The following is a 140,133-nucleotide window of genomic DNA, read 5'->3' as shown; positions in this document are numbered from 1 at the left end:
AGGCGGAAAAAAAAACATGGAAAAAAAAAACAGTTTGCTCTGAAGGGGTCAACCAAAAGCAGCAGCTCCCTGTACCGAGCAGAGAGCAGTTCCTGGCGCAGGCCAGACTGCCCCAAACGCATCCTCCACGCGCGGGGTCAGCGTGATGTTTTATTTAGCAAACGGAACACCCCGGAGGAGGGCTACCTCTCGCTACCACTCTGCTATCCTTACAGCACAGACAGTATTTCTCTAGCAGAGAACTGATTTTCACAGCATATTACCATATCACAGACCTGACATTTAAGGAGATGTGGGCATTTAACATCTGGAAATTACCTTTGAAAATCCGGCCTATTTCTCTTACCTTTTCTAAACGAATTCACTTTTGAAAGGAGAGAGGTTCAGTCAGAAAAACAGAAGCGCACGCCTGGTGCCTCGCTGGGTCACACGCAGACAAAGATGTTTCTACAGGGCCTATTGCAGCGTTCCTGGGTTTTCTCACATCTCTTTCAAGGGGAAAAATGTCTAAAACATCATAAACCAAGACAGCTTTTGAACTTCCAGCAGCAATACAACGTTTAAAATAAAAGGGGAATAAGCAGAGTCAAGTACTGCATGAACTCGGAAACACAAAGGACTTCGGAGATGTCTGAAAATTAGGTACAAGTGTGAACAAAGCAAACATAAGATGCCAAAAAGGGAACCGCATAGTTGACTGATGCAGGAAGATGAAATCACAGAACTTCTACCCACAGTAACTCTCTATAGGTGGCATTCAAGGGCAAAATAACATGGAAATCATCTGCAGGGATGAATTGGAGAGAAAATAAAAATGGGAAAGAGTTCAGACAGTTTAAAGCGAAGGAAGCAAATCAGAACAAAGAAGTTTGTAACATCAATCATTTCACTGACTCAGTGCCTCAGTCCCAGCCGCGAGGACCCAGCCACCGTTGGGAGCAGGACATGTTTTACACAACATTTGACTTTATGGATCTACAAAGTACTAATCCCCATTGCTTTAATTGGCCGAAGGGTACAGCTGGGATTTGACCAGCTGTTTCCTGGGGAATAAAACTCTCACCTACTCTGTGAGACTGTCAAGTACATCAAAAAGGCATCAGTTTGCAAAACCTCTTACTTGTTACTCGGACAGCATTTAAGCTGGCACAGATGTAGCAAGGGATAATTGAGGCTTTACAGATAAAACAAGGTTTGACTCAATGACAGTTCCAAAAAAATACAGAAGTCCATTTCAGGCTTGCTGGAGTGGTGCATATAACCGACACTTGCTAAAAGCCAGACCCCGCCACCTTATTTTACAGACAATTACTCTTTTTGTTTTTGAGCCACACAGGCACAATCTAGCAAACGCTCCACAGCAGCCTCTTGAAGTCCTTTCCCCCTTGGAAAAGATGAGTTGCCATGATTTTGTGTCTCTGACTGCAAAGTTTCCCTCCAAAAAATGCAACAGTCAGTATTTTCCACCCACTCCATATCTTAGTTGGTGGCATTTATGTAACAAAAATAAAGATATTTCTATAGAATTTTCTATTCTTCCACAACACTTTCACTGCAGATATGATGCAAGGAGTATTCCCTCCTTTACTTTTAAGCTACTTAGAGGGTACAGCCAGTGTCAACATCAGAATACGAGACTATCAACAGGCAAGTGAAGAACAAGCAGGGTAGATTTAGATGGCAGCCAGAAAAATGTTCACCAAGCACCGGGCGGTGCTTTGCAGCTTTGCTCTTCTGGAGCAAAGGCCAAACTGCACAACCATTTCTAAAAGGAACTTAGGAGACTTGCTGAAGAGACCGTGCAGCCCCGAAAGCCGGTGCCTGACTTGAAGTTGTGGGTTCATAAGGCTAGAACAAAACCTGAAAGCCCGTCCTCTGAGCCCTGTTGACCTTAGGCAACTCACTGGAATTTCCATGGTTTTGCTTCACAGAGATCTTGGACAGTGTCACGGAGTAATGCTATAAAGTGCCTGGAAATCTGAGCAAGAAAGGTGGGAGAAAAACAGATTTACTTGTATCTATAATGATCCTTGACAACTGCTGACAATTTTTGATTGCCACCTCTGTCATTTTTCCCCTGCTGGAAGACACGGTCCACAAACAAGGTAGTCCGAATTTACTGAACCAAATCTGGATGACACTGAGAAAAAAAAGAGAGAGAGAAGAAAGGTGACTGAAAATGTTGCAGCCACTTGCAACTATTAAAATGTGCCTTGCTGGCAGCTTCATTTGGAGGAAAAATATAATCTCCAGTAAAAGTGATTTATCACAATGACACATCTCAGTGCAGAGCTCAGCAAGAGCTACTCAATACACACAGAAAGGAGCATGAGACGCACACACTGAAGAGAATAAAAAACCCTGCCTTTCTGATACCTTCAGAAATGACAGTCCTACTCTCCTCCATTCTCCACAGAAAACGTAACTTTCTCTGCAGACTCTGTTTTATCTATTTTTTTTTGTTGAAAAAAGGCTTATGCTATATCTGTTTGTTATTCAGAGTGAGTTAAAAAAATTTGTGGCATGTAAAAATTTCTAGAAAGAAAAATCTATTTTTACAAAAGAAATTTAGGATTCAAGAATCAAAATGGCTGATGTCTGGCTGACGTTTATTTCCAGAAATTAATAATCTTAAAGCAAAAATGTCTCCTTTTTACCATTGTTACTTACCCAAAACACAACTTTCCTGAGAATAAAACCTCCTCGAGGAGAGGTCTTGGTGAGGCCTGTGCTCTGGGGCTCTGCTAACGGGCTGGTAAGTAGTGAGGACCTTCTGGTTCCCACCTTGTGCCATGAGCGCGGTAACGGAGCAGCTCCCTGTGGAACAGCAGCTTCTACGAGCGGCCACGGGCACGGGGCCGAGCGAGGCGGCACCCCTGCTGCTCTCATCCAAAGCGGGTAGGGGGTGACAACGTACCTCAAATTACCAATTTCTAGCGTTCTCAGAACCTACCGCCTGGACAGAAAGTACCATTTTTCCTCAGGACATCATGGAGGCCTTCAACAGATGCCATTCCTAGTTCAGCAGGCAGCACATGGAGGCCTTCAACAGATGCCATTCCTAGTTCAGCAGGCAGCACATTTGATGCACTGCGTGTCTCCTTGTTCCGTTACCTGCTCAGTGCACAGAGAGGAATTTTAGAATGGTAAAACTAATTAGAAGTGGCACAGGAAAACAAACTCAGCTTTTTTTCCCCCTGAAAAAAGTTCATGGAAATATTTTCCAAAGCCAAATGAAAACTGGCCAGATGACAACTGAGGTTTGAGTTATCAGATCCTGTCAATGCGCTTTAAGAGGAGAAAACCACAACACGCAGGTGCAGCGCCTATAAAGCAGCCTTTGCCAGCACTAGGATTCCCGGGAATCCAGACACCCGCTGGGCAATGGCTGCACTTGCTCACCTGCAACAAGACCCTCACAACAAGGGCAGCCTTTCCTTCTTACGCCCTAAGCAAAACCCCACAAAGGCAGGCAGTTCCACCTGGCACTGGTTGCTATGGGTATCAGTGAATCTTGCCTTTCAGCTAGCTCACGTGTGGCTTAAACCGTGGAAGCAGAGCACGCCGTGGAATTTTAGAAAGCCTGAGGACACGTTTCTCTTCGGAGACTGAATTCACAGAGCTTATATTCAACAGCATTTCCCCCCAAAACTCCTCAATAGGCATAAATTCTGCTACTAGGAGAAATTTATGGCAACTCCACTACCTTACAGAAATTCTTTTCAATTTAAATCACCAAAAATGACAGAATTTATGCAGCTTGGTTCCAGATTTTCAGTTCTGTCAGGAAAAATGGGAAAAGAATTAAAAAAGCAAGAAAAAAAATAGTGAAAAGTGGCCACTGTCTACTGAATCATCTACAGAGCAACCTTGCACAAAGCCAGCAATTATCAACAGCAGAATATCAGAATTTGATGGATATTCATTTCCTAAGTTAATGAGTGCTTTAAAGTGTCAGAAAAAAATGCTACTTGAAAATGGAATCTATTTACACAGTAAATACTTTTAATATAAGAAAATATGTTTATTTCTTCAAATAAATCATAAATAATGAATAGTAAAACAAGGATCAATAAAAAACCTTAATAGTAAGCAAGTGAAAATTATTGCTCTTGTGTTTTTTTCTGCTGCCTTTTCTGCTGCATAGAAAATACCAAAAGAATGGCTGAACAGATGTAAAAATAAGCCAACTAACAAATGATGAAACAGCTCCCTGGCTGGGCTTTGTTTGCCAAATCTCTGCCAAGAGAGGACTTAGACGTCCATGGAATAAACTCTGAAAATTACGGACTTACAAAAACCAGCTGCTTGGCCATAATGGTAAGTGCTGGGTGAGGCTGCAGAGTGCCCTGCCTGGAGGCTGGGGCTCAGGCCAGGAATGATGAGAGCTGCAAGCACAGATCGGTGGCGCACACGGGGCTTGGGGCCAGCTGCCGGAGCGGAGGCCAGGGAAGGGCGGAGCGCCGCGGGCGGCTGCGCGGCAGCAAGGCCCCTCCGGCAGGGACACGGGCTGGGTGGCCTCACCCGGGGCAGCGGCGCATCCCGCAGCTTGTGGCACCCTCTGCTACGTGCTTCAAGGCGGGAGGGCTCCCGCTTTTCTCCCACGCTGCGCTCCGAAGCTCACCCAGAAGTCCTGTCTGTAGACTGTCGTGGGTTCCAAAAGCAGAGAGGTACCCCTATGACCTGCAGGAATAACAGTGAAAACTCTCACATATGGCACTTAGGTCATCCCAATGGCCCATGGGCCCTAAAAGCAGCTTTGGGCCAATTGCTGCTTGTTTTGTTGATCCCTGAGCTCAACCCAAGGTGGTGCAGGACCACCTGCTTCAGCAGGACCGGCTGGTTGAAGAGGGAGCAGAGCGTGTCCCCGTGTAGCAGCTAACGGCCCCTGCTCTAGCAGAGGAACGTTGAACTTGGGGGAACTCAGATACAAACTACCTGAGCATCTTTCTTATGGTCATTTTACAGTCTGGGAGCAGTCAAACCTAGAAGGCAGGAACCCTGACCCTGTCTCCTAATACAGCCATCAGAAGAACAGTCTCCCGTAGTACTATTTTCCTTATCTATCTTGAGGAACTTAAGGAAAAATTTCTTAACAATGTGGGTGCCAGAGCACTGGAACAGGCTGCCCAGAGAGGTTGTGGAGTCTCCTTCTCTGGAGATCTTCCAAACCCGCTTGGACGCATTCCTGTGCCCCGTGCTCTAGGTGACCCTCCGTGTGCAGGGGGTTGGACCAGATGACCTCTAGAGGTCCCTTCCAAACTTAACGATTCTGTGATTGCCTCACTAAACATGAATAATGCAGCGCTCCCTTAGTGCTCCTTCTGCCCATGTTACTGGTGGATGGCGGCTAAGACTCCCCTTAGCACAGATCCTGCCCGAAGCGACCAAGGCACCAAACTGAAATGGACAGTGCTCTGGCTTGCACAGAAATTACCTTTCGCACACGCATGAACCTGACACAGAATTACCTCTACTTACTCAGGAGCTGGCAGAGTACCAAGAGCTTGTAGCATCTGCCCTGTAATTCCGTATGAGCACGGTCAGTCTTGGCTCAGAGAGCCGCAGTGTTAACTGCACATCTCTGCCTAACTATGAAGGGCATCCACAGTGTGCAGGAGGCCTTTTCAGATTAGCTGATGACTCCTGTACAGCCAGTACCCCGGCTGTACGAGTTGCTTAAATGCTCACAGACACCGAAGGTGATGTTAAACATGTCATCTGCCTTAAAGAAAGTGATTGCTGCTGTGATAGTACATAATTTCTATATTAATGTAGTTAAGTATGGTTTGTAAGAGATTAGGACAGCAGTATTTTTTAAAAAATCAGTGTACAGATTAGAGACAAGCGACAGGCTGATCTCTGCAGCTGCAATTAACTGTCTTTTCTTCGGTCTCTGCTGCACAGCTCTAAGGAGGGCTACGATCTCCTCCTGCTGATGAAGGCTGATTAGCAGTCAGGTGGGGAGACACGCAGGGGATGGCACGACACATTAATTAAATCACTTCCACCAGCTAAGTGGTGACACTTTGATTTATAGCAGAGCTCATTCAACTAGACACTGGCATTTCCTGGGCACCAGGATGAGAAAAGCCAAGCTGGGAAGCAGGTGGGAGAAAAGGGGATGTGCACATAAAGGAAGAAAAACAAACTGCGAACTGAACACCTGCAGCTGATAGGGATTACTTTCAAAAGAGAGAACGCTTGCAGGAGCAGTAGGAATGACCACAAAATATGAGCTGAAAATGATGCAACTCACCTTTATTATACACAGAGCATTTTATTATGTATTTTATTATAGCTAGTATAATGTGCCTGTGTGTATTTATATATATAAAACTATATATACATATGCCCAGTATACTTAGTGCTTTATTACATCTATACCAAAGGCTTGTTTAGGGAAAGGTCTTTTAAAAATCCTTCAAATTAAACATAATAGCTTGATGTGGCACGATTCAACCCAATATACTCAGAAGGGGTTTGCAGATGTCTACGCGAGTGCCGCATCCAGACACAAGAGCAGCAACGCCGGCGAGGGACGGCAGGAAGCTCCGGAGGGCAGAGCACAGCCGGGGCAAGGCCGGGACGCGCGGCCCAGACCCGCTGCGCAGCCGCTCACACAGCAGCGTCTCCTAACGCTGCCTTCAACCTCTCCCTCTGCCGAAGGGCGAGACGGGATTTCACCCACCTCTGAAAAGGGTTACCTTGATCTACCTTCATCTATTTTGTTTAAGATTTTGACATTTGAAAAGCCTAACTCAAACACTGTCCCTACTAGAAAGCTTTTCTTTTGTGACAAGGCTACCCTCTTCCTTGTGAACTTGCTGGTTAAAAACCAATAATAATACTTAAAAAATCATAAATTTTACAAGGTGCACATGTAAAACGTGGCTTGCGCAATAGGTCAAAGCATGATTATTACTACAGTTCCAGTTCATATTCCTTCTGCTTTCTTAATCCTTGGATTCTCTTTTTTTTTTTCACTTTGAAAGTAAGCTTTTTAGAAGACTTCAGGATCTAAAATAATCCATTTGCTGCACAGGTTGGTCACATTTTTTAATAGGACATATCTTAATATTTCTGAAAACAAGGCAGATTTGACCTCTCACAACAAAGGGTAGAACAACGTTTATATATATATAATATATACACATATACATATATATATGTGTATATAGATATAAATACATTGAAGTTCTCTGAAAAAATCAGTTCGGACATCTTAAACTATGCAAAGGTCAGTTTCACAAGTAAATAGATAGCACTTAAGCAAAACATGAAACAGTAATGCAGTGTCACAATATTCATGCATTTTAAGTCCATATTACCATCTTTCTAGTTAACCTGTGCTGCTACAGCAGACAGTAGCCTCAGACAGGACTGAGATCCCGCTGTGCTAACTGCTGTCAAAGAATTTAATGTAAAGAGATTCTTTATTCTCTAACCTTTCATTTACTAAAAGGAGAAGATAAATAAGTAAAACCCTACTGCTACAGCTTTCCTAGCAGTGACCAATAGCTCTTAGTGTAAATTTAAACTCCACTCACCAAAAGATCTTATGAGCCTCTTTCCTTAGCTCAAGCATCATGCATATTTGACTTATCTCATTAATTTTTGCTTATCTCAGTTATATTTCTCCTCTCAGCTTAGAGCATTTCTCTTACGCTGCTGTTTTAGTGTCTTTTATAAACATTTTCCACCTTACCCTCAATGGTACATTTCATTTATAGGTGCAATTACTATTACACATGGTAATACCTTTAACTTTTCTAGCACACTCAACAGGACCTCCAAGTGCTTTACAGCTGATTTATCTCAGGAGTTCAATACAAGAATCTCTTCCTAAAAGATGCAGCAAAATAGAAGTTTGGGTCATAATGGAACTCTGTAGCAGACCAGTCCATAGGTTAGAGTTTAGGCAGTAACATTTGTCCTTGTTGCAGCAGTATTCCACAGCAAATACAAAATTTAACACTGAATTCGGTCAGCAGCTAGGTGGGGGTGAGAAGAAAGAGCTCAGTTTTAAACAGAGCAACGTGCATCTCGTTTTCATCATTGGAATAAATTTCCAGAGAGGTGAGCACAGGGTTAGCAGCATGACTCCCATTAACGTTAACTTTACTTCGGTAATGAGGTGGTAGTACAATCACTGGAGCTAATATAATCACAGCGATGAGACAAAAGTACACTGCAGTAAATACGGCTCAAGGAGATGACATTGACAATGCTGAGAGGTTGTAGAGGATAGAAAAATGGGTGCCAGCAGCGAAACAAGGCAGTGAGGGTATAGATCCTGCCTTAGGATATAGTAGCAAAAGCCTAAAACTGACAGGAACATGTTGCACTGATGGGGATGAAGGCAATGACACCAATCAAAGCACTGTCCTGCAAGACACTGAGCAACCAGCACTCAGTTCTGCCAGTTCCCAGGAAAGCCTGCGGAAGCAGGGGGCTTTTAAGGGTCCTGTGCTCTTAAAAGTAATTTATGAAAGATAAAGAGGATTAACACAGCAGCAAGAAAGGGATGTTGAGATTAAAGAGAACAGCAGGTTTAGAAAATCAAAAGCTATTGGTGACAGCCCCAGAAGACAATGTCGGTAACATATTGCATCAGAAAGACCTTCTGTAATGAAAAGTGTGAGCGCCCTCGTGCCATTGCACTCCATTACTTTAGCTAATAGAATGATCTGAAGAGACTAAGGCTTGGAAGTAATTAGCAAACCTGTTAGTGCCCGTTTTCCTTCTGCACAACACACGGACAAAAGAAAAGCCAACACAGCTATTCAGGGAAGCTGGCAGGAAGGAAAAGCAAGAAGACAGAAAACGAGTTGGGTGCCCTCATAGATATAAAAATAGTAATTACACCTTTTTTATTAGAAAAAAAAAAGTATATAAGAATGTTTAGCTTTGCACCAAAAATCTACATAGCTGCATGAAAACTCCTAATTATATGATGCATAATTATCCTTGCCTAACTACAACTAGGAGAGCAGGAGTAGTGTAAACACAACATATACACACACTCCACAAGACTCTCGCACCTTCATAAGATGCTCAGGATAATTTTACCTAGATGATATAAACACAGCTTGCTTTGTAATCATGTGAAACTGATTCTTGAAAGCTGCTTGTACTGAGCCCATGGTTTTAACCTTCTACCTACAAGCGAAGCCTATTTACAGTGACGTGAAGACGACGTGTCCCTTCCACTTATTCTCGGAACTCATCGACCCTCCAAAGGCAGGAGCAGAGCTGTTGGGACTGCCGGCGCTCAGCCCTGGGGCTAGGTAGGGAGCCCCCTCTCTTTTGTATTCCTAAAACAAAAGCATACCTGGTTTTGCCATTTTGGCCTGCTGCATTGCCACTGTTACTGCATATACTCAGCCGTAGCAAGAGCGGCCCTGATCAATATGTCTTTGTTACACAGCCCAGAATTAACTACATCTCACTTTCCCTTGTCAGTGACACAGATCACATGCAGCTGCTGCTTCTACTATGAGGAACACGTGTTCTGGAAAGCATATTCATTATGTGGTTGTAAAAGCAGCAGAGCATGCAAGCCTCACCCTACCTGGCTTACCTGAGAACTCGACATCTCTGTTTGATTAAGTGACTGCCAACTAGCCACCTTCTCACTCCAACCTTGGTGCAGCAGGACTGTGACAAGTGCACACAGTGTAACACCAGAAACGTCTCATTGATGCTCACAAATAGATAGCTTAATTTAACAGCCTGGTCTCTAGCAGCTCCCACTGCAAACCCTGGTTTTGATGAAAGAATATATCAGCTCTTTAAATGGAAACTACCTGAAACGGAACTGGCAAGAAGCCAGCAAGAAGTAACTGGCAAGAGGCCAGCCTGGACACACTGGACAACTGGGCGGTGAAAAAACTCATGAAATCCAACAAGGCCAAGTGCAAGGTTCTGCACCTGGGAAGGAATAACCCCAGACACCAGTACAGGCTGGGGACCGACCTTCTGGAGAGCAGCTCTGCGGAGAAAGACCTGGGTGTCATGGTGGACGACAAACTGACCATGAGGCAGCAGTGTGCTCTTGTGGCCAAGAAGGCCAATGGGATCCTGGGCTGCATTAAGAGGAGCGTCTCCAGCAGGTCGAGGGAGGGGATCCTGCCCCTCTACTCAGCCCTGGGGAGGCCACATCTGGAGTATTGTGTCCAGTTCTGGGCTCCACAGTACAAGAGGGATGTGGAGCTGCTGGAGAGATTCCAGCGCAGGGCTACAAGGATGATCAGGGGCCTGGAACATCTGCCCTATGAGGAGAGGCTGAGGGAGCTGGGCCTGTTCAGCCTGGAGAAGAGAAGGCTGAGAGGGGACCTGAGCAGTGTCTAGAAGTACCTCAAGGGAGGCAGTGAGGAGGATGGTGCTGGCCTCTTTTCAGTGGTGGCCACTGACAGAACTAGAGGTAATGGCCACAAGCTGAAGCACCAAAAGTTCCACAGGAACTTAAGGAAAAATTTTTTTAACTGTGAGGGTGCCAGAGCACTGGAACAGGCTGCCCAGAGAGGTTGTGGAGTCTCCTTCTCTGGAGATCTTCCAAACCCGCTTGGACGCAGCCCTGTGCCACGTGCTCTAGGTGACCCTGCGTGTTCCGGGGGTTTGGACTAGATGATCTCTAGAGGTCCCTTCCAACCTTAAGCATTCTATGATTCTATGAAGTATCATGATCATGTCCAAAACTCACAGCCTTTACTCAAGGCACTTACTGAATTCTAATAGAACCCCCCTTTGGTTGTACAAATCGGGTCAGAAAGAAAAAGTGACTTCATAAAAATTACAATTCCCTGACAAATCTTCTATATTTGAATACTACTTGGCTACTTAAAAAAAAAAAAAAAAAAAGGAATGAATTTCTATTTGCTGTGCAGAACAAACTAACCCCTACAGGGTGAAATTTGATTTTCATTTCACTCATACTACAGAAATAACAGAGCTCTCACTGTTGCCAACTCCTACTATTTTTTTCGTGAGTCTCTCATTTGTTGCTTTGCTCTCAGCTGCAGCTGCTGGAGTAAGGTCATCACACAGAAACCTCAGTTTTTACATAAGAAAGAAAAATTAGACTTTCAGAGCTGTACAGAGAAACTCAGGACTGCGTTTCCAAACTTCAATGTGCCAACTTCAAAAGGTGAATAAAATTTCACACTTAATTTTAACTGATTATGGTGCTGGGAAAGGGCCTGCCTTGCAATAAATGCTTAGGGTTAGAACTTAAAGCATTCAACATTGCTTTTCTGCTTCATGTATCATCAGTAAATCACCTCCCTTTCAACCACAAAACTTCTGTAAAGAGGAACATGCGGCTTCAGATAGCGCCCAGCTCGAATCTGCAAACTAGCAGGGCAGGAAAAAAACACACTGAGCACCGGGAACCATGTGTCACTAAACAAAGAAAGACTACCAGGTGTCACTAAGCAAAGAAAGAGATCGTTGTTTAGCTATTTTGGTAGAATTACATTTCAGCACCGTCCTGGGCTTCCATGGTGCGAGGTGAAGATACATGATTGTAACTCCATTGTGCTCACTGAGATAATTAGAAATTTTGAAGTGACAACTCCAAAAGAGTATTATTAATGCTGATGCCCTTTTGCCATTACAGAGAAGATCTAAATATAAACCACTCCTGGTAAAATATTGAGACCAGACAGCATGTACACGTTTCACAACCCTTACTCCTCCCATAAGCAAGCCTCATTTGCAGTTGGCAGCAAGCTAGGATATCTAACTAGAACAAATGCTTTCCCCAGTGACCCATGTTTTCAGCTAGTTTTGAAAAAATTTGGAACTCTAGCTGCTGAAAAAGTAACTTTATAATTACTGAAGCAAATCCTATGTATTTGCATACCTGGCTCGAGCAGCAGGGCCGTGGCCCGAGTTCCCAAAAGCAACATATGCAGCAAAACTCACGCTCTGCTCCCTAGCCGAGCAGGCAGCGTCGGTTCTTTCCCAAAATTCTTGTTAAGGTTTGGCATGCCCTTCCCTGAAAGTCCACGGGGGTCTGAAATTCTGCGTATGGTCTGAAAGCAAAGGGGGAACACGATGGCCCACTGAGAACTACATCTGTCACTAGATTAAAACCGGGCTGAAGGAGAACTGAAAAGGCAGCCAAAGGAAAGCGATGCTCTCCACAACGGTGGTGGGTGTCTAACTATCTTTCCTCACTTGGAAAAGCGTTATTTCCTTGAAGAGTCAGGATCCCAGCTATCCTACTTCAAACTGCTATAATTGCAGCTAAGGCAAATCTAGGGCAAAGCAGGTTATAAAGGTCTATTAAAAAAAAAAAAAACTCAGAAAGGCCAGAGCAGCCATTGAGACCAGAGGACACAAATGGGAAAGGTTTGTGATAGCTGGGAAGCAGGAAGGCAGCACCCCAGTTTCCCCTCCGCAAGCGCCGCAGCGCCGGAGCATGAGGGATGCAGCCAGGGCGCAGGGGCTTCCAGACTTAAGTACACACTGTCAAATGGCTCTGTACACACTCGTTTTAACCAAAAAATAAAAATACTTAAAAATAATAATAAAAAAAAATCGGACCAGTCCAGCGGGGAAGCTGCCGAGTGAGTGGGAAGAAAACGCCTGGAGCAACGCGAGGCCCCTGCTCCTACCTCGCTCCCCCGCTGCGAGCCGCCTCGGCACCACGCGGGTTGCGAGAAGCTGGTTGGATCCGCTCCGGTCCGGTGCGGCCGCTGGCGCAGGAGGCGATGAGGAGAAAGGGCGGGAAGCGCGAGCGAGGCGCCGCCATCCCGCGGCCTCGCGGCCCGGGGGGGCTCAGGGGACGTTCCCTGGAGCCGGCTCTGCCCTTGCGGCTTCTCCTCGGCATCTCCCGCCTTCCTCCAGGCGACAGGCAGCGGCGGAGCAGCCTCTGCCGGCCGCTCCACGCCTCGCACCCGGAGCGAAGAAGCGGGCGAGAATAAATAAAAAAACGCAGGAGAAGAGGCGCTCTGCAGCTGTTTGTACATAACTACCACGGTTTTGCCTTTTTGTAATGCATCTGGCATATCGTTATGTGTATGGTGGTGTCCAGTGCTTTAGGTCTTACATAAACTTGGCAGCTGCACCTCATTCCTGGCTTTTGTAAGCAACCTTATTTTATTCATGAGCGCATGCAAGAAAGAGGGGCATTAGTCACACTGTGGCTACCTTGAGGGGCTTCGAGTAAGGCCAAGGTCGGACATGGTAGGAGCTACAGCCGCAGCGTAGCCTTGCGGCTCCCAGGTGTTCAGAAGCCAAATGGATATCGGGCAGCAATTCCGCTGGACCTCCTCTGCCCCTGCTGTCTTATTCTGTAGATGCATGCAAAAGAAAACATGCAGGATTAAATGAGAGCTAGGTTTCACTGGAAACTCATGAAACTGCCAAGAACTGGGGCTGGTGCTGGCTTTCACTGTTATTAGGACCACATTAACTATAAACTAAGGAAAATATCGCAGGTGTGCCACCACTCGTCACCAAGTCCCTTTTGCAACAGGAATTTGTGATCTTCTCTTCCCCTAGTAGAAACTTTCTTAGCTTGTATTTCAACAAGACAAGCTTTCTGGCCACAGCGCTTGCGTTCTTCTCAGGACAGAGTTGTTTGCTTACACTTCTAGAGAAACGCAGGGGACATTAATGCACCAATAACTTGCTGAACTCCCAGTTTTGTGGAAGTTGCTGAGTTAGAGAATTCCTCTTTACCCCCTCCCACTCCTCTCCTAAAAGGCAAGGAGAAAAAGAATATTTTTTAAAAAAAAAAGGATATCAGAACTAGTACTGTGTTTAGGCTTTGCTGTGCTTAGTGTTTTATATTCATGAATGTTATGATTTGTTATTCCGCGCACTTGCAGGAGGTAGGGATGAACTGTTAGAATAACGCGTGAAGTGCGGAGAACACGGAAACCACCATCCCCACTCATCACTGGCTCGGGGGCAGCCCCAAGTCAGAAGGCTTTTTGCCTTTTCAGACCTCCAGCCCATCAAGTCAAGGAACATTTTGCCACAAAGGTAATACAGAAGTGTTAGTAGGTTGATACTTCAGGGAGGAAAGCACACGTTTGACATTTAGCAATACATCTGCCAGCATTAGGCAATCGTTTACATTCCTTTTCCTGCTCAATCCAGTTTTGCAAAGGACAGGTGTTTCTGTGCACCATTAAAGAAACATGTTCTCTAAACTTGAATTGAAGTAGATCTGCTTGCCTCCGTTGCCCTGTCTTGATTCAGCATATTCAATCACAGTGTTCCTTTCTACTCCACTGCGTTATTAAAACTTAACTATTTTGCAACAGTCCCCTTGTAGTTCAAGGGCACACATGAGAACACACAGTATTTTAGAGCACAGATACATTTTTAATGACTTATCATATAACATATCAGCTTGACAACCAAGGGAGGAGAAAGATGCAGTTCTGTCCCAGCAAAAGGCAACAGTCATGATAACACTTGTGATCACCCCTTTTTTTGGAAGAGACAGAGGCCAGGAATTCTCACAGATGTCTGAATCAGGTTAGTTCTGATCATTTCTTACCATTACTGCTTCAAGCAGTGGCATAACCAGCCAAGGAATCAATACTGAGCTGGAAAGAAAGTGATAGAAATCCAACAGTATCTTCATCCCATCAGCAGGAGCGCAACAGCATGAAGTAGAATTCAGCTCGGTAGGAACGATAGAAGAGACCAACCTTCTCTTAGAAAAACAGTTATGAAATGGTGGAATGGGTGTGAAAAATCAGTTTTAACACTGAAAAGGGAAGTGAATAACCCCTGCTAGCCTCTCAAGGCAGCGTTTCACACTGCATCTCGTCTGCTGCAGCAAATGGCCATAGGATGGCAGCAAAGGGGAGAGAGGGATGTGACTGGATAAGCTGCACTAAGGCTTTTTTTTTAAGCTTTGGAGAAACAAGATTTTCAGGAGAATCTGCTGACAGAACCATTATCTCACCTGATGACTTCTGGGAAGGAACAACGAAAACAATACAAGTGGATTTTATCAGATGGCTGGAAACATGACTTCTTGTTTGTCTCACATGAAGGTTTAATTATAAGCCCCAGAGAACATCCTGCAATAGCATTCTTCAGATAAACTTTGCACCAGGATACTCCAGTGTTCCATTTTTTTAAGCCTCTGTAGATTGTTTTTATCTCAGGCAATAGAAAGTGCCAGTTCAAACAAGTGTACACAAAGTCAAAAATCACAGAATTTGCACAGAGATCACTAAGGTAAAAATAAGAGAAGTTATCCTTCTTATACGTGCATTTACATATGTATATAAAGATTTTTTTAGTGCTTCGACCTTACACATACTGATGTTCATGAAGAACACAAATTTAATCAGTATCATCCAGCTTCTCTAAAATTTACTCTCTGCTGCATAGCTTTGCTTAGTCTTTAGAAGTTAGAAACTGTTTAAACAGCAACTTTATAGAGCTATAGGAAATCGAAGGGAGAACCAACACTTGTCTTCTCGTACGGTTCTGATGAGACAGAAATTTAAGAACAGCAAGTAAATGCTGCAAATCAAAGCATCCCAGCAGTTTAACTGAATGCCTATGACACAGCTGTCCTCACTGGAGGGCTTGCACAATGTTCTGACATCCTAGTGTAATTACTTAATATGCAAGGAGATTTTATTAATCTGGAATCCTGCAACAGCTCCACCCTTTGCCTCCTGCACAACCAGGAGTGAAGTACGTTAGAATCACCAGGACATGAATGAATTCCAGCAAACAAATCTTGAGTGCTCCCCGTGAGAAAGTGAGCTAGCAGAGTTTGTAAGACTTAAGACTCTTCTCTGAGGAAACTGCTGGAGAGCAATGAGGACAGCATTACAGACAATAACCATGTCACCCCAGGAAAATGCTGCAATCCTCTCATATTAAGGGACTTTGACAGAAAAACAACTCCATTGGAGTTCTGAGTGCCTTAAGCTCACCTAGGAGAAACATATGCACTATAGTGATCTTAATACAAATCCTTGAGACAAATGAGAAGATAAGCAATTTTAGTCAGGATGTAAAGTATCCTTTCTCCCCAGTATAATGAAATAAGAACTGAAAGGCATCAACAACTAGCTATGTGAAATATCAATACTTTCAGCTAGCAATCCATATAAACTGAATAAATAATTCATAATTACACATGTAGTGTACACCATGCATGTCAAAGTGCTCCAGAGACAGAAGTGCAACAGGCAATGCTTCAAACTCTGAAAGCAAAAGTCCTCTGTCACTGTCAATCTGGAAAGTCTCTGGGCTGCAGAGATACAATTGAACCTTCGTGCACAACTGCAAAGCTGTACTAGATATTTTTCCTACACGAAAGTTTCTATAGCCTAAATGCACTCCATGCATTCTCAAATGCTAGCTATTTGTTTACAGAGAATATTTCAGTATTCAAATGTCCTGCTAATCCTCTAAAGCCGTCGTGTAACAACTGAAGAGAGCAAAATTCAGTCCCAGAGAATTCAAGTCCCTTCCTTACACTGTCCAGTTCTGGGTTTGTCCCTGAAAACATCACGGACCGTTCACACTGAAGCTCTTGTAAAGCTACAGTTGTTGCCTTGCTCTTTTGGCTTCCAGTCTCCAGCTCCTTCCCCTTGTTGCTCAGATCATGCAGCTTTCAAACAGGCAGAAGCTCTGGGGGATACTCGCCGTAGCAGTACTTTGCAATAGGATCTCTATAGGTGTTTTCATGCTGCACGCTCTGTGGGGAAGAGGAGAAGCCTTAACAACACATGTTAAAACAATACATCCCTACGCCACGAGAGGCAAAGCCCTAAGCGTTCATATGTATGTAAAAGATTCCCAAGCACTTCTACACATTACAACGCCATCTCGGCTCAAACAACACTGCACCCCCAACATACAATAAGAGTCAGTCAGTGTATTACAGCACCGCAATGTTGAACTGTAAGTAGGATCAGACTGGGCATCACAGAAGTTCAGATATGCTTAGGCAATGCTGTCAAATGCTGTAGGGAAGCAAGGTATGAAGTTGCTGCTCCGGATGCATGTGCTTTTAGCAGGAAAAGCTAGAGCTCGGATACTACACATAAGCAAAGCTCTGGAGACACAGATAGGGAACTGTGCCTCTTGTTTACAGTCCATCTCTAGTACTATATTAACTACTTATCCCATCTCCACCAGCATTTTCTAAGAGGTCTAATGTTTGCTTTTGGCCAAAAATTCTAATAAAACTACTGTAATTTTACTGGGCAACAGAATTTCACCTCTGTTTTTAAAAGCAATAAATAAGTAAAAGACATTACCACATACTTTTTGCTTGAGTGGCTATAGAGACAAAAATCAACACATGGGAAAAATCTAAAACATACCCCAAGATAAATAGCATCTCTGAATCTACCAGGAACAAGTTACACTGCAGAAGATCTCGTAAAGATGAGAACAAAATTCTTATGAGATCTTCAGCCATTAAACTCAGCTGGCCTCCTTCTAGCTTAGCACATCTTTTCTAAAAAGGATACATAGTTCACCCTGCTCTAAATACACACAATGCTCTTTATTTAATTTTGGTGTTATTATTTCACATTGTTTAACCAAAGGGCTGCTCTCAGATTAGCTCTCAGCCACAGCCTCAGTCCATATACATATAAGCCCATGTGCATACCCACAAAACAGCCACTCGTAGGACCAAGCCCCACTCTTCAAGGGCATCCTTTGGATATTGTCTTTTTTGAGCCCTTCGGTTCACACTGGGCATACACTTGTGCCTCACCTGTGATGAAGTTCTACATTTTGCCAGACACAACTCAAAGCGATCTTCCACTGCCATGAAGAGGTTCTGGAAAGCTATAGCTGCCCGGTTCAAGAAACGTTCCAGGAGATGTTGCTAAAACAGTTAAAATAAATTACTTTAACAAGGAATAATTAAAATCCACATGAACTTACACCAACCAAATTTCAGAGGAATAGCAAACAGTTCCATTGAGCATTTCCAGAAAGCAGTAAAAGGTTAATACACCAAAGGTTAATATTCTGGTTGGAATAACTATTTTATCATCACTTTCTTTCTGTAAATGCAAAGCTTTTTAAGTTGCAATACTTCACATGGCTACCAATACTTACTCTCGAGGGTGGGAGGGATGGCTTAAAAAATTCTTTTTATTATTATTGTATTTATAGCTTGTCACACAGTCCTAGCAGGCTTTCCTCACCCACAAAAAGGAACTGTCCCCTCTCTAAGGAAAAGGGTCCTCACAATAAGCACTTTTAGCCACGAGGAGACCTGAGTAGTCTCAGAACACCCAAGCAGGGCGATTCCACGCACCTTGCTGGGCTGCAGGCAGCAGGAGACGCAGTGCTCGTACACGCTGCAGCAGCCGTTCGGGAGGCAGCTCTCGCAGTTGTGCAGCTTCGTACTGGGCACGTTCACATTACAGCAGCCATTGACCAGCAGGTCCTTCCGCTCACAGATGTAGCCTGAAAATCAAAAACAGCAGTTACAACTGGAAGAGTCATTCCACCAGTCCTCAATGGGAACAGGAGAAGAAATGCTATAGTAAGAAACGCATTTTTGGAATGGGTTTATTTACCGTTTAGTAGAATGTGATCCTCAATATGACTGAATTCTTTGAAATGGCATTCAAAAAAAAGGGCCAGGTTTTACAACAGCCTGACACTGCCTGCACAGCTGCAACACAGTATACACACTATCACCTCAGAATGCAAAGTATGTAAGTTTTGGTATCTTTTTGGCAGGTTGTTGTTGGGACTGGAAGGGGAAACTGTTCTTTCAGCTAGGCTATGTCTGGATAGGTGTCAGTATCAGTTTCTGTCAGTACCTTAGTAACCGCCAATGTGAAGAGGAGACCACACAGGGTAGCTGCAGCATCCCAAGGACAGGTGTAAGGATTCAGAGGAATCCTTAACAGAGTAGAACCACAGTTAAAATACCTAAGGAGACTGCACTAGCACAGTATCACAGTAGGAAGGGTATCAATCACTTTAGAGAATTTGGTGAAGCAGTGACTTCAGAAAGCCACAGCTTCAGTTAGCATAAACATTAGATTAAACACTACCCGCATTAAGTCACAGGGGACGGGGCAACATTTTGTTGCGGCCTCTGATGTTTGCTCAAGAGAGGGCCAGTACTTGAACATCACAAAGCCCACATGTGCACAGGAATGCACATGTGCACAGGAGAAAGACTCCATGCACTTAAAAACACACATTTAAGGTGTAAGGAGCGGTGGCCACTTGGATGGGTGGGGCAAGGAAGCCCTCAGCAGCATGGTGTGCCCAAGAAAGCCTCACCCAGCTCATCCGTGATGAGGAGCTTCCCCTGGACCGAATTCCTGCACTGGTTGCTGAGCTGGCTGCTGTTGCCCAGGCTGAACTGCACCTTCCACACGATGGGCTGCTCGTGCTCCTGCACCTGCAGGAGGTTGCGGTCCCGCACCGTCCTCTCCTCCTGCAAGGACGGGCAGTAATGGCACCAGCTGCGCACACTCATCCTCGCAGCCAAACACGCGCGGCTGCCCCCAGTCACGGCACAGGAAACTCAAAAAGTAACACCGGTGCAGCAAGCAAAGCAGCATAATGCAGTAAAACCAGGGGTAGGCGAGTTCCCCACGGGACCAGCTCACGCAGCAGTGACGCCGGGCCTGTTCTCCTCCCCGTTGCTAACGCTCTGCTGGTTGAGGTACCCTTCCCAAGAGGTATCACAAAGGAGTTACTGGGTTCCTCAGCAATATCCCCCCCAAAGCTCCAGAATGTAGCATCAAGACAAGGGTAGCAAGCAAAAGGCCGCTGTTTTTATTTAAGAAGCGCAGAGGAGGGTTTTAAGGAGAGGCCTCCACGAGGCTCAGCCACAGCCAGTGCCTGCACGGGGGGCTCGTGCCCAGCCCGTGGGGACGCGGTTCAGCACTTCAGACACCCCCTTTCCGGAGGGGTAAATAGATAAATAAAGAGAGAGCAGCAGGCGGGGCACTGACCTGCTTGAAGGTGCTGCTGAGGAAGTAGACGAGGGAGAGCCCGAAGACGACGCCGAGCACCCAGCGCTTCCTCAGCAGCCTGCGCCACAGCAGCGCCCCGCGGGGCACCATGGCGGGCGGCGGCGGGGCCCGCGCGGCAGCCGCATCCCCGGCGGCAGCGGCCGCCCCCGGCCCTGCCCGCCGCTTCCGCCGCGCCCTGGCGGCCGCGGGGGAGGAGCGGGAAGCGGCGGCGGGGAGGGCGGCGCCGCCAGCGCGGCCCAGCGGTAGGTTCGGCCGCCCGGGGCGCCCCTTGCGAGGCGCGTGCACGCATGGCTCCCTCTGTGTTTACCTGTCCTTTGTCACGCACGCGCCTACTGCGCAGCGAGGCGCGGGCCTCCGCGCGCGGTGGCCGTGCTGAGCGGGCCCGGGGGCTTCTCGCAGGCGCCGGGGACCCGCCGCGGGCGCTCGGAGCCGGCTGCACCGTCGTGTCGTGTCGCGTCGCGTCGCGTCGCGTCGCGTCCCCAGCGCCCCCTTCCCGCCTGGCGTCCCGGCCTGTGCTCCGGGCAGTGCGGGGTGGGCGGGTGCTGGCAGGCGAAAACCCTGATCCGGAACAACGGATCCCTTTGGAACAACGTCCCATTTAAGTCCTGTCTGGTCGTAAATCGTCAGGACCGTGCGGGGAACGGCCTTGCACCTGCAGCGCTTCACATCCTTTGGCAGTCAAACCCTCCAAAACCCGAAGCATTTCCCACAGATCTGCCCTGTACCCTGGAAACTGCTTTCACCTTCTCGTTGACTTCAACGGCCTTGGGAGGCACGGGAGGATTTTCCAGGCTTCAGCGTTATCCCCACGCCTGACCTCAGCCCTCGGCTCATGGAAGCTGAGCCGTGACCCCAGAGTCGGTCATCGGCTTAGCCGGCATGGGCCCACCTGGGATCTTGGCCATTTCATCCTATCTTAATTCCTGTTTTAGTTCAAAAGGCTGTTTTGTCAATGAAAGGGTCAAATTTCACATATTTGGAGAGATTAAAACTCTCTTGGGTGTTACATGATCAAAATTTGTAGTGTTGGTAACTTAGGGTGTCAGAAAGCTTTGATTAGAGTTGGCTTTTTGGTTCTTATATTAGACTACCCGGGGCCTCTCCAATAGATTTGTCAAAAAGTATATATTTTTTTCCTGCCATATGAGATTATTCCCAGTTTTTATGTACATAGATGCAGGTGTATTTCTCTTACTATGAGGGGGATGTCCAGAGTTGGAGTTGCATGCACCTATGAAACACTCTGGGAAGAAAGATGCCGTGCAAGATATTTCCTTAGTTTTGGTCCTGCTATTCATAAATGTACTTCTGGACTTCTGTGTTTGCTGCTTTGTAGCTATAGCTGTCTATTTATGCACTCTGAGCTGAGTGATTTTGGGCTTTAGCAGGGGATAACATGTGAATTTAAGGCAGTTTTGCGTGGGCTATTGGGTCACGGGGAGTAGAGAGCATGAATGAGAATATAAAGATATAAGGAAAAACTGAAATATGGACAGCTAGGAAGCAGTATCAGAATCATTGTGTCCTTACAGTATATGGATATGGGCCTACACATTTATTTACATATATTTATGCCATATGAAATGTCATAAATACTCTTGTAACAAATGGTATTTGGAATTATTTAAAGTCTTTTAATTTTTATTCAGTAGCCATCAAAGTCCAGGATTGAATAGGATCAGATTACAATATTTAAAGTATCTTCTCTAAATGACCTATGAAGTGCCTGGGGAACCTGGACAAATCACTTCCAAAAATAGCCCATGTCTTAATTTCTATATAATTAACATTCACTTGTGTAAGACTGTTTGCAAAGGAATCTGTGCAGTACTTTCTGATAATATTTCTGTGCTCTTTTATATTTTTGAATTATCTCAGTTTCTAAAAGTGTAATATATTACACTTAAAATTGAGCTGGGAAAAAAAAAGCGAGATTTAAGTAACCATCTCCTTGTTGTAGAAAAAGCCCCTGAAGTTAATGCAGTTTCAAAGCCTTTGCATTTCCAAAACCAGGATCTATTTAAGCTGACAATTCCGAAGTGAATGGAAGGAGAACATGTGATCCTTTGGACATGCTCATAGTATTTATGACCATTGTATAGAGTTTGGTAATGGGAATTTTGTGGTTTAAAAGGAATGGATTACTTATTTTTTAAATATTGGCATGATTTGATTGTGCCTTTTTATTTAAAATGTCTTTCTTCTTCTGTTCCCCCCTTGATTTTGCTTTACATTACTCTGCAGATTCCTTCAGAAGAGGAGATCTCGCTCCCGGGAGCACATGTGGATTCACACGTCACATGCAGAGCTACGCTCTCGGTCGGCCTGAAGTTCCTTTTCAGACTAAGTCATTTGTAACTGTAGCTGCTACATCCTGCAAAAGGAGACCTGGCCGATTCCTGCCCTGCTCAGGGACGGGTTTCTGTGTGCTGCTGTTTGCCAGTCAAGGTTGTTCCTGCACTAGTGTCCTGAGGAACAAATCCAGGTGTGAGGTGCTCTTCAGAAAAGCAAGGGATTCGCGCCAGCCATGTCACTAGCTGAGCAGGTCTCACAGCTCTCTGACTCTGTGGGCCTCTGTTACTAGTCACGCCAGAACTCTTGGCCTCCAACGTTGATGTTGAGCATTTTGTGTTTCAAGGTTTTGAGGAAAATGCAGAGACGGCACAGCAGCAACACCGACAGCGTTCCTCCTGAAAGGGAAGTCTCTCTTCGTACTTTTCGCTGCCGTTTTCCTTTCTAGAAAGCAATGTTCTGATTTGATTGAATGGTGTATTTCGTGGTTTAGAGGACAGAACCTCCGGAGTCAGAAAGGCCTGTTCTTACTATATGTAGAATATGTAGGGCAGCTTGACTTTTCTCCTTCATATCAGTGTTTTAACTGCTGACAACTGCATCATTCAGGTGTGATGATCCAGTATGGCACATCCTGCCCCATAATCCTTACACTTGACTTGCAGGTGGGATGTTTTGCCCTGTAGAGCTCTGGAAGAGAGATTCATGGTACAATCCTACGGGGATCCTGAGTCCTGTCAACCTGACAGAATCAGTCTGTAGGGACAGAGGCTATTTTTATTTCTAGTTGTAAAGATGTTCAAAAAGTCTGCTGGTCTAAAACTCCCTATTGATATGACTCATCAGATTATAACAATTTTGGATGAGCCATTGCATCATCCCAGAATTTGTATCTAGCTTCATGTAGGCAAGTATTTTAAAGTAGAGTGTCCCTAATTCATTTCTGTAATTATAATGTCAGTAAAAGCAGGCTTGCTGCTGTTGTTGTTCTGGTACTAAATATTCCCTGGTGCTTTCACAAGAGTAGTGTTTGGTTTTTGGTTTTGTTTTTTGGTTTTCTTTTTTTCTAAAGGCAAAACTAATCCAATTATTCTAAGGCAAAGATGGAACAAATTTCATTGCTCTGGCTGAGCTGAGATAGTAAGTGAAAGATTCTGATTGCAAGCAGTCACTATATATTTCTTAGTGTGTTTTTGTAGGTTGGGGTGAAGGTTGATGTTGTGGCCACTTCTAGCATGATGCCACTCTTAATTTTAGGGCAAAAGAAAGCCATATTCAACTCATCTTCACCATGATTCTAGCCGAGGCTAAGTACAGTCTGTGGAGTTTATACCAGCAAGCCAGCCTGGAGCTTGAGAGGTGTATAAAATATCACATGAACCCTCCCAACTGTGGGCAGAATACTTTGAGCCAGGACAGACTTCTGTGGCACTTCAGGATCTGTTTGAACAGTTAAAAAATATTCCGGATGGGTATTTGTTATTAAAGGCAAAAAGTAAGTAGCATAATTTCAATTGGTTTCCATAAACACAACAATATTTTCCTTGGTAAATACATATTGTCAGTAAGGTGGCCTGGAGGTTTTTAGCTGTAGAGTGAAATTCAGATGCCACTAACAATATAACCTTTGCTTCTGTTGACTTTACAGAGTCACAATTTTATCTGTGTTTATACATTTATTTATAAGTATATAATATTCATCTGTAAGTACGTGCCTGATGAACTCCTACTTGCCGAAGCCATAGAGATGTATCCCGCTCGCATTACTCCGGGTAACATCAGCGCATTTGTCTGTACGGCTACGGCTCACCAGAGCTTTGTCGTGTTCCCAGCTGTACGGGCAGGTCTGTCACTTCACTAAGCCTGTCTCCTGTGTACGTCCCTGAACTGTGATGTTAGGTGTAAAATCCAAGATCTGGCTGATGAGAGTTTTGAACTCAAGATGCTTGTGCAGTGTCTTGTTGACTTGATTCCTTGCTGGAGCCTGTGGAGAGACGTTTGGAATGGGGTGTAGCTATAAAAAGCCTTATTAGGAGTTTGTGTAGCAGGAAGGTGTGCCTGGAGAGGGCCGAAGCTGATCCCGGAGGGAGATGCAAGGCAGTGCTCTGTGCCCTGCAAGATACCTGGGGAGGCTTTGGAGCTCTTGGGAGAGAGGAGGTTAAGGTCCCTCTATGTGCCTGCGTGTGCTCTCTCAGCTCGTGACCACTGTTTCTAAAGTTAGAGATCTCCAAAGATTAAAATCAAGAGAGACCGGAGCTGTAGGGCACATGCCTTATTTGCAGGCTTTGCCTCTTGCTGAGCTGCTTTGCTCTCCTTCTGTTGTTTGGAGAAGTATTTGCTGCCTGCCAGGTGTTCGACTGCCTAATGATTGTTCTGCCTATTACCGACATGTCCCTTCGGTCAAAACTTTCTGTGTATCCATCTCGGTACCACAATACTCAGTTCAGGAGAACAAAACATAGCTTCTATTCATATTAAGATAAAGATATCCATGACTTTTGGAATTTAGCTGTGAGCTATCCAAAGACTCAGGAAAATCAGTGCCACATCTAGTTCTGTGCAGCGCCCAGTAAATTGGATACCACCATATTGAATTTGCTGATTATATAGTAATAAAACAATTTATCTCTCTTGGTCCATGAACACATTCTGCACATATAATGTTGGGTCAGGGACACATAAGCAGCTCTCAGTGCTTCCCTTCCGCAGTTAACTTTGTATGTTATGTTTATGTTTATGTGGGCAAGTGGTGGTCATCTCTAAAGGGGAGGGAAGATTCTGGGGACAGGTCCTTTCTTTGAGTTAGCCATATGTGGCATCTCTGTATGGCACTCTGTATATTACAGTTTTTATCTATGCTGTCCATGTGATATTAAAATCATTATAGAAGCACTGATTTTTATTTAATCTCCATTCTTTTATGTCCTCCCGTTACAGAAACCGGAGCCAAACAGTCAGCTCTGAAACCAGCGTGGATGAGAGCGGCGTCTTTGAAAGCCTCAAGGCAGAAGCCTCCTCGCCGCAGCAGCTGTTCTCGGGCCTGGCGGGGATCCCCTCGGGCGCCATCCCCACCGCCCCGTTCCAGGCAGGTTTGGTTCTGGGCTCCTCGGCGGGCGGTGGGGAAGTTTTCATCCAGATGCCAGCGCCGCGCGAGGACGGTGCAAGCCGTGCGGAGGGAGCCCCCTTTCACCACCGGCAGCAGCCCCATCATTTCCACCAGGGCCATCACCGGGGTTCGGCTCTGCTGCACATGGCCGGTGGGGATCGCCACGGGCACGCCGAGGAAGGCGCCGACGAGCAGGCCAGCACACCAGCCCCCGCCCTGTCCGAGTTAAAAGCTGTGATCGGGTGGCTGCAGAAGGGCCTTCCATTCATCCTGATCCTCCTGGCTAAAGTGTGTTTCCAGCATAAGCTTGGTAAGCTTTTGTTTGTTTGTTTGCTTTTCTGCCTTGATCGTAAGGCTGGTGGAGGGTGGTTAGGAGGCTTTATCTTGCCATGATGTCCAGTACGTTTGTCCATGTGACAGTATCTAGAGATAGTCTGGCCTGAAGGGGACATTCAAACAGACAGGGTAACCAGCTCCTCTCTCTTATCCTGCTTTTAATCCAAGCAGTTATTAGGTGGATCAGGTCCACGATCTGTTTCTGTTGACAGGTGGAAGATCAATTCTTTACCATTTTTTGCCATGGGGGCAGAGTGCCTGTGTTGGGATGGGTGGGAAGTTCTGTGCATGTACCACTGCGTGTATATAGTGGCTTCACTTTGCTTTAGGTTGAATTGGAACTTTATGAGTCCAAATAGGCCTATTTTAGTGGCCCACAAATTTTAATTCCCAAGAGATCCAGAATATCATCCACTTCATTTTCTTCTAAGCTTAAGCTGCTGGTATCAGATGGTTTAGGAGAAGGGATGCTCCTGCCCAGCCTTACACAGTCTGGTGGTATCTTCTCCACAGGGATTGCTGTGTGCATCGGAATGGCCAGCACCTTCGCGTACGCCAACTCAACCCTCCGTGAGCAGGTTGCTTTGAAGGTGAGTTAGATATCTGACACCGCGATGCTCTCCACTGCCATTGCTCTTTGCATGCAATGTAATCTTGACATTGAACATCCTCTTGCACTGTAGAGATGAATGCCATTAAATGGATACAAATTTGTTAGAAAAAGAGTACCCTGACATAATCCTTGGTTCCGCTGTCTACTTCATTCATGCTCTCCCATACCTTCTATCCTGCTGTTTTGTGAAACTTGATAGAATAAAAGGAGGGAGAGTAAGAGTCAGGGGCACTGTAATCTGCTTCTGGCGCTTTCGTTGACCAGAGGTACATCTTCAAGTAGGTCTCTGTACCTCAGTTTCCTGTTGTGCATAGCAGAAGTGATAAAATCCATTTCACAGGCATGATGAGGTTTTATTTATTAGCATTTAGATAAATTTTCAAGATGTTCAGCTGAATTTGTACATGTATTACTCATCAGTATTTTTTAATGCTTTCTTGATATATAAATGTAAAGAAACCAGCAGATCACTTCAGGTCTTATAATTTTCAGTGTCAGCAGAATACTTCAGCATCACTACAAGCACACAGCTAGAATTGCTTTTCTGTATAAATGAAATGGGTGGTACAAATGTGTACTTATGTGAACCAGCAGCCATGGAAATAAATATGATACAATGCTGAATAAGCAGATAAATTGCACAGTCATACCATAGATTGTTGCTGTTGCCTTGCACTTTGCGCTTCTGTCTCGCCAGCAATGCTGTTAATCTGTCTGCCTTAAATTTTAACATCTGTGGCTGCTGAATAGCTACGAAGAGCTATTTTCTTATTAAATCAGCCTGCAAGAAAAATTGTTTATTCCTCAAGAGTAAGCTCTATTCTCCAAATTTAAACTGGGCCAGGGTCCAGGACAAGACCTGTGTTTTTCCGGCTTCTGCCTGTTATGTTCCTTGTTTTTAGAAATGCATAATGTGCACTTTCTCTGATCCATAATTGTATCCTAAGTCAAAAATGAATGCTCTAGAGCACCTTTGCATTCAGATAACATTCATATGTGCTTCGTGTAACACTGAGTTGTATTTAACTGTGCCTTATTTTAAGTGACTTTGAATGTATTTATAAAACAGTCCCTTCATGAAGTCTCCTTACAGACAGGTGAAAGCTAAAAATTATAGACAATATGTGGAGCTGTTTTTGACCTGCTTGACAAGCTAAGTTTTAAATATCAGTATAATTTGTATGTAAAGATGCCAACGTTGAAAGCAGTGTTCTGCAAGTACGACTTTCAGCAGAGTATTTCCATTAATTTCACTGAAGTTGTTTTATGTGAGAAGGTTGGGTGAGCGAGAGACAGTTGTGCTTGTGTTTATACATGTCTGTACCTAGCAGCCTATTTTTGAGTCCTAGTCTTAGTAAATAACTAATTACTGAATGCCTAGTTGTGTGTTTGTGTCCCCTGGGTTGGTCTTGCATTTTTCAGCAGCCAAAGGCTCAGTGCAACCCTTGAGAGTTTGAGTAAATCTGCTCTGCTTCTTGTTCTTGCTCAGGAGAAGAGGTCGGTATTGGTTGTCTTCTGGATCCTGGCCTTTCTCACTGGAAACACCTTCTATTTGCTCTACACGTTCAGCTCACAGCAACTGTACAACAGGTGGGCAAAATTTACATTGTGTATGATGGAAGAGGGTAGTGTTTAATGCTATGTAGGAAAAGAGGAAGCTCATTCATTGGGAAGAAATGTTTGTTCTCATGGTATCTGCCATCTTTGCACACAAGTCAAATGAGGATGGATAATTTCTCATAATGAGACTTACAGCTTTCCGTTTTGACTGCTGTGACTGAACTTAAAGGACAGCTGTTGGAAGCAGACTAGAAACCAACACATTGATTTTCCTCTTCCTGTAATGTTTTCTCTGCAGAATATCAAGCTTTTAGTCTGTTACTGGGGATAAACTGGATATGAAATAGTAATATTTTACTTCAGTGTACTCAGGGCTTGGAGGCATTTGGAGCTAGGGTATTCAATCTGCACATTAAAGTTCAAATAAAACTATTCTCAAGTACAGATAAGTTAGTATTCATGGATTTGGTCCAGTAATAGCCTTGCCTCTTATAAAGGAGGGATTAAATAGCAAACAGGAAGCTGAGAAACACACCGTAAACAAGGGGATGCCATTAGAATAAACAGGATGAAATGGAGAAATACCAAACTTAGTTGATGAAGAAAGTAGTTTGGATACTAATATTTAATACCATATGAATTATCCTCCCAATGAAAATTGTATTTGTCCCATTGAAAGGAACTTGGAATTTCCACCTGAAAATATTTCCTGGAAAAATACAATGTGTATAGCCTGGATTAGTGGACATCTAGTGTGGCTAGGTGTCTCCCAGATGTTTGGTTTGTTTGTAGATGATGCCATTGCTTTCCAGCCTCTTCCCTACGACGCTGTCTGTGCAGCGGAAGAGTCAAGGTCTGCTCACAACCCTGGTACCATTTGGGCCAACCTAATGCAGTTGGTTATTTGAAGCTTGTGTGTTAAACTGCTTCAGTAATGGGGAAAGCAGCATTTCAATTTTTCTACAACCCCTTCTCCTCTAAATTATTATAGCTTGAAGAAATAGAAAGGTGTGGCTTTTGGATGGGTAGGCTTGTATGTGTGGGTCATCATGTGAGATGGTGAGCACTGCGACCCTCTGGAAAGGGGTTGTGGGAAGGAGTAAAAGGGAAGAAACAGGTATGAGGGGCCATTTTCTGTGGCAGTAAAAAGAAATTTGTTTTTGCCACATGGAAGTAGTTGGGCTCTAGAAAACAAGAATGAGATGTCGGGGGCCTATCAGGTTAAACATATGGATGGGAACAGTTTAAATAAAAGAGAAGTCATCATTAATAAGAAGGTTTCAGCAAGCTGGGACCATTTCACAAAATGTACAGGTGATAGGTTATGTACAGCAGTGGTGGGCAGCAGCTTCACTGCCCAAGCCCGGTTCCTGCCAGTGGTTCGGTGATGCCTGCTGTGCTTGGCCTCCTGGATCTAGTGCTTGTGTGCCGGGACCTGTGCCCAATTCACCAAGCAGGCCAGTGAAGTCAGAAACAACTACAAATTTCATATTTGTTTCTTTCTGGTTTATTTTTAATTTCCTGATCTATTTACTTTTTCTTTGCTTGTTTCTAGCCCACGATTCATAGTAAAGTCTCTGATTCTGTTTGATTCTGTTTTTGTTTTTAGGGTTTAATTTTACCCGTTGTGCTGTACCAGTGTTGTGAGTATTTTAATTCATGCTCAGGCTTTTTATTTTGGGTTGGTTATTTTCTTTTTTTTTTTATTGTTAAACTTTTGCTTTTTACCATGAGGCTTTAGTTGGCAAATATTCTGAGAAGTCCCTTTCTTGCACTCTGAGTGTGACCCTGAGCTCAATGCTGCTCTCCTCAGTAGCTGTGGCCTGTTTGACTGGTGTTGGCCCAGTCATAGAATCATAGAATTACAGAATGCTCAAGGTTGGAAGAGACCTCTAGAGCTCATCTAGTCCAACCCCCTGCACACGCAGGGTCACCTAGAGCACGTGGCACAGGACTGCGTCCAAGCGGGTTTGGAAGATCTCCAGAGAAGAAGACTCCACAACCTCTCTGGGCAGCCTGTTCCAGTGCTCTGTCAACCTCACTGTTAAGACATTTTTCCTTAAGTTCCTGTGGAGCTTTTGGTGTTTCAGTTTGTGGCCATTACCTCTAGTTCTGTCAGTGGCCACTAGTGAAAAGAGGCCAGCACCATCCTCCTCACTGCCTCACTTGAGGTACTTCTAGACACTGCTCAGGTCCCCTCTCAGCCTTCTCTTCTCCAGGCTGAACAGGCCCAGCTCCCTCAGTCTCTCCTCATAGGGCAGATGTTCCAGGCCCCAGCTCTGCTGCAGCTGGGGAGGCTGGCTGGTGACTGCAGGATCTCTGCAGCACGTGGCCCTTGCTCAGGCCCGGTGGGTTTGTTATGTTGGGGGCGCTGCCTTTCGAGCGCCACCTCAGGTGAGAGATGCTGATTAACACAGCGCAGCTCTTGGTCTACTGCAGTAACCAAGGGGAGCCCTGTCAATGGACAACCCTCCTGCAGCCCTGATGAGGCAGCTGTAGACAAAGAAACTGGTCTCATACCGGTTCACTTTGTCGCCTGCTTGTTTCACCTGCACAAGTGCCTTAGAGTCCTGCCCTTCGAGCAGTTCAGCCCGTGGCAAGACAGGTCTGCCAGACATGGTGGTCTTGCGCTGACCGTGACTTCCCTGTCCAAGGAAGCACAGCTACTGATAACAGAGACTTAAGGGAGAAGGTGTTTCAGGTCATTCCCTGTCTGTTAGGATGGAAGGATGTAAGTGGGTGGGTTTTCACAAGCAGTTCTGAGTTACCAAAGCCTATGGACTAAACATGCTAGTGTTAGACCAAAAATTCTCTTCCAGCATGGACTGTAAGGCTTAACTTTCATAACAAACTTTGTACAAGTTTCAGTCTGGTTCTCTGATAACGGGTAAACCTGATGACCTTCATAGAAGTAGGCAAGAGCAGACGAAGTTAAGAGGCCAAGAGGAAACATGGGTCAGGTTTGCATGTCCTACTCCTGTTACCCTTGAGAGCTTGTGCTCGCCTTCAGAGGAGCTCTTGGGCCTTCGCTAGGCAGCGGTGAACAGAGCTAGTGTCAAGAAGCCTATGGGAGGATGATACCACTTTGCTGATATTTGAGCCTTGCTGTCATGCCTTTCAGCCTTATATTTCTGAAACCCAACCTTGAGAGGCTGGACTTCTTTGACCTAATGTGGGTTGTGGGAATCACAGACTTCGTGCTGAAGTACCTCACCATTGCGCTGAAATGCCTGATCGTTGCCCTGCCTAAGATCATTCTAGCTGTCAAATCAAAGGTAAGAGTCTCTTCTTGCTTTTTGTCTGATGGCTTCTGTCTACTAGAATTGTGCAGCTCACTGATCCTTGTCTTGGTGTGCCTAGGAGAAGACAAGACTCACAGATCATTTCTCTTCCATGATATGTAAGGTCCAGATATAGGGATGTACCAGGCCTAACTTCCAAAACATTTTTGTTACCTTTTCTCTCTTGAATTACCTTTTCATATTTCCATTCATAATCTTACAGATCTGTTTTGTAGCTCTACTTAGTAATATCTGCATGTCAGTGGTAAATACAGCAAAATATTATTTGTGTTCGGTAAAGAAACTTTCTGGCAGCTGTTGGGGTTAAATGCACAATATAAATGCAAGATACTATCATTAATTGCCGAAAGTCTCAGGCAGGGCACTTAAGGGGATATCTAAACTGGGAATAGTTTTGCTTACAAATGACATGGGTGGCAGGGGAGTTGAGCGGTTTGTCCCTGCGCAGCAGGGCTATTGAAGATAGTTATTAATTTAGTTCTGGCATTTGTCCAGATCCTTTTTTTTTTTTTTAAGTTTTCTTCTTCTAGTATTATTATTTTATTTTGGGAGATTAATACGCTAGGTCAGAGCATAATCCAGCCTGGGGAAGGAGGGTAAAGTGATGTGAATAGTCTTCCCAAGATAAATTGCGGAGCTAGAAAAGGTTCACAGCCTTTGCTTGCATGTCTAAGAGCTATCCCAAGTGCTCATTAATCCTTGTCGGGAGAGAAGAAAGAGATGGGGTCTTTATTTGCAGCTACAGTGGGACGCTGGTAAGATCACATCTGTCAAGGGCCTATAATGACTCAGAGCACAGATGCTTCATTTTTAATACCTTTTTCTGGATAGCAATATTTCTCACTTTTTTTTTTAAGTCTCTTTTTTGTCTTAGGATGTTGGTGGTGGTCTCACTGTCCCCTAACATCTGAGACTGTTGTTACCTACTGGTAGCAGTCTGGATTTATTTTTGTATCCCACTCTCTGCACTGCAACCATTAATCCAAGGAGGGATGAGATCTGATGTAGCAAATTAAGCCAAATCAAACTGGGATGGGAGAACTCCAAGAGATCCCCAGGATGCCATAGGAATTGTAATTGGTAGGCATGTAGCTGAGCTCTTTCCATGCACCTGATAAACCAGCTTACTTCTGCAGCCTGGCACAATGCTGCACATCCATTTCATCAAAGTAGATTCAAACATAATATTCGTCTTAGTTAAAACTATTCTAATACTCTATGTACTTCAGAAACATTAACTATGAACAAATTCTGATGAACATATTTGCAATCTGCTGCCTTAAAGCTCACCAGACACAAAGTTATTCTTTCTCCCTCACTGTTGGAAGCAGTGTTGGTGCTTGATGCTGCCCTGAGGTTTGTGAGCTCTGGAAGGCTGCAGCATGCTGGTGCCAGGGAACAAGCTGCACAGACTCACAAGGAAGGGTTAGAAGTTTTGTTTGGAAACTAATGTTTAATGAGGATTTTTCTGCTAATATAACAAGCCAGAGCAGCCTGTAATTCCCCATAATCCAGGACCTGAAGGGGAGATTGCTGCACTGTCAGGAGGAAAATCATCATAGTTGTGAGGGGGATAGGGCTGACTTCTCTTCCTTGCAGTATCTTCCTGCTGGCTGTTAGTAGTGAACGGCAGAACTCGCTCATGGATGGGGTCTCAGGGGTTGTGGTCCTTCTGTGCTCAACTTTGAAGCATTTTTTTTCAGATTTTCTTTGAAGTTCCAGAGTTAGTCTGACTTTTCATGCTTCTCCTTGAGATTCTTATTATCTTCTCTGCCTGTTATGTGGTTTTCATTAGTATGTTCATGCCAATGAGAGGTATCTCCTCTGAATATCTTTCAATTTCTCTCTCATACCTCTTCCTATTGCAATTAGAGTAAGATCAGATTCTTTTTTCTGTATCAAGGACAGTTTTACCTCCCCTCAGTCCTCTTTGTAGACTAAATAACTCCCTTTTTTGTGTCTTTTCTGAAGAGACAATTCTTACCAAATCCTTATTTTTATAGTTTTCTTCTGGACTGTCTTTAATTTCTTGCAATACCTGAAATTACCAATAATCCTACCTAGTGATCTGATCTTGTTGGTGCTGGATAGAGCGGAATGGCCCCACATGGGTGACTCTATGCCCTGCATGTGAACACCACTGCTTCTTGCATTCCTGTATAATGGTAGTCTTTGTAATAGTCTGATGTAATAGAATATTGTGTATCATGTCCAATCTGCCATCTTTTATAATCCTTCGGTCTTTTTTCCTGCAAACATACCAGCTAATCTACTGCCTTGCTTCTTATTCTCTTTGCACAATGATTTGTGCCTTCATGTATCAAAATGCCTTACGTTAATGAATTGCACCCATGCGTTTGAGACCATTTATCCAAACTGTCAAGATCATTTTGGATTACAAACCTGTCCTTCCGTGTATTTACAGCCCTTCTCAGTTTAACATTAAATGCACACTTGATGAGCATGCTGCGTCCCATGAGCAAGGTCATTAACGGAGATAGAGTACAGCACCAAATCTTGCTTGGCTCAGTTAGATGCATCTTTTCATTTTGACAATGAACAGAGGAAAAATGTGGACTGGGGCAGTCAGTACTTCCAGTCGAAGGCAGCTGCATCAAGTATTTTTGTTGGGGCCCTGTAACAGGAAGAATAACATTGGGTTTAGGTGAAATTAAGAACCATCTGGGAGCCAGTGTGATTTTAGAAGAAAAAAGTGAAGAGGCTTCCCATCGGCAACTGAACAAAGATTTACTAAAGCAGGACTTCATGCTACACCTGAGAAAAGCAACCTAACATTAAAGAGCAGAAAGAAAGGTTTGTCTTTGTAATCCAAACACAGAGAGCAGGAAACATCATTTCAGGGCCAGAAGTGGCTGACAAAGCAAAGTGATAGTCAGTGCTGGAAGCACAAAGCATGAGGACTGCTGGGCTGCATGTGTCATCTGGACACAAGCAGGCAGAGAGCTCCACTCTCGGGTGTCTCAGAAGTGAAATATTCCTGCCAGCAACCCCTCCAAAGAATGGGCAAAGGATACAAATTCAGCAAGATAATCCCAGACTTCCCCAGGTTCCAGACCAGCTCGGAAAGCGGAGATGCCACAGGAAGCTGAGAGACACTGCAAGAGGTTGGAAGAGAGGGAAGGAAGAGTTAGTGGATGGGAGAGTGACTTTTAAAGAAGCAGAGAAGAAAGGTGACCTTAACATGAGAGTCCAGTCTTGTAACTCTGCAGTCAGGAGAAGTTTGTGAGAAAAGGAGCAGACTTAGAGCTAAGGACATCCCTCCTTCCCCAGGGAGGAGGCCAGTTGAGCTGTGCTGACTTGTGCCCAAAGCTGAGTGCAAGTTTTAATAGCAGCTGGGCTCATCATTTCCTTGGGAGAGGCGGGCTTGGCTCCCGCCCTGCATGCTTAAGGCCTCTTCATTAAAAAAAGCAAATAAGATCATTTGGTTCAATGTAAAATGAATTAAAGTAAATTAAACTGCAGGAGCCATGTGGCCTGCAGAGGCTTCCATTGTTGTACACACGTAAATGGCAGCTTTTCATTTTCAGTGCTAAGGAATGACAGCTTGAGGGGGGTGGAATTAAAAATAAGGAAATAAATAATAAAAAGACACAGTTGCCAAAGATTTCCGTTTAGGAAATCCCAGGTGCCTGCAAGTCTCCCATCCCCTCCCCTGCTGCTGTCAGCAATCTCAGCTGACATCCTGGGCAAGGGGGAGAGAAAGGGAACTGGAATAAAAGACCAGGGGATGTGGGTGAGATATGGGTACTACAGAGGCACTTTTGTCTAAGGGTCCTCATAGAGGGTGCATAGAAGTAATAATAACAACAACAACAAAAAAAAAAAAAAAAAAAGTAAAGGGCCAGGTAAGGTTTTCCTTTGGATGCTCTTGATACAAGAGCACAGCAAAGTTAGAGGAGCACCAGGGATCCCTGAAGCTTAATTTTGAGGAGAAGATTGAAAATTGAAAGGGAAAACACTAAACATGTTTGTTTTAAAGGGATAATGTGAAATTCTGATTTGAATAAATACTTGTCACTTTTTTTTTTGGAAAGCTGGATTTAGGCATTGTAAATTAGTTTACTGTTCTGTGATGATGCTGGCCTTTCCTGAAGTTTTTTCCCTTGCGTTGTGAAAATGGTGTCAGTAGCAAGTGTACATCAACCCCTGGTGTTGTAGACTCCTCACTGTGTCATCCATACTGGTTTTTGTTCATTTTTCAAAGTACCATCTCAGCAGTACTGGCTGGTGTATATAAGCTGTCATTCTTTACATAGTTTTGTGCTTGGACTTTGGACCAGATGCCATTTTCAGATGCATCTGATGTTCCCAACTGGGGATGGTGAGAGCTTCACCACGTAAAATGGCACATTAAGCTTTTAATGTTCCTTCTGAGGTGGCATCTTTGACAGAGTGAATATCAGAATGTCGCCTACGGAAGGCAGCTTGATTTGGATCCTTGGACTGCAGCAAGCTGTCTTCAGGTGTATGGTACCAAATGGCAGCTGAGCTTTTACAGCTTTGTATATTTGGAGTCTGAGGCTAATAAGAGCTTTGAACATCCCCAGCACTCTTGCAGTGTTTGAATGGCACACAGGCACGTACACAGGCACTTCGGTTATCACATCACCACCTACTTCTCTGGGCACATCCATGTATAATTAGCCAATTATTGCAAGAATGAGCAATCACTTACCTTACAATAATGAGGATTATTTAGCAGCCTGGCTCCATCTTCTCTGTATCAGAGCTTGCTACTGCCAGAGCAGTTTCTCTAGGCCACAGCTTCGCCCGGAGGGTTCACATGTGGACAGAGTGTTAATTCTGATACGCTGGCAGCAGCCTATCTCTGATGTTCATCCAGCCATGGGGCCAGATATGTTTCAGTCATTTAAGAGGGAGAAGTTCGTGTCTTACTCTATGGCCTGAGAAGAACGAGATGTCTCGGAGCATTCGAGTGCTCTGGATGCTGCTGACTAAACACAGAGAAACGTTTACACAACTCGTGTCACCGCCAGGTATCGGCGCATGGATTATGTGTTACAAAAAATATACAGGTAAAGATAAAGATCTTCCTGTTTCATGGCTGCCCTCTTTTGCACTGTGATATATGCAAGTAATCCTCACCTCTTCCTGGTGAGGTGAGAGTGATGGGTTCACTTTCTCTCCTTCATGGACCCTCCTTGAGAATCACCGGAGTGCTCTTGGGGAGGAACTCGCTTGCATGGGTTTGCTCCTCCTAGACAGCAGCCCGAGCCTGGATCCTTGAGAGCCGTGTCTGGAAACTGTGTGCTGGTTCTGCAAAGACTGCACTCTCTTACTGCAGAGTGGAGCAGCTGTGGTGTCCTTGTGACAGAAATGTGGAATTTTTCACTTGGAAAGGAAAAAAATTAGCTGAAGTGTAGGACGAGGTAGTGAAGAATTTAGCTTCTCTCCTCTCCCTACCACCCTCTGAAAGTCACTGCTGTTAGACTTGCTTTTTAAAGGGACTCATTGCTCATAGGTGCTTTTCAAGTTTAACTTCCCAGTTTGAGAAATCTGAGATGTGACCTTCAAAAATGACATGCACTGACATATCTCACATAGGCTGGGTTTTCTCGTATACAGCTAAAATGCAAAATACAGAGAGTCTCACATTCTCTCTGTTTCCACCTTGGAATTACTCCTAATTAGTCTTGCATGGATTTGTACTAGCCCCCTCTGTGCCACAATCCTGTTTGCTGTTCCTATCCAACACTTTTTTCTTGTATTGGCAATGTGACCTGAAGCCTCCGGAGAGCATGCTCTCCTCCCATCCAAACTGCCAGCAGGTCTCAAAAGTTTTTCTAGCATCTTCCTGCTTCAGAATACATCCTAATGCTGCTGGCAACAGAACAAGTGAGACTTGGAACTTCCCTTGAGTGCTAATCACAATTTACAGTTGCCTCATTGCAACTTCTCTCACTTCTCTTGCATCCCATTTTAGTTATGCTCTGCAAAAACTTAGTGTCTTTCTCCATGTCTTTCTGAGGAGGCGCACATGCACATTATGCAGAATCTTACATCAAAAGAGATAACAAAGCCAGAGCTTAGTTAGGATATGTGGGAATTAGCATGGCTTCCACAACTCTAATTTGCTCCCCTTTGTGTGTGCATATATAGTGATTTGGTTTAATTACAAGATGACTTGTTGTTTTCCTGTACGACTTCATTCATCACCAAACACTGTGCTGTGCCCTGCAGATGAAACAAGGTGGTGTACTGAGAGGAGCTCTTGTAGAAATTGAAACATTTGTGGAGAAAACAGGCTGTTGGAAAAAGAAGGGTGTTCTGTAAGGTAGAGCATCCTGAAAGCTGCTTTGGAGAATCGAATTCTATTCTGCTTGCCAGATAATTCCTATATGAAGCTAGGAAAGCCATGTACAACCTCAAACTGAAGTCAGTGTCTTAATTTTGTAATCACTTAACATTAAAAGTACTTCGTAAAAAGTATGATCCCAGACATCTCAGTTTGGACACCAAAAAAATATTGCTTTTAACCTTACTCTTCATATGTCTTAAGTTTTCATTTAGAAAATGCAGATGATAGGAGCCCCTCACTCCAGCCAAAGGTGTGAAGATGAAGATCTTATATTGTAATAGTGACTTGTAAAGGACTGAGGACATTTTGATAATTCCCTGCTTGGAGCAGAGTATCTGGAAGAGCATAGACTTAACATCAATTAATGAGCGTATAACTGAATGCTGAAGTCACCTGTTTAATGAGTATCACTCACCCAGTAAGGAAAAAAGCAGCCGTTCACATTATTAAAGACTGCAGTACTGCTTACACAGAGGGACAGTGGAGTTTGGGCAGAGAACCTGCATTCTGCTCCTCCAGAATGAATGCTTGATTAAAATACAGAAATGCTCCTTTAACATGGTAAAGGAAGGGGAGGAAAAGGGAGTCACTGAGTTTTTCAACCTAAGCATTCTGGACGGAAGGTCCCGAGTGCAGCACCGCAGGACTCATCATGTATAATGAGAGCCAATTAATGATTTTCCCACTTGTGCTAGTGGAGCAGTGGATAGCAGTGGGCTGTCAGCTTTTACAAAAGCTGGCCCAAAGGAGGAAGCAAGGTAAGGCTGTACTAGCAGGGTGCCCCAGTATGGGTGACAACGGAGAAGTGACACTGGGGCGTTTGAAGCCTGGTGCTGCGCCTTGTTGCAGCCAGCTTCACCTTTCCTGTCTTCCCTGGCTCCTTTGCTTTAGGTCTGGTCACTTCTCCAGTCTCACCACCTTCATCCCTGGCACCATTCCCCTCCTCATCCTCATCTCCTCCCCCCTCTATCTTCTCTGCTTGGCTTTCATAACCTTATTCCATGAACTGCCGCCTGTTGCAAGGGCCTGACACGCTCACTGCTCCATGGGGCTGGTTCCTGCACAGCCTGGACACATGCTGAGGCCACAACACGCTCACCACCAGCAGCTCTCCTTAATTTTCATCACAGAAATCTGCTTATTTTCTAGTATTCGAGAGAAGATCCTCATTTTTATCAGCTATTTCCCTGGGTTTTTGTGAAAGAGGAGAAGATAAGTTACCAACAGAGAGGCAGCTCTTGCATTTTTCAAGCTCGTGTTCCAACCCAAAGATGAACAGGAGAAATAATTGTATTCCTACTTAATATAACAGTGTTTTCCCCTAATTTTGAGAAATACCTACAATCCTTTAACTGAAATTTTCAGAGGAAAACTAAAGCTTGAGACATTGGAAAATTTCAACGTAGTTAGCCAAAATGTAATAAAGAAGCAGACGACAAAAAGAAGCATTGAGCACATTTGGAAGTGAGGGCTGCTGCTTACAACAACTTGTTGGTGTCAGAAAGCTAAATTCCACTGAAGTTACAAGGAATTAACCCTGTTTTCTAGGGTGCTGTTTTCTAGGAGCAAGACCCCACTTGTTTCTGGCTCAGCTCTTTGTAGATAGTTCTGTTTTTCTAGATGTTTTTTTCGAGTTTACAAACCAACTAGAGTTGCCCTCATAGAGGAGGGCAGCCTGGGACTCGGATGAGCCTTACATTTCTGCTGTGCACCCTTTCCTGGCCCTGTCCAGCTCCTCCCTGTCCTGGCTGCTCTCCCCTGTCCTGGCTGCTCTCACTGAGCTGGCCAGCAGCTCGCTCAGTGCTCAAGTGGGGGGTGTTAAGGGGCTGAGTGGGGGGTTGCAGCCGTTTAAAGCTGTTAACTACACCCTTGTCGGGGTGTTAACAGGTATCTAGCTGCTAAGCAATCCTGATACCCTGCGTTTGCACTAGTTAATGATGAAATCCTGACGGCTTTGTCGGGAATGGGGATTTTGTAGTTAAAATGGAAGTTTTCCACTTGCTGCAGGTTTGTCTTGCAGCCTCGCTCTGTCTCGTAGCTTGGCAGCCCGCCTGCGCCCACAGGGCTGCCTCTGTGACCCATCTTTCCTTAAATCTAGCTGTGGGCTGCAGTGTTGCTGTGTCTGCCGTAGAGAAACCTCAGTTTTGCCAAGATTTGCAGCTCCAGAGAAAAGGACCACAGAATTGCCCTGAACACCGGATCCAGAGTTTCCTTCCCCAGCACAGCCTGCTAGGGAAGCAAGGCTGGAAGCAAAAGTGAAAGCCCAGCGGGAGGAAGAACTAAGAGAAAGGGAGCAGTTTGTGCCCTGGCTTCCTGCTAGCCTGCGCCGGAGCCGCCGCGGCCGCAAGGAGCAAGCGGCAGCTGCAGCCCTCTGCCACGGGCGCTCCACGAATAACCATGATGGTATTGAAGCACCAGGCTGGAGAAAGTCCTCTGTGCTAATTTAATAAATTGCTTGCATTTAGGACCCCAGCTTGTTGCTGTTACGTTTCTGCTATGTGATGCCACCTGGGATTAACAAGGAGGAGGGGATGAAAGCAGCACCGGTCCGTTAGCAACCGCCGGTGTGACCTCACTCCGTGTCCCGGGGGATATGAGATCATGAGAATGCCAGAGCTCTCCGAAGGGCTCGATTTATTCGGCGCAGCATCGTGGCCTGCGAGTGATCTCATCCCGCAGGCCCCAGGGAAGGGTGCTGCGGGCGCCTCTCCTCCTGGACCGCGCAGGACTTAATCCCCTCGTCAGGCCTCGCCGGTTAATGACTGACCTGCGGTGACTTCACCGATGACAAAGCTAATTAGGACAACACAGCAAAATTCCAGGGGAATTTCCCTCCTATCAATAGGATAACATTGACATAAAAGCAAAAATCTTAGTCTGGATAATGTCATTACAGCTTGTGGTAACTTCTGTGCTCATTGCCTGTTACCCCAGCTCTGCCTTTCAAAGAGCATGGAACGGAACACGCTTCATCAGCAGCATGGGGAGACCCTCTGATAGGCAAACTTAGTTAGCCAGCTTCCTAGTGCTTGTCTTAGGTGTTTTGAGTGAGAAATGATGTAATTGGGAATAATCTGTATCAGTTGTTCCACCTCACAGCTGTAGGAAGCCAGGAGGAGTTAACATTACCTTGCAGGTGTCCTTCAAGGAAGGCAGGCTTCCTAGTTGAAGTGAGCACCAGAAGACGAGGATTGCTTTAAGCTTTACAGAAAAAATGCTGCCTGTTCTCTAGGTCGCTTTCTTCTGCTTGTGCAGCTTTGACTCCTGCATGTGCAAAACTGTTTAGATTCCTGACAGTGATAATGCATTGTTTATTTGCAGGGTAAGTTTTATCTGATCATTGAAGAGCTGAGCCAGCTGTTCCGCTCCCTTGTCCCAATCCAGCTGTGGTACAAATACATCATGGGAGATGATCCATCAAGCAGCTACTTCCTAGGGGGGATCCTGATCATCCTGTACAGCCTGTGCAAGGTGAGGAATATTTCCTATATCTGGCCAGGGAGCTGTAGCAAGGGCAGAGCAAAAAGAAAACCTGAGGGGAACAGATAGACCTTTTGATCTTTGCTACTATGATCCGAGAAGGGGAGATGCAGCAAGAAGAGGCAGCATGTGCTTTAGTTGCTGAAATCATTTTCTAATCATCACTGCATGGGCATTGGCAGCTAAAGAAAGATCTGTTATTGCTCACATGGTATTGCATCAGGTTGATGAAGTCATTGCTGATTCCTAATGCCTTTTCTGAAAGGCTAGAAGAGAATGGGAGACCTTGGAGGACTGATATCAGTGGCAGGGGGCTTAGCTGCCTCCAGGCTTCCAAGTGCAGCACTAAAGGCTGCAGTCGTTCAAGTGTTTTCATCTAAACCTTCCTCTGCCTTTTGAGGCAGAGTTGTCACTCAGCGCTGATCACAGCAAGCAGAGCAAGGGACTTAGCTCCTGTCTCGAAGAAACAAGTAGTTCTGACCCAATTCTGGGCCTGGCTGATACTAGTCCAGTGTCTTAATAGTGGAGAAGTGTAACGAAAGCTTGCTCAAAAACATACTTTAAAAGCACAGTTTAAATCTTTGCCTGTGTAGTTGTCAATGAAAGGTATGAGTTTGGTTTTTGTTTTAAAGAGAAATCCCAAGTCTGAGCCCAGAACTAGTATTTATGTAAATCAAAACATATTTGTAGTTGTGTGTAACCATGCCTGGGGGCTGAGACAAACAAGAACAGTTCCTGTGTTGTGATTCCTCTGAGGAAGGAGGCAAGGGGACTTGCTGCAGCCCTGGTGCTTGTCTCTGCCCATGACAAAGATGCTATGGGCTTGCTGAAGTCAAGTAGCACTAGGAGAAGAGAGGATGTATTTGTGCACGAAAGACTGACAGATTCCTGAACCCTGCTGTGACTCGTCTGTGGTCCTGCTACAGTTACAACTACCTGTTGTGTAGAAGTGTAGCAGCGTAGCCCCTGCTGTCAAGGGATTTATAACTTTTGTAGGACAGAGAGGGTCACGGGGAGCAAGAGGACTCAGTCACAGCAGGTCTGCAGTCAAGCCAGGGCCACAGGGATAGTGTTGGGGTGGAAGGAACACTGAGGCCAGGCAGACCCCTGCACGCTCATCCAATCTCTTAACTTAAATCTGAGCTGCTGTGCTTTATAGCAAAGCAGAAGTGTCCTTGTCTAAGTCCCCTCTAGACAAAAATAGCCAAATCTGCTTGTCCTTCTGGCCTTGTGAGGGTCAGAGATCCATATGACAGTATGAGGAGAGGTTCATATGGTCTTTCCAGTGTCATTGGACAAAGGAAATAACATCTGAGAAAGGGGTGCTTACCTGCAGTCCTACACACATCTTGCATTGGAGAAGACATCAATATGTCAAGGGTCCTTGTGAGCCAGGGCCCAGTTCTACAGTACCTGGACAGGCCTGGAGAAAGCAGCTGAGCACACAGCTCGCCGGGCAACTTCACAGCAACGAGGCAGGACTGAAGTGAGGCCAGGAAGTCATTCTGCACATCAGGATCACGAAAGGATGACATAGGTCAGCCCATCCAAATGTTTCTGCATGCACCTATAGCAATGAAGGAGGCCTAAGGTAAAGCTGAGAACTCAGCCCACGGCCTGGGCTCTAGATAAATGAAAACTAGGGCTAGACACACATGTGCCCTGACCAAGAGCACCAGTAGAGCTTAAGAGAGAAATTAAGGCTTGGGGCTGAGCTTGAGGAGTTCTCCTGGCCCCAAAGACAGGGGGTGTAGATGGAGACCCCAGGTAAGGCTGGTCAGGCATTAAGATATATTAATACAGCCAGCTCCCTGACATATAGAAGCAGTTCCTTATGGTCTAGCTTGATGCTGCTCTATGGTGAAGCTCTTATCAGTAGCCCAGTGATAACTTAGGTTGCCAAAAAGCAGCCTTTTCTTGAGAAGTTCTCCTGGTCTGTTGTTTAGAAGCTCTTTGAGGAGATGATAGCTAACTACAGGTCTCGCCTCTGACCTGGGGTCAGGAGTGTAAGGTGCATGTGGGTGACGGTGCCTTGGCTGCTCTCTGTACCTTCAGCGTACATCTTCTTTCCTCTAGTCTATCCAGTCCAGCCATCAATGGATGGATGGACCTGCTGTGAAGTAATAGGTCCTGGAATCTGTCCCATGTCACTGTGTGGCAAACTCCTAGTGTCAAAGATGTGTCCAGGTGAGAACTGGACTGCTATGTGTGTAGTTAGAGACTGTGTTTGAAAGTCTGGGAGAAAAGCAGGAGCAATGAGAGTGCAGTCCTCCAGTGTAGGTTATGGACATGTTAGGTGCAGGCATCCCATTAACAATCACAAGAGTTGCAAGTCTAATTCTTTTTTTGAGACACTGAAAATGTACCCGAAGGAGTCCACGTTAGTAAAGCCACAAACCACATTAGAAAAACCACCGAAGCCAATTTGGTGCTCAGACCTTCTGTGCGCCTGGCGCAAATCCAGGGCTCTGGCCGGGCTGCATCCCTCTCCACACACAAAAGGCAGGTTCAGGAAATTGCACACAGTGCAGCTGAGGTGGCTTGTCCTGGCGTCCCTGTCTGGACTCCGCAAGCACAAACCTCTGATTTTGACAAATGAATCCCAGATGTTAATAAGTTAAGGCATCTTTTTTGTTGTTTTGGTTTGGTTTTTGTTTTGTTTTCCCACCTTGAACGTAAACACCCAGCTGAGGTAGAGCTGTAACACTCTACCCCAGCAAGGCCTGGGGACTGAACCTTGTCTCAGTCACTGGGAGGGTTTGAAGGGGGTTAATGGCAATTTTACAGCTGATCTTCCATTGACTTTAAGAGAGCATTGACTAGCTGTGAACCTAACTGTTGCAGTCCTGTTGCTAAGAAGACGACTGAGTGGGGAGGCGAACTGATGGTAAAGAGGTTACTGAAACAAGCATCTGTAGGCGTACAGGAAACTCCAAAAGAAAAAGAAATTAAGGGGGAAAAATGAAATAGAAGAGCTGGAGTTGTCAGAGCCAGAGAAGAGGCATTAGAAGTCACGTTTATAAGCAAAGCATCCAGAAAAAGCTGTGGATTGGACTGTGGGAGAGAGCTGATCCCGGTCCTTGGTAGTAACTAAAACATCTGTGGGAATCTGCAGTCTCAAGTGCTGACTGGAAGCATTACTGGAAGGGAGCCTTTTTACATGCTGACTGGAAGCATTACTGGTGCTTTCATTTGATTCCCTATCTATTGCACGATGATCTCATTGACATTCCCTGCAGTGAGCCCACTTAATCATTCTATTAAAAAAAGAAACAGAAACCCAACTCCGGGCATTTTGGTACTGACATGATACTGGTCCACAGCAGCTCTGTGTGTTCTGCATCGCACCTTCCCCTGCCCTCCCGGCTGCTCCTCACTCAGGCAGCTTGGAGATGAAATGTCCTGCCATGTCAGTGGCTGCTCTCCCAGCTAATGCAGAGCTGTTCTTTGCACAGCTGTTTCTTTACACCTTGCCTAGTTCTTAGTCCCACCAGCAGACAAGGCAGGTGTAGCTGACGTGCAGATTAGGTTTTGCTTTCCCTTTGTTAGCTGTACCATGTCTTCACTTGAAGAACAGCGAGTATCCATCCCCTCTCTTGCCATTCTTGAGCACCTTGATATTTGTAGGCAGTTTATCACTTTTTCCCCTTGCCTCTGCACTGCTTAGCTAAGCTGTAAATATTTGTGCCTTTTAGTCTCTTTTCTAATGCAATTTTCTGCAGGCTCCTTTTCTGCCCTTCTCCAAACTGTTTTCAGTCCAGAACCTGGAGCAATCCCTGCTCTTCAGCCGCGGTCACATCTTGTTTGCCAGGCAGTTGACGAGGGGGCAGGAGAGGGAGCTAGTGCTGCCCCTGCCTTTGGCCAACTTCGTACACGTGCAAGCACCGAGGTGCAGGGTCCCGCTGCAGCATGTGAAGTTTCTTGCTCTTCAAGTAGACAGAGCAACCCAGCCCCAGTCCTGCTTCTTTCTGCTCTTGGTGGTATTTAATCACAGCTCTCCACTAAATTTCTCTGCAGAAGGACGCACAATATCTCCCCTCCTCTCCTGATACCATCTGCGCCCTGAAGTGTCAAGCTGTGGGGCAGAGCCTTACAGCCCTGGAAACCCTCCTTTCCCCCCAGAGAAAAGCACTTTTCTGTCTCTCCCATGTGAAGAGCCTGCAGCTCTTCCCCCTGTCAAGCAGGCTGCAGTGTTTTCCAGCTTCACTTCTGGGCTTCTCAGGTGCTCCGTGCCCAGGGTGAGACCAGCCCTTCTTAGCCCTCCAGGACATGGTGGGGACAGGCAGCTCTTCCTGCCACAGCTCCCTAATCACTGCCCCCCTTTTCTGTCTTGTAAAGTCCCTGCTTTGCAGCCCGTTGTTGCCAGGGCTTTTTGGCTACCCGGCTGCACTGTCAATTCACATTTATTACACATCTCTTGATCACCGTGAAATCTTTTTTTGGCACTGTTGTTGTCTAGGCTCTTTGTTCCCTCTGAGTATCCATTTGGAGAAACTGGGCCACACATTTCCTGAGTTTCTGGGCTGTATGCGCATGGACCCTCACACATTTTGTAAAAAGCATCTAAAATTGAATGTATTTGTTGCAGTCTTTTGACATCTGTGGCCGCGTGGGAAGTGTCCGGAAGGCACTGAAAGTCCTTTGCACCACACAGGTGAGTAGCCACATGTGTTGGGCCAGTTTCATGGGTCAAACCTTGCTACTAATGAATGATGGAGCTGATAATTGCTCATCGCATTGGGATCCTGGGATGAAATGACACGTTGGTCCGTGACTGGGATAAACCAGTGCCTCTTGTTAGGAACCTTTTCTGGTGTCTGCCCTGTCTCAGTACAGACAGGGCACAGTGGCAATAGTGGCTGGAAGCCTTGTGTAATATGGATTCATCCATTGATGCCAGAATCTTAAGAAGATGGTAAAACTTCGAACTGTGAGTGTAAGACCTTAAATAAAGATATGTAGTGGCTGATGGTGCTACAGTATCACTGCAGTGATACTGAAACAAACAGATACTGCAATACGCAGAAATAGTCCCTGGCATGGCATTAAACAGTAGTATTTACATCTCTTGTAGTGAAATACGGTGATCTGTGTTTCAGAACAGTAAAACCCAAAGGGTCAGGGGAAAGGAACATAACATCACTGCAATTTGTTAGAGCTTGACTTGCTTATTCTGTGGGTTTGTGTTGGTCATTTTTCCACAGCATGTTTCTGTTTTCCCTATTGCAGTTACAATATGAGAAGCAACATTTACTTCCACTTATTCTACAAAAATAAGGTGGGAAGCCTGTGGGTGCTGCTGCTGTTATTCTTTCTTTTAGTGTCTAGCTTGCTAATAATAATACCTCCCACCATCTAAACACCTCTGCAAATGATGCTGAATTAATCCTTTCAGCTCCCTGTTGAGCTCATTAAATTTCATTATCATTGCTCCACAAGTGGAGGCACTGAAAGGTGGAGTCAGCTCGAGGGGAAAACAAAACAGAGAGCGCCGAGCTCCTGGCTCCCCATGTTCTCACCCTGGTCCCAAACCAACGTTTCCTGTGCTCAGCAATGCAGCACCAACCTGCTTCCCAGGGAGCGCAGGGCATCTAGGGGTGAAAAACGTCTCGGCCAGAAACCAGGTTATCTTTAAAGCCTTTAACAAGGATGTGTTTCTTTTCTCTCTCCCCAACAGACGTATGGAGTTCGTGCTACCAGCCAGCAGTGCAGCGAGGCAGGTGACATCTGTGCCATTTGCCAGGCAGAATTCAGGGAGCCTTTGATCCTTATGTGCCAGGTAAGAACCCTGTGTTTGCCCCCGTTGGTGAACACTAGCTTCACTGCAGCTGGGGAGCAGCACAGTTAGCCCAGGCACTTACAGAATCATTTGCTGTGGCTTGTTCTATCTCCTAGTGGATGTTTATTGCCCTCCTCCAGACAGCCGGTGATTTGGGATAGCGGAGCCATGTGAACTGCTCTGGTCATAGCTAGTGAGATGGAAGAGACCAGCCCTGTAGTGCAGGGACTGCCAGTTGGCAAACCAGCCCTTGGATCTCGAATGCAAGGCATTTTTATCTGACCCTTGGGCATATTGGCTGGTGGGCGGGCCAGCGCGCTGCGAGCGTTGCTCTAAGTGCTGCAGGAGGGGCACAGGCCCAGAATGAGCCTGACGGGGTGCGTTAGGACAGGTGCAACCCATGCAGGCATGGCTGCATTGGTCTGGCCCCTGCGCACCTGGCCGGGAACGAAAGTAGAAGTTACCCTGCCAGAACATGGGAATTGTTCCCTTTCTCATTTGGGAAGTGCTGGCAAAAAGCAAAAGATTGAGAATGTGTCTGAGCGCTACGGGAGTCCCAACGTGGTACTGCTAAAACGCTGCAAATGCCACGCGCCACCGCGCGCTTTGTGCGTGTGTCAGGGCCAGCCAAAGGCACTGCTTCCTGGGGAGGCTGGTGATGCTTTCCCAAGTTTTCTTTCTTCTTCCCGCTAGATCTGCAGGGACATATGTTCTCTTGTAATGTCAAAAGAAGAGAGTCTCCAGCAGGTTGAGGGAGGGGATCCTACCCCTCTACTCAGCCCTGGTGAGACCACATCTGGAGTATTGTGTCCAGTTCTGGGCCCCACAGTACAAGAGGGATGTGGAGCTGCTGGAGAGAGTCCAGCGCAGGGCCACAAGGATGATCAGGGGCCTGGAACTTCTGCCCTGTGAGGAGAGGCTGAGGGAGCTGGGCCTGTTCAGCCTGGAGAAGAGAAGGATGAGGGGGTCCTGAGCAGTGTCTAGAAGTACCTCAAGGGAGGCAGTGAGGAGGATGGTGCTGGCCTCTTTCCATGGGTGGCCACTGACAGAACTAGAGGAAACAGCCAGAAACTGAAGCATCAGAAGTTCCACAGGAACTTAAGGAAAAATTTCTTAATAGTGTGGGTGACAGAGCACTGGAACAGACTGCCCAGAGAGGTTGTGGAGTCTCCTCTGAAGATCTTCAAACCCACTTGGACGCAGTCCTATGCCACGTGCTCTAGGTGACCCTGTGTGTGCAGGGGGGTTGGACTAGATGAGCTCTAGAGGTCCCTTCCAACCTTAACCATTCTATGAGCATTCTATGAGCAAAACAAGGCTCTTGAGACCTTTTTTTGAAGAGCTTCAATATTCCCAAGCTTTGGAGCAGGGGGAAGATGAGGTGTGAAAGCTGACAGTGCAGAAAAGGGATGGGACAGTAGAACGGACCAAAAAACTGGGTGATAAGAGCAGAAAAACACAAGTGCGGTAACAGGTAGGGCCGTGAGAGAGGATTCTCTAAGCTAAGTAAAGACTCACAAGACAAACTGGGGACGTGATGAGTGTGTGACATGAAAAAAAGGATTAAAAAAAAAAAAAAGGTTAAAGTGCTCTCAACAACTCTGTTAGCCCGAATATCCTAGGCATTTTTAATGTTTCTTTCTGGTGCTGTATTAAGAAACAGAGTAAGGTAGTAGCTTTGGGTAGCTGATGTACTCGTGGCGTTGGGCTGTTTCTCGTCCCAGCTGGTGTTGTGGGGAGCTGCCGGCCGCCCGACCCCCGCGGTTCAGGGGACAGGCCGGCGTGCTGCGCACCTCGCCACGCTGCTCTCTTGCCTCGCAGCACGTGTTCTGTGAAGAATGCCTCTGCCTCTGGTTTGACCGTGAGAAGACCTGTCCCCTCTGTCGCTCGGTCACCGTGGACACCCTGCGCTGCTGGAAAGATGGCACCACCTCTGCCCATTTCCAGGTGTATTAAAACCAACACACCACCAACGCGTGGAACGACATGTGCAGACACAAGAAAAAGCTGTAAAATTTGAGTGTCCCATCCACCTATTTAGTTGCCTGTGGATTGGTTGTCTTGATCTTTCTCCCAGCTCTGCCTCTTCTGCAGCCTGCAGAACAATTTGTTACTAGTCAGAAACCTTACCCTAACAGGCGAGAATGATGTGTTTCATGTTGTGGCAACCTCCGTGGCTGAGCTAGAGCCAAGATTTTTTTCCTCTTGAACGTGTATTTTATAAACTGTGTGGCAAGTTTCTGTTTTTTCTTCCTTTTAGTATAGGTAAATGTTGCATATGTAAGTTAAGTATGCTGTAATTCACCATGGCGTGTGTATATTGCTGATGATACCAAACTGGGAGGAGTAGCCGATACCCCAGAGGGCTGCCCTGCCATCCAGAGGGACCTGGACACACTGGACAACTGGGTGGTGAAAAACCTCATGCAATTCAACAAGGCCAAGTGCAAGGTCCTGCACCTGGGGAGGAATAACCCCAGACACCAGTACAGGCTGGGGACCGACCTTCTGGAGAGCAGCTCTGCAGAGAAAGGCTTGGGAGTCATGGTGGACGACAAGCTGACCATGAGGCAGCAGTGTGCTCTTGTGGCCAAGAAGGCCAATGGGATCCTGCGGTGCATTAAGAAGAGCGTCTTCAGCAGGTCGAGGGAGGGGATCCTGCCCCTCTACTCAGCCCTGGGGAGGCCACATCTGGAGTATTGTGTCCAGTTCTGGGCCCCACAGTATAAGAGGGATGTGGGGCTGCTGGAGAGAGTCCAGCGCAGGGCTACAAGGATGATCAGGGGCCTGGAACATCTGCCCTATGAGGAGAGGCTGAGGGAGCTGGGCCTGTTCAGCCTGGAGAAGAGAAGGCTGAGAGGGGACCTGAGCAGTGTCTAGAAGTACCTCAAGGGAGGCAGTGAGGAGGATGGTGCTGGTCTCTTTTCAGTGGTGGCCACTGACAGAACTAGACGTAATGGCCACAAGTTAAAACAACAAAAGTGCCACAGGAACTTAAGGAAAAAAAATTTAACAGTGAGGGTGCCAGAGCACTGGAACAGGCTGCCCGGAGAGGTTGTGGAGTCTCCTTCTCTGGAGATCTTCCAAACCCGCTTGGACGCAGTCCTGTGCCACGTGCTCTAGGTGACCCTGCACGTGCAGGGGGGTTGGACTAGATGACCTCTAGAGGTCCCTTCCAACCTTGAGCATTCTGTGATGATTCTATATCCTCGTACAGTGGGGGAAAAAAAAAAAAAAAAATTGTTCCCTGGCTCAAACCACAGGTGAGATTTTTCACATTAAATCTCCAGCCCAGCTTCCCTGAATTTACACCTTCACAAAATTACCTTGTTGCTGTCACATTACCTTTGAGAACTCTTCCAAAAGTCTGTCTCAGAGCCACACGTCCAAATATCTGTTTGGGGCTGGAGAACAGCATTTCCCAGCAGCCTTGTTTTTGCAATTGATTCCATAAATTGTGTCTATTGTCATCTTAATTAAATCTCAAGGAATTTGGGGAGGACTGGGTTAGTGAGCCTGGAACTGACACTTACTTGTCTTGGCATTGTTTTTTTCTTTTTAATTTTCATGATCAGACTTTCTGATTTTCTAGCCTAGGGGAGAACAGCAGGAGAGAGGGAGAGGTTAAAGTCAAGCTGGATTTGACTAAGTGAAAAGTTGAGGTCCTAACCAAGACTGTATCACAAATTCGGGTATCTCTGCAGCATGTTCCTCAGCACAACCACTCGAGGCAAGGCATGCTGGCTTTAAAATAGTGTTGTTCTGCGTCCAGAACCTGCCTGTGTTCCCCGGGATTGTTCTCCTGCGGCACTGAGCCTGTATAGCACTGTTGGTACCAGAAGTGCGGGGCCGTGAGGATGCAGCCCCCCTGGAGAGACTGTGTTTAGAGAGACCTGCTTGCTTGAGGGCAGCATTATACAGAAGCAGCTGCATTGCTTCAGGAGCCCACCTGGTTTATATACAAGCTGGATAATCCACCGGCGATGGTGGAGACCTCCGCTTCAGAAAAAGCTCTTTGTGGAGGTTCCTTATATCGTTAACAGGCAAATTATCACACTGCATATCCTAGGAGGAGGCTGCTGCTGTTCCCATCTCTGCTGAGGCTGCTGCAGCAACACTTGCATGCAAATAGAGTTGCTGTTTGGTCAGCAGAGCCTTCCCTTTCACTAAACAGCCTCTGCTTTCTGCTGCATACCCAGAGAAAGTGCCTCATTAGGCAACTGTGGCATCTTCCGTGCTCATTACTATGGAAATGGCCGTAAGGTTACAATCCCACTTGAGTGGATAATCAGGAAGAACTGTACCTGGGGAAATGAGCCTGTGTCTATGTACTGGCTGCCGCCTTCCTCTCCTGCTGTGAAGCTCCAGAGGGAGAAGAATTAAAGCAAACAGGAGCTAATGGTAACAGGATTAAGGCTCAACATTTCTTTGGAAATAATAGTTAAGTATGACTAGAGGAGAAATGATGAGAGGCAGTGTCTGAGCAAGGAAGATAGCCCAAATCTGGCTTGAGAGACACAGGAAAGTAGAGAGGAGGAAAAGCTTTACTGTCCAAAATGAAGGGACGTGGTTCTTGTCAAATGAATCCCATGAAAGGGGGAAATTAAGGCAAGGAATCCAGCGGCCATGATGCAAAGAGCCTTATTGGGCTGCGGGAGAGAAGTCAGTAAAGAAGGGAGCAAGATTTTGAGTGAGCATAAAAGTATTATGTATGATAGTCCAGGATAGCCACAAAGAAAAGGGCAAATCACTGATTCTGCAAGCAGGCAGATTCAGATTCATTATGAAAAGCACCAACTTCAGTTCTCAGTACAATGCTATTTAATTAAAGGACTGGTGGTATCTGCTTTCAAGGTGTTTGAAGAGCCATCTTTAGCTCTGTTTTTTTTTTTTTTTTTTTTCCTGAATAGTCCTGCAAAATCTATTTGTAAAAGCAAAGAAAAAGGTTAATATGAGCCTGAAACTACAGATAACGTTTCATATGCTGGTTCCTAATCATTAGTATTTTAGTTGGTGAGAAAGCAGGAAGCTAATTGAGCAGAAAGCATGGGGAGGAATTATTTTTCTGTCCTTAGACACCTTGCTTTCCTTTTTATTTTTTTTAATTGACTGATCTTCCCACTTGGCAGTCTGAGTAAGAAAGAGGGCACTAGCATCATCCTAGACTTGAACCACTGCTCCAGTGCAACCCTCGGGAAGAATCTGGGTAAGACTGGGTAAGACTTTGTACTTGAGTGCTCTGGTACACAGGGAGGAATCCCTGCCCTGGCATCGTAGTTTGCAAGACAATTCCTGGTCCTGTTTTCTATCTGGCCTCATCATTTGCTGCCCCTTTCTCTAGCAGGCCGTTCCCACGTGGCCGCCCCTCCGCTCATGTTGCTGCCGCCTGCGCGCGCTACCCGCCGCAATCCTCTGTTGTCTCGTTAGAGCAGCAAGCCCAAGCGCTGCTCTTCGGTCGTCCTTCGAGACCAAGAGCCTCGTGCTGTTGGAACGGCTCCAGCGGTGGCAAGGTGCAGCAGGGCCCTGCTGTGTGTGCCAGGGCTTCGGCGCCCTGTTATGTAGGTCTTGGATTAAACCACCGCCTCTGTGTCCCCGTTCTGGGCTGTTCTCTCTAGGCTGAGTTATGGGGGTGAACCACTCTACCTTCTTCTCAAACAAGACATTTAGACCAGAAAAGGTACAGGGGGCGGCTTCGGCTCTAGTGCAACCTGATGAAAACTACTATTGATTTCCATAGGAAAAGAGTCAGGGTTGTGGAAGGATGTTAATGTCTCCGTTTTTAGAGAAGAAATAAAAACAGACACATTTTTTTCCCCAGTGAACAATTATTTTTCTTTTTTTTTTAATAAAGTCATTATAAATATGTACAAAGAGTCTCAGCATATGAAATTCCTTTTACAAAAGAGAGAAGCCACATCCAACGATAAACAAGAGCCTTTATGAGCTTGTCGTATCAACAGGGGGTTATGCTTTGCCCTTACTTTGATGAGGGAGGAAACTTGCACAGTAACACTGCAAAAGTTTGCAGCCAAATATAACTAAATCAGTAATGTGCAAAGAATTAAGTATTCACTGCATTTCTTCTTAATTTATTAGCAATGCATCTGGGAGCAGAATGGAAAATTTTCAAATGTCCTCTTGTGCTAAACTGTGGTCTTGAAATTGTTTGGAAAGATTTTGATGCAAATCTCCCTGAAAACTAAATTACAGCGTAGTTGGTTTTGCTCTCCACTGAGGTGGCACCTGTATCTATGGGATGGATGGAGATCAGTAGATGCTCTCAGTGAATATTTGTGAAGCTCCAAGTCACTTTCTGTAAATATTAAAAAAAACTTGTGAAATTCAAGTACTCAAATAGCTATGCAGAGCGAACTCTGAAGAAGTGTGATCACGGTTAGATCAAAATTCACTTTTGCATCCAAATAAATAATGAGAAAAAAATATATTCTGCTCTGTTCTGTTTTGTAGTTTCCAGTTTCTCTTGCAGATGGGAATGCGAGTCCCGCAGCTCTGAGGAGCAGCCAGCTTTGATCTGGCCGCGCTGCTCTCGGGATGGGCTCGTGGAGCAGCACAGGCAGAGGGAAGGGGCACAGCGTCTCCTTCACTGCACTGTGAGGGAAGAGACCCTTTCAGATAAAAAGGGCTTCTTCAGACCAGTACAGAATTAGAGAAGGTAAAAGCAATGTCTGTGGGTTCCTCTCCTCCTTTCAGATCACCTGATATGTTAAGGGTTTTCCTGAGGAAGCTCAAATCCCATCCCATTTAGCTTTCCTTAGGCTTTGGGATTTTGAAATGACGTGGCCACATGTCTTCCAGCTTGTTGCTTGACCTGTTGTGGAGTTACAACATAGCCAGAGAGTTTGGATGTGCCTACAAAAGCTGGACGTGTGGGTCCAGCATTTAATTTGGAGGCATCATTAGTTACTCAGGCTTCTGTCTAAGAGATTATGTACAGCTGTCTTCTGAAAAGCATTTGTAGGAAGATTAAAATTGAATATTAAGGGTTAGGTATGCTCTCCTCTAGATGCTCAAGGGCTATGGGAACAGAAGTTTTTACTGCATCCTTTTATCTGAAGAGGCATCAGGGAAAGCGCCCAAGTCCAGGGCAGAAATTGCACTGGTTTAGCCAAATATTTCTGTAATCAGTTCTGTTCAGACACTGCTTCTGCTGTGGGGTTGAGATCCTTGAATTTTTAGCATAATATAGAAATAAAGCAAATTCGCAAATTAGATTAGACTGATTTAACAAGTGTTTTTGATTTAAATGAATTATTTTAGCAATGAGCTTAGTTGGGTTAGGGTGATTTCTGCATGCCTACATACACTAAAACAGAATTCTCGTGGTTTTTTTCATCTCTTATTACTGGGACCTCATTGATTTTGGAAATCTGCAGATTTTTTTAGGGGGGGATGTTTGTCCCAGGCACATGAAAGTGTGTAACACAGTCTATTTCAGCACAACATACGAGGTAGGACTGGTCCCAGTCCCAGTCCTAGCCAGTGAAAAGAAATGCTGAGAGAAAAGGAGGAGGAACTTGGACCTGTTGGGCTAAATCCCATGCTGGGGATGGCCCGGCTGGCAGGAGCCACACGCTGGTGCCAGCCTGGAATTAATTTGGCCGAGCGATTTGCTCCTAAGCAACAGGAGGAGAGAGGCTGATGAGCAGAGCCCACCGTGCTGCTTTTTGAACCTGAAACACGAAGTTGCAATATGCGCTGGGAGCTGTCCTGGTGGAGCGCTGCTTTAAAAATTAATGAAGACCTTCCTCCGAGCCGCATTATGCGGCGTTGTATATAGACTATGATCTCATGCCTCCTCCGCTGCCTCGCGCACGCACCGTCTGCTGAAACCCAAGATGAGCTCTTGCTTTTTTTTTTCATCTCGAGAGCGCTCCCCGGGCTACGCGGAGGCACAACTGTGAAGCTGAGCGAAATCAGTGATTTCTTGGCTGCTGTAAAAAAAAAAAAAAAAAAAAAAAAAAACGAACCAGAGGAGCGCCCGAGAGCAACTGTGCCGGTTTCCTCCCCGTGGGAAGGTGCAGGAGCCTCGCGTCTCGCGCACGGACACCACCAGGGTTAGATCAGGTATTTAGAAAAGGCTAAAAACACCCCTTGTCAAAAAACAGGCATTTGAGAATAGCAGTTGTACCAGAAAACATAAGGCTTTGACAAATACATACCCCTAAGTCATTCGGTTTCTGTACAGTGAGTGCTGGCTTGCACGTGCTGGTAAGCCCCCCGTTTCTCCAGCAGAGCTTGTTTAACCCAGCAACCAGCATAAGAGTCTCCAAAATGTAGCCCTAGGTTCACACTGAACATCTGACTTAAAACAACAAAAGCCAAAGAAATCCAGATTAAAGCAAGGTTTGGGGTCCTGACCCTGCTCTGGTTTATGCTTGGGAAGCACCATGGATTTGGTGGTTGTTTCAGGAGAATAAGAAAAAGCAGCAAGTGTCTTTTATCATTCCGAGTGGATGTTGGGAGCAACCAAGGAAGAGACCGATTTCCCGGGAGTGCTGTTTTTTTTTTTTTTTTTTTTTTTTCCTGGAAAAGTCTGTCCATGAAGATGAGCGAATCCCTGCATCACTGATCGCTCCATTAGCGAGGCTGCTTGCTGATTTAAGGGGCTTTCCCCAAGTGGAGGGGATGCTCCGCTAAGAGCAGAGCTTTTCTTTTCCTTTGCAGGGCCTCAGGGGGGTTCCCTGCCTTGGAAAAACCCTCCGAGAAGTCTCGAGGCTGCAGGGTGGCAGAATAAGCAAGGCGAGCGCAGCGGTGCATACCCGCGAGGCCAGGGAAAGGGGACGATGCACATTCCAGGTCGGGAGTGCATTAAACATTCAGGAACTAGCGTTTGAAGTGAGGAAACCTACGGGAGAGCCCTCGCTCTTGCACCGGCTCCCTGGAGGGGTGCAAGGTGCGTGGGCTGCAAAGACAAGCTCAGCATCCCAGCTTCCTCATCAAATATTTTCTGTTCGAATTGGACTTCTCCAATACGATGCCCATAATTTCATTTCCTTTTCCAAGGGATTTGCAGGAAGATGGATTTTTGAAAGACCGGCCCCGATCCAGCAGCCACTAACCCAGCACTCACAGCACCACTGAAATGAGCTGCAGCTCCTCCTTTTGCTAGAAAAAAATCTTATTTACCTCAGTACGTGAGGCAGGAAGGAGCACAGGATGCTGAATGCTACTGAGCATTGGGCCAAAAATGGCAGGAAAATGCTTTCTTGGCAGCTCGGCTCCCTGTGGTTTTCCAGCCATCCAGGCTCCAGACAAAACACACTTAGCTGCATGCCCCTTCCCAGTGCTGCACGGAGTATAAAGTAGGGCAAGGTTATTCATTAGGAACAATTTGCTCTTGCAGCATAGCCCTTTCTGCTGTTTGTGAACTGACTTGAAATCAATAATCCCCAGGAATATATGTACTGAGCCCCAAAACCCATCGCCGAATATTTGATATGAAGGGAATTTAGCTTTTAGATTGCTTAGAAACATTTCTCCTCCAGTAGGGGATAAAATGCAAGGTCTGTCAGGGATGCAGTTCTCAGTCAGTGTGTTCTTTCACTGGATGAAGGTAAGGAAACAGTTTTAAAAGATTGGAGCCAAATTGCCCTTGGAATCTGCTTTTTGACATTCTTCAGGCCTTTGAGAATTGCCAGGAAAGCCAATTTTCTGGAACAAATACCTGAAGCTGGGAAAAATATTTCTAAAAAAATCTGCACAATCATCACTGCAAATAGCACTGGAATGTAGAAGGTTTCCTGAATCAGACAGGCAGCAAAAAATTGCTCAGCGCTAGACTGGAAAAAGCCCGTTGACTTCTAAGAAAAAATTCTCCTTCCTGATTAGTCTAAGTGGAGTTTTCTTCCCTACTTCCCAGCGTTTGAGACTACTTCTATATCACCATGCAGGAGAACACCCAGGAGCTATAGCAGGTCTGCAATAGGGGACTTTGACATGGGGGCTGGATTCCCCCTGGTTCTTTGCCACCTCGGCAAATGCTGCTTCCCAAGCTCCATCGAAAGCAAAAATATTGCCCCAAAGCAGATTCGTGTAAAAAATTCTGGGCTAGCTTATTTGGTTGGTCTTAGTTTAGGTAGGGGTTAAATTATGTAGAGGAAAGAGAGAAAGAGAGAAAGAGAGAGAGAGAGAGAGAGAGAGAAAGAAAGAAAGAAAGAGAAAGAAAGAAAGAAAGAAAGAAAGAAAGAAAGAAAGAAAGAAAGAAAGAAAGAAAGAAAGAAAGAAAGAAAGAAAGAAAGAAAGAAAGAAAGAAAGAAAGAAAGAAAGAAAGAAAGAAAGAAAGAAAGAAAGAAAGAAAGAAAGAAAGAAAGAAAGAGAAAGAAAGAGCACCTTCTCAACAAGTATTATTTTTTGCTATTTTGAGTATAAATATTAATAACCAAAATATATTTCTCCTTGTCCCATGTTTCCGAACAGCCTCATGGGGAAACTGTAGCACCACAGAGAGGCAGTTTAGCCCCAGACAAATATTAAATGTAGCACCAGAGAACCTAAAGTCATAAGAAAAGCTTATCCCACGTGGTGCTATAGCACTTAATATATACACACACACACTGCCTGTCGTCCGAGCTGCTCAGCACCGGCCTCCACGCCCGAAGCTGCCCGGTTTGCAGCGAGTGCCCCGTCTCAGAGCGCGACGCAGCTCTGGGTGGACGGATGATTTTTCATCCTGCTGCATCGGAAGGGCCACTTATGACCCCGTGAACAAGGTGCAGTGGAGAAAACACGAGCGTTACAGCAAGGACATCACTACTCTCTTGACTCGGACTGCAGGAGCACGAATGCTCAGACCACCATCATCTACAAGGAATGCTGCTTACGTTCTCAACAAGGCATGCACGTTTTAACGTATGCATACAGGAGGGTTTACATTCTTCTATATATAAGCATGTATGTGTCTGTGTTTTGCTACTGGGCCCTTGAACAGCTCCTTCAGTGCAAATCCTTCTTCACGATGCCCAAAACACCTCCAGCATCTTCCACTTCTTTCTTTATCTCCGTTCTTCACAGCTGCTGCTCAGGCTCTGGATTCCCTGCGGGAAAAGGGGAGACAATTTTTTCCAAGGGCACAAGGTTTTCTCCAGCCAGAGAAAGCAAAAGAATTGTGTTTGGGTTTAATTACAATGATGCATTGGTTGCAATAAAAGCTTCGGTTAAATTTATGCTTGAACCCTCCTGCTAAATTTGCTGATGAGAAGAGGTATATAATTTATGGGGCAGATGGTTTTGTGGTTCAGCACAGAAGACCTTTCTCCTGGGGCTACGGCGGGATCAATGAGGGGCTCCCCTTTGGCAGGGTCCTTCCCCTGGGTGCTCCAGCATCATTGCCACCAGGTTAGCAATATGTTAACTTTGCGGTAAGCTGTTATTTTTGTTACAGGTAGGCAACAGGGTGCACTGGGTATCACGGGAGACTGGCAGAGCTCAGTCAGTCCTGGCTCTGCCACTGATTAGATTTGTGGCCTTGGGCAAACCACTTTGGTTGCTGCTGTAAAATGAGGGCAGTAATAACTTAGTTGCCTCACAGGTGGGCTGCGAGCCTTAATTAATACAACGCTCAACGAAAGGCACCCATCTAAGTGCAAATTAGCAGGAGAGGTGCCCAAGGGGCATTTACTGTGAAATTCCCCCTCCCCGTGTCCATACGTAGGTGTCAGTACTGGCATTTGCTGCAATAGATCCCAACTTTCTGACTGCGCTGTCTCACTCGCAGGGAATGCGGTGCAGAGCAATCTTCCAAAAACCTCAGCAGAGAAATCCCTGCTGGCCTTCGGATGCAGGGTTTCTCTGGGTGCGAGGAAGAGGCGGTAGGTGACTATGCAGCTCCACGAGCTGTGAATAAGGGGGCAAGGAGGGCTGGCAAACAGCCCAGGGGCAGAGCCCGAGAGCCTTTACCCGGGCATGAATCCGGAGCCGCTTCCTTTCCTCCTGCAGCGCTACCTGCCCGTGTGCTCGTCCCGCCACGAAGGTTAACGCAGCGGTGCTGCCCCTGAGACCAGCCGACACCTCCAGCGCCTCCTGGGGCTGCAGAGGACTCAGCTTCATCCGTTCAGTGTGTATCCGTGGCTGCTTCACAGCACTGTCCGTGCTGCTGGAGGCAGCTGCTGCAACCAGCTCTCCCCCTCTCTGCTTGGTTTATCTCTAGTTTGGAGGAAGCTAAAGCAACATGGACAGCGCTGGACAGATTAATGCCAAAATGAACTGTCTAGATTTGAAACAGATTTCCATCACTCTTGCTGTGGTCAAGGCTACCAGGTAACACACAATTTCTATGATTTCCATATCCACGTAGATGCAAATTTTGCATTCACGCAAGTAAAAGTGCCAGAAACACTTTTTTGTCAGAGCGTAAATGGGAAAGGTGTTTGCTACCTAATAAAGTACAAACATGACCATCCTGGCTGCACCAAAACACAGCCTTGCGAGCCCAGACTGTCCATAAATAGCTGCCAATACATCCCCTAAGGGCTGAAATGTGTCTCCCTTCAGCCTGGGGGCAGGAGAGACGGGGACTGGGGGGCGTCTGCATTTCTCCCCCAAGATGTCATTACGGAGGGGTCTTGCAGAGTGGCCACATTGCTGGGTGGGACAGGACGGGAGGGCACAACCGGGGTGAGATACCAAGACCCTGAGATACTGAGGCAGAGCCCAGGATGTGCTCGATTAAACTGGAAGAGGCTGGAGAGCCCCGCGGCCTACCTTGACAAAGTGATTCCTTCCAAAGCAAAACCACAAAAGCTTTATTTATTATTTCTCATGTAGTAGCATTTCCAAATGCCAGATACGAAGCCTTGCCCTGCCGTGCCAGATACTGCCCGCCACAGATCATCTCTGCTGACATTATGTCCCATAAACTGTCCCTGTGTGTCACTTAACGTACGGAAAATCTTTAAAAACCTGTAAAAGTTGATAAATCCTAGCATCTCTTGACCTCCCCATGATAAATCTGCTCTGGGGCAGGCAAAAAAGCTCAGCTCACTGTTTATGTATCTCATAAGCCCTATTCCAAGGACTTAAACAGCTCTAAGTTTTGCATGAGCCCCGTGCTGGCCTTCCACGTAAAGGTGAATTTCATGGAAAGCATAAAAGTGAGCCCCAGAATCCTGGCCTAGCGCCCACCTTTCAATAAAACACCTTGCAATACCCAGGGCCATATTAAAGCCCTTTCTGGGCACACATTGGACGTGGTGCCAGTATCTGACTCATTAATGGAAAGTACTCGGAGCCAAATTCTGATCTCATTTACAGCACTGTAAATCCAGGGCAACCCAATTGACTCCAGTGGAGTTATTCCAAATTTCCCACAATAGGTGCTCAGCGGATAGATCAAAATTTGGTGCCGAGGGTCTGCAAAAAGGCTGAGGAAATCCAAACTACATCTCCTTTGTAATACCAGGGTGGAGATTACATCGGAGAGATTGCCAGCGTATCCCCTCTGTGGAGAGGCAGAAAAATTGTTTATTGTAGGTGTCATCTGTCTTATAAATGTTGAAACTTTCTTGGAAGAGTGCTCACTAATATCAATATTTTTCGTTATCTATAAAATATGGAATTATAGCCAAATTCCTAGAAAGTCTGTGAAAAGCATGGATTAAAATTATATTTTAAAAAATCATTTGCTTTGAAATTTGTCATATGAACCAACACTTGCTTTGGCCACCTATCCCTCTCTTTGCGGTCATTTAAGGAGACACAGCTTTGCTTGGAGCGCTGCTCTCCTTCCCATCATGTGGCGCGCAGAGAGGCCACAAGCCCACAGGTCAGGTGGGGAGGTATTTGCAGAACTGCCTCCGCTGGCCCCGAGGCAGTTGGCTGCTTTGAGCAGCTCCGGGCATCTGGACACGGGTACGTTGAACTCTCCAGCCTTCCGCCCTATGGTCTTATCACAGCCCGCTCAACCACTGTCTACCAACAGAGGAAAGCAGCCCTTCCACAGGACGCGAGTAGGATGGGCATAAAATGACTCTGGGCAGGGGATCTCTGGTCCAATCTTCCCATTTCTTAAACTCATCATTATTCGGAGACACAAGACAAAGCCATGGCTGGGCACAACCTGTGCATAGTCATCGGAGAACCTGATCTCTGAAAGCAGTTGGCAAACAGAGTCCTGCCCACAGATAAGTGTCAGTGACACTTAGCAATTTAAGTGGCTCATGCAGGCAATTCAGTTGGCGCATGATCCCTGCCTAATAAACAAAACAAGTTATGAATATATTTAAAGAAAAGATACTCAAAGGCTTGGGTAAGAGGGGGAAAGCTTGAGGGAGGGTTGGATGGAGAACCTCCTGCCTCCTCCCACGCCCAGCAGAAGATTAATGAGAAAATAAAGGAAATAGCAAGTCAAGAGCCCTGAAAAATTCCCGAGCAGCCTCGCACTTCATTATCGTCTCTGTGGGAGGTGGAAGGGTGACTGGGAAGACAAAAAAAAAAACAATTAGGAGACGGCTGGGGAGCTAACACAGAGCACCGGTCCCCTAAAGCAGAACATAGGAGGCCGGCGTGGCCAGGAGATCCCAGTGCAGAAAGCCCAAGGATCTGGGCAAAAGGAACGTGTTGGGGGCTCCCCTCTTCCCACAAGGACTCAGCCGGCTCAGCCATGGGCTACCTGAGGGAAGAGACGTTTCTTGGGCGCCGCTTAGTTCTGTAAACCCTGCTGCCCCTTTCCCACAGCAGTTGAAGCTTTCCCACGTGTAACTTAGCTGCGAAATCGGGGCCGGGTTGCAGGAGGAGGCTGCTGGACATTACGGAGAACAGGTCCATCCAGCCTTAGCTTTTCCAGAGGATAAACAAGAGTGCCTGGCGATCCGCGCCAGGACGCGCACGCTTGTCCTCATGCACGCCTGCCGCTGAGCCTGTCGGCTTAGTCCAGGCTTAGCGGTACCGCCTCCGGTCCTTCATTTGCTTGGCACTTCTGCTCGGCTCAGTGTGACATCTCCAGAAATCTTATCAACCCCATTTTAATACAGATAATTAACTGCATCGAGACTTTGGACAGAGTTGCTCTGCGTGAACCTAGCAGCAAGCAGTGGGGGGAATTACTGGCAACACAGTGGGCACAGAACCAGGCTGGCAAAGCTGGCAGGGACAAGTAGGGTTTGATTTTAATACAGTGCCACTTCTGAACTAATAGAGCGAAATACAAGGGGCACTGTATGCCAGACTGGCACACGACAACTATACTTGATGCCCTGGCTGGGTGTTTCAAGGTGATGTCAGATTATGTTTTATAGATCTGCCATTTGCAAAGCGTTCATCCCCAAATCCCCAGCCCGGGCCATGGATACAAGAAGTTGGTCGCATGCAGCGACCTTAATCCTGCTCTTGCTGGCATCACCTGGAGGGCTGCGAGAGCAAGACAAGTTCCCCGTGTACAGGATTATTTCCTGCCCTGCGCCGCTGGGTAAAGCCACAAGGACCCGAGGAAACAGTTTCCAACCTTCTGCCTCGTAAGCAGTATGGACACATACACCAGTTAATGAGAAACACCACAGCCATTCAAAAAGCAAGAGAGGAACTCTAGGAATTAGCCAAGCTGAAAGAAGCCTGTCCCTCTAGCTCCTCCATCGCTCCTCTGACCACTAGGCACAGGACAAATGCTGACTCTCCAGGGAATAAGCAGCTCCTCTGCTGAGCTGCTCCGTCAGATCCCAAGATCACAAGTGTCCAGAGACTGGGCTTTCCATCCTGCTGCCAAGCAAGGGGATCATCACTGCAAAGTGCCTCAGAGAATGGCAGAAAAACACATTTTTTGTTCAGAAATTTCTCTGCTGAGCTGCTCTCATGCCCCCATCTGAGCCAAGCGCAGCCTCCCGCTGCAATATCGTGCGGGCTCCAAGATACTGCAGACATCCTGGTTTTGCAGCTGACACTGAGGCGAGGAAATTACTATTCAGGAGGAAAGAGTTAGGAAGAGTTTGAAGGCAGCAACAGCCCAGAAGCTGAGGTGTAGCTAGTAAGTTTAATTATTCTGAGGCTGCTTTGCAGTTTGGCCCCTTCATTTCCTCCCTCTGTTTTATAGGGGATCGTACTGCTTTCCTATAGCGTCTCCCATTAGAGCAACTCATAGGCAACTGGTTATGGCTGGGCCCAAAGAGCAGAAGGCGCCACGCACATGAGGGCTCCGCCAAGTTAGCGGCACAGGAGACTGGGAAAACTCTGCCTAAAAACTCAAAATGGCCCCAGAGCTGCAGGGCCAGCAAGAGCCTCTCTCTGCTGGCCCTTTTTGCTGCCACCTCCTCTGCATTAGCTGATTTCCCAAAGCCGCAGGAGGGGTCAGGAGGGAATTCACCTGGTTAGAAAGAAAAGGACATTCGGACACCAGATAAAGCTGCAGTTGTCCCTTGGATTTCAACTTTTTCTGAGCTCAGGCACCCAAGTGAACCAGGTGGGGGGTTCTGTTTCCAGGCAGTAGGACCGAACTGCAGCCCAGGTGGTCGCTGGGCAGGAGGGATGAGCCCTGGGCCACCCTCTGGACACGAGCTCAGCCCCTGCGTGGAGCCGAGCCCCCAGCTGCCTCCCAGCCCCTGCAAGGAACTGCTGGAAAGAGGCTCCAGAAATTGAGGTTTTGGTTCATCTAAAAACTTTTTTGTTTGTTTCTTTTCAAAGCAAGCTTTTCAAAGGTAACTAGCTGAATCCACTGACAGATACAGGAACTGTGACTCAAACAGATGGCAGAAAACAACACTCTCTCCTCCCTCTGCTTTTATGTATGTGCAAACACGTGCAATGCAAATACACATACCTGATGCAAGACCCTTCCTTCCTTCCAACTGTCCACGTGAGCACGTTGTTCCCACACTACGCGTCTATATTTGCTATACTCCCTGCACCTAAAAACACGCAAGACAGTTTGCAATGTGAGCAAAGCTCTGATTTCCTTGGAGAACAGAGCCAAAGTCTGTCCAAAAATTGCAAACAGCCCAATTAAGCTGCATCAGTATGAGGTCAATAGCAGTATTGGTGGCGTTTTTTAAGTGCATTATTTTAAGCTCTTGTCTAAATGCTGTCAGAGTTGGTGAGATATGAGTGTGTGCTCAAGTTAGGCAGACGCTTAGGGTCTGAACACAGAATATCTGGGGGCGTTCCCAGGTACAAATTAGGCACCACAAAGAGGAACCTTTGCTCCTCATGTCTGCGGGAAGAGGCTGATGCTCCCCAGAACTCTTCCAAGCATCCCAGATCCCTGATGCTCCCCAATACACTCAGACCTCGCAGCACCCTCTGCATTTGGGACAGCTCCCCCCGCACACACGCAGCCCCGCGCAGCAGCTTCTCTCTCTGGGCTCTGCACCCCGCGATGCCCCAAGCCATCCGGGACAGCCGGGAGCATAACGGGGCTTTGGGGCCTCCCGCCCCCGGCGCCGAGTCCCGGGAGCCCCGCGGGGGAGGCGCAGGAGGAGCCGCCTCGGCGGCACCGAGAGCGCCGCAAGTTCGGGGCAGCCCGAAGCGCCGGCACCGCGGACAGCGCGCGCGGAGCCCCCAGCCCGGGCAGACCCGCCGGGACGGGACGCACTGAGCCCTCCCGGCCCGGAGCTGACCCCACGGCACGGGTCGGGCCGTACGGAGCCGTTCCATCTCAGAGCAGACCCACTGCGCCATGCTGAGCCCTCCCACCCCGGAGCGGACCCCACCGCAGCGGGTCGGGTCGTACCGAGCCCCCCCGCCCCCATCCCAGAACGCATCCAGGTGCCGGGCCGAGACCCCCCATCCCGGAACGGACCCACTGGGTCCTACCGAGCCCCCTCATCCCAGAACGGAACCCACTGTGCCGAGCCGAGCCTCCCCCCCCCATGCCGGCACGGACCCACTGGGTCCTACCGAGCCACCCTATCCCCGAGCGGACCCACCGGGTCGCACCGATGCCTCCCATGCCGGAACAGACCCACCGTGCCCGGCCGAACCCTCCCAGCTCGGAACGGCCCCCACCGGGCAGCCCGCGTCGAACCCCCCCATCCCGGAGCGCACCCCGCCGGCCGCGCCAACCTGTTGCGCGTGTCGCGTGCTCCCCGCTCGGGCCATGTCGGTGTCGCCTAGAGGCCCCTGGCGCGGACGAGCCAGGCGAGCGCGGCGGGCGTGAGCGCGCAGAGCAGCCCCACGCAGGCGGCCAGGCGGCGGGCGGCCCAGGCGCGGCGGGCGCGCGCCTTGCGCCGCGCCGCGCGCTGCTCCAGCTCGTCGGCCACGCGGCGCAGGCGGGCGGCGAGGAGGCGCGCGGGCGGCGCGGCGCGGGCGGCGCGCGCGGCGCGGCAGGGGCAGGGCGCGGGGCGGCCGCCGCGCAGCGCGCACGGGCACATGGCTGCGCGGCGCGGGGATGGCGCGGGGATGGCGCGGGCGAGTGCGCGGAGCGGACGGGAGCGGGGGTGACATCATCGCGGCCGGGCGGGGGGGGCGGGGGGGCGGCGCGAGAGCGCGGGGACAGGGCGGGATGGGGACGGGAGGGATGGGGACGGGGAGGGGTGAGGACAGGGCGGGATGGGGACAGGACGGGATGGGGACAGGAGGGATGGAGACGGGGAGGGATGGGGACCGGGCGGGATGGGGACAGATGTGGATGGGGACAAGGGGGGATGGGGGCAGGACGGGGTGGGGACGGGGAGGGATGGGGACGGGAGGGGCGAGGACAGGTGGGGATGGGGACAGGAGGGATGGGGACGGGAGGGACAGGGACAGGGAGGGGTTAGGACAGGTGGGGATGGGGATCGGGCGGGATGGGGACAGGTGCGGATGGGGACAGGGAGGGATGGGGGAAGGACGGGATGGGGACGGGAGGGATGGGGACAGGGAGGGGTGAGGACAGGACGGGATGGGGACAGGACGGTTGTGGAGACGGGGAGGGATGGGGATGGGAGGGATGGGGACGGGAAGGAATGGGGACGGGAGGGATGGGGACAGGTGGGGATGGGGACAGGGAGGAGTGGGAACAGGACGGTTGTGGGGTCAGGGCAGGATGGAGACGGGGGTGCCAAGAGGGATGGGGTTAGGTGGGGATGAGGACAAGGAGGGGTAAGTACAGGGCAGGTTGGGGACAGGATTGGATGGAAACAGGGAGGGATGGGGACAGGGAGGGGTGAGGACAGGGCGCAATGGAGACAGGACAGTTGTGGGGTCAGGGCGGATGGAGACAGAGGTGCCAAGAGGGATGGGGACAGGTGGGGATGGGGAATGGGGGGGGATGGGGACAGGAGCAGGGGGACAGAGGGAGACAGGGTGGGATGGGGCAAGGTGGGGATGGTCACAGGGAGGGATAGGAACAGGGTGGGGTGGTGATAGGAAAAGGAATGGGGACAGGGAAGGCTGAGGACAGGAAGAGGGGGTGACAGGGAGGGATGGGGCAAGGTGGAGATGGGGGGGAAGGGTGGGATGAGGTCAGAGAGGGATGGGGGGACAGGAACGCTGAGGACAGGGTGGGGCTGGGGACAGGGGAAGGGGAATGGGCAGGGGGATGGGGGAAGGGTGGGATGGGGAGAGAATGAGATAGGAACAGGAGGGATAGAGGGGATCGGGAGGAATGGGACAAGGTGGGGATAAAGACGGGGACGGGTCAGGATGGGAGGGACAGGGTGGGATGGGGACAGTGAGGGCTGGGGGGACAGAGCAGGGGTAATGTGGACAGTGTGGGATAGGGCAAGGTGGGGATGGGGACAGTGTGAGGATGGGGACAGCACCAGTTCATGCATCAGTCCAGCACAGGCTGGGGGTGACCTGCTGGAGAGCAGCTCTGCACAGAAGGACCTGGGTGTCCTGGTGGATGACAATGTGTCCATGAGCCAGAAACATGCCCTTGTGGGCAACAGACCAACAGTGTCCTGGGTGGCGTCAGGCAGAGCATTGCCAGCAGGTCAAGGGAGGTGACACTGCCCCTCTGCTCAGTCCTGGTGAGGCCACATCTGCAGTGGCCAACTCTGGGCTCCTCAGGATGAGTGCGACCTGGAGCTACTGGAGAGGGTCCAGCAAAGGGCTGCCGAGGGGACAAAGGGACCAGAGCATGCCCCCTATGAGGACAGGCTGAGAGAGCTGGACCTGGTCAGTCTGGAGAAGAGAGAACTGAGGGGGAGCTTAATGTGCAGAAGTCTCTAAAGGGAGAGTGGAGAGAGAGGAGGGGACAGACTCTTCTCAGAGGTGACCAGTGACAGGATGAGGGGCAACAGCCACAAATTGAAGCAGAGGAAGGTGCTCCTGAACATGAGGAAGATCTTCTTGACTGTGAGGGTGACAAAGCATTGGCCTGGGCTGCCCAGAGAGGCTGCGGAGCCTCCTTCTTCTCTGGGGATATTAAAACCCGCCTGCGCAACGTGCTCGAGGTGCCCCTGCTTGTTGGACTGGACGATCTCCAGCCCTGCCTTCCAACCTCACCCCAGCCTCTGCAGTTCGGTGCAGGATGGGAACAGTGTGGGCATGGAGACGGTTTGGGATGGGAGGACACCATGAGACAAGGTCTCAGTATGAGGGTGGGGATGGTTTGGAGATGGGGGACAGGGCGGGATGGCAATAGTGTGGCATTGGTATAGTGCGTGATGGGGACAGTGTGGGAATAAGGGATCAGCATGGGATGGGGGGACAGTGTGGAATGGAGACAGAGTGGGGGTCAAGGGAGCAGCATGACAGGGACAGGATGGGACACGTGGGACGGGGCCAGGCAGTGAGGAGCTTCCCCAGCCTCGCGCCAGGTGGTTGCGGGGCCGCGGGCACTCATGTGGCATCCTCAGCCGTGGCCGCCTCCCAAAATGGGCGACTGCGGCTTTTCCTGGGCTTCCTGAGCCTGCCGGGAGGACGCGGCCCGGCGCGGTGTGGCCGCACGCCCCGCAGCAGCACGGTGGGCCCTGGGCCTGGCGCCAGCGCTCGCTCCGGGACAGCGTGCACGACACGGGGCCTCCGAGCGACAACGCGGCTCGGAGGGGGGGACGCCCGGAGCACGCGGCGCCCCCGGCCCGAAGCGGCCCGAGGGCGGCGGAACCTCTGCGCGGCGGAACGCGCGGCGCGGGGAGGCCGTTTCCTGGCGGGGCCGGAAAGGCGGCGGCGCCGCCATGGCCGCCGGCTCGGCGGAGCGGGAGTGGGACCGGGGCCTGGACCGGGACCGGGACCAGGACCTGGAGCGGGACCTGGAGCGGTTCCGCTGCCGCTGGCGCCAGGAGCTCGCGGAGAGCGGGGCCGGGAGCGGGGCCAAGCGGCGGCGGCGCGAGCCCGCGGACGGCGGTCGCGGCTCCCGGGCGCTTTCCCAGGCGCCGCTGCCCGATGGCGGCGCCTCCTGCCCGGCCCCGTCCGCCCGCCGCGAGCCGCAGCCCGCGCGGCCCCGCGCCGAGCCCGCGGGTGACGGCGGCGACGACCTGCTGGGACAGCTCATCCGGGACCTGGTAGGCGCTGCGGGGCGCCCCGGCGGGGCCCGCTCCGGAGCGTAGCCGCGGGGAGCAGCGGCCTCTCCCCTGCCCCCGGGGAGGCCGCGAAGCGCCCCGAGCCGCCGCTCCCGGTGCGCCAGAGCGGCCCAGAGCCCCTTGGAGCGCCGGTAGAGCCCCTTGGAGCGCCTTTCCTTTAAGCCTGTGTTCTAAATACGTTCCTTACTTCATTTTTTTTTAACTCTCCAAAGTCTCCCCATCTTGCTGCAGGACGCTGGTGTAATGTTTTTCTGTTAAAAGTGCATTTTTTTGGCTACTTCAGGCTGCTGGGGACAGTAGGCTATTAAGGATATTGTGACTTGCTGCACTGCAGGAGTAAAAAAAACAAACCTCAAACGTTAACATGACAAATTAGTTAATTTGGTAGTAGCTTTAAATACTGTTCTTAACAAGTGGAAGTTTATTTTGGCAGCTCCTGTAAATGCAGTAGAGGTTTCATTTATAGCTTAGAGAAACTGGCGGGGGTGGGGACACCCGCTTGCCTGCTTTTTGTGTACCTCATGGTGCCTAATTACTCTGTGCCTTAAAAAAAAATTAAAAGGAGCAGATTAAATTTCTGTCTGCGAGGCACAAATTAATCCATTTACAGAATTAGTGCTCCATTAGCGCCCAGGAGCCCAGATCTGTCTCGGAGGAGATGGTCGTGCTGGAGTTCTGGATTCCTTCCAGCTGAGGTTCACTTACTGCTGTCACTCCGTGTGCGATCGCGAGCACCGGGTGAACGAGCCACGGGGGTTTTGGGGGCCAGGAAGACCCCGAGGGTTCTCTAATGAGATGTGTATGGAGCAGGACTAGTACCAACCACTGCTCATGCTGTCCCACACATTTGTGTCCCTTTGCCTCGTTATCTAGGCATCTGTCATCTCTAACCGAAGGATTAAAGTCTGACTTTACGTACTCTTACCGCTTAGTTTGCAAAGGTTAACATAAGCGGTTATTTCTTATTTTTTAATGGAAGAAATGTCCCTTTTGACTACTCAGTCTGCAGGCGGCCTGTCCTTCTGAGGGCGTCTGCAGGTTCGTGCAGCCCGCGCAGGGTCTGGGCCAGCGGGGAGGGGGTCAGGCCTGGTTTGGTAGCGGGTGGTGAAGAGCAGCTGCAGGGAAGATGGAGCAAAGACCGGCGGGCTGGGGAAGTGCCGAGAGGCCCAAGGCCACGGTGCTTTGGCTGGAATCTCCCCCACTTTCCGATAGCAAACTGTTGAGATGCGGGTCTGCGCGCTGGTTTTGTGCATGAGGAGCGACGGAGGAGGCCGGGCAGCCCGAAACACTTGCAAGGCGGATGCAGGAACCTGGTAAAAACACTACAGAGCAGAATTTCCAAACGAGGACTTAAAAAAGTGTTCAAAACAGACTGATTCTATGTCTGTAATATGCTGTAAAACACTTGGAAACTCCAGACAGAAATGGAGAAGAGGGCAGTCTTTATACAACCATTGCAGGAACAGGACTATTAGTACTACTCTAGCTGCATCTTTCCTGGGGGGCTCTATTTTTGCATGTGCTGCATTTATCTCTTAAATACGAGGGATAGATCCTTTGGTTTGGGTTTTTTTGTGGACTACTTAATCATTTGAAGCAGCAACTCTTCCAACACACTTCCTGTGGAAGTAAATTGCTATGTTATTGATGAAATAAATAGAAAACAAACTGCAATCTCATCTTCATTCTGTTTTATATCAAAACATTCGTACATTTTCCGTCATCCCTGTTTAAAACCTTATGAGTTAAGCTTGTAATGGTTGTATCCCTGTAAAGTGCTCCCTTGTTTAGTCTTTTTGACACTAAAGCCTTAGGGAATTATTTTACTAGAACTTGTCTTTCTGGGCCCAGTACCTGTGGGAATCACGAGTACGTTAAAGGATAAAAGAGCTCTCCTGCTTGGGAATGTCTTACCAACAGGTAGTTATTTAATTTGGACTTTTGTGTCCGCTTTTAGAAATGAAATCTCTGCACTTGAAGTGCTTTGTACTGGCCACCAGTGGCAGGTCGCTGCTATAGCTAAATACAATTGAAGTGTTACTGGGGAGGATTAAGACTTTTCATGTCTACAAGCTCTTTGTCCCAGCACACGGGAGCTTGGGTGCCTTCATGCCAGCGTCATTTGTGTGATATCCTGCTGCAAGAGGGTGACATGATAGAGCAGAGCTGCCTCTGCCTCCCCTTAGGCCAGTGTGATGGCACTGAGGATGCAGTGTCTTGTTTTAATACTATTTTAACTGTTTTTTTTTTCTATCCTGTTGTGTATTAGAGAAGTCTAATAACCTCTTAATAACTTTTTTTTTTTCTCCCCAGAATGAAATAAATGAAGTTCCATTTTTTGATATCCAGCTGCCCTATGAACTGGCATTGAAGATATTTCAGTACCTGGGTAAGGCTGAGCTGGGAAGATGCGCTCAGGTAGGCACTGAATTTGCTTCTGTGATCCCACATAGAATTAGAAGAAATACTTCCAAAGCTGAATAGAAAATGACAGTAAATAAGCTGGATTTGTAGCTTGCAACTGAATACAGATAATCAAAAAGTTTTGTTGCTTGGATGTAACTGAAACCTAAAAAGAAATTCTTGCATGGATTTTTTTATTTGAGCGAGCATATTCAAAAGCACGTGAGAGTCTGGCTGTAGTGTTCAGAGTTCCACAGTCTGCTAAGCTGATGGTAAGAAAGTTTTTTATTTTTCTTAGGTTTTTCTTTTTTCTTTTTTTTTCTTTCTTTTTCAGCTTGAAAAAGCTTGAACTTTAGCAAGTTAACAGTTGATACAGAGCAGAGTACTAACATTTTGTCCTTAACAGCTTCAAACAGGGCTAAGTTACTAATGACAGACCTCTTTTCCTCTCCTCGTTTATGTTTCTTTGGAGGTAGTTTGAAGTCCTGCTTTCACTGATCCATTCTCGGGTGTGGTCTTATCATTTATGTGTATTTTTAAACTGCCTCCTGAAGTACCTGACTTCAAGCCCGCACTGCTGAGCCTCTTGCCTTCCTTCCTCACACGCTGAATGAGCAGCTGCTGCTCTTACCAGGTCTCCAAAGCAAACTGCACTGGCAAGTGCCAGTTGCCCTGGGAAATAGGGAAGGATATTGTGGATATTCATTACCAGCGTCTTCCATGACCATGGTTTAATGTTTCGGGCCTGGTCATTTAGTTTTCATGTGCTAAACACATCTTGCAGCTTTGCAAAAAAATCCACCCAAAACCTTTCATTACATCAAAAGCCCTTATTACCCTTGCTTGTAAAATAAAAAATAATGTTAACATGCTAAAGTTAAAAAGTGGTGGGGTTGAGCTTTGCCGTGGAGGGTAAACTGGATACGAGTAATACCCAAAGGGCATGCATATTGATATTAAACTGGGTTTGGGGCATTCAATATACATAGGTCGTGGTGTTAAATAAGCTAATGACTTTAGGAACAAGACTGTTAGAAAAATACTTTTTCTTGCAGGGCTTCTGTTACAGGGGGAAAAATGTATTTTTTTCATGAGCTGCCTAGAGGCCTGGGAAACTTTTGAATCTGCTGGAGTTTTTGTCATTTGCTGATGCACAGATGCATTCAGGAAAGGCTGCATCCCGTGAAGTGGAACAGGGTTGAATTTTTGGAGTAGATAATTATTAAAATGATCAGACATGATCAATTTACCTCATGACAGAAAAAAGATTGGGTGCTGAAAGGCTGCTCCTTTTCACTGGACTCGAGCTGCACTTGCTTTCTCTTTCTCGCTCTTTGTTTTTTACTTGAACTAGTTCTCATATGATCTTTTTAATACGTAAAACATTTTCCACATTTCTCCTTTGCCTTCTAGGACTGAGTCAGTTGATCCTATGTGGCAGCTCACAGGTAGCTGAGCAAATGCCCAGCGTTTTACAGAGCGCTCCCAATGAGATGACTGTCCAAAGCTTTTAGTGCAGAGCTGGCTTCTCTTTAAGTGTTCAAATAAAAAGCAAAGCAATAAAAATAAATACCATTTTCATTTTTCTCGCGGTGATTTTGTTTTTGAAGGGGGGGAAGCCCTCTTCTGTTAAATGGAAAGCCCTGCTGCTTTACAGCGTTATTGCAGAAAGGTTTTTTTATTAAGGCGCCTAGGGATTTTAGTGGAATAGGGCTAGTTAGTGGAATTGGCATCATGAACTATGTGAGTGCCTTTGGAGAAAACCTGTTTGCTTAGTTCTTCATGCCAAATTGGTAAGTGACTAACAGTAAAGTAGCCCGACTGCCGAGTCTCTTTGAGATTTAATCACACCACAGCCTGCCCTGGAGAACTTTAATTTCACTCTGATATTTCCCCCTTCCCTCTCTTTCCTACTGCTTTTCTTCGGTGTGTGTGTGTGTATATATATATGTATATATATTTGATTTAGGAGTGCAAAACACAAACTCTCTGTATGGCACTAGCAATCCTAAAGCCACGTGCAGCCTCGAGATCTACAGTTCATCGTGAGTTCCCGAGCTCTGGTGGGTTCAGACGGTTGTGTGGTGTTTAGCAGGATCCCCCACCCACTCTCAGGCTGCTGCTGCCTCACGTTGGTGGCCGGAGGGGAGTTGATGGGTGAGCAGAGGAAGGGCGAACGTGGCCGGTTTCCACGCGCGTCCCTGTGGACGGCTAGGAGGGCTGGTCGCTGGAAGAAGGATCTCGGATGCGAGCGGCTCCTCCGTCCCCTCGGCAACGAGCGTGTTTGGGCGCGGGCTCTCCCTCCTCATAGTCACGGGAAAAGGAGAACTGATCCCTTGGGAAACTCTGAGCAGGGCACACTGAAGCCAGTGGGAAGCTCTTGTGTTATTTGCACACTTCTGTGTTTAACTTCGCTGCCCATTTAGGATGTGGCCTTTAAGCCGTCGTGGTGAGGTGCCGTGTGTCTGCTCCGTGAAGTTCCACACCTGCTTGCGGTTGTGTTACTGCTTAACGTGCATAAATCACGTTACGTGATGGGAAATACCTCTGGGCAGTATGTGTTGAAATTCTAGCTGTGTTTTGTTTCTGAATAGATCTGCAGGAAATTGTCTTTGAAGTGTTAGCATTTTCTGTTAGCATTTTTGTTAGCGTCTCCAAGGTGGTCTGGGAACAGTAACCAACACAGAAATTGTGAATTTGTCTAAGACATGGAGACAGTATTTCTAGGAATTTAGGAAGGAATCGCCTTGCACAACTCAACAATCTCAGACGTTGGCTTTTGGAATTGTCAAAGCTGTTAGATTTTTGGTGTTCAGAAATCAGAAAAAAAAATCTCATGAATTTTTGAACATACTGGTAAATGTACTGCTAAAACATGTACTGGTAAAAACAATCAACCATGCTGCTCACAAATTGCAGACAAAGTTGGGCAGTGGGTGCATAGGACTTTCCTGAGCTTGGGATGAGACTTAACATAACATTAAGGATGTGAATGGCAAAAATGACTGGCTTCCACCAGGTAAATGCACATCTGAATGGCTTTGGATGATAAGGTATTTGGATCTAAATATTTCATTGAACTGAAAGTCCAGGTATTTTAAATTGAGGTTTCTGGTTCCAGACACTGAACCTGGATAATTTCTTTGTGTGATAGGGAAGAAAGTAAACCTGAAGAAGGTTGTCAGAGGGGGAGGCATGAATAAACCTTCATTAAGATTTGAACCAGTTGATTAAGATAGGATTAGAAAAAAAATGGGATATGATAGAAGAGGTGAGCTTTTTAGTTTCTTTTTGCCCTTTTTTTTTTTTAAATTAAAATCTCCTGAATGCAAAACTGAATGGCAAAACCCGGGTCAGCGAAAGCCTTTGAAGAGTTTCAGAGGATTATTGCGTGCTGACCCGCAGGGAGGGAATAACGCTGTGGAATAATGCGGAGCTCAGGGAGAGCTGGGATTTCCTTGCGAGAAACATAGTAAAAATGTAATAGGAACACTTAAGTGGAAATTAAAGTGGTGCCTCTGCGGCTATAAACAACTCTGTAAGTTATAGTCATTGATCGCTGCTGGAGACTGTGCGCAGGTAGTTGTGAAAATAATTCTGTTCATAATAAGAGCTTGGCGTGTTTGGGCTACTCCTCAGCAAGCTGAATGTGTGGATGCCTGTAAATGTAGCCGTAATACCCAGCTTCCAAAGCCTCACCTGAAACTCCAGCTCAGGCAGATCTAATAAAACTGCCTTTGAGCCAATGGCCGCATTAATGCGGCGGCTCACAGTGGTGCTGTGAAGTGAAATGCTTGAGACACTTTTATTAGAGGTTGCTTGCAGCTGAGGCCCGCTCAGTGGGGCTTTTACTGGGGCTCCTCATGCCAGTTTTGGTACATTAAGGACAGGCTGTGTATGGACCCTTTGGAAAATCATGCTTGTAAACCAGCAGGACTCGATGTAATTTGATTAAAAAAAATCCTAATGGGGGAGGATCTCTGTCCCCCTTGAATGTTTGTTCCTGAAGTTGAAAAGGCAGTTGAGGTTTTATGAAGTCCTCTTTTTTTTACCGTCTTTGCACAAAGCTTTTAAGAACTCGAAACCAAAAGGGTCTGTACAAATACTGTCTGTTTTGGCAAACTCCGTATGTGTTCGTGTGTTATTTGCTCCTGTGTATTATTTGACATGCTTTGCTTTTGTTTGCCTGTGTGTCTGCTTGCCTCCTCGTCAGCCGAAATTTCCCTTGAACTTCCTCAGTGTATCCCTAGAGTAGCAGGACCATTAAACACTGGAGCCCCTTGTAATTTATTACCCTGTATAACATTGTGCAGTCTGTAGCTAGAGAAGACCCTGCTGTTTCTGTCCTTGGTGAGAACCACCATTATTATGGCAGAGCAATATTTTATTATTAAATTATTTAGCAGAGCAAGTCAGTCACGCTCTTCCAAATCACCAAACAGAAAATGTTAGAGTTCATTTTACAAACTCCTGAGGTTGCTTGACTTGTATGTGACAGGGTTTCCAACCTCTGCAGGTCCCATATGCGCGTTTGTGTGTCTGTCACCCCGGGGCTCTCTGCAAATCTCTGCCAGCTAACACGGAGAGCCTTAAAAGGTCTTGCACTTTGTATTTAAACGTTAGGTTTCTGAAGTCTGAAGCAAGGTTTGCATGATAATTGTAAAATGCAAAATAAATAACCAAGAAAAATTATTCTGAGAAACTTTGCAGCAATATGAGACTTACTACTTGATGGAAGCTTGTGACCAAAACGAGTATCGGATGCTTGGTTACTAGTTGCTAAAAATGATGGCAGTCTGTAAAGGTTTTTAATCTCTTGGAGACAGTGTACAACTGATTGCTGCTTTCACCAGGAGTAATTTTCATTGGTTACATCTGTTTTTTTTTAAATTAAGTATTGCAGGGAACAAATGCTACTTAAGTAGGCTCTTACCTCTTGAATCTTTAATTCTAAGCCCATAATTGATTATGATGAAACAGTTTGCTCTGAAATGGATGGCAACTTGAGGCTATTGAAAAAACTTAATATTTCATTCCTATTTATGCATGCTGTAATACAGTAGGTTATAAATCACTAATGTCATACACCTAATCAGGCATTGTCAGCAGGACTTTCGAGATGTGGTGATGTGATGTGGAAGGTGATTTTAGCTACAAAATAGGAAATAAATTCATTTATTACATTATTACATTAATACAGTATATGTACAGTGCCGTTATAACTTTTGCTGCTTTTCACTTCAAGGTTTTATCATATGGGCATATTTCAGGTTAGGAATCTGGCTACTATATGTGGGTATCCCTGTTATGTGGTATTTTATTGGGGTAGAAACTGTGTTTTTGCTCATTTCACCTCAGAGCCATAGAGCAAACTGACCGTTTCATTAAAGGGAGGATTTCATGCTGCCAGTAGCATAAAAGAGAAACAAATGTATTTGTTTAGATAAAAACTTAGTCTCAATGCAGTCCTATTTTTAAATATATGTATCCTGCGTGTTATTTATGTAATTAATACAGTATGTAAATATTATTTGCAATTGCATAGCATGTCTGTATTTATGAAATAAGTTTGGTTTCTAGGTGAGCAGGAGCTGGAAGGTCCTTGCAGAAGACGAGGTGCTGTGGTACCGGCTGTGCCAGCAGGACGGGTACCTGCTGGGCAGCAGCATCGCGGCGCGTTCCTGCTGGAAGCTGGTCCTCAAGGACTGCCGGGCCAGGGAGTGCACCCTGCGAACCAACTGGAAGGTGACAGGCAGAGCTCCTTAATGCCATCCCGGTGCTGCAGGACAGTGGAAACCTGCTTCAAGCAGGTGGCAGCCGAAAGAAAGTCTTTCGCATTGCAGCTCCTTCTTTGCCAGTTAAAGGGGGAAAGCTGCTGAGGGCTTTACAAGACTCTGCCCCTGCTGCAATGCTTCATTTACTGCTTTATCTATTTCCCTCGCAATGACCCATTACTTTGGGGATGAGTCTCTGTTTACATGCTGCTCGGTTTGCTCTGAGTTTGGTGTAAGAGCAGTGTTTTTACTTTAGCCATCCCTCAGTAATAGTGATCATCTGTTAAGCTGCTACTCAGGGGGTTAAACATCCTGACTAAAAGCAACTTGTTCTGTTTGGTGGGGGTGTGTGTGTGTGAAGTTTCTCTACCCCAAGGTAATGAATGAATATCCAGTATGATAGCCTCTTTCTCCTTTGTATTTTGGCTGTGAAGGTCTCAGGAGGAAAGCATAGCCTGATGGCTCTTCTCTCGGAGCTGCACTATGGCTTAGCAATAGCAGTCCTAAAGCTCAGCGTTTCCTATGAGGAAGCAAGTGAACTTGGCAGGTGGTAAATGCATTGGGATCCTAATGCTGTCCCTCCCCTCTCTGTGCAGAACCGCATTGGAGCCGTGAGCCAGCTGCAGTATGAGCTGGGGAAGATTCTCTGCGATGTCCATTCCTGCGATGGCGTTGTCATTGCTGGGTGAGTGGGAAGTTACCTAATGCTCGTTCACTCTTCTCCACGTGAACTCTCACGTGCTGCTGCTTGACAAATTCAGAAGCAGCATCACACTGATGCAACAAGAATTAATTTTTCTGACTGCAGATTTTTTTTTTTCCGGGCAGGGTACATTTTCCTAATTAAGGCCATATATAATTTTTTCAGCAACACACACTTACTATACTGTTCAAAGGCAATATTTTGTAAGTATAGTCCATGTAAAAACTATAGTATTTTCTGATGAAAAAGCCATTATTGTGTTATGAAGGCACCCAGTATGCACTTAATATTTTACAGATCTGTTAGAGAACAGGTTTCTTTTTTGTTTTCATAAAAATGTTTTGATCACAAAGCTGTATCTGTGGCAAGCTTAGAAGGACTGTTGTTGTTCTCTACTGTGCTTTAAAAGGCAAGTCTAGGGAAAAAAAGCAAATTCAAACTCCTCTTTTCCTAACATTAAACTTCGTCAGGACCACTTTGATGGTAACTATCTTACAGAGTTAAAATGCTTTTTTAAGAACTTTCCAAGCTCTTGAAAGAGGTTTGGCTCTCTCCATAGATGCAAGGCCTTATCATATTCTGCTTGAATTTTACAGGCTCGGTAATTATTAGTCCTCCAGAAGAAGTCACGCTAGCAAATAGAAATGATATCATCATGGGGCAATCAGAGGACGTTGTCCTCTAACATACCGGAGCTCCGTGTTTTATGGTAGCACTTCACGTTGATGGTACATTTCTGCATTGTGGCCTTAGAGAAGAATGCTGTAAAATACTGGAAAATTCACTGACTGGTTACTGGAAAGGTGGCGTGTGTTGAGTGTAGGTGGCTCTTGTGCAGAGTGAAATGCTATTGGCCATTTAAAGTTGAGATTGAAACTGGAGGACAGCAGGAGATAAAGAGGAATTTTAAGCTTTATTATTATTATTTTACTAGATACTTTGCTACTAGTTTGTCTTCCACTAGTGGAGATCTCCCTGCTATCCTTTGCCGCCAGGTTCTGTTCTGTTCATGGTTGCTTGCCCACGCTGTGCTCTTAATGCAAAGCTTTTGGTAGTTGCAGCGGGTCTGGTCGCAGCCATGAAGATGCTGCTGCCGCCAAAGGGTGCCCTGGGGGCAGTGCCACCCCGTGGGCTACCTGCAAGGTGGGAGAGGCTGGAGGAGGAGGGTGTTTGCCAGGCGTTGGGCAGCCTGCGTGGAACAGCCGGGTCTCTGCTGCCTCCAGCCTGGGCAGCGTGCTGCTGCCCTTGGCTGAGGTCTGCACTGCTGTAGCTGTTCCACTGTCTCTAATGAAACCTCCTGTACTTTTTTGGGTGCCAGAAACCCCAGTTGTCTCCTCTTTGCTGCCAAAATCTCTGGCTTTTCTTCATTCTCCCCACCGTGTGCATCTCCAAACATGCAGTATAGCGAAGCTAGAGGAAATGTATTTACTTTTTAAGGAATTAACAAACCAAGGTGATTAAGCCCTGATATTAAAGTCAAATACTCCATGTTCTTGTTGTGGCGTGCTAAGGAAGCCAGGCTTGTGCTGTTTGACTGTTATCTTTTTGTGTTGGCACCTCAGGTCCTGCAGTAGCTTTTGCTGCTTTTGATCAGCTTGCCTCAATTGAACATGCTGAGAAGAGTGGGTGCTCTGAAGGACCTTAAGTTCCTATAAGGTTCACTCAAGTCTTCAAGTACTTAGTCTTTAAGAGCACCAACTCTATCCATCAGGCACACATCCTTTAGAAAACAGACGTTACAGGTTTCACTCAAATGATTTCTTCTTTTTTTTCTGTGGGGTTTTATCTGTTTTTCAGGTGCAACGTTTTCCGGTTCCACAATCCAAAACTCTTGCAAGAAAATATTCTCATGTAGAGAAACATATGGGACTTGAGCAGATCTCAGCTTTGAGTGTTTTTGGTCATGAGACCCGATCACTTTTTAGTTACCTTTCAGTATTTTCCCTTCTCTGAGAAAATGAATTTTACATTTGAAGTATCCTTTTATGATTCTGTGAATCATACATTTGAAAAATGTGTGTGGGGAAATCAGACTTCAGAATATTAGAACACAGAAATTGTACTACTCTTTTTTGCTCTTCTTGCACTTCACTCTGCTTTGGTAGCTTGAGTTCTCTGACAGCATCTCTTCCATTGCTGCTGACCAAGAGCCATTCCACGAGTCTTGCCAAAAAGAAGATGGATTTGTTGTCTGCCAGTGACTAGAGAAGTCACCTGCCCACCGCTAGGATGTTAAACACCGTTCAGTTAGTTTAAGAACATACAAATCTCTGTTATTATGGTCTCTTGTACCGTTTTACAAAGCTGAACGTGTGTGCTGTCTGTGGTGTCTTTGGCTTGCAGGATAGGGCATTGTTTTTACAACTCCTTCACTTTTATGATCACCTGCTTTTCACAATCAAAGAGAACACGGTTTTAAAGACTGCATCTTGCTATTCATCCTCCAAATGAATAAAAATATATATTGAATAAAAAAAAAATCAGTTTTGGTAGACCTTGGGCACGGTGTGCAGATCTTCTAACATTTGGTGGAGGTAGGGTTAATTGCAGTACTTTTGTCTTAAGTTTTCAATTGTATTTGCAGTAGTAGAAATCAAACAGACAGACTTAAAATTGTGACTGAAACTTCCAATGGCTTTCATAGTTTGTGCAGGGAAATGCTTTCTGTTCATTACGTGCAGTTGCCAAGTATTTAGGATAGATAGATTAAAAAGATATATGCATATATGTGTATGTGTGTGTATAAAGAGATGATTTTTTTCCCAATCCAAACACAGCCCTCCCCTTTCTCCCCTAGCTTATAGTTTTGTATGTAATGGCATTGTACTTTTAAATTTGCCATAAAAATGTAATGAATCTACTGATCAATACCGAGTTGCTGCACCCTTTCAGTCCCAAAGAAGTAATTTAATAGCTGAGGTTAACAGAAGTCAATTTTCTCCTCGGTATAAATATCAATTATCTGTTGCAGTTAATGATTATGTCTGCAGTCTTGCAAACACTGACGTGCTTAGCTTCACATGTGAATAATCGTGGATTTCGGTGAGACGAGCCACGCATGTCTCTGAAACACCGAGCCCTTGGCAGCGATCCTTAAACTCGTTTTGTGAGCTGTGTTTCCCGGAGTTCTCTACACAGTGGCTTGTGGCATCATTTACCCTTTTCTTCTACAGTGATGTTTCTGCTGTGGGGGCGGATAGGCCGCTGGGCTGGAGCAGGTTCTGCTGCTGCCCCGGGGAGCAGCTGCAGCGCTCTGGCTCCGGGGCCGGCCGCGCTCTGCCTCCCCAGCTGGAAACGGCGACAGGGGCAGCAGCTGCTCCCTGGCTGCAGGAGACTTGGGAGAGCAGAGAATCATTGGAAAAACAGAAAAACTGGGCGAAAAAGGCTCCTGCAGCAGAAAGGCAGGAGCTAGCACACTTATTTGGGATTGTGAACCTCTGCTCTGTGCTCTGTCCCTGTGTGCTTCAGCGTAGTGCCTCAAGCTTTGCAGAAAAGTGAAATTATACATATATATATATATATATATTATATATATATATTATATATATGTATATATATATACATATATATATATATATATATATCATCATGGGGCAATCAGAGGACGTTGTCCTCTAACATACCGGAGCTCCGTGTTTTATGGTAGCACTTCACGTTGATGGTACATTTATATATATATATATATAAGCTACTATATATATATATATATATATATTATATGTATATGTATTTATATATTATAAAATATATGTATCAGCTCCTGTGACAGTTTTCTTAATCCTCCTGAAAAGGAATTTATGCAGGTTGTGAATGGACAGGATGATTTAAACATCCTATGAGTCTGGACTGCAATAAAGGAAGAGGCATAGGCTGAACCTGCTTAAATTCAATGAAGGAGGTAAGAGTGGGCCACGCAGGATGAACTCTGCTTAAAAGAAATGCTCCTATTTTCTTGTGCTGTCCTATGTTTTCTCCCTATTGCCGCCAGAGCTCAGCCAGGAGATGGCAGAATATCAAAGATTGATTAAGTGCAACCTGAGCTGTGAGTTGAAGGTGGCTGTGAGCAGCTCCTCTTTCTAAGAGCCTTGCGTTCGCTGTCTGACATCAGATAATTCAATCTGGCTGCATGAGGAGCGTCTTGTGTTTATCATTAAATTTTTATCCCAGTGGTTACGATGCTTGTTTTCTGGGTCAGACCTTGAATCCCTTTTCATTTGAGACGGTGGTGTTTGTGGTTACCTCACTCCCAATCAATGTTGTATTCACCAGCCTTTCTACAGTTACATGTCTCCAAGGATAGCCTTTAAAGAAATGTTGTGTGTCTCCCCCCGCCCCCTTCTATATTCAACTTGAATGCAGTTTATTTTTTAAATCAGAATTTATTAAGAAATTATAATTCTGCTTGCTTGGGTCTTACAATTTAGCATTGCTTAGGTCAGTGTGCTTAAATATATATGGTTTTGACCTAGAATGCCTAGTTTTTTTTTTACCTTTTGCTAATAAAACCTTAAATTCTCCTTAAATCAGCCCTTGACTCTTCTCTCTACATTTAAATTCAGAGGTTTTCCTGTTCCCCCTTTTCTGGCTCTTTTGTTCCTTTAGAGTCGGTGGCTCTGGGTGCCTCGTACCTCAGCGGGGTAGCCCGGTCTCCCGCTCAGGGAGTCCCGCAGCCGACACTGACTGTTTTCCCTCTCAGTTTGGGCAGTGATGCTCAGGAAAGGCAGAAGTGCTTTTAAAAACATCCTGTTAGGGGCATTACCTGTTTTAGAGGGGAATTGTCTGTTCTAGAGGTCCATTTTATGACACATTTTGATTTTGTCAATTGAGAAATTGCACTGTAGTAGCTTTCATACAGTTGTCTTTGTTCTGAGGGAGTCTTCTGGGTTTTGCAGTTTAAATACTGCAGCATCCTGGAAGAATTCGGGCCTTTGCAGTTAAGCCGTTTTGCGGAACGTGCAGACCCATGAAAGAGTTGCTGCTCTATAAATTTCTTTGTTCTCTAGGATAACCTCCCCGCACGGCTTTCCTCTTGCTCAAAGGTGACCTGCAAATGACTTTTTTAAAAAAATGCCTTTTGGCTTTCTAACGATGTGTGAAACTAGCCTGAAAGGCTTGAAAACACTTTTCTGCACTTCTAAAAACTTAATGTCAACTCTTATCTAATTTGTTTTTTTCTGGCCGTAGGGCTCATGGAGAATTCCCGAGGCATGCATTATTAGCTCTAGCATCTTAATTCAGCGTGCAGACCTGAGGAAACCAAAATATTAATTAGTCATGAAAATGAATTTAAGTTAACAAACTGAATTTTTAAACAGCCTGACTAAACCCCTTCCTTAATTAATTGCTTGAATTTCACTTGTATAATGTTACAACGTAGACGGGTTTCTCTCTCTGCTCCTGGGGCTTGAGAACTTACAAAACGAAGCAGTAAGAAAGACCGGGGCAATCCCTGCCGTCCCCTTCAGCCTTCTCCAAGCATTTTTGTTCTCTTCACTCCTCTGTGTCACTGATAAGAAGTGAAAAACGCCAGACCTTGTTTTTCCCTGTGTGTCATCCCCAGGAGGGCTGTGGATGCCGTGACATCATGGGCCGCGGGGTCAGAAGACAAAATACCCTGGTCAGGTGAGGATGGGTTAAGTGACAAACACGTTGGCTTCTGTGTCACCTTGCGAAAAGATGAGGTGAAATCAATAGTAGTGGCTTGAACCCAACTCTTGCTGAAGCTCCCTGTGCGGCTCTGCCAGCGTGTGAAGATCTCCCTTTACCTGTGGCCTTTATTGCACGCCGAGGATCGTGTTGCTGTGTCGTGTGGGGGGTGATGCTCACGGTTCCGGAGTCGCAGTGGCTGCTGTGGAGCTTGTAGAGTCTGTTTATTCTCCAGAGGCTGGATTATCACCTACCTCTCGCTGGCGAACTTCTTGGTGTTTCATTTTTGAGATCTGCGTTGTTGCCATCAGCACCGTAAAGTTCAGCTGAGGCTTTTTCTCTGTGCAGTGTTGCAGCTTGCGCTCCCTCCAAAACATAAAAGTGTGTGAATTTACATATCCTTCAAGGGTGTTTTCTCTCGGGTCTGCAATCAGAGCCGTTGTTTATTGGATGCAGCATACCTTACCACTTTGTGAAACGCTAAGGCTGGTATAGCAGCAACAATTCCCAAATTGCTTCATGATTCCTCATGAATTCGCTTGTAAGGAAACATTTTTCACCTCCTTGGTAGAAGCCTTAGGCTGAATTCACAGTAATATGTTTCCTTGGTTGGAGCAGCCAGTTGAATTAATAGACCTGAGCTGCTGCAAGCTGCTAGAGCCTCGGTCTAACTGATGGGAGGAGGAGTTGGCTTTAAACAAAATTATTAGAGACAGTTTGACTTTCTTTAACTTCTACTTCGTAACCGTTCATTAAAAGGTTTTGCTTCCCATTTAACATTTTCCTTGTTTCTGTTCCTTTGAAATTACATTTGCATCCACTTAAACAAAAAAGCGAGGCCTGTAGAAATACTAAGGATGGTGAAATGTTAATTTTGTTCTGGATAGCAAACATAAGGCACAGAAGAGCTGCCCACTGTCCCCAGCAGCCTGAGCCTCTCTCTGGACCTCTCGTTTCCAAGCTGACCCCGCACGGATGAGCTCTCTGCAGCGCAGTTTGTGGCCGCAGGTGAAACCCAGCTCGGGAACTGGAGTTAAGAGTCTGGTAACCGACTGTGGGGTTGCTCAGGACACTTTTCCTGTACGTTAAGTGTCAAACTGTTCCCAGATCATCTTGGCACAAGTCGATTATTATTCATGGCCATTTTATATAGCAAGCAAACCAAAATAACTTGTCGTTGGAATCAGGGACAATGCTTTCCTCCCTTGAGTTTTACTACTATTGTGGTGGTTTCAGGTAGGATTGACTTTATCTCCATCCGACCTTTTTTTCTATAGTTCTTTGAGATGTAGCTTTCTGCCACTCCACTTAGTAGCATATATATATATCTCTATATATCTATCCCGTTCCTATTTTTTTATCATTATATTCTATTTGAATTCCTTTCTGCTATATGAAGTAGGGCTTGTTTTTCCGGCATTTGTGTTCAACTGCTACTAGATTGTTTTTATTGACTCCTTCCATTTAGCAATCCCTTGGCCAAGCTACCTTTTAAGTATGCAGAGGCAAAAGGAGTGTCCCAAACTAACTGGAAATGAGGACATGGGAAGGCCTGGGAATTTCTGACCTTGGTGCAGCTGTACTCTGCAGGGCATGTGAGACTGTGGTACGTGAACCTAGGCTGTCTGGCATTCCCCTCGCGCCAGAAGTTATGGGTCTTAACTTTGAATATAAAGCGGTTTAAGGAACCCATTTAATACCTGAATTGCAATACATATAATACCACAGCCATCCTCTGCCTTGGCCTCTGCCACTCTGCCAAGTGGTTGTGATGAAGAGGATTTTGAAATGAATTATCACTTTCTTCAGGCTTACAGAGCGGAAGAAGCTTTTTGAGAGCAATTTGATCAATCTAATGGAGGCATTTGCCTACTCAGGTTTGCATGTTTAACTGGGCCTTATCCTTAAACCTGCTGAGGTGGTTGCTTCCTAGATGCCTGGAGGACTGGCTAGTTGCTTGTGGGGGAGTAAGGAGGAGCAATTTGAGGTGCTCGTTGCAGTGGGGCAGTGCAAAATATTCGTTATTTCACTTCCTTCTCAACAGGCATCCGTTTAAACAGCACTGTGGCTGGAGATGGTTGCTTGAGCAAAATTCCCACTGCCTTCACTAAGATACATGATACTGCAAGGACTCATAATAAGATCTTCTGAGTATTAACAGATGGTCACTGCCTGCCTGCAACAAAGTTGTTGGAGTTTTTTTTTGTTTTGTTTTGATCACTGCAGGTATCTGGAAACTGAACAGATTTTGCCTTCTGGAAATCCAACCTGACTGCGAACCACAGGCTTTTCCTTCTCCTTCCTCTCAGTTTTCCTGCTATGAATTCTTTAGAGAAAATATGAAAAGGAAACATATGTGTGAGGTGCCTTGTCTGAAACCTTTGGCGTTCAGACATCATAGTGCAGGAGTGGACACACCTGGACGGGTGTCCTTGACGGGGTCTGGATGGGCTTGCACCAGCATCTGCTTCCACCACAAGCCCGGCGATGGTCCCGTCAACCCACTTGTTGGAAGGAGGATTCGGCACTGCCAGCAGCGCGAGAGGCATGAAGGGAAGCAGTTTGTTGCTGCCATGGACTAAATGAGTAAAGTCTCTACTGTTTAGAAAATGCTCCCGTTAACAGTTTTTCTTTTGTGTATTTGTCAGTTTATATATTAGTTGCAGTTGTACTTTGCACAAACACTAATTAGACAGCCATCAGCGCGCAGGGCCAAAGGCTTGCTAACAATGCAACTGTGATAGCAGTGTCTTAATTGGTTGAGTATAATTGTCATTAGGCAACGATAAAGACATCTGGGGCTCTGGAGAGAGATCAGCCGCCCCCTCTTCCCCTTTCCCAAATTTGTTCTGGCTACTGCTCTCCAGCACAGTTGAGCTTTTTCAGACACAGTCCTGCGTTTCGAGCAGTTTCATGATGTTTTATTCCTTGCAAAATTGTCTGCCTCTTCAGTGCCACCTCAATAGAGCGGTGCCCAGCACCGGTGGCTTCTTCCTCCCACATTTGCTCCACTCTTCACCACCTGCTGCCCAACCACCGTGGGACCTCAGCAGCTTTTAACCCTCGGCTCCTTCTCCCTCTTCAGTCTTCTGCTTTCATTCAGTGCAAGGGCACAAGGAAACTGTTCATCTCATCCTGACGTTACTGCCAGTAAAAAGAAGTCGAAATGCTTTTGATTAGTGAGTGGGTATTTTTGTTCTTGACATGTTTGTAGGTGCCATATGAACCTATTTTTCTCCAGCTCCTCTATAACGTATGTGTTCAGACTGTTGTTCCTCCATTTCAGCAAGGTTTTTCTTGCTATCTGTAAAGCTCAAGCGGAAATCGCAGAGCAATTTTTACAGATTTTTACCTATCAGTCCAGAATTACAGAATTGGCTTGTCAAGAAGTAGTAGTGTAGTTAGAAAAATACAGCCCGTGTCTTTTGTCATTGCTTCCCACTTATATACACTGAGGTATATATATTATTTTTCACTTGTTTTTCTCTTCAGGGTTTGAAATAGGTTTAGGAATAGGGAAATGCTGTTCTGCTTAGCAGCATTTTAACAGTTGAAGACTCTTGTTATCACCAAGATACTCACAAATTGGGTTCAAGCTGCGGGGAACTCTTTTTGGAGCCAACATAACGACCTGGAACTAAAATTCTACATTACACTTTTGGCAGATGCTGATTTTTGTGGAAGCACTTATTTTTAATACGTAATGTAAAAAAAACAACTTTTCAGTATTTGTGAAATATGCATCTACTTGCCTCTGTTTCAAGAAAAGTACTTTTTTTTTTTTTTTTGGAGAGCAGAGGTGGAATAAGCCACTCTGTATTTACACTTTATTGAAAATTATGGGCACTAATGCTGTCTTTTATTACAGTAAGTATAAATGACTTCTGCTTGGCTGTCCAGAGAGAAGGGAGCCGCAAGTCCAGCGGAGAAGCCGAGTTCTCTGTTTCGGAGAAGGGCTCTGGTGGATGCGCTGGGAGAGGGAAGGCTGGTCTGGTGCATGGTGAGAAGAGGCTGCCAACCCGAGCTGGAAGCTGGGTGCTTCATGGATAAAGTGTTTTGGAAGGTGTAGGAGAGAAGATACCTAGAGAGGGAAAAACTTAGGTTTTTAAGTTTTCCTCTTCCCTTTTGTATTCAGGAAGGTACCATTTTTACATCCTTCTTAAATAAGTAAGTCGGGTAGGATCTGTAGTATTTTTTCCCCCTCTAAACCAGAAAGCCAAGCATTTCCAGCTTTGTTTTAGAAGGTGTTGGAGTATGTACCTGCCGTGTCATCTTAGTACATTCAGTTGGAGGGGGTTAAAAAAAAGAAAATAGCTTCTGTTGAATGCTGTTAGTATTATAGACAAGAGAATCTATTGATTTATTTAAAAAGTTATTTCACTCCAGCAGAAAGGTGTGTGAACTTTAGGTAGACTTCTCAATAGAGAAGTCAGTGACTGAAATAGTTTGGGGGCTGTGGACTAGGTGATCCCTAGTGATCTCCTGCAGCCTTGACCGTTCTGTGCCTGCTCTAGGATGGGAGGTTTAAGCTGAGGGTTCCTTCAGTCCGTAGCTAGTAAACCAATCTGATTTTTCATGGGGAGATGTAAAGTAGAGAATGAGTAGAAATACTGAAGTTACCCAGGAGTAGGATCTGTACAGGGCAGCATATGTTTCACTGGAGTCATACATTGATATGACAGATGTGCCAATTATCTGAAATAAGCAGCCTTTTTATTTTTTTTATGGCGAGGCATTACTTTAATAGTCCTGAAGCCCTTTGTTGTGGTTACAAATTGGAAGTATGTTGCGCTTTACAACATCATTGAAAGCAGGGAGTCGAACCATTAATTTTTTAGGCCATGAATTGGCTTCATCTGTGTTTGGAAGTTCTTCCAGTTCAGCTCTGGTGCGGGCCCAGTGGAGGCGGGTGCCGATGGCCCACAGAGTAGGTTGTCAGCTGAGAAGAAGGTTTTTATTTCCCCTTTCTCCGTTATGATTCCCTGCTTAAACGCAGACCTCCACTCAGTTGTGTTTCCCGTGTGGTCTTGTAGCATCTCTGAGGCCATTTGCTTTGGTTCATGGGCTCCTCGCACCTCCTGACCACGGGTGAGGAAGAGGATGAGCAAGAGAAGGCTGCAGGGCGGTGCTGCGATGCAGAGCCCAGCTGGCACAGGCAATTCCTGCCTTCCACAGGAGCCGGCACAAAGACATGGGAACTGCAGTCACATTTATTTCAAACTGGTAGCCAGAAATGTGCTGTGTTTCTGGTTCACTTTGAGTTTAGCAGTATGTTGGTTCAGGTTCTTCCTCAAGCAAAACAGAGTGGTTCAAAATAAAATTTGAGTCAGTTAAATTCTCTTACTAGGGGAATTTTAAGCACTTATTGGGTACTGTAATGCTGTATCTTGAATTCAGAATTTTGGCAAGTCCAACATCTCCAGAGCCTTTATTGAGCACCTTCCTTCATCTGCTTTGTAAATAACAATTTTCTTAACACAGTTCTGCAGAATGTTTTTTTTTTTTTTTCCCCTCAAACATGTGGGAGAACCAGATTTCTGTCCGGGCTGGCCTTTGAGTCTAGAAAGAGTCATTTTTCTGAAATATGTGTATTTTTGGTGTGTGCCTCGACACGGATAGCGTAGAAGGAGTTGTGTGTTGCTTGCAGTGTTACAACCTCCATTCATTTCGGTATATTTGTTATTACCCAAGAAGCTTATTCCTCTTATTTGCTTGTTAGCAGACTGAAGCAGGAACACTGCCTTAGTTCTAAGATAACACTCAATTGTATGAACAAATCAGTTCTTGGAGAGATAGGCAAGGCTTGGAGAAGTTTATTCCTATAAGGAGCACTCGGATGGATGGTCGCCTGCATGTCAGTGCTTGTACCTGTGTGCATTAATACTCTGATTAAGCAGCCACTCTCTGGCTCAGACACAATCACAAATGTTTAAAGACCAAAAGGGAACAAATTGAAATTTTGCCATGCTGTAATTTAGACCTTTTACTGATCAACTTCTCCCCTGGTGCCCAGATCTGCTTGTACTCTCTCTGTGAAGTTAATACTGACAGTCGATGGCGTGTGGTAGTTAGATCATGTCATTCTTGTGGCTCCATTTTACCCATCTGTCTTATTAGGCTTGGTGCTGCATTCAGCAAATGGGCATAAAATAATGAATCATAGAATCCCAGAATGCTTAAAGTTGGAAGAGACCTCTAGAGGTCATCTAGTCCAACCCTCTGCACACGCAGGGTCACCTAGAGCACGTGGCACAGGACTGGATCCGAGCAGGTTTGGAAGATCTCCAGAGAAGGAGACTCCACAACCTCTCTGGGCAGCCTGTTCCAGGCTTTGATGAAAATCAAAGCAACTGTATTCAAGCTACGTGAACACGATGCGAGTCCATCAAGGACCTTCATGATGATCGTGAAGGTCTTTTCCAACCGTAATGATTCTATGATTCATCATAGTGTTGGGTTTGAAGAACTTCAGATTGCCTCCTCCCTTCTCTAGCAGCAGCCCCTTTTCATATGTTTTCAGGATGATTAATAGGCTCTTTTGCAGCTACACGTCAGGGGACGTGCGGCTGTGGGACACGCGTGCCTGGGACTACATGGCCCCCGTGCTGGAGCCGCTGCGCGGGCCCGACGACACTGGAGCTCCACCACACGTCTCCTTCGTGAGGATCAACAGCGCCCTGGCCGCGGCGGCCTACGAGGACGGTGAGGAACCACAGCTCTCCTCCCTGCCCTTTCCTTTTGCTTTTCTTTTTCTTTTTCTTAAAGTGGAAGAGAAAAAAAGGAAACAAAAGCTTTACAGAAAGGAAGCAGCTGTGCTCAGCTTTTTGTGTGCCTGTAATCCTGTGTACACACACACTTGCTTTTATGTGAGAAAGTTGGCCAATAACCCTAACTGCATTAGGAGGCATTGGAACATAACACCCATTAAAACTGATGTTTAATTCCTCCTGGAAATGCTACGCAGAGCTTGAGTGCCAGGCTGTAGTCCAGCCAAACTTTCTTAAGCAAATAACTTATTTTGTTATAGAAATATTAGATTTTCTTTCACCAGCCTTCCCCTCTGCTTGCTCCCTCTAAGGGTGTCCTGAAGCTTTGTTATGGGAATATTGATAAACCCACTTGTGTGATTAAACTGTCTCCTCTCGTTCCTTGTGTAGTGTGCAGATGCACCTTACCTTAACTGAAGTGTTAATTTAGCATTGAGTTGTTATATGAGGGTTACAAGGAAAGATTTGGCAAGTCTGTTTTGACATATCATTTCTTTTGATATAGAGAAATAAAAACTGTGACCTAATATTTAATGAAACTAATAGAATGCTGGTTATACACATCGTTTCAAATATACTTAGGTGTGTTTACAGGATGGAGAGCAAGAGTCAAGCACGACCTGTACAACTGCAGAACAGGGGAACGGCAATTGAAAATGTTGGGTTTGGACAGTGCTAGACCGTCACGGTCTAGGGAGTTGCCCAGGCAGAACTTAACTCCTGTCATCTGACTTGTCATCTGACTTGCATTGTGTGATCTGACACTTAAAAAACCTGTCCTTCGCTGTGAATCAGGAGTTTTTTAAAGTTCCACATTTTTGTACATATGTGTTCTCTAAATTTAATGTTTTATATCTGAAAACAAATGTTTAAGATGACCCACATTCTTAACTGGTTTTCCAGTGTGGATTGTGCCATCACGTTTTGCTGCTGTTAAAAAATGGTTGATGGGCAACATTTGGTGAGAGCAGTGGTTCTGGCATTACTGAATGTCATTAAGATTATTTACTTGAGTCATAGAACATTGTAACACTCGGCAGTAGCCCTAAGTGCTGCCTTTTTGTCCAGTTGTTGTGGTAAACAACAAAACTAGCAGAGGGTTTTGTGTTTATCTTCCAGTCTTCAACTAATCTAATGATCTGTTTGCTTTGGCTTTGGGGCATGTTTTTGATGCTGTTTTCTTAAAATCCCATGTCTCTATCTTTTTGTGGGTTGTGGATAAACTAGTGTGCATAAAGCCGGGTGTCCCTATCCCTTTAGGTAGGAATTGTACGTGGCTGTGTGCTATAAGGACAGTCGCTCTGATTTTGGAGCCTTCGTCAAGGCAGGTTGTTTTCTGCAGCAAGAGGGAATGGCAAACGCTGCCGTTGGAAATGCCTCTCAAAGCACATCTTTGCGGCTGGGTGGAGAGAAGGATTTGAAGCTTAGTGCAGGGGGGAAGACTCTTCTTCTGCAGCTCCCTTCCCTCTTTGTGTGCAAGTTCGCCCAAGGCGGCGGCACCATCTGCTTGTGTTGGAGGTGGTGCTGCGGGGCAGCGGCCGGCCTGGCTGTGGTGGCGCGGGCGCGCTCGGGCTCGCGCTGCGCTGTCCTTGGCAGCCCGTGGCAGGGGCCACCAGCCGGCGGCCCCGTGTGCTTGCACGGTGCCGCGTCGCTGCCGGAGCCGCTCCCTGAGGCGGAGGGAACACCGAGGGGCAGGGGCCGCGTCGCCTCAAGTGGCTTGCAGCTCCACGGAGAAGCAGCAGTTGTGGCTTCCGCCGAGTGTTCCTGGTAGCGCGGAGCCTCTGGGAAGCGAGCGGCGAGGAGAGGAAGGCGAGAGAGGCGCGAGCGGGGAGCGAGCGAAGGCCCTCGGCCCGTGCCAGCTCTGCGGGGCGCTGCGTGCGCACCTGGGGCACCGCGACTTGGCAGCGCCACCACAGTTGTGATTTTTGAATTCCAACCCACTGGCCTCATATTTCTTCTGCCTTGTTTCCCATTGTCAGCACGGGCAGGCGGCCAGTTTGATTTTACCACTAATTGTGTTGCACGTTACCGAACTGAAATGAATCAAATCAAAATGCTTTTCCTGGAGCATTAGCGGGAGCGCGCAAGGGTTCTGGGTAATGAGCAGATGCTGCTAATGCAGGGACAGGAGCGGCCATGCCAGGGCTCCATCTGCTCCGTGCTCGCCTGCGTTGGCCGCCAGCCATGGCTTTGGGAAGCAGCAATCTCCTTCAGCCGTCAGCCTTCGCCCCTGCCCTCCGGAGCCTCCTAGTTCGGCTGGAAAACGCTGTGGTGTGACACGAGAACATGCCTTTGGGGGTTATTTTTTGTTTTAAATGCTGTGCGCCAGGCTCGTGCATGCACGAAGGGGATGCGGGGCAGTCCTGGCCACCGTGGTGCTTCGATCTGGGAGGAGTTGGGGATTTGGGAAGAGTCCACAGTACTTCACAAGTTGCAAAGTAGCTCCTCGGAGCAGAGGGAAGCGGCTCCGGCAGCGCTCGGAGGTGTCCTCGCTTGCTGGCAGCTTCCGTGAAGGGGATTTTGGCAGTGTTCCTTGCTGGAGTAGAAAATTGCAGTCTGCTCCACTGTGCTCTTAGAACCGCTGACAGTTGTTGTCCGTAGCCCTTTTGCAATGGTCAAAAACAGGGGGATGTGTTTGGGGCCCTCTTCTAAGTGCCAGAACATGCTGCAAAGTAGAGCAGGAAACAGGCTGCCTTGAATAAAGGAAAGAGTCTTTGCAGAAAACTGTCCACCATTCAGCACTGTATTTACTCATGCTAGGTGGAACCGAGCTTTCACAGTATATTTGAACTGCTGTCTTGCCTATGCAGGTGGCTTTGGATGCAAAACCCTGCTTATTTCACCAAATAATGTGTGTCTTCAAGATCAGGGAAGTCTTGCTCTTGACTCATGAAGTTGGGAATGAAATATAGGCCTCCTCATCTGTGTTCTGGAGGAAAAAAAATACATGTAGAATTTATTTATCTATTTATAGCTTAAATCAAAGCAGGTCAGGAACGTGATATACAGACAGGAGCAGTGTCATTCAGACAATGAGAATTAGCAGATTCTGACCTTCTGTGCGGTTGCTTTGGAGCTGAAGTGAACGAATCTGAAAACCATGAGCATGTCCAAACTTCCCCCTCTAGCCTATGTATAACTCTGTATTTGTGCCTTTTGTTTTTCTGTGTGTGTGTTTTTTCATTTTTTCCTTTTTTTTGTAGCACTAGTGCTGTAAGGAGAGGAGCTGGGGCGATGGGAGCACAGACCTCCCCTGGCTCTGTGCAGGGCGGCAGGTGCCCGTCCTCCGCTGTGGCCAGCATTCAGAGGGAGCCGTGACGTGTCACTGTGATATTTAGAAATGTGATGTTGTCTTTTTATTTGTCTCTGCATGTCCCACCTTTCCCTATTGCAGGAGGAGAGTATTTTAGATGAATAGAGGCACTTGGTTTGGTGGCAGCAGTGTTGCATCTTGAACCAGGGAGAGGATCCTATGAAAACAGATGTGAGAGAGCTGCTTTGCAGGGTATCCTCTGTGCTTCCAGCTGTAAAGAAGGGAACATATGAGACTGGGCCTGTTAATACTCAACAGCTTCCAGACATTCACCTTTGCTGTAGAAAGTGTATTGATGCTTTCTAAAACAGGACTGTCGTCAGGTTTGCAGGGCGCTGGTAAGGCCCGACAGACGTGTAGTTAAACGTTTTAACCAAATACCTTAATCATTTTCTTGCATTTAAGTTGTTTTCTTGAGCCGAGTTGAAATACAAGCAAGCGCTGAAGCCTGTATCAGTTTGAGGAGTTACTGTTAGTATTCAGTGTGGTAATAGAAGAGCAGAGCAGATTTTAGCATTTTCTGTGTAACGTGCCCAATATTTCCTCCCTTCCTCTCCTCCCCGCAAAAAATATTGTATGCCTGCAACCTTAGCTTCACCTTAGCAGAGATTTTTTTGTTGGGAATGAAGTATTAGCCAGTGCTGGATGCAGGAAGATATCAGTGATCTCATCTGCACTGGTAAATCGTATGCCTATTTTTTTTTTTTATGTCACTATACCAATAACTTTAACTGTAATGGTGGCCTTTCCTCCTCCTCTTTGTTTTCTCCCCTCCTTGGCTATCATATGAACAAGATTGATGAGGGCAAAGGCTTGCAACTCATAAATGCCTTGCACTGTGTCTGGAGTGAAACCCTCTTGCTCTTTGCATTCTTTCTGAATTCTTCTTTCCACTCCTTGTGTCATGCTCCTTCATTAAACAGGCCTTAACTTATGACTGTGCAAGCCATTTATTCTTGGATGTTATGTGGGATGTTTTGCATCATCTTGTGCATCAGATGTTGCACGTGCTGTGGATGCCTCATGGAAATTTTAGATGCTTTGGATGGACTTTGTTGTTGAATGTTTGGTAAAAAGGCACATACCTGCCTTGAGCAGAGCACGGAACTGCCTGATCTGTTTTCTCTTTTGTGGCGTTTAAGATACAATTATATATATATATTTTCCCCCCAGATTTGGAGAGCAAACTCTGAATTCCAGCCTTTTCAGTTTGCTTGCATGGTCAGAATGGTCTTGTGAGACTTGGATCTTTTTTGATTTTGGGTATTCTGCAAAACTTAAATACATTCTGAAAAAAAAAAAAAGTTAGTGAAATACTCATTGCAGAGAGGTACAAAATGAGCTAGTCAGCATCCTCTTTTCCTTTGCAAAAGTGAAAATACCCTCCAAAAAATGAGGGTGCAAGTGGGGCGCTACCCAGGGGAACCTAGTAGTGCTATTTGTTGTCTGCTGAAAAATTTGACTCTAACATCCCTGATCTGACATCCCCCAAATTGAGCAAGGATTAGATGTGCTCTTGGACAGGCAGTATGAGGCATGGGGCTCCCCCATCCCGTCGTCCCGTGTCGGGGCCGTGGATGCTCCGCGCTGGGCAGGTTCCTCTTGCAAGGAAATCGTGGCCCGCGCTGCCGGTGCACGTTTGTTAACGTGTTTTAAGTGAGCCTGTGTGCTGTGGGGCTACCGTTGTGTTTTTTGAAACCAGTTTAGCAGTTATTTACCTTTCAAGCAATTAACGTAATTACCATTATGCTAAGTAGTAATTTTGGGAAGTTCTGCTCTGAGCCCTTACGACTCCATCGGGACAGTTTCAGTCGGGGCTTATCTTTTTGATGGAAGCCTAATTGCAGTTTTGGCTTTGTGTAAACAAACAGAGGCAGCTAATTGTTTAGGCAAATAGCAGATTAATTTAAATATGCATCCCTAATAAAACAAAAATGGTCCCCATTATGGGGCTCATTCCCATGGCGGGGAATATAAATATGCAATGGGAGTGCCATTAGACAAGGATCTTAAGGATTATCTGCATTATTTCACATGGGTAGCACTTTCCAGATACCAAATAATCTTTACAAAAGCAAGCGTAAATCAATTTAAACTCATTTAGATACCATTTTGCTATGTGCAGTTTCATTACCACACTCTTGCCTTGCCTCCTCTGGGACACGGGAGGAGTGTTTGCAAACTGGCATTGGTGCCCCTCCACAGCTGCCTGTCAGGGCTTTTATGTCTCCTTTTGAAGGGAGAGCTCCCATTAATCATTTCATCATTAATGCTCGTGCTAGAGTAGAAGGAAGGCTCCTGCAGCCCCAGCCCTGCCTGTCAGGCTTGAAGATTGTTTCTCCGTTAAGGCAGTGCAAAGGTGGCCCCGGCGTCTCCAGCGCTGTCCATGTGTTCTGCAATACGCTCCTGATTGCTCTCTCACTCATATTTACATCCTGGGCTTAATGCATTGTGCTTTCAAATAGATTGCTGGTGGTCTACGCAGGAAAAAAGATACTTTCTGAAAGCACCAAATTCTTCTGCAGTTTCTGGCTTCCACAGCACGAGGGTTAGAAGTTTTGCTGCTGGTTGCAAACTGAGTGTTGAGAATGGCTTGAAGTCCCTGCCCTGGTTGCTCTGTTGGCAGAGCTTTAGGTACTTGACTCTGCAGAACTTCTGTGTGTGAACCAGAATTAGAATTACTTAAATTTAAATGTGGATTCTTCCTTTCTCTCTCACACGCTCTTTTTCTGTGGTGCTAATTGAGGGCAAGTATATAATCGAACCAGAGCTTCAGTATCCATTTGAAGTCTGATCTTCCCCAGATGTGGAGAAGTGGGAGAGGTCAGGCAGCCTTCCTCAAGGCAGATCCCAGTGTTGTCTGACAGGCAAGAAGTGAAAATAGCAATACAGCCTCCAACGCCAGACCCCGTGGTTTTGGCAGGGTCTGCCCTGACCCGCTGCTGCTCTGCTGTGCACTGGTTTCCTGCCCCAGACTCTTTGTGTTCACTCTTTTCTGCAGAGTGCTTCTAAGCTTCTGTTCTCAAACAATCTTGAAGGTTTTTGAGTTCTTGGACAGCTCAGAACTGTGCTTTGTGCCTTGGTATACAGGAACTGTGAGCATTTGGAGTCTGATGGTAGGACGGGAGCCCATCCATCGTTACCAGCACAACCAGAGGATCCAGGCGTTGGCGCTCGCTTCCGAGGGCGCCGTGGTGGCAACGGCATCTGGCTTCGAGGTCAAAGTGGAGAGTCCTAATGACAGGGGATTCTGGCAAACTACAGAAACATTTGAAATCCAGAAATTGGTGAGTCTCCAGGCTATGCAGCTTTGTTCCATATGCTCCTCATTCCAGAAGCTTCTCATCTGCTAATTATTTTGGGGATGGTTAAGGGGGATCTTACAAAAATCTTACAAGTGTGTTGCATGAACTAGAAAGCAGCATTATCAGCTAGAGGCTGTGATTTCATAGCAGGTTAATGGATGAGGGTTTTGTCGCTGAAGAGCAAGGGTGAAATGCTGGCTTACACTACAAGTGAAAATGAATAGGTCCATATGGTGCAGGAGTTTGGCTGTTTTTAATTATTATTTTTTTGTCAACATTAAGTTGGCTCATTTTGAAAATCAGTATTCTCGCGTAGAATTGGAGCTAACACGGAAGGTCTCATTCCAGATCAGTGCTATCTGATTAATTCTGAGGCAGGATATCGCAGAGGAGCTAATAGGATCACTTGTGAAGCTGTAAGTAGCTGTGCAGCTTCTGTAGGTTGCACCTTCTGTCACTGAAGTTTGGAGACTCTTGCTCCACCATCACAAACATTGACTTGTACAACTAGTGGGTAAGAAGTTGTGATTTAACCATTCTTGGTGCATCCTGCCTTTGAAAGCTAACTCAGTTCTACAATATGTAAAAATAACAATCTGAGTTATCCCTTTCGAGGGCACTGTATTCACCTCCTAACCACAGTGTTTGCTCTGTGTGCATTAGCCTTATGGTGACCTCTTGCTCGTCCCTTGTTAATTTTTCTGTCCTTTAATTCTTCTGTAAAATGTGTCCATTCCATCTTTATTCCTCGATGTGGCATTTTGGAGTGGTCTGTTGAATTTCTTCTGTTTTTTATTTGTTTACTGCCTCTTTCCATAGATTGTGAGCTGAACAGGAGCTGAACTCACAGATACACAGGGCTAAAGTTGATATTCCATCATTGCATAAATTTAGTTTTTAAGGGTGGTGACTTAAGATAGCAAATAGCCAGCTCATGTGTACAGTTTAGCATATGATGCTATAGAAGAATTTTTGGCTGTAATAACCATGAAAAGTCTGCTCTTTTAGGTCAACTTCCTTAATCTGGTTCCAGATGTCACGGGGAGTCCGGTGACGGTAGCGGCAGCGGGGGACGTGGTTTATCTCCTGAAATCACCAGATCCCGGCAAGGTTCTCCATTCTGTTTATGGCCAGCCCATCACGTGTCTCGATGTATCTGCTAGTGAAGCAGCCTTCGGCGTCAAAAGCTTTGGCTGGTTATTGAATGAGCCCAACCAGGTATTTAATTCGATTTATTTCTGAGATTTCTATACCTTAACCAATAAGCATTAACCAATGAAGAAAACTTCATGCTATTGACCATTTCCTCCCCTGTCCTTTTCCTTTCTCCTCTTTTTTTTTTTTTTTTTTGATTTGGCAGTAGAATGAATATTTCTTTTTAATGAAATAGTCTGATGTTTTTATCAATTTTCTTCTGGTGAGCTGAAGTGAGGACTTGTTTGACCAGCTGAGTTTATGCAGAGCATGTTCTGCTCCTCGGTGAGGCCTGGCTGATTCAGCTCTGTGCTGCACGAGTGGTGAACAGAGAATTCATCTCAGCAGCCCCCAGAACGGTGGGACTGTTCCGTTAAAGGAAGCTGAATTGTGGCTGTCGGTTTGATGCCCTCCCTAAGGCTCTGCTGCTTTTACTGGCATTTCTCAGCGCAGTACCTCACACCCAGGAGGTTTTTGGACTGCTGTTGCACACTTGTGGCTGAGGCCTCTTCTAGTGCAGCTCTTCTGTTGCAGGAGATGCTTTCTGGAGCTTGCAGTCCCAAACAGTAACATAAATAATGGAATTTCTTTGGGACTTAGAATCCTATCGGGATCTTGATACTCCATCTGGGGATTATTACTGCAAAGCTCTTGAAATGCTGAGCTCTTCTGATTCTCCAGAGTCTGGAGTGTAGCACTGTAGTAAAACCAAGGCCTGGGAATAAGCATCAAATGTGGCATTAGTCTGGATCAACAATGTAAATATTTATTGCCTAATTTCAACATTCTTTGGCCAGTAAATAATCACAGTCTCCTGTGTTTTGGGGTTTGTTTTTTGTATTGTTTGGTTTTTAGATTCTTTTTCCAAGAGTTTGCAGACTGCCTCAATAGTTTGCGTGTGTGAGTGGTTTGGTTCTGTGAAATTTTAGTCACAGAATTGAATCTCGACAAAGAAGTTTTCTCCAGAATTTCTCTGGATCGGCAGGGATGGAACTGCCGACCTCCCTGCATGGAGCAGGAGGAAGCAGCAGGGAACAAGTGGTGAAAGGAGCCCGTGTCCGTAGTGTAAAAATTCTGCCTTTCCTCTGGCACAGGGAAAGCCTTATTTAGGGCTAACCCTGTGTTAGGAATAAATCTGAACTCTGCAGTAGAAATAAGTGTCCAGCTGCATCTAATTTCCCCATAAAATCCACGTTCATTAGGGAGATGCCGAGGCCACCGTAAATACCTCTTGGGGTGAGAGATGCTGGGCGGCCACGCTGGCTTCGTTAATTCCTTTGCTGCTCTAATCCATTTTTTTTCCTCGCAGAGGTGGGAGGCTGGAAGGTAAAATTGCCGCACTCGGTAGCGTTGCTTTTGTGCCTCCTAAAGGGCCGGAGGAATCTGCTCAGCTCCCGGGTGTCGCTCCATGAAGCCGGACATATCCCCTGATTTTCTCCCAAATTGTTTGGCATGGGAGCATCCTGCACAGGTCCATCAGCTGCCTTGAGCAGAGCTTGGGCTCTCAGAAGTGCTCGCCTAAAAGCTGTGCTGCTTCAGGTTCAAGGGTTTTGGTATTTTCTTCCCCCTTCTGCTGTGGGATTTATTTCTTTATTTCGAGCCTACGTTCGAGCACCTGTAATGCTACTGACTTAATCATTGTTTATTTTTATCCAAATTTGAGAGCTGCATAGAGATTTGATACATCTCTTCCGTAGGGATTTCAATGTCAATGTGCTGAAAAGAAGAGAAAAAACATCAAATCTGTGCCACAGACCTGCTTCTTGTGAGATGATAGGCAGGAATGCAGGGAGGGTGTAAATGCCTCGGCTGTGGGGGGAAGTTCAACTTTCACTGCATTAAGCCTCAGACAGCCCAAGTGCGAGATGCACTTTCTTGAAAGTGAATCCTGCTTTTTTCTTTTTGCTTTGGTGCTCCTGAAACTCTGTTTTCTGTTAAGCTAACAGGAATTTCTTAAGCAGGGGTTATTTCAGCAGGATTAGCTTAGTGTGGAATATACTGTTTCCGTTAAAACCCATATTCTTGAAATACCCAGACCTTGTTCCCACCTTGGTTTGCACGTAGGTAATAAAACAAACCACGGGCTCGGGGCAGTCTGCAGAGCCGTGATCCAGCCTCTGCAGTAGCATCAGCCCCTGGTGTTCGTGTGTTTGAGTTTTGTCTGAGCATCCCATGTGAAAATATTTTCTGATGCAACTCCAGAGGCAGCCACAGATTTAAATGAGACCTGGCTGTGGTCCTCGTTATGTCAGGGGATTTCTTAACATGTTCAACACTTATTGAGGATAGAAACTGATCAGCAAGGAGGGATTTTGTTGCTTTTCCCACCAAATAAGCTTCTCATTGGAGTCATACAAAATAATTTTGTTTTACGTTCATGTAGCTTTGAAATACTCTTCTTGTGGTGCATGCAGGATCTGTGGATGGTAGAATTAGAAAGCACAATTCAGCACGTGTCTTTATTTTGGGTTCCTTTGTGCACAAACTAGGGCATTATTTCAGAAGAGGGGCATGAGGAAGGAAGGAGGAGAACACTAATATTTTTAGATACTCCATCCTAGAAACAATAGAGACATAGAAACAAAAGGGATGGACGTGCTGAGATCGGATGTCTTGGGAATTATTTGCTGGGCTGTCTCTTTTTTGTCCATTTTGAGCTGATGGTTGGTTTGTACCAGCTCAGTGGTATTCAGCATTCTTGTCTCTTCTCATCGGTGCTTCAGATACTGCCTGGGATTTTTGCAACTGTCTTTATTGTTTCCACAGAGTTCTCTGACTAGTTGCAATTATGAGCGTGTCCAGCAGAATTAACCACTTGAAATGCATGCTGTGAACTGATATTCATTAGAAAAATTGAATTTATAAATTTTAAAATATTTCTTTAAGCTGAATCTGATACTTGACAGTCTCTGGGTGATCTTTTTAGGTCGCAGGTGTATTACATCAGCCCTCACAGCTTTCTGGCACCTTATTTGAACTGAAATCCCTTTCTTTCTCTACTAATAAGCTTGTACTATCTCTTCTAGTGTCATGTCTCAGTTGCTATGGAGTTCCGAAGACTGAAGCTTTTTGTCTTCTTTTTTTTTTTTTTTTTAAATATGTTTATCAGCTTTCTTAACCATCCCGAACCTTGTAAATGTTCTAATTTTCAGTGGCTACGTGCCAGTGATGGATAAATTGGTCTTTATGAACTGTTTTCATATCGCTAGAAAGACCTGTCTTGCTGGTGACTGAATGGAAATATGTGGGATTTGCCCAAATGCTTCCATTCTGGGTGCTGCAGAGCATTAGCAGAGCTTTGAAGGCAGAAGGTATTTTACATACATTTTCTTTTCAAAGTGTAGAAGAGTTTTTAATGTGGATCTGAAGGGTGTAACTTTGTATAAACCAGGTAATGCTATATATATATGTATATTTTCAGAAAGATTTGGAGTTTTTTGTGCCTCATTTCTGTACAGTATAACAATTAGCCTCACTCTTACTGAAAAGTAACAATCTGCTGTCTTGCTTTGTCCATGTTTGCAATTTCCTCCAAATCCTTTTTTTTTTTCTGCAAGTTAAAAGACAAAGAACCCCTTATGCATTGGCTGATTCTAAGGACATCTGCATTTTTTCTGTTTGTGCATTGATGTGCACAGTCCAGAATTGGCACCGCTGCTGAGGTAGGGATCTCAGGTTGGGAAAACGTAGCGGATGGGATGTGCTGTGAATATTCAAGGCGGTTATCCGGGAAACTAGAGAATTCATTCTTTTTTTAACATCTAGCCTGCCATCTTTTTGCCCATGCTATGCTTAGCTGGGAGGGCAAGTGGGTTTGGGGGCCGGGGTTTGTTTTTAGTGAGCAAAACCTTTTATACTTTCACCCCTGGATCCCTGACCTCTTACATCAGTCTCCAGCCACAAGTTAGATGAGCGCAGCGACCTCCTTGCAGGCCGTCGCAGACATCTGCCCGCGCCGCAAAGCCGCCGCGTTGGCAGCGCGCGGCCCCGTTGGCGCCGGGGCTCCGGCCGCGTCCAGCGCTGGAGCGGCGGCGGCTGCAGGTGCGTTGGCAGGAACGCGCAGCCGGAGCGCGCGCGCCTGGCTCCGCTCCTCGCACCAGCCCGGGGCCTTCCTTTCCCGCTCGGGCAATGCAAGCTTAGAAGGAAAATCTTTTTTTGACAGCAGATGTGGAAATTTGGAGGAATCGGCTTTGCGGCGGCCTGCTGCGACCCCGCTGTGTTTTTGCAAGTCTTTAAGCATCGCTCGAGGCTGTCGAGTGCAGCTCGGAGCCCGGGAAAGAAAGTTCTTGTGTGCCAGCAAAAGTCACCTTTAGGATGGCATGGAAGTCCACGTGCTCAGAGAAGTGGTTGCGTTACCAGCCTCACACAATGACTTATATCTGGCAAGAACTTGCAAAATAGTCTCTCTGGCTGATTGTCAAAAATTACATCATATTGGAGTAAACTGCTTTTAAATCAAACATCCATTATTCATGTATATTAACTGCTTTTTTATTTTTTTTATTTTTCACTGGCTGTTTTGTGTATGATTTACTCTTTTTTTTTTTCTTCTCCTTTCTCTCTGATTGTGTCTTGTCTCCCTCGCCTGCTCCTTTTAAATCTTAGCTCATCCCTAAATTTATGGAGCCAGCACACTTATCTCTGTGTGCAAGTATCAATATGCTGACCTTACATTTGTTAATATTCAATTTTTTTATTTTAGGATTTTATTTTCGGTGTTCTATGCCACATTTACAGTAGGCAATTCAACGCATTGGCACAGGGAAGCTGTGCCCCTGAGGCTGGTAAACTTTGAAAATATTTTTTCCACATCTCTTTAGAAATAAAATTCACACTTGCAACAACGCTCACCATATGCTGCACCTGATTTGATGACTTCTGCTGGGAGTGCGTGTGAAATTGCGTTATCGTTTTTGTAGGTTCCGCTGCCGTTGAACGGTTTTGACCCGGGTAGAACCCAGATCCCTCATTATTCATGGTCCCCTTTCTCTTGCTGGCAGTGTCAGTGTGTGTTCAGGCAGTGTTTTCTCCGCTTGGCAGGAAAGGGGAGCAGCACAATCTGAAAATCAAATGCAAACTCTGATCCCGGTCTTGCTGCTTGTTCCTCTGCGTCTTTGGCCGAGTCAGATGTTTTTCTGTCTTGATCCTCTGCTTCCCTATCTGTGAAATAATGGGTGCCCCCATCCAAAATGATTCTTTCTGGGATGGCAGTTTTTGAAGGAGGTAGCTCGGGTGTTATTCAGTAAGGAGGAGGTTGGAGGTTTTGAAGGCATGGTTAAACTGCATTATTATTATTATTTTTTGCTAAAACTTTTGATACCGTGCTTAATACTTCATCTAAATAAGACTTACATATGTTGTGTATGAGAACTGCTTCACTCAGTTCTAGAAGACTTTTTTTCTTTTACTAGCCATGAGTTGTAGTAACTTAAAAAGCCAAAATGCACTTGCAGAGGGAAACCAGCTCTTTCAGCAAGCAGTTTTCTCTGCTGGCTTATTGCCAGGATGGTGGGTTGAATGCCCTGCTCTTGCAGAAAGACCCCCGGCTCTTTGATAACAAGTGCTTGGGGATTTGTTGTTTTAATGTTCCGTCCAAAAAAGACATCTCTGACAACAGTGTCTCCCTGAACACCTGCTGGGGTGTTGGATGTGCATGGAAGAGTTCCATCGACAGCATTTCCTTCTGTTCCTCAGCCTTCCTTGGAAGGGGCTCAACCGAGGTCTATGCTTGGCCTCAGTTAGCTGCAAGGTGCGGCAAAGCTCACAGTTTAGCTCCACTGGCTACAGAATCTTTAATTCTTTATCCGTTAATTTGCACCTCATGTGGTCTGGGAGAGCGTTATAGAAGCATTCCTGGTTCCCACTGATCTGAAGCTTCCCAAAGCACAGTGAGTTTTCCTTTCTTCCTCTCCCTATTCCAGGACACGTGCCAGGCTGCTTCCCAGCACATCTGTCTGAGGAGGGTGGCCACCGGTTGAGACTTGCCCGAGTCGTGCAGTAAAGAAGGAAATTAGTCTAATGCACTGCCTTAACAAAAGGGAGAGTACGAGCTTGAATAATTAATATTGCTAGTCTGTGGCAATCGGATAAAATGAAGTCCCATTTGCTCAGCCTTATTAAAAGAGAGAGAGAGGGGGAGGGATGGTAAAGGTCGTTAAGGGACTTGTAACATGGAAAGAATCGCCTCGGAGATGGATAATGTGTTTTCTAATCTCTGCGGTCTTTAACTAAACATAATGGTAAAGGTACTCTGGCTATTTCTGGCGTGTTGAATTATTAAGCATTCGGGGAGATTGCTTGGCTCCTCTCCAACAACGTAGACTTTTTCATTTGAACGGTGTTAATAGGTAACACTTTTTATTTTGTGCGTCCCGTCCCGATACATCTGCCCGGAGTATTTAATGCTTTTCCTCCCTGGCGCCCCCAGCTTTTCCCTGGGGAAAGGGACGCTCATTAGTGTGTTATCCCAGGGTGCTGCATTTTACACCCAAGTGCTCCTGGTTCACTTACCTTCCGCTCGGCACCTATTAGGTCACTGGTCTTGGGTGTCCATTATAGGATTATAAATGTCTTTAAAAGGGTAATCCCTTTGCAGGGTGCATTATAGGATTATAAACCTCCAAAAGATCTTATGCTTTATCTGCCCTTTAACATACTGGCCCGTCTTTCAAGTCCCTCCTGAACAGGTATTTTCATTCTTTCTCCTTGGCCTTTATAAAGAAAAACCTTGTTTCCATGGGGTATTCAAAGCTTTGATGCTGTCATCAGTGCATTTTTAAAAAAACTGTCTTCAAGAAATTATTATTCAGACCTAAAACTGCAGTCTGCCTGAGTTTCTTTTGTTTCTTTACTTATCAGCTTGTCAAGGTTTGAGATTCATTTTCAGAGCATAAAATTGCTCTGGATAGAAGCTGAATTCAAAGGTAGGTAAAACCTGAATGCTAAAAGATGCAGAGAGCACCTTCCTCCCAAGCGGTGGATCTAAGGGCCTAGAAATACACAGCGGCGTCATAAAAAGCTACAAGAAACAAACAAAAACCTTGGAGGGTGGAGACTGCTGTTAGAAGAGAAGAAAGACGAGAGGGTAAGGCAGTGATAAGATGAAAAAGAAGCTTTTCTTTGAGTTTTGTGGACCTGACCCTGTATTTTTTTTGTAGGTTCCCTTTCTTACAGGCGCGAAGGAAAAACATGATTTTCGAGGTGGTTCTAGCTACTTGTAGGAGTTTCTCCAGGTCTGGAAGTAAGGTTGCCAGCAAGTGAATATGTAGAGTTCACTCAGATTTAGAAGGGGGGGATCTTTACATGCTTTGTGGAGGCAAGTTTTCATGGTAGTCTTCCATAGTCATGACTAGGTTTTTGAGTACCTATCTTATGTTTATAGACTAGGCAGGAGCTTTGGTCATTTAGGTAAATTAATAGTTTGTGGATGCTCATTGTAAGTATTAGCCCCAGGGGACTCTCCCAGCAGAGCATTCAGGCCTGCCTCTTCTCCAGAGCTTTAATGCCCAGCTGGGAAGGGCTGGATGGGGATCTTGAGTCAGGAGGTGGCATCTGCTGTTGTAGACCCAGCCATTCTGTCATTCATGAGTTGAATTCAGCAGAGTTTAGTGACTTTGTCTTTTGCTCAAAGCTTTCCATGGAAAGATCTGGTTGATCTTTGCCAAAAGCTCCGTGTCTCTTTTTTCTGTTAGCGAGCCGTTGGAAGCCCTGCTGTATTCTGCCATATTAGTCTTTATGGCAAATAAAATGAGTCCATTTGCAGGTATTGAAGCTCAGATTTTTGCTTTTTACACAACTTTTATGTCCTAAGTCTACAAAGGGAGAGTCTCTCTTGTTTTATAGAGCTTGGGAAAAGCTGCTTTGGTCTTAGGGATGAAAAAACACCCTATAAAAGCTGCTACTTGGGCCATGCAGCTTGAAGAGCAGTAAAATGCAAGGCAGCACGTGGACCTTCAGCCTGGGAAAGGGAGCTGCCTGCAAAGGAGGGGGATAAATATTATAAGCAAGTGAGGAAATTAGGAATGACTGTATTAACTGCAGTTAGGTAGTGGATGAAATGCCTGAATAAAACTGTAGCATCTTTTTAGCTGGAAGAAATGGCAGGTGGAGGAAACCTACGGAGGCTCTGCACTTCTGTGCAGTATTTGCAGAGATCTTTAAAGGATTAAAGGTTTAAAGCTTTGTTGCCTAGAGGCGCCCATCACCAAATCATCTGCTCCTGCTCTCCTAATTCAGCCTTTCTGATGCTTATTAAAACTGCACAGCTAGAAAGTAAAAGGCCAGGCAGCATCGATGCTCAGGGGAGAGGGCAATGAGCAGAAGGGAAATAACTTGCATTTTTCTTCTAGCATTTAGTGCAATGATCTCCACTGTTACCTAAAACCAGAGTGGTTTTTATGCCTTTTCCTGCCAAGAGGGGCCATTTCAGAGGTGTTGTGTCTCTTGGTGTGTCGTGTGACCCTTTTGGCAGGGCCTGGCAAGGCCGAGTCAGGGCTCAGTCCTGCGCTCTCCTCTTTTTGCTCTTTTTTAGCAAGTCCTTCTTGCATAGTCCATGTGTCTAAACCTTCCAAATATTGGTTCTGTTTACTTTTACTATTATTTCAAATGTTAAGCTTAATAAAGAAGCACTTTTCTTTCCCCTGTAGACCCCAGAGAATTAACCCAAATAAAATCCACATGGCTTTCCTTGGTTGCCTACACCAGTCTGATACTGGTTGACAAGAGCCTTGAAGCCCTTGTTCTTGGAGACCCTCGTACCATTGTATTTGCATATTTGTGAGCCTGTGATATTGCTATTTCCATGGGGACATCTTGGTTCCAGGGTAGAATATTGAGAAACAAGGTCTGCAACCTGCCCCAGTCATGATGACAGCTCGGCTCTGCTTCATGCTGCAGCAGCACGGAGATGTTTTGCCTGTGCTAAATTTACCTGGTGTTTGTTCTCTTTCTGCCAGATTCTTCTTTACAATCTGGAAACAAGTCAGTGTCTAAAGAAGCTGGGCAACTCACTGGGTGACTTTTCATGTGTCAACCTCCAGGACAGCCCTCCAAACATGCTCGTTACAGGCAATAAGGACAGAAGGTGGGTACCATCAAGAGCAGCAACCCATCCCAAATTAGCTTACTTCCTGTCCTGCTGTCCTACACCTGGACCTGCTAGAATTTGTTTCTCCTCTAATGTTTCAAACGCAGTCTGCATGAACTTCAGGAACAAAATATTAGGTAATAGTTGGATGTGGCTGCTGGTTTGCTTTGTTTCTGAGAGCTCCATGGGAAGACTTTCTTTTCAAGCCATTTGGTGGACACAGTTGGTGTACGGCCCAGCGAGACCACTTGGAATATCTTCCACTTCCCCACCACCACCCGCAAAATTAGTTTGGCATTTAAAAGCTCACTTTCTGATATTAAAAAAATAACCTAAGGGATGAATCATGTAGGATGAGATGGGTCTGTCTGCCAATCGATGTCAAGAGTGTATTTCGGAACACTGTCATGTCTCTCAGGTGACAGAAAAAAAAAAGAGACTTTCATATGAACAGATTCCAGCTTCTATTTAGCTGATTAGCAGCTTTCTCTTTAGCTCCTTGGCTTGGGGAGCAGGATTTTCCCTGCGCAATATCTGGTGCCAGGAATGGACGCGCTGGGAACAGTCAGTGTGAAAGGATTAAAGTGCTTAAAAAGACCCTTTGAGTCCAATTTTTAGGTTTTCTCTTTTTGGCTAGTGACTTGCAGGGTCTGATCCAGTGCTCCAAAGGAGATGTGGGATGGCAAGGAGCCAGTCCCTAATGGCTCCTGTTCCTTCCCCCTCCTCCCCGCGCTGGGCACGGGGCTGCAGGTGGTGCTCTGGTGTGGTGGGTATCAGCTTGTAAGGCGGATCCCTTCCCTTGCCAAGTCCCAGACCTCTGTCCCGCCAGTGCAGCAGCTTGCAAAAATGATTATTTTGTCAAACAGCTTTTTTCCTTCTCAGCGGATAGGCACTGCAAGCAACCCTCACGCTTTCCTCGGCAGCGAAGGTAAAGCAAATAAAATGGAAATATCAATTGCATGAATGCATGCAGCAGAGTCCTTGGGAGGTTTTTTCCTGTTGGAACAGATGATGGATTTTCCAAAACACCCCAGTTAAACACCATTGCCCAATGATGGAAGAGCACATAGAGTTGATATCCCTTAAGTTAGATTGAAATTTGCTCTCGTTTTACTAGAATAAATGTCTGTGCCCTTTCCCCTCAGTTTTTCAGTCCAAGAATTGGTGAGTTCAGGGGTTGGCTCTCATTAAAATAATGGGCAGTTGGGAATCGATAGTTCAGCAGATAAGGAGAGGATCTAGGAGACAAGACCCTGTGTAGCTCCAAGGTGCTTGGTGCTGCTGTGTTGGGGGCGTTCGTGAGTGCTGGGCACCCGCACGTGGGAGGTCCCCTGAGCTGCAGCGGCCTCGGCAGGGAGCAGGGGCTCTAACTGGGCACCTTTGCTGTGTGAGTTCAAGCTGCCGATGGCCGGGGGAAACATATCGTTGGAATTAAAAATGAAGCGTTTTCCAAATCATACTGATAGGTGCTGTTCTTATATTCGGAGCCATGTTTTTGAAAAACAGAACAAATGGTCCCATTTGAAGCGAAGTGGTTTTGGTAGGAGCTGTAAAATGCTTGGTTTCGAACCAAGAATACTCCTGAAGGACTGGCAATGCAGTTGGTTATTTATCTGTGCTTCACACTTGTAAGAGAGCTGAAACAAGGACCATATGCTGATGCTCTGCGTGGTGGCAGCTTTTTGAAGGGACGTGAGGCAGCAGATAGTGTTGGGAAAGCAAGTACGCAGCAAGCCCAGCGAATGCCTCTGCTGGAAAGTGTGGATGGAAAAAATATCTCCCATCTCCTAAAAGTCAATCAACTGACTTCTAGAGTTGTGTAACCAGAGCCAAAGCCTGGTCACAAGAAACCTTCCTTGCGGCTCTCCTGGCCTGGGCTGAGTCCGATGTGCTCCCACTGAGCCCAGCTGCTGAGCTGGGCCGTGCCAGGTCTGCATTAGAGCATCGCATTAGATTTGCAAAATGCTTTTTCCCCCCCTTTTTTTTCCTTTTTAAAAAGGAGAAGCACATCTAAACAACTCAAGTGTGCCGCCGACTCTCCCAGGGGTGTGCCAGAACGGACACCTGCCTGAAACCTGGGCCTTGCTAATGAGATAAGCAGCACACCAGCAGATCTTCGCTTCCAGCTGTGCCCGCCCGACAGAAGCAGCTTTGATTGCGGTGCAGAGCGCGGGCAGCGAGACGGGGAGAGCGCCGAGCCCGTCCAAGCCGCAGCCCTCCCGCGTGCAGCCCGCGCGTTGCCCGGCCGCGCTGCGAGGAGGCACCGAGTCCCTCCCCAGCAGTGCTGGCCTGATGAGCCTTCGCGGCTCTCCCTGTTCCAGCATGTTTTTCCGCATGTCGGATGGATGTTGCTCTGCTGGAGTCTTGGACCGCTTTGCTGCCTTTTATTTGAGTCGCTGAAATGTGCTGCTTGTAAAATTGTATGATGCAATCCTTATGGGAGGAAGGAAACGGAAGGGCTTTGCAGCGCTGTTAGGTTCATAGCAGGGCACTGAAGAAATCCAGCTAATACGCTGGAGCAAGTAGGTTTGGGGCTTTTGGGGGGCTAATGCGCACCTGGTGGTTTCATTCTTCACAGCCATCAGCTGAGGGCAGCTTTCTCTGGCTTCTTTTCAATGCAGAGATCAGTATTTCTCTTTATTGCTGTGTTCACTCACTACGGTTTTTATTCTCTCATGTACTTTGCTTTCTCCGCTAATGCGGACATACAGGGATCCAAACCCATCCTCCTTTGTGATATGCACTGGATTTAAAAATTAACACAGACATTAGCTTTTCTGTAGTGCTTCTGTGCTTATGTGAGCCGACTGCCTTGGGCTCAGGGAATCATTTCCCTTGGTCCGTGAGTTTCCGCGCTCTGTCACTGTAAATAAGGAAGAAGAAAACCAGTAACTCGGTTATTCTTCTCGGAATGAAACCTGTTGCAATTACAAGAGCAATCAGAACTTTTATGAATACGATAAAATACAAGGTGAAACTGCATTCTGGTAGGAACTTTGCTGCCCTTTGCCACAGTCACTTTACTTACACAGAGGAAGGAATAGCCATTCCCTGACAGAAAGGCGAAGGAATCTTTCCTGCTGATCTTTCTCCTGTTTCTGTGTATTCTGAGTGATCAATAATTTTGGAAAAGCAGATGCCTCCAAAAGGTGCCTGAAGCCACTAGTTGCAGGGTTGAAATCCTTTCAGCAGTGGTGTCAAGTGCCAGTGGATAACTCTTAGTGCTGGTTATATGTATAAACCGAGAGTTCCCTTGGTTCATCTCTTCAACTGCCACACGTCTAGAGTCCTTTTTTTGATCATCATCATAATATTATCGATGGACTTTGCTCAGGTGCTGAGAAGGGTGTTTTATCAGCAGACCAAGTGTGCGTTGCTGCCTGCCTCCCTGTGAGATGGGGACAAAGGAGTCTCTGGACGTGTCACTTAGCGTTCCTGTCGCCTAGCACTTGCAAGGAGTCAGCAAGATCCTGTGGGTGGATGAAGTTTCTAGGAGAAAGCATCAAACCTTCGGGGGGTGTCAAGTGAAAATAGCGGTGGCGCCCCGAGATGCCGGTGCGTGCGGAGCCCCTGGTTCCTCGCGGCACATGAGGCCCTGGGTCCCTGCTGCCTTCTCCCTGCGGGAGAGCGGGGGGGATCCCTGGCTCTTCGGGCTCAGGGGAGGCACCCTGAGCATCTCTAGCAGGAAAAGAGAGTCTGTGTTCAGCCAGCAGAGGAAACCACTGCCGGGGATGTTGGCCTCGTGCTATCCCAGGAGAGCAGCGCAGTGTTCCCGGTGTTTCCCGACTGCCCCATCCGCAGGTGCTCACCTCTGCTTTCAACCCACAGGGTCAGGGTGTACGACCTGCGCCAGAGCGAGGCCCTGTGCTCCCTCCACGGCCACCCCCTCGGCGTGTCGGCCGTGCGCATGGATGACTGGAAGGTGGTGAGCGGCGGAGAGGAGGGCTTGGTCTGCGTGTGGGACCAGCGCATGGGCACCAAACTCTGGGAAATGCACGCCAGGTAACCGGCTCTTCCTTTGGCACCGCCTGCAAGGGCGTCTGCTGGATGCAGCACACAGAGGAACGCGGGAATGGGGTGATCTGGACCAGAATAAGAGCTTCCTGCGCCTAAAGCTGTTGGGAGCAGAGCTGCACTGGCATGAGTTTGCGTTTGACACGGGATGGGTTGCTGCCCTCCTGGATTCCTCATGTGTTTCTTTCTGTGTCCTGTAGCTTTCTTACTCAGATATCCCCTCAGTAGAGTGCTTTAACCAGGCTAAAGGAGCATGCCATTTTTCCCTCTGGATTTTTGGCAAGATTTTAAGTCTTCCTCCCCATTCCCCACGATTACTTCATTGAATCTCAGATCTAAGATGCGGAGCTTCTCACAGTTGTCTTAAAGGTGGCTGGTTTTGAGCTCTGCGTTCCCTGTGCTGGAACCCAGTGCCGCGCGTGCCGGCAACAGCCAACAAGGTCCCCGCGCAGCCACTCCTGCTCCTCCGGCCTGGGTGGCCGCTCACCAGCACGGGGGGCGCCCAGAGAAGAAGGGATCTCTCAGCTGATGCCATGGCAGGGAGTAGCAAATCAGCTCGGTGCTGGGAAAGGGAGGTGAGCGGAGCCGGGTGCGGCTGTGTCCGGGGCATCCGGCTTTCTCTGGAGCCGCGCAGGGCTGCCGAGGGCCTCTCCATCCTCCGCGTGTCTTCTGGTGAGAGTCCACTAGATGGTGATAAAAACTGTATTTATCCATTTCAGACATGAGGAGAAGGAGCCAAGGGCAAAATATCTCAGCCTCTAGCCACGGAGTGCAAATTAAATGAATTCTTGTCCAATCCAGCGTGATTCCTTCACTGCGCTCAGAGCCTGGTGCAAGGGGCGCCTCTGCCAGCGCTGCGGTTTGTTTTCCAGGCATCCCGTCCGCCACGTGTGGTTCAACTCTCACAGCCTCATCACTGCCAACGTCCCCGACGAGAAGACCCCACGCGGCGCCAGCCTCACGGACGACGACCTGACCGCACACCGCAAGTGAGTGGCAGCGCTGCAGGCCGCAGCTCCCCCGTGCAGAGCGGCGTCCCGTGCGGTTAAAGAGGGCGAAAGCCTCGGGTCATGATCCAGCCTTGTAACGGGGAGGTACAGCAGTAAAAACAGTACAAAGATGGGCCTTTCCAGACCACTGGTGGATTGGCTCTCTCGTGAGCACAGGGGAACGCCTTACTTTTTTTGGCAGGTGAATATAAATGCCACTGAAACAAGGCAAGGAATGTGCTTTTTTCCTTGCTTTAAATATTAGCAATGATATCTCCTCCTAAAGGAAAATTACTGCTATTTAAACTGCACATTTTGCTGTTTGCATCTCAGATGACCGCTAGCATTTCTAATTGAACTGTCAAGCCACATGATCCCTCCCCATTTCTGAATAGATTAGAAATGTTTCGGCAGATGCCAGTTGCGTCTCTGCATTGCTAAAATGAATCATCCACAGTTCATTTTATGAACGTCGTTAGCTTCTCCCATTGAAATGTAGAATTAAGGTAAAGTTTTGTGGCGTCCCCATTGTGTTCCCTGCAGGCATCGAGGAGTCATCTATGCCTATGAGTTCTCAGCGGAGCAGCTGGCCGGCGAGAGCGTCCTCCCCATCTGCCGCTCCTCCTACGACGAAGTGACCGGCTATAACTACAACATCAGCCTCGCGGTTCCCTACGACGACATTTAGGTGACTCGTTCTGCCTGGCGCCGGCGGCCCAGCTCTGCCAAGCGCGTGGCCGAAGGGAGAAAGGGGGTTCGCAGGGGAGGACCGGGAAGGGGGTGGCGTTGGCTGCAGGCAAGGTCCGTGGGCTGTGGTTCTGATGAGGACTTGGGATGTGAAGAAGAGCGGAGAGTGCAGCTGCCTTCACACACTAAGTAAGGCTAAAATGTGCCCTCAAACACAGCGTCAGTCTAAGATACGTTGCTCTGCAAATGTTCAAAGGTCCACGGGTGTGGAGCAGAGCGAATGAGCACGACGGGGCCCAGTGCCTCTCCCTGTGAGCAGGATCCTTCCCGCCGCCCAGGGGGAGCGGTGCCAGCACCGTCCTGACCCCGGGAGCGGGACCCAGAGCCGCCACGAGCGGGGCCAGGAGCTCGAGCCCCTCGCTGCCTGCCCCGAAGCAGAGCACGGGCTTGGACGAGCTCTCTGGCCGTGCCACGTGGCTGGAATTGTGTTCCATAATGAGCTGCTGATTCTGCTTTTCTTTAAGTGCATCTGAGTGTCAATAAATAGGCAAAACCAATACCCGAAAGGCTCCTGCAAGGAGGAGGGGAGGGCTGCATGCTGGACGCTCAGCAGGCCACACGCTTCAGAATCATCTTTTAATAAATTATTATTTTTTAAATCTCTGAAATTCTCAATTAAGTGTCTTTTGATGGTGTGTGGTGTACATGTGTTTTTGACTTTTTCTCCTCGTGTCTGTTAGGGTGGGCTCTGCACTGAAACAAAGGGGCACCGCTTCGGTGTCAGGTACCTTCTGTGGCCTTTCCCTGAGGCTGACTGAGAGTCCCCCTCGTTCCTGAGGTGGCTTTGGAGTGCCTTTCTGGCACCATCTGTGCCTCGGAGCGCGGCTCTGGTCACGTTGGTTTATTGAAGTCGGGGGGCTGAACTGCGAGGCTGCAGCACCCACTGCACTAACACTTGGGAGAAGCGGCGAGGCTGAAGGACACAACGTGGGACTTCTTAGGGCACACCGAGGACTAAGGCTTTATCCTAAACATGGAAGTTGCGTGGACGTAGCCAGGACTGGTTTGGCTGAAGAGCTGCTGTCCTGTGAGGATACATTTTACTGTTTCAGGGCTGTTTTTACGGTTGCAATTTGCGCTTGTGAATTTACGGGTGCAATCCAAAGCAGCATGAAGCGAGGTGAGATGGGACTGCAGGGACCCTTCCTGGAGGTTAAATGCAGGGAGTTTCGCAGCTGGGGAAGGAGGAAGAGGAAGGAGCTGCTCGGGCAGCGCCCTGGGGCTCTCCCTGTGGAGTCACGTCCCCACGTGCTCCTGCCTGGAACCGCAGAGCTCCCAGTTCCTGGCTCTGACCTGTGGTGGCTTCCCAGGACCCCTAAGCCAAGGGCCGTGTGCAGGTGCGGTGCCAGCGTTACCTTCCTGTGGGCTCATGTGTGAACGGCAAGGGTGGAATCGTGCTCTGGCCAATAATCTGGTCTTTTTAAGGAGTCTTTGGTCCCGTGTTTTTCCTTTCTCTCTCTGCCCTTCTGGGCAGGCAGCTCCCTCCCCTCCTCCTTGCAAGAGCCAGAGGTGTCGGATACATGGTGGGATGCAGTGGCCAAAGGAAAAAGAGCTGCTTTGTCATGAGTAATGGTGGGGGTTGCTCTGGCCCTGGGTCTTTTAGGTGACTGAATGTCGTTGGCTTCCTCCTTCGTTGCTACCTCCCGTGGCTGCTCCACGTCCTGCTGCTCCACGACCCTGGCGGCCGTTGCTGCCCTCCCTGCGTGACCCGCGGCGGCTCCCGTGGCCGCCTGCAGCCCCGTGTCCTGCGCGGGGGGTTCTGCTGCCGTCGGTGCCGCCCGCGGCGCTGCCTCGCGGCGCTAGCGCCCGTGTGAGGGCCCACGGGTCCTCGCAGCCGCCGCGAGCGGCCGAGCCCAGCGCTGCAGGTCATGCGGGACGGTCACGGCATGGGAGGAGCTTGTGGGATCTAACGAGGATCCGAAACGCAGACCGCGGCGGGCAGGTTGCTGGCACGACCGTGCCGGGAGCTGGATTGTCGTTGTTGAAGAGGGAGGTGTTTTGCTCAGCCGCCAGCTCCACGGAGCTGCGGAGGCGGCTGGAGGCACCACGGGAGGCCTGGGAGGACCCAGGGCCGGGAGGATTCGCGATCGCCACGGAGCTGCCCGGCGCCAGGAGCCGTGGGTGGGACGCGCCGACCGGCGTCACTGCTCGCAGGTTGCACTGGAGGCTCCTGTGTCCCCAGGCCAGGCCAAGAAACTGCAGCAAGCTACAAAATTGCAATACAGGGAGAAGTAAAAATCTGGGCTAAGGCCCCTCAGGTGCTTCCGTTCACATCTCTTGACTGCAGCAGGGCGGCCTCGGGGCTGCCGGCCCTGCCCTGTGTGAGGGACAGGGAAGATCAAGCAGGCGCCGTCACCCGCTGGCGGCCTCCAGCCTCCGCCGGGCTGCAGAGCCCCACCTCCCACCCGCGGGAAAGTGCCACGGGACGGGGTCTGCAGCCCCTCGCAGGACACGGCCCCACGGCCACTGCCCCTGGCTTGAGCTCGGGGGCTGAAAGTGTCACGTGCCAACGTGCAAGTCGCTGCCACCTCCGCTCCAGGCCCGGCGGAGGCATTCGCTGCCTCAGAGGCTGCTCCGGGGCCGGGGGAGCTGCTCAAACCTCCCTGCTCCTTGGACTGACAGCCTGGGCCGGGACCAGCGGGGGGGGCTGCTCCCTCATCCCTGTCCCCAGGCAGCCCGGGGAGAGCCCGGCCTCGCCAAGGCCGAGGAGACCTTCTCCCTTCGTGGGTTTAGCGGCCTTTTGTAACTGTCTTGGCAACAGCTCTGCACAGAGCCTGGCGATGCGAAGGGCGACTGGGGCCATGAGGCGCTGCCCAGGGAGGAGGAGGAAGAAGGTCCTGCCCTGGACCCCGCGAAGGCTCTGGCCTCGCGGGTCCTGCAGAAGCCGGGCCAGCCCTGGCTGCTCCTGGAGCTGCTCATGCGCTCGGGGCCACCACTGAGCTGGGGATCCAAGGTGGGGGCCAAGGGGTCTATTGTTTTGTTTTGGGGAATGGGAAATAATTTTTCTTGGAGTTTACTTGTCCCCAGGGAGCTGGGGGGTCTATTTTTGTTCAAATAAAGCAAACAGCTTGTCCCGGCTCTGCTAAAAACAGCTTGTGCCCTTTCCCTTCCCGCGCCCAGGCTGTACTGGCGCATGCAGCCCCGCGGGACGCCGGGAAGCGGCTCCGGCGCCTGGAACATGTGGGGGCGGCAGCAGCTGGGAACCTGCAGCACCCCTGCCCCCCCCCACCAGCATCCTGGGGGGCGTCCCCAGCCCCGCAGCGCCCAGTAACCTGGGAAGCAAGGAGAGAAATGCTTTTTATTGCAGGTCAAAGTCAGTGCAGACCACGTGGGTCTGCAGAGCCGTGCGCAGCCCCAGCGGCTCCTGCGCCCTCCACATCCTCATCCTCATCGTCTTCCTGGCCTCCGTGGGTGCTGGTGCCACTCAGCAGCAGTGGGCCATGGGCTCCATGTTGAGGAAGCGAACGTGCATCTTGGTCTCGATGTCGATGCCCCTCCAAATCTGCTGGAGGGACACGGCAGCTCCGCACGCTGCCCCCAGCCCGCGCACAGGGCACCCTGCGCGGCGCTGACAGCACCAACCTTCAGGAAGTCGTCGAAGGTGATGCCCTCGTACACCTGGTCCGTGTCCTGCGCGCGGCGCGAGAGTGTCAGCCCGGGTGGGGAGGGAACAGCCTGTTGCCCGGGCTGCTCCCGCCAGGACACAGCACCTGGGTACGCCGGGACCGCGGCACCGGGCGTCCGGCTGGTGTCACCACCCCGAGGTGGCCCCAAGCCCGGCTTCGATGCCACCTGCTGAGCCCCTGCCCCCAGCCTCAGAGCCTATAGATTCATATGTGTGGGGAGGCTAGATATAGCTAATGGATAGGTAGTGCCTGTGCCCCACAGCAGCCCAGGGGAGGGACTCCCACCATTGGTCCGGCGCAGGTTTGGGCGGCCTCCAACATGGCCCCATCCGCGATGGACCTGGCTGCCCCCTTCTCCAGGTGCGGGTTCCCTGACAGCAGCTCCTCGACCACCTGCAGGCAGCGAGAAGCCGTCAGGGCCGGGCCGGCCGCGCAGGCCGCGGTGCCGGTGCCGGGGCGGGGGGGCATACGTTACATTTCGATACTCCTCCAGCGTGATGATGCCGTCACGGTCTGAGTCGTACATGTGGAAGAGAACTGGGGAGCAAGAGTGGCAGCGTCAGCCCCTTTCCAGCCAGAGCTGCTGCCGGGGCCAGGCCGGGGCGGCCTCACATTTGAGCTTGTCGGTGCGGAGACGCTCGAGCTGCTCCTCGTCCATGTTGGGCTCAATGGGTCTGAAGTAGGACATGATGGTGAGGAAGTCCTCGAAGTTGATCTCATCCGCCAGCCCGTCCTCTTCCTGCCGCAGGTTCCTGTCAGGAGAGAGGCAGTGACACGTGATGGCCGCACAACACCCGCCTCGATGACATCCAGCTGCAAATGGGCGCCCCGCTCCTTTCCAGCGCAGCCTCCCCAGCCCGCTCCTGTGCCCCATGGCTCCTCACCGCCTGTCAAAGAAGGCCTGGACAATCTTGCAGCGGATGGGGTTGAACTCCAGGTCGGGGATGCTGTCGAAGTGCTCCTTGCTGCCAAGGAAGCGGAGGGGACCGAGGTGTGACGGTGTGCCAGGCACCGTCCCCTGCCAGGGTGCCCTGCTGGGAGGTGACACCGGCTGCCAGAGCCGTGGCCCTGCCTGGCTGGTCCTCAGGGGGTTGGGCCACCGGGCTCCTCCGCTCACCGGAGGGTTGGCTTCTCGCTGCTCAGCTGCTTGAAGCGCCGGTGCAGGTGCTCGATCTGGTCGGCCGTGACTGGCGTGGGAAAGGAGAGCACTGAGGGGCAGCTGGGGGCTCCGCGCTTCCCCCGTGGCTGCCTGGAGCAGAACCCGTCGCCCACTTGGGTTGAGCATTTCCAGGCCTGGAGAAATGGGAAAAGCAGTGCCCTCCCCACCCCCGCAGCTGAGCCTGGTAGCAGCTCATCACATGCATGAGCGCAAGGGCTCCCCCCACTGCCCTGGCCCGTGCTGCTTGGCCAGCGCGTGGAAACCTCTGCTGGCCTTGTGGGTGGAGGGTGTCACTCCTGGGCTCGTCACTGTCACCGTGGGGTGAACACAAAGGCTCTGATTAAAGTTTCGATTGAAGTTTGGCGGCTTTTTCTCCAGACGTGGCGGATTGACCCGCGTGTGTCTCTGCTTCTGTGACTTTGTTGGGTCTCGTTTCAATGTGATTTGGGGATGCGTCAGGATGCTGACGAGGGCGGGGAGGCCGCACTGGCCAAGCAGGGACACAGGGGGCAGTGAAGGGCCCTGGGGCAGCAGCGGAGGGTGCTCAGGCCTGGACCAGGAGGAGGAGGAGGAAGGTGCAGCAGACGCGAGGGCGCAGGGCCTTGGCGGGTGCTCCTGGCACTTGCTCCTTCTGCGCTGATGCTCCCGTCTCCGGTGGAGGCGGCAGGAGCACCCGGAGCTGCCGGAGCCGATGGCTCTGCCCTGCCGTGGGGACCGCGTCCCGCGGCGGGGGGACACCCGGGCCCAGCGTGGCCGGAGCCGCGCGCGGGGCAGGGGCTCCCGCCGCGACACTGCTGCGCTGAGCTGCGCCGGGCTCTGCGCGGGGCGGGGCAGGCGCGGCCCTCCCCTCCCGCCCCCCGCGGCCGCGGGGCCCGGCCAAGGTCGCGGCGCCCGGTACTCACAGCCCGTCTTGTCGGCGAGCGCCCGCATCTCGGCGGGCAGCGAGTGCGCGGAGCCCATCCCGGCCCGCACCGGGCTCCGCGCACCGAGTACCGGGTACCAGGGACCGGGCTCCGCCGCTCCTCGCGCCGCCGCCGCCGCCGCTTTTAAGGGCGGGCGCGGCCAAGAGGGAGGCGGCCGCGCTGCGGCTTCCCCGCTGCCGCGCCGCCGTTAGGTTCCAGAGTTAACGGCCTCCCTCCCCGGGCCGCTGCGGCAGGGCAGGATGCGGCCCCCGGCCCGGCTCGTCCTGTCCCCGCGGTCATTGCTGTGCCCGGCGCTGGGGAAGGGGCAGAGCGGGACGGGGGAGTGGCGCCGGGAAACGGGGCTGCCCCCCTGCGTCCCCCGAGCTCCTCCTCCCGCGGGAGAGCGACACGGCGGCCACCCCCGCTCACGGGGGAAGAGAAAACTGCGAAGAAGCTGAACGCAGAGCGAAGGGACCCGCTGGGCGCGGGGCACAAGAGCCGTGGGGAACGCGGAGCCCAGGGCAGGCTCGGCCCCAAACCCGGCCCGCGGGCCCGGGCCTTGCAGCGGCCCCGGCCCAGCAGGAGGGTCCCTGCAAGGGGAGGCCGGGGCTGTAGCCAGGGACTCCCGGAGCAGGAGCTGCCCCCAGCCCGGCAGCAACCACAGCTCCAAGGAACACAACAGAGGACAAGCAGTGATGCATAAGCATACGTGTATATATATATGTATATATCTCATCTTTAGCGTTACGCACAGTGCTGCTGATCCAGCCACAAGGAACTGTAGGGATCTTCTCGAGTGAGGCTGGCGGTGAGCGAGGTTGCTGCAGCCACAGCCCCGCGGGCACATGGAGATGAGGCAGGTGGAGGAGGCTCCTCCTGCCCCTTCCCATAGCCACCACGGGACCTGTGCTGGCCCCGGATGTGTCTCCCGGATGGAGGCTGCAGCTTGGAGGCTACTCGCACACGGACACGGGCTGATCCCGGGGTTTGCTGCCCTGGGCTGGAGGCGGGGGTTGAGGCCTCGCGCCGCCGTGACACAGAGGCAGCAGCCAGGGCTGTCCCTCGGGCTCTGTGAGGAGCCCGAAGGGGCCTGGCCCCGGGGCTGCCGCTGCTGTGCAGGAGCCATGGAGGCGCCGTCACTCCCTGCTGAACCGGGCGCAGACGAGGCTGGGCCAGCGCTCCTGTCCCTGGTCACCACGGGTGGTCTCCAGGGTCTTGCTCCACTCTGCGAAGCTGCCTGCGGTGGCGGCCGCGAAACCTGCCCACCCCAATACGCAGCTGCTCCTCGGCGAGGCAGCGTAGCCCAGGGTGGCCGAGACACTTCGCCCACATTGTGGCTGCAGAAGAGCCGAGTGGTGGCAGCGCTCAGGGCCCGGCTGCTCTGTGAGCTCGAGTGAGCTCCGGGTGCACAAGGAGACGCTGCTGCACAGGGCCCGGCTGCTCTGTGAGTTCCGGGTATGCAGGGAAACACTGCGTGCAGGACCTGGCTGCCCTGGGAGCTCCAGTGAGCTCCATGTGCGTATGGAAACACTGCCGTGCAGGGCCCAGCTGCGCGGGAGCTCCTGTGAGCTCTGTGTGCGCGAGCAGCCGCCGCCGCCCTGCGCCAAGAGACGCGGTTGTCGAGGCTGCGGCCGGGGCGCTCAGAGGAAGCCGCCGCCGCTTCCTCCCAGCCTCCTTCTAGGCTACAGAAGTGCTCCCAGCAAGGGGGGCAGGAGGGGGCTGCTGCAGGACGCCCCTTACAGAGGACAGGGCCTGCTCAACGGGATGAAATCCTTGTGTCTAGCAGCAGTTCTTGGGTAAACCTTGCCCAGCTGCTGCCCCGGGCCCTGTCCCGGCCTGGCACACGCTGCGCAAGAAGGCCCTTGTGCTCAGGAGGAAGCAGAGCTCGAGAGCGCGCCCTGCGCCGAGGGGACATATGGCCTGCGGCAGCCACGCAGCCAGTGCCACCAAGGCTGAGGGTGAGAGCAGAGGCCCCAGCTCTGCTCCTCTGCGCCTACCCTCTGCCCCGAGGATAAATACTGTGATCCAGCAGCCTCATTCCTTGCCTTAACTCCCACTTAGGAATCATTTGGAATATGCTTCAAGAGTCTACTCTGGTCATTGAAACAAGAGGGATGGATTTTGTTGGAGATGCTGCCCAGTACTTCCCTACCTTGCTTTCACTTGGATCCATTCTAGCTTTCCCTCCTCGCCCTCCCACATCCGTTTCAGCCTGGACTTCTCCAAAGACTCTCGGGCACGACCACCTGCCCCGCTCCCTCCATCTCCTCAGGCACCCAATTCCCACGGGCTGCCCCTGCTGCTCGGGGAAGCTCTGAAAGGCCTCAGCTTTACAGCGCTACTGCTCCTGCTCACTCCGGGCTCCGTGTGGCAGGGGGACGGCGCACGGACAGGCGACACGCAGGGCTGGAGGGATCCACGAGCATCCCAGAGCCACCGGGCTCTGTGCCCAGCTGCCTCCTCCGGCTCCAGCTGCACTGCCCTGGGGCCTGGCTTCAGAGTCCACTGCTGGCCGGGCCTGCACCTCATCCTGGCCCAACACAGAGGAATCCCCTGGGTCCTGCTGGCCTTCGCGTGCCCTGGGCTGCAGGGCTCTCGTGCGGGCGCTCTGGAGTAGGTCAGCTCTGCCCAACCGGCGCAGGAGTCCGTTCTCCTGGCAGCAGAGGAGAAGGCCTCAAGCTGCAGGCTCAGAAGCTCTCGCACAGCTGCTTTGGCTCCTTCCGAGGCTGGGTGCACAGCCACCATCCCGCTGCATTGATACTGATGGATCAGGGACCGCAGTGACGGGAAGCTCCCCACAGGCCGAGGCACCGCGCTGGCACTGCCCTCAGAGCTGCCACCAGACACTGCGACGCTGCGCGGAGACGCCCTGGGGCACCTGCAGCTCCTGCCGCACACGGGCATGTCACGGGCAGACCAAAGAACAAGGGTCACAACGCGGGTCACAACACGGGCTGGGAGCAACTCTTCTGACGAGGAGCGCTGGGGCAACCCATCACCGGGACGTCAGCGGTACCAACCAAGGGGGTCCTACTGCTGCCAGGGCCCCTAAGGACGCTCAGAGTCAGGATGGCAGCTTTGTGAACGGTCACACCACAGAGAAGCAAGATCTGAGCAAAAATTCAGACTGGAGAAGACAACAGGGAAATGTTAAGAGATTTTAAAATGACCACTGGCGTGAGACAGACAAGAAACAACACTGCAAGGAGAAGCAAATTCCTCCTTGGAAAGAGGAGATTCTTCCTTATGCTGCAGCATTGACGGTCTAGGCAAGACAACCACAGGACAAAGAGTATGTGCAAACCTTCCCTGAAGGGCGCCGTGCTCCCCAGCACGACTGTCCCTGCAAGGTCCCTGTGCCTGGCCTCAGCTACCAGCACATCCTGGTGCCCCGGGCTCAGGCGGGCGACAGCAAGGGCAGACGCGGGAGCACCGGTGCCAAAGGGCAGAGCGGGTCCCGGCACGTTAGGCCTGAGGATTGTCGCCGAACTCGCCTCCCAGGCGACGCTTGCCAAGAGGATAAAGCTCCATTCCAGCTGCTTCTGCTCTCGCAACGTCCTTCTCACTCACTCCTTGCCTGAACTGTAGATCTTCTGAACTGTGGCACGTGTGAGCTCCAAATCCTCCGGGTACCGAATTTCTAGCTCGGCGTTTGGTAGGTAGTGAACGCCGGTGAACTCGGAAAAATAACGGCCGATGTCAGGATGAGGGATCTCCCGAGGCTCAGAGATATATTCCAGTTTCTCTGTCAGGAAAGAGAAGAGCTATCACTACACGAAACGCCCTGCTGCAAGATGATAAATCCTGTGCTCCGCAAGCCCTGGCTCTCAGAGCTCCAGAAATGCCCCCTCGGACCCGTGAGCACAACCACCCCCAGCCCAGGCACGACTGGTGCCGGCGGGCGCTGGCGGCAGGGACACGAGCAGCGTCTCGCGCTCACAACAGCCCTTCCTGCCCGGCACGGGGCTACGGCCGGACCCCACCTGCTCTCACTCGGCCGCGCATCGGTCTTGGCATTTTTATTTATTTTATTTTATTTCTTTCTCTGGGCACTGAGTAGCCCAGAGACACGAGAGCGTCGCAGTGGGGACACAGCCCGATGCTCCTGTCACTCCCAGCTGGGAAAAACTGCAGCATTGAGCTCTGATCCCCCAGTCCTACAGGGGATCAATTCCAAGCAGAGACCTTTCTCCAATGCTCCAGGTGCTGCCAACGGCACAAAGCTGGGAGTGCCTTGTCCCTTTAGACCACCAGCGTGGATTTTAGGCATGCCTCACACAGCCAAATCAACTTCTCTTAACCCAAACTTCTCCCACTAAGAGAAACTCCTTAAGAAGAGCAGCTTGGTCATTTCCCAGAGCAGTCCACCTTCTCCTCTGTGCAAGAAAGGTATCAACTGATAAAATGCAGCAGTTAAACAATGCTTAAAAACACCAGCGCTAAAAGCGAAGGTGACCCAGGAGCAAATCCCAAGGGCAAGTGCTCTGGAGCAGGCCCAACATGACGCCGTTTTCCCAGTGCACTGCCAGGAACGCAGGTAAACACCAAACCCGCCAAAGGCAAAGCCTGACCCCTCCACAAGGTAGGTGCAGGGACAAGAGGGAGCACGGAGAGCGGAATTCCAGGTGAACAGACGGGATTAGCTGCAGTTCAACCTATGAATTTACAGGAAAGACTCAAGACACCAAGCACAGTCCCTTGGCATTACTTCTGAGCTGCTTAGCTAAAGCTCTGCACACAGATTGAAGATTCCTCCAGTAAAAAAATAACATTCCCTCCCCAAAGCCTGTTACAAAGCACACAATTCCCAAATGACCTGAGTGTGTATTTAGGAGGAGATACTTAACAGACAGGGAGGTTTCAGTAAGCAAGGACAAAACTCTTATTTTTCCTCAAGAGATATCAAAACTCTCGAAGTCAAAGAGACGGCAGAGCCAGCCCACAGCTTGGCTAAAACATGCTGTACCCTGGAAGCAGCCAGCACTGCACTTGCCTCGAGACAATTGGGGATTAAAGGGAAAAAATAATAGAAGAAATCAGAACAGATGACTCAGCTGCAGAAGCACTTGTTGAAAATCATCCAATTTGTTTTCACTGCAGTGCACATGCTAATACCTCCGTGCATGACTTGTGTAAGACTGAGAAGGCAAAAGCTGTCTAGGATGAGCAATAAGGCTGAGCTGAGCAATATTCCGTGTCCCCACACTGTCTTTTTATACTGAGCAGAAGGCAAAGCTCAAGAGAACAAACAAACCTGCACACTTTACACCTCGGAAGACAGCAGTGGAGCCTCCTGTAAAGCCACGTCCTGCTCCCACGAGTGGACTGGGAAGTGCTAGGGAGCACCCTCTAGCGAAAGAACTCAAATGTGTTACTTATTTTTGTTCCCTCCAGCATTTCCTGCTTGAAAGTTTCTGCATTTTCTTCTCCACAGGCAGGAATGAGCACTAGATAGAAACGCTCTGCTGAGGATGGCAATTGTTTTCATTTGTTTTTAAACAGTGTCTTTCTTAAAAAAATGGGCAACAGAGATTTCTTCACCTAGTATTTGTGATGAGACATTTCCTTTTGTCCCTCTTGCTAGAGATGGCACTCAGAGCCCCGCTGCCCACACTCTCTGGGATGTCTCATGGTGCAGCCCTGACGAGGAAAGCCCACACACTCTCTCCTTAGACCCTGTTCTGAGGTTCTTCCCAAAGCACAACTAGTTTCACAGAAATTTCACAGATTTGGCCGAACCTGAATCGGGGCTTTTAAAAGCAGAAATCGTGCTATGGATATGATTGGCTTTTATGGCATAAGCCATGTATTTCTACACGAAGAGAGATTACACAAAAGCGGTCCTCAGCTTTCCTTCCCAGCAGTAACCATCTCCTTGAGAGCAAACAAAACAGGCCATTAGTTCAGGATCATTTTACTTTCTGCCTCAAAATAATCTTAACTTGCAGCTTATGCTTCAGACTTAAGAGAAGTGATCACTAAGGACCGCTTCCAGGGCACATCCCTTCTCCCTAGCACAGGTCGAATACTCGTCGCTTCAGAGCTAGCTGTGTTTCTGTGTTTCTGTATTCCTGCACAGACTGTGTGACACAGGAGCCTCCCCTGCTCACCTTGAGCAGCGTATCTGCAGGAGCCATCCTCCACCAGCACGTTGTAGAACGGCTGGTGAGGGCCGTGGGGAAGGCTGTGCACGTTCATGTTCCGGATCCATTCGTGCCCCATCATGCAGGTGGGATCCCAGCCGTAGATCACGCAGTTATAGCCATATCTAATTAAAAGAAAATACAACACAAAGGCCATGAAAACACCTGAGCCATCTCTTTTCCTCAGAGTCCTAGAGCACAAACAGGCTAGAAGCCTCCTGGAAGGCTGGCCACAAGATGAACAGGGGAAAACCAGTGCAAGAGAAGTGTGGGTTTCTCTCTGCATGCCTTGGGGAGAGGGGTGAATGGCTAGGAGTAAATGGGTAAATAGAACAAACAGCTGAGGACAAAAGAAAACCAGATTTGAGATGGGATATCAGCAGCCAGGAGAACAGAAAAAAGAAAGGGAGGGAACAAACCAGTCTTTCACGTTGTGCAAGTGCTTTTGTTCCCGTCACAAAGCCGTGGCAACCCCAATATCGAACTCCCAGGCACAAGGCCAGTGTTACTTCCACAACATTTAAGTGATTAATTGTAAGGTATCACGACTGTCACTGCTGACACCCTAAAATGTGCTCCAGATGGTCTCGTTGAGTCAGAGCGAGGCCAAGGTGTCGCAGTGCTGGCACGTCACCCCTGCAGAGCAGGACACGCAGGAACACGACAGCTCTGTGCAGTGGGGGAAGACGGCAGGGCTACCTTATGAGCCCTACCATGGCTCCCGAAGTCGCTCCTGCTCCAGCAGTCCTCTAGAAACCACAGCAGTTCGTTAACTGATTGATGATGCTTCCCGAGAGCTTTGTGCTGTGGAAATTCGACTTACGTGACACACGATGGCTCAGGTGAGTCACCTCACAAACCTCTCCACAAGCCAACAGCGGCCAGTGTGCTCCATCTCCCAAGAGACAGAGAGCTCTGCTCCCATTTTTCTAAGTGATATTCAACGCAGCTGCGTATGCCTGGCTTTTTCTTTTCCAGATACCTTCTTGGCAGATAAAATCACGTTTCATCAGTGTGAGAACAAACATCTTGCACTTGTTACAGTGCAGCCTGCTAGCACAGGGAAGGTCTGGAGGAGCTCACCTCTTGTGCTTCATGATGAGCCCCACAGAGAAGCAGACCTCTCTGTGCTTCTCGTCCGCTCGGAGCTTCACCTCGGGGCCCACCTCCTCCTTGCGCCGCTCGATGTGCTCCAGGGTGTGCTGGACCAGGTACCGCGCGGTCCCGTGTTGGGATGGGTCCAAAGCCTGAATGTGCTGCAGGATGTCCAGAACCTTCAGCAACCAGGACGAGATCACAGGTTCAGAAAAAGTCCCTGCACTTACAAGCAGGTACAGATATAGAAAGCCACTTGGGTCTAGGTGCCTGGGCCTAGAGGACAGCCACGTGGGAGCTCTCCACACAGCACTGTGGATCTCAGCTCCGGCTACACCGTCCCAAGGAGTTAGTTCTTCACACTTGCTCAGCCTGAAGTAGCTGCAGACAGTTCTCTTTTTTCAATTTGTAAAGCTCCCTGCTTCCCAGGAAGGTCACTGTTGAGTAAAGCAGCTCCCCAAAACTAAGCCATACAAATTAATCACGTCACATTCTGCAACCATAAGGCACGAAGAGACCGTTTCAAGGCTCCCAAGATGGTAAGAGCTATTGCTGGGCTCCCAAATTGCTGCCATGAAACAACTCCAGATAATTTTGCTGTTTCTCAGGACAAACAATTCAGCTGAAAAAATTTCCTCAACATTTCTGGGAGACAGTGGCAGAAGAAGCAGTAGCAAAGGAGAGGGAAGTGCAAATAAACTGCCTGGGCTGTGAAGCAAAGAACAAGAGATCGACGTCGCTTCTCAAGGTGTCTCAAGAACACCAACTTTTAAGCATTCACGAGACACCAAACAGCAGAACCAGAATACCAGGTGACCAACACCCTCTGGCACAGTGCCAGAGCACCAGGGCATGAGAGCTGCTGTAAAGTACAGCCAGTCTCTGCGTTAGAAAAATGTTGCTTTTTCCAGAACCATCACTGATTATGTAGCTAAGGCCTTCGAGAACAGCTCTGGTCCTGCTTGTAAAAGGTAATTTCTTATGAATTTTACACTCTTTTTCCCCGAGTCCAGCAAGAGCTCTACCACCACTACAGTCCCACCGTAAACCACCTCGAATGCTCTTGTATCTCACAGCTTTAGCTTGAGGTCCACAGCAGCAGCTTCAAGACAAACTGTCAGATCCAGACATTAAATCACAACTTATGACTCCGACTCAAGGCTGTTCTCAAGTCTCTCCTAGTGCAAGCAAGAATCATCCTCTTTCCCTGCTTCACAGAGCAGAAATCGATTCTCTGAAGTGTGATAACTCATTCTATTGCATTCATTACAGAAATAACTTGTGACAGACTATAACGTAAGCTGATGTAGTCTGAAAATCAATAACTGGTGTTAATAGTGCTTAGCCTATCAGCAAAACATACAGCCGACTGGTGAGGTACCTTTTCCGGCCAGATTCCCAGGTGGAAGTATAGTCTTGCCTGGAGCATTAGATGCTGCACGTTGTCCGGATACATGGCCAGGTACAGATCCAATGAGTCTCTCAGGAGCTGATAAGACTGATCAGTGCTTTCTCTGCCACCGAAAAAGAAACTCAGTTGTAAGGCTAGCACCCCAACCCCCCTCCCTAGTAGTCGAACATATAGAGAGCCACCAAAATGATGCTATATGGGATGCACATCCTATAGGAGTGACCCCAGGGATGACTACTGCTCATCATCTCCACCAGGAGAAATGCTACCCAGCTGTTAGCCCCAAGCCATCCTCTCACTCCCCTATCTGGTCAGAAAACCCTGTTCAGCTAATTCTCTCTTCAAGTCTTATGCTGATCTTTCTTTCAAATTTTGCTTTTTTCCCACCCCGCCCTTGCTTACCTACAACTAAAATAACTATTTTACTCTGCAATTTCAGCCTACAACTACTCCAAAGAGTGATTAAGAGGTGAATTTTTATCTGGAAAAAATAAACAAATAAAACAAACCATCACCCCCGCCAAAAACCCAACAATGGTCCCTTTGAAATTGTTCATCCAAGCACACCTGATCGTAACGAAGGGCTCTGCACTCAGGGGGACACTAGATGGTCCTTTACAGTTCTTACCAACCTCTCGCATAGAAAAAGTCATCTGTTTATTTTTCCCAAAGGAAACTAGCGTTACTAAATATCCCCACTTCTGCACAATACTGCTGCAGGCGATTACGAGCAGCTAAGCACTGCAACCCAGTGTTCACAGTTCTCAAGAGATTTATTTGGCATGACCGATATACTATTAAAGCACTCAAATATTGTTAGGAACCAGCACGGGCTTTGCAGACAGTGTATTTTGGGTTCCTCTTCACAGGCTTTCCAGGCCAGATGCTTTTCAGGTCGAACTCACCGCTTGCCGAGGTTTAGGAGATTCCCCACCATGCGCTGCAGCACCTCCTTGGAAGTCACCACTCCATAGAACTCCTCTGCCACGTGGTGCCCGATGAGGTACTCGCACTCCTTCACTGTCAGCTGCTTCCCCTTGCCAAAGGCATCGATGTAGGTGTAGTCAAAAATATCTGTGCTCCTAACAAAACACCGAGGAAGAGGCACCGTGATGAGGGGTTCCCCTTGGTAAAGCAGGATTCTCTGCTTCTGCTCTTGGGACAACACAGAGCAGTTAAATGCACTTCTTCATCATGCTTTCAGGTTTGCTGCATTTATTGCTAAACAAAATTACACAGATGGGTTGGAGCCCACGTCTACGGTATCTGAAGTACAGCCTCAAAAGGGGCAGACAAAGGCTAAATCGTTACTCCCAATTAGACTGATGTCTTCACAAAATGGAGATCTCTAAATTAAATCGAGATCAGGTCAGAGATTTCTTGCACTGGCTCAGAGGACTGAGTGAGTGCACAGCACAACAGCAACGACCTCTAGCAAACGTTCTGTATAAAAGGTTCAAGGAAATCAACACCCTTCTTCTTTCAGTTTTTCATAATTTTATTCCATAGGAAAAACATTGCCACACGGTTACTGTTATTTCCCTCAGAAAATCTGTTACAGATCGTTATCAGCAGAGGTGAGTTCTGGGAGAACTTCAGAGGTTTGCTCTTTTCTTCAGCACCGCTTATAACTGCGGATTAAAAATAATTCAACATTCTGGCAGAGGTACCGAGCTGTAAACGATTTCTGGCTTTTACTCGTGTGGACACAACTTCTGAACCTTAGTGGATCACTCACCCCTCCTTCCCTTGACACCATCGCAGCAGAAAATGGCTGGGGAAGTTGACTGGTTCAAGTTTGACTCCCAGCTGCCTGGCAATTGTTAAATAAAGCACGGACAGACTGATGGGAATTCCTGTCCTGCGAATCAAAACCTGGGGGGAAATCAAGAAAAAAAAAGATCATGAAAAAGCAAGGTCTGATTTCACAAATACAGGACGTGGAAACACAAGGATTGACAGAACATGCATTAAATGATGAAGTCATACTGAGTTTACAGCAAATTATTCTCTTGAGAGAAAACTACTTGCCTGACTGCATTTAGACATAAAGTCGCCAACAATCAAACACCTCAGGGCTGCAGCCTGCTATTGTTTTCCTAACACACACATACCTGGTGAATGTAGGAGTTCAGGGAGTTATAGTAATCCAGCTCATTTCCTTTATATTTAAGCTGCTCATAGAGGACACAATTCATAGCATCAAGCACCTGCTGCTGAAGCTCCACTTCTGGAACCAAGACGTCGTCTAAGAAAGACACACGGAGCATTAAAGACTGAGAAAACAAGCGCATAAAGCCTTCCTGATGCACCAAGCCTCACACCACGAATCACGCGGACCGAGGTGCATTTCCACTGCTCAAAAGTCCCAGGTTGGCCACCCCAGACATCCACAGCTGCAGCCAGGCATCTGTTCTCTCCTTGAGAGTAGAGAATGCTTTTGCAAAGCAAGGAGCAGGAGGCTGCCTGACTTTTGCAGATCTTCACACACACATCTTTTCTACTGCTGCTAACTTCCTAAGACCTGCAGAAAGGAAGAGGTTACCCCATAGACCTCTCTGGCTACGTATCAGGATGGCTTAAGACTTTGGAGGCAAACGAACATTGCCCCAAACTTCTCATTTGTCACCAAAGAGATGAACACACAGCACAACAGTTACCTGCACAACAGTTAAGCAAGTGGCAGACTGCTTTTGCAAGGGGATTAGGGACACTAACTGTTCTGCTAATGGCCAAGCTGGGTGTGCAGAGCCCCGCGGAGCGCCCTGCGCCGAGGCAGGGTCGGGCTCAGTACCTGTCCCGGGAGCCAGGCTGGGGTGCCGGGGGTGTCTTGTCCGCAGGACGTGGCGCACTTTATCCGCGATGTCGTCCACCTGCACCTGGACGCTTTCTAAGCAGATGTCTGAGAGAGGGTTGCAGTACTGGTCAACTAAAACAGCCCCTGGAAAAAACAAACCGCACGAGAAAGAGGAGTTCAGGCCTTCCTCCGCTTGGTTTTTATCTACCCTAAACTGCAGCTCTGCGGCAAAGAATGATGAGCAAATGCTGCAGAACAGAGCAGCTTTCCTTTTTAGCTTGTATATTATGTGTAAGACACACCCAATACATAAAAGCAAATAACCTCCAACTAAAATGCAGCAATTTCACTTCGGAAAGCGTATGCTTCATCTCAGGGTTTTCGATACTACAGGTGTAACATGTTCTTCTTCTGTAACCACCTCAGAATTCTCCTCTCCACTATTTTGTAAGTAATAGAGCTACACTTCAGCTGGCCGAGTGCAACAGTGACAAAAAGCTGTCATTAAGTGTTCTTCATGGGTTTTCTACCAGAAAAAACTCACCCTCCAAAAATGACTGTCGATCAGGAGGACGCTGAAGATACTCCTTCAGATTTTTTAATATATTTTGTTGCCGTAGGAAGTATAGGATTTTCTTTGCATAGTACTTCCAGGTGAGACCTTTCCTGCATATTTAAGTACAAAAGGTATTGCTATAAATGAGCACTCTAAGGGGGAATATTTGGTTTAACTTTTCCAGTGAATACAAGCATACAATTTAGACTACTGTTTTTCTACATAAGACTAACTGCTATGTTAAGAGCAAACTCATCGTTAAAATAAACATTCCTTAAGATATCTACAAAATATTGCTTCTGCCATCTCCAGTTTTCATCCTCTTACTAATATAACTTTTTGAGAAGACACAGTCTCATGGGAGACAGCACAGATCCCCACTAAACCAGCTCAGGAGTATCTGATTAAAATCCCATATTTTATTCATAAAACATTATCTTCTGACTCTGGATCACTCCTGAACACAGTCTGAAAATACCCTCTGACAGTTAAATCAATGAGAATATAGATCCAATGTTATTCAAAAGAAGGAAAAAAAAAGCCCCAGAGCAGAAATCCTGCTATTCTGAAAAGCCATTAAGAGATCAACAGTTGCTTGCAGATGATGCAGTCCCAAGCCTTAGAGCTGCTAATTAACAGGCAATGGCAGAGGGGCCAGGAGCGAGCTGCAGGGCTGGCTGCCACACAGGTAGCGTTTGAGGAGACCCCCCAAAACATGTCAGACCAGCGTAGAGACATTCCTGGCCCTTCGTAATGTGTTATCCCATGCCTCACACAAACCTTTACACCAAATAGCCAGGAATGACACCAAAATGGAGTGTTACACAGGTTCTGAGGCACCACTATTGCCATGCCTTTAAAAAGTCCAATTTACTTCTTCAGATACATCTCTCTTCCCCTGTTTGCCTTTCCTCTGCTCCAAACTGTGGGTCAGATCAGTCTTCCCCATCCTGCTAGACAGGAAAACAATCAAACCTCATAGTGTTTTATGCTCTTCCAATAAATTGGGATGTTCAATAGGGACAACTGCTTTATTTGGATACTTCCAGGGAAATGATTTAGCCTAATGCTCCTGAATGGTAATGACTACAGCCTAATCAGGGTGTAATTAGCATCAATTCTGCTTTATGGGTAGGCATTTGGCTAGCACGAAGGCTCAAAAGCTTTTTAACCAGTTGTCAAATGAGAGATGTTTAATCCCAGTTTAAATAGAGAATTCACAGAATGGATGTGAAAAACGCAAAAATGAGATGATTGTCATTCCAGTTGATGTCTTTTCAGGCTCTGCTAACAGCCCCTTTAATCAAGGCTATTAGACTCCATTAAGAGCCATCTATTGCTGCTTTATATCACAGTGAAAGCAGCCTGGTTTGCATGCTACCAACAGGAGAAAATAAACCTTCAAATGAACCCATGACTTGTACTGCTCAGGGTTAACCATGGTAAAAACCAAGGTGGAAGAGAACCAGGAATTTTACTTATCTCCTTGGCATTACACCTATCTGAATAATTTATGGAAGTGCAAATTTTGCAGTGGCTCAATTAAACTCCCGTTTATTTTGTGATAAAAATTGTACCAACTTACTACAGCTAAGAAAAACAAGAGGAGAAGAAGGAAAAAAAAAAAAGGCTGGGATACAGGGATTTATCATGGCAATACTGACTGAAGGATTCCTGCTCTCTCTCCTGTGCTCCTGCAGCAAGTCACCCCTTCAGTTATGCCAACGTAACTGTCTCTGGGAACACACTGTAAATCAGTTCCACACACTGATGCGAGTAAAATGTAACCAAAAAAAAAAATCAACAAATCCCCATCCCAGGAGTTCCTTAAGATAGTGGCTACTGCAGAGCAGAGGGCACAGGGAACACGTGCTGAGAGACCTCGTGCACTTGCAAGGAAACAAGCAGGCAGAAGACAGCAACCCAAAGCTAGAGAATCTCTTTCTTGTAGACAATTTTACATGGTTTCTTCTGGGAATATTGAATCTGTTCTGAAACTAAACATACAGCAATGCCTCTGAGCCTCAGTAAGCTTGGGTATATTTGTTTAGAAGAATGACAAAAAATCTTAGAAGTTGAAGCCAGGTATTTACCACAGTAGAATTTTCCTTCAACTTGACAGAGGATGGAGATCCTTTCCACTATAAAATCCCTCTCACTTTTTCTCACCTTCCTTCCATGTTGAGGATACACATCAGCTCATCCTCAAAGAAATGACTTGGACACCCGAGAGACTCAATGTCACTGAATCCATCGCAGGGGACCTGTCAAACCACACACCAACTTACAAATAGCACAAGAGATTCTTCTCTAAATAACAGTTTCATTTAAAATCTCAAAACCAATTTTCTATGGCATTTAAATACATAAATATATTTATGATCTTCAGAATATCCAGCCCACCATGGGCTGTACTCTGTGAATCTATTTCGGGCATCCTTCGAGGGACCCAGGAGCAGCCTCCAATGACATGAGAGCTACCAGAGCAGTCAGTGTTCCCACAGAGATGCCTGGGCCAGCCCAGGAGTGCTGACTCTGAAAGCAATTTTAAGGTAGAATTAACTTTTGCCTGCAGGCAACTGAACATCTACCTACCCTCCCTGGTTGAGCAGATTGCTACTGGAAGGAGCCCCTAACTGACCCATATTGTACAACTACCTGAAACGCACAACTTGGCAAACAGAGATAACAGTTGTCCTGCATGCAAAATAAGGGATGAAATGTTTGCCTTTTTTACACTGAACGCAAAAATATCTTGGTGCTGTGGTTAGGTAAAGATTTTAAACAACGTACTTTCCAATTCAGTGCAATTATTGTGCCTTGGATCTATTTTGCCAAGTCACAGCAGAGCAAACCCTTGCACAAGGCCCACAGCGAGATAAAACTGATGGGCTGCGGATGCAAAACCAAACCTCAGAGTTTGCTGAGTTCTGAGAGGCAGGTCTGAGCGTGAGGCAAAGGGCAGAGAGCCCCAAGACCGCCAGAAACAGCCGAGCACTACATGCGGAGCGCAGTCTGGACTCAGCTGCTGCCTTGCATTTTGGACTCTTTCTTCCATTTTGGCTGATAGTCTAGCACTCTCACTAAGAATTTTCTGATTGAATAGCTGAAAAGCTTGGGAGAAAAAAAAATAAAGGAAGACAAACTATAAAAAGTACTAAACACAAATAGCTGCGGTATCACAAACATACAAAGAAAATTCTTACGTGTTCAGAAAAGAACCTTTTGGAGAACGAAGCTACAATCCTCTGGGCTTCCAATCCAGCCCGGTGCCGCGCTTTGTATTCTTCAAGCCAGCTAACCCCGTCTGCTTGGCTGTAGTATTTCAGTAACGATGGCCACCTATGCAGAAATAGAGAGGAAGAGGTTCACGGGTTAACGCTCCAGAACATCCAGAACTGGGAAACATTCCTTACTTAACTGTGCAACTTGAGTAGCTAAGGCAATGTACACTTTGTAATGCAATTTAATAAATTGACTGATTGACTGACTCAAACATCAAAGCCTAAATCCAACTTGATCTCCTCTGATTTTTTTCTGGTTATTTAAAAATAATCTCTTCCGCTGCTTGTCAACAGCAAACATTAACAGGAAACCTCTGAAAGATTTGCATTCCAGGCCTTTTAAAGAAGAAATATCCTAAGCACTTTTGGGATTTCCTCTAAAGCTTCATAACAATAAACACAGGCATCACATCTATAAAAAAAGATGCAGTTTCATAACAATAATAAAAAGAAAAAAAAAAAAAAGGATTGCCAAAAGATGAATTGCTTTTGAGCTAACTTGTCATCTACCAGAGCGAGAATTCATTGTCCTAAGCTCTTCCTACTACATTATGGGTCTAATTAAAAGGCTGCACAAAATAGATCTCCCTCTAATATGCTTGCTGGTGGCAACATCTACTGGAGAAAAACAGAAATCTGAAATCAAATCACGGCAACTAAGTGCTTTTGCAGTTCATTTTTAATGTATGATATTTAAAAATCCTCTCGTGTAAGAGAAAGCTGTGCTTGCTTCTCTGACTCTGGAAGCCCAAAGCGAAAACTGATCTTATAGCTTACTAAGTAGTGCTTCGAGGTAGGTGAGCTGAAAACCTATTCTCAGGAGGAGCTTGGGTGCCATCAGTAGCAGCAGTTTTCCTAATAACGTGGCATCACTATTGCATGTGTTCTTGTAAGAAAAACACAATATAAAATTTATTATCAACTGACCATGCTGTGTGCAGTCACATCCATCCACACATGGAAGTTATTTTATTAACAGCGGAGGACACGAACACCCCACAGTTATGTAATAATGTCAGAAACAAACCAAATAACTCTGCATTACGCAGCCACCTCGCTCCTGAGGGCTCCCTAGCCAGGGATCAATCAGGGAAACGCAGCTGCGTCGCAGGAACAGCTGCAACCCTTTATTTTAGGATAAGAGCGATTTCCCGGGTAGAAATCGCACTGGACATGCCGGCGGGACAAGACATGGTCGCCGGGGCAGGAGCGCAGCCAGGAGCATGAGGCCGCTGCCGGGACCCTGCCCGCGGGGCGCGGTGGCACCGCAGCCCGGCCGCGCTCGCTGCCCCCGGCCCAGCGCGCCGCTTCCCGGAGCCGCCAGGCCGCCGTGGCCGTGGGCGGCCGGCGGCGGCAGAAGCGGCCCTGCGGGCTCCCCGCGGGGAGGCGGAGGCCCCGCCGCGCGCTCGGCGGGCCCCGCGGCGCCCCCCGAGGCCCGGGCGGGCCGCTCGCCACGGCGGGGCCCACCTGAGGCGGAAGCGCTCCCGCCACACCTTGCCGTGCGGCGGGCAGGCATCGCGCAGGCGGCGGCAGGTGCAGGAGACGCGCGCGATGTCGGCAGCGCCCAGCACGCCGCAGCACAGGATCAGCTCCAGCAGCTCTCCCGGCAGCTCCGTGAGGCGCGGCGGGCCCGGCCCGGCCGCAGCCCGGGCCGCCGCCATCTTGCGTGTTTACCTGCGCGCCGGCCCGCCCCGCGCCGCTGCGGCGGCGCCCGCCATTTCCCGCCCCGCCGCGGAGCGCCCGCCCAGCGCCGCCTCCGCGCGCGGCGGGGCCGGGGCCGGGGCCGGGGCCGGGGCCGGGGCCGGGGCCGGGGCGCGTCTGCGGAGCCGCCGTCAGTACCCGCGGCGGGGGTGGGAAACGCGGCTCGTCCTGGCGAGGGGCTGCGCCGAGGCGGGAGACGCCCTGTGGCGGGAGGGCTGGTGGGAGCGGGGCTGGGGCTCTCTGCGCCGCGCCGGCCGGGCAGGCAGGAACCTCCGCCGGAGCGAGCAGCACCTCTGGGGTGTCCCCCGAGCGAGCAAAGCCTCTGGGGTGTCCCATGAGGTAGCACCGTGTCGTAGGTGACCACTGAGGTAGCACCACGTCTGTGGTGACTGCTGAGGTGGCGCCACCTCCACATCTGAGGTGGCATCACCTCCATATCTGAGGTGACCCCTGAGGTAGCACCTCTGGCGCATCTGGGGTGATCACTGAGGTAGCACCGTGTCTGGGTGACACCTGACGTAGCACTACCACCATGTCTGAGGTCAGACCTCAGCAAGCACCTCTGCTGTGTCCTGGGCGACAGCGCTGCCACCTTGGAGCTGGAGGTGGCCTGAGAGCTGGTGGCCACGTTGCCCTCAGCCCAGGCTGGCCCTGCAGGACGCAGCCCCGAGGGCGGCTGGCGCAGCCCGGTCCCTGCTGCCAGCGTGGTTGCCAGCGGGGCCCTGGCTTGCAGCTGGCCCTGCTCCTCGCAGGACAGGTAGGGTTGGCTAGCGTAGACACAGCGCTGAGTTAAACCCAGGTTTGTGCATGTCTCTCCCTGGAGGCCAGGTCTGCGCTTGGTCACATCCACGGCCATCTGTCCTGCTCTGCACAACCTCCCTGTGCCCATAGTCCCATTCCGCCAGCCACCTGCAGCTCAAGTCACACAACATCACAACAAAGTGTTTTTTCTTGCAGATAAATAGACCTCCCCAACCAATGGCACCATCCTGCCTTTTTATTTATTAAAGCTCAGTCAGACAAACGGAGTAAGGCCAAGACATCAGAGACGCTGCTCAGCATCGAGAGCCCAGAGAGAAGGGACGAGCGGAGTCCACTAGGTTTTAGTTCACTTTTTTATTTTGACCGTAATGCAAACAGGCATAAGTATTTTATTTCATAAAATCAGAAGATCGGAACTATACAGAAAGAGGTGCATGCTTCAGAACAACGTGGGTATCTTGCAAACAGAGCCAGAGTCAGTCCAAGAGAGGGGCTGGAGTACATTGTACGAATGGCAGAGGTTTTAGCAGCATTGAGAGCTCAGAGGTAGGGGAAAACCATGTTTCTGACCGCTTAAAGCACTGGTGTGGTCAAATCCAACTCCTGCTCATTCCTGCTCCCTCTGTTGTCACCTCTTCGCTCCTCAAGAAACCTACCTTGGAATCACAATAAAAGTTACAAAATAAACTACCCCCTACGAATGGACTGGTCTTACGGGATGCAAAATGGGAGTAGAGTCAATGTGCCAGTGACGGCATCGTTTTACACCCAAATGAAGGCACGGTGACATGAGGAGGTGCTGAGAGGAGGGAGGAAGGAGCAGGAGTACCAGAGAGCAGGGAGACGCCGGAGTCCCACCTAGCAGAGCTGAGCTTACCCACATGGGAGCTTTCCGAAAAACCTCGAGGGCAGGAGGTTTGGGAGGTGCCTGCCCCAAAGCTGCCACCGTTTGTCACCTCCGCACTGCTGCTCTTCGGGAAAACGGCCACCAGGAGCAAACCACCCAACCAGCCTTCAAGACTTGGGCGTTTCCAAGGCGTCTAAGGGAATAAAGGGAGTAAATCGCTGTTCCTGTTACGAAAATTGGCACTGAATATCAGATTCCCTGGGCAGCTGGCAGTGCTACTACTGTTTCTAACGACATGCAACTAGCAAGCAATGAGTCCTGGCTGAGCGTCATCCTATTCCGCTCATCTGCTACCTGGGGAATCACGGAAAACCGAGGCAAGCTCCGGGTGTTGCTGCGGACCAGGCAAATGAACCACTGATATTCACAAGCTCCTTTTTAGCAAACAGAGCCCAGGGTTTCTGAAGGCATCTCAGGACAGCAGAGCACACTGAGCCTTGGGAGTACTGGACATTTGGCTGTTTTGTAGATTCCTGGAAAAGCGGATTTTTTTATTTTTTTGCATTGAATTTCATTGGCTATGAAGCCGTCACTTCAATGCTGTTTGCAGACAGCCTGATGAGTGCTCTAAAGCACATTTTGTTAAGACATGATTCCGTATCACAATCACACAGAGATATATATTTTTTTAAAGCAGGTTTGGATGCAAGTAGCTCCAACGCCTTTTGTTGGAGGCATTTTTATCTTACATTTATGTGAAGGCAGTTTTCTTGCCATTTTAAAAATCCTATTACCAGTTATCGCGGGGACAAAATACTCCCATTTCAGCCAACGCATTTGATATTTTCACGCATTTTCCGCATTATTTTGAAGGAGGGGGAAGTCAGTTATTGAAGTGTTTCTAAAGTGTTTCCAATCGGGATGTTTTGCATATTTCGACCTGTGGCTCTTTCTGAGACAAAGTGGTTGGATCCTTGTAGGAATTTGAGTAATGAATAAATCCGAAAGCATGTGCGGGTTTGCAGAGTGGAAGGTCAAGACCTTGAATGAAAACAAAATTTGGGGCCACATAAAAGATTTCCCACTTCGGCAGCTCGAGGACATTTTCAAGGACAACTCGCAGCGGAAGAAAAAGGCCTCCCCCTGCCAAACAAGTGAAATCCCCCTCCCCAAAGGAATCAATGATTTTTAACTAATTTGCCCCCAAAGTATTTGCAGATTTTTTTGCTTTCCCCAGCTGAAATCAATGGGTAAAAACAGCAACCAGAAGATGCCCTGCGGCTGTTGGTCTTGAGGACTGATGTTTTTTCCGTCTTTCAGGTCCTCTGTTTTTGACATGTTCTAGATGCTTGTGCAGTGCCAGGTGCCCGCGTCCCGATGCTCCGGTGTCCCCTTCGCGCCCACGGGGTGGTGGGAGCGCCGGGGACCCTGTGGGCGCAAAGGCAATGCCGGGGCCTTCCCATCCGCGAGGACGGGGTCTGTTTTCCTTGCAGAACCGAGGGCTTTAAAGCAGCCATCTCATGAGCCTTCTCTAGCTCCCCTGAATTCCTGTTAGCTACAAACAGCCATATGGAAGAAGCTAGAGCTTGGCCTCCCCATCGCGGCGAGTTCGGGAGCAGTTTTCAGGAGCAGGCAGCACTGGCCACGTTTTAACAGCCGTAGCAGAGGCAGAGTTACTGCCGAGCTGATGCTCTTGCAAGCGCGTCTCCATCTGCTCTGCAAAGGGACAGCTCTCCCCTCCTGAACTGTCAAAGCAACTGTAAAGTTATCGGAGCAATTCTGAAGCCAAGAGCTGCTCCCCAGCGAAAGTGGGAGCGAAATTTCATTTTGAGCATAAAAGCCTTCCAAAACTGCCGGGAGCTCTGTGCAGCTCCCGCAGGGGTGTAAATCGGAGGGCTCCGATGGCTTCGGAGGCACCGAGCAGCGGCCTGGGTCTGGCATGAGCCCGGGGCCTGCAGCCCCACCGCGCTTCCCCACCGCCTTCCTGAAAACACCGGGAGCTTCGGGTTTGCACTGTTTGGGGTGCCGGTCTGTGCCAAAAAGACTCTGGCCCTGCAAGTCCTTCCTACCCCTTACAAAACGCCAGCAGCGGCAGGTAATTGCACAGCACAGTAGGGATAAAAGGTTGCTCGTGATGATTCCGGGGGAATTTGCCCACCGAGAATTTCACTTGTAGGATGAAACTATCCGTCCCCCTCAGCCGCCAGGAGCCTCTCTGGAGACGGCAGGATTGGGAGGGCAGCTCCAGAGCGGCGCCTCTTCCCAGCGCAAGGCACCATGAGGCTGTGGCCGTGCCAGGAGCTACCTTTGCTGAGCAGCCGGCTGTGCCTTTGGACAAGAAGGGGACAGGAGGGATCTCCAGTGGGAGACGACAGAGGGAGCCTGGATTATAGCTGGGAGGGGGCGAGGGGCATCGTATATTAACAACAAAGCAACAAATGGAGCAATCGCAGCGAGACTGGACATGGGGGTTCATGCAGCTCCATTCCCTTCCCACCTCCTCCCCTGCAGCCACACGAGCTCGGGCACATGCGTCGGCTCCCCGCAGCACGTGGGCGCACTGGCCCTGCCACTCCGAGCGGGACCCGGCTCGCCCGCACGCCAGGACACACAGGGACAGCAGGTGGGACAGGCAGCGACACAGCGTGAGCCCAAACCCCGTTTCTGCAGCTGGAACGGAGGCAAGTGGCTCAGCTCCCGCAGCGTGGCAAGCTCGGGTCTACCCGGCCAGGACAGCAGAGGCTTCTCATCTTGGCAAGTCTGCTCCCGCTGACAGAAGTCTTCTGTTTCCTAGCTGTCTGCTGGGTATCTCATAAATAATAACAGACAGAAGGACAGCGAAATGACAAGCACCTTCTGGGGAGAGGAAACCTCAAAGTCCTCAGCACGTCAGCGGATGCCCATGCCTTGAATGAGCAACCTCATTGTTCATTCCATGCAGGTGGACACCGTGGGCTGGGAACACGGAACCGGTTCCCAGGAGTTTTCAGTTCACACACAGCTTTCCATGGACATTTGAAAAATCTACGATTTAAATGCTGAGGGAAGAAAAAAAATAGAATCTTTCAGTAATATCCTGAACATCAACTCTTGTGTTTGCCGTAGAGCTTCCCTGTGCTCAGTCCTTGGGAAGCGACCGGGAGAGGAGCTGCTGCAGAGCAGAGTGCGGTGGGGACATCCCCGGAGGGAGCAGCCACGCCGGGGAGCCCGCCAGCTCCTCAGCCTGTTGCCGAGGAGGCCACGTCGGGGCTGCGGGAGCTGCCCCAGGGCGGCGGATTCGGGAGCCGGGATGCTGTCCCCGGTGGCTCCTCACAGAGTCCCCCTGTCCTGCGCGCAGGAGAGCGTCGGCCCCCCGTGCCGGACACCTGCGGGAAGAGCCGCGTTTGCGGAATGATGAAGCCCATGCCCAAGTTCATTCCTCCCTTTGCAGAGGGAGGAAATCAAGCTCCTACGTCCCTTGCAGGTTGCAGCGGCACTTCCAGCAAGGCGGGGTAGAAGCACAAAGCCCAAGGCGGGAATGGCGCTTCCTGGCAGGAGCCGTGGGATCGGGGTTCGCTCCTCACGCCGTATCCGCAGGGCCGCGTGGCGCTGCTCCCTCGCGGCTCGGCCACACCGGGGCAGCCGTCAGCCGCGTCCTGCGCCCATGGAGCCGCCACATGGATACCGGCCTCGCCGGCTGCCCTGCGCGGGGCTGCTCGCTCCTGCCTGCTCGAGCGCTGTGGTTGCTGAAGACAGTTCTCCTGGATGGG

At 48.1% G+C, this 140,133-nt stretch overlaps 5 protein-coding genes across 5 annotated transcripts; 2 read left to right on the top strand and 3 right to left on the bottom strand.

Annotated features, from left to right (window-relative positions):
• Positions 1–16,050: 16,050 nt before the first annotated feature.
• SPRING1 (SREBF pathway regulator in golgi 1) lies at positions 16,051–20,116 on the bottom strand. Its single transcript, XM_088535261.1, has 5 exons — positions 19,947–20,116; positions 19,267–19,423; positions 18,281–18,432; positions 17,729–17,842; positions 16,051–16,696 (listed from the first exon to the last, which is right to left on the bottom strand). The coding sequence occupies exons 1-5, from the start codon at positions 20,055–20,057 to the stop codon at positions 16,613–16,615; spliced, it is 618 nt and encodes a 205-aa protein (XP_088391387.1). The 5' UTR covers positions 20,058–20,116; the 3' UTR covers positions 16,051–16,612.
• Positions 20,117–22,337: 2,221 nt separating this feature from the next.
• Positions 22,338–48,735, top strand: RNFT2 (ring finger protein, transmembrane 2). The gene is made up of 10 exons (XM_088535279.1): positions 22,338–22,668; positions 24,412–24,416; positions 25,206–25,675; positions 26,215–26,291; positions 27,804–27,904; positions 30,996–31,149; positions 40,838–40,987; positions 45,585–45,650; positions 46,674–46,775; positions 48,597–48,735. The coding sequence occupies exons 1-10, from the start codon at positions 22,582–22,584 to the stop codon at positions 48,729–48,731; spliced, it is 1,347 nt and encodes a 448-aa protein (XP_088391405.1). The 5' UTR covers positions 22,338–22,581; the 3' UTR covers positions 48,732–48,735.
• Positions 48,736–67,792: 19,057 nt separating this feature from the next.
• On the top strand, positions 67,793–112,326 carry FBXW8 (F-box and WD repeat domain containing 8). The gene is made up of 12 exons (XM_088535275.1): positions 67,793–68,143; positions 70,475–70,579; positions 76,145–76,309; positions 76,935–77,023; positions 89,232–89,389; positions 95,858–96,054; positions 97,081–97,290; positions 106,221–106,348; positions 110,180–110,353; positions 111,238–111,354; positions 111,898–112,042; positions 112,298–112,326. Exons 1-11 carry the CDS (start codon positions 67,817–67,819, stop codon positions 112,040–112,042), a joined length of 1,815 nt encoding a protein of 604 aa, XP_088391401.1. The 5' UTR covers positions 67,793–67,816; the 3' UTR covers positions 112,298–112,326.
• A 3,197-nt stretch (positions 112,327–115,523) lies between these two features.
• Positions 115,524–117,897, bottom strand: TESC (tescalcin). Its single transcript, XM_088535263.1, has 8 exons — positions 117,789–117,897; positions 116,845–116,914; positions 116,612–116,692; positions 116,340–116,479; positions 116,203–116,264; positions 116,013–116,120; positions 115,684–115,731; positions 115,524–115,603 (listed from the first exon to the last, which is right to left on the bottom strand). Exons 1-8 carry the CDS (start codon positions 117,844–117,846, stop codon positions 115,526–115,528), a joined length of 645 nt encoding a protein of 214 aa, XP_088391389.1. The 5' UTR covers positions 117,847–117,897; the 3' UTR covers positions 115,524–115,525.
• A 3,405-nt stretch (positions 117,898–121,302) lies between these two features.
• Positions 121,303–134,735, bottom strand: FBXO21 (F-box protein 21). The gene is made up of 12 exons (XM_088535265.1): positions 134,542–134,735; positions 132,997–133,132; positions 131,960–132,054; positions 129,779–129,900; positions 129,232–129,378; positions 128,552–128,685; positions 128,176–128,312; positions 127,343–127,519; positions 126,408–126,540; positions 125,015–125,205; positions 123,899–124,056; positions 121,303–121,533 (listed from the first exon to the last, which is right to left on the bottom strand). Exons 1-12 carry the CDS (start codon positions 134,733–134,735, stop codon positions 121,355–121,357), a joined length of 1,803 nt encoding a protein of 600 aa, XP_088391391.1. The 3' UTR covers positions 121,303–121,354.
• Between the last annotated feature and the right edge of the window lie 5,398 nt (positions 134,736–140,133).

Source organism: Tinamus guttatus, unplaced genomic scaffold (assembly GCF_059628265.1).
Source record: "Tinamus guttatus ecotype Peru unplaced genomic scaffold, ASM5962826v1 Tinamus_guttatus_pri_ptg000628l, whole genome shotgun sequence".
NCBI classification, from domain to species: Eukaryota; Metazoa; Chordata; class Aves; order Tinamiformes; family Tinamidae; genus Tinamus; species Tinamus guttatus.
Note: the sequence above shows the minus strand (reverse complement) of the source record. Positions and strands in the feature narration are given on the sequence as shown.

What these genes read in the sequence shown, in the direction of transcription:
- SPRING1 (XM_088535261.1), bottom strand. Translation starts at nt 20,057, where the DNA reads ATGGTGCCCCGCGGGGCGCTGCTGTGGCGCAGGCTGCTGAGGAAGCGC. An exon ending in CCTCATCACGGATGAGCTGG is followed by an intron (nt 18,433 to 19,266) that starts GTGAGGCTTTCT and finishes TTTGATTTTCAG; the next exon opens with GCTACATCTGTGAGCGGAAG. An exon ending in GCTGCCTGCAGCCCAGCAAG is followed by an intron (nt 17,843 to 18,280) that starts GTGCGTGGAATC and finishes TAACTGTTTTAG; the next exon opens with CAACATCTCCTGGAACGTTT.
- RNFT2 (XM_088535279.1), top strand. Translation starts at nt 22,582, where the DNA reads ATGTTGAGCATTTTGTGTTTCAAGGTTTTGAGGAAAATGCAGAGACGG. An exon ending in TCACAGCAACTGTACAACAG is followed by an intron (nt 27,905 to 30,995) that starts GTGGGCAAAATT and finishes CATGCCTTTCAG; the next exon opens with CCTTATATTTCTGAAACCCA. An exon ending in AAGTCCTTTGCACCACACAG is followed by an intron (nt 45,651 to 46,673) that starts GTGAGTAGCCAC and finishes TCTCCCCAACAG; the next exon opens with ACGTATGGAGTTCGTGCTAC.
- FBXW8 (XM_088535275.1), top strand. Translation starts at nt 67,817, where the DNA reads ATGGCCGCCGGCTCGGCGGAGCGGGAGTGGGACCGGGGCCTGGACCGG. An exon ending in CCCTGCGAACCAACTGGAAG is followed by an intron (nt 76,310 to 76,934) that starts GTGACAGGCAGA and finishes CTCTCTGTGCAG; the next exon opens with AACCGCATTGGAGCCGTGAG. An exon ending in CGCGGCGGCCTACGAGGACG is followed by an intron (nt 89,390 to 95,857) that starts GTGAGGAACCAC and finishes CTTGGTATACAG; the next exon opens with GAACTGTGAGCATTTGGAGT.
- TESC (XM_088535263.1), bottom strand. Translation starts at nt 117,846, where the DNA reads ATGGGCTCCGCGCACTCGCTGCCCGCCGAGATGCGGGCGCTCGCCGAC. An exon ending in AGCGAGAAGCCAACCCTCCG is followed by an intron (nt 116,693 to 116,844) that starts GTGAGCGGAGGA and finishes CTTCCTTGGCAG; the next exon opens with CAAGGAGCACTTCGACAGCA. An exon ending in CCTTCGACGACTTCCTGAAG is followed by an intron (nt 115,604 to 115,683) that starts GTTGGTGCTGTC and finishes TCCCTCCAGCAG; the next exon opens with ATTTGGAGGGGCATCGACAT.
- FBXO21 (XM_088535265.1), bottom strand. Translation starts at nt 134,735, where the DNA reads ATGGCGGCGGCCCGGGCTGCGGCCGGGCCGGGCCCGCCGCGCCTCACG. An exon ending in CGGGAGCGCTTCCGCCTCAG is followed by an intron (nt 133,133 to 134,541) that starts GTGGGCCCCGCC and finishes ATTTCTGCATAG; the next exon opens with GTGGCCATCGTTACTGAAAT. An exon ending in TCGACAGTCATTTTTGGAGG is followed by an intron (nt 129,379 to 129,778) that starts GTGAGTTTTTTC and finishes TGTTTTTTCCAG; the next exon opens with GGGCTGTTTTAGTTGACCAG.